At 42.5% G+C, this 144,179-nt stretch overlaps 3 protein-coding genes across 7 annotated transcripts; 2 read left to right on the top strand and 1 right to left on the bottom strand.

Moving 5' to 3' along the window:
• The first annotated feature begins 2,349 nt into the window (after positions 1–2,349).
• syt4 (synaptotagmin IV) lies at positions 2,350–19,170 on the top strand. Of its 2 annotated transcripts, none has more exons than XM_021577645.3 (4): positions 2,350–2,767; positions 3,704–4,632; positions 11,671–11,791; positions 18,030–19,170. In XM_021577645.3, exons 1-4 carry the CDS (start codon positions 2,734–2,736, stop codon positions 18,365–18,367), a joined length of 1,422 nt encoding a protein of 473 aa, XP_021433320.3. In that variant the 5' UTR covers positions 2,350–2,733; the 3' UTR covers positions 18,368–19,170. The 2 variants fall into 2 exon arrangements, with proteins under 2 accessions (XP_021433320.3, XP_021433319.3); XM_021577644.3 differs by having other exon boundaries at positions 2,377–2,767; positions 3,701–4,632.
• A 52,347-nt stretch (positions 19,171–71,517) lies between these two features.
• On the bottom strand, positions 71,518–135,031 carry si:dkey-183c6.8 (protein O-GlcNAcase). The gene is made up of 18 exons (XM_021577637.3): positions 134,296–135,031; positions 122,556–122,607; positions 121,927–122,024; positions 121,567–121,697; positions 121,304–121,475; positions 117,922–118,020; positions 100,818–100,932; positions 100,493–100,647; positions 98,954–99,040; positions 98,235–98,692; positions 97,491–97,665; positions 97,277–97,333; positions 97,014–97,099; positions 95,073–95,177; positions 94,603–94,694; positions 94,234–94,417; positions 93,879–94,038; positions 71,518–75,398 (listed from the first exon to the last, which is right to left on the bottom strand). Exons 1-18 carry the CDS (start codon positions 134,333–134,335, stop codon positions 75,262–75,264), a joined length of 2,403 nt encoding a protein of 800 aa, XP_021433312.1. The 5' UTR covers positions 134,336–135,031; the 3' UTR covers positions 71,518–75,261.
• On the top strand, positions 134,799–138,786 carry ccdc166 (coiled-coil domain containing 166). 4 transcript variants are annotated; one of them, XM_021577642.3, is made up of 10 exons: positions 134,799–134,881; positions 135,477–135,595; positions 135,698–135,751; positions 136,425–136,479; positions 136,867–137,011; positions 137,087–137,166; positions 137,437–137,558; positions 137,629–137,683; positions 137,801–137,887; positions 137,968–138,786. In XM_021577642.3, the coding sequence occupies exons 2-10, from the start codon at positions 135,486–135,488 to the stop codon at positions 138,163–138,165; spliced, it is 906 nt and encodes a 301-aa protein (XP_021433317.1). In that variant the 5' UTR covers positions 134,799–134,881; positions 135,477–135,485; the 3' UTR covers positions 138,166–138,786. The 4 variants fall into 4 exon arrangements, with proteins under 4 accessions (XP_021433317.1, XP_090070492.1, XP_021433316.1 ...); XM_021577641.3 differs by having other exon boundaries at positions 134,853–135,058; XM_090214366.1 differs by lacking the exon at positions 136,425–136,479 and having other exon boundaries at positions 134,818–134,881.
• Positions 138,787–144,179: the final 5,393 nt, after the last annotated feature.

Raw genomic sequence — 144,179 nt, 5'->3', positions numbered from 1 at the left:
TCTCTCAATTTCTGCCCATTTTTTGAGTGGTCTTGTATGCCTTCTCATGCAGCTGCAACTGTAAGTGCATTTGTAAATCAAGACCTTTCTTGAGTTGGGCTCTCGGATGGTGCAATTGTTGAGAATGTGAGCTTATGGTTGTGTGGAGGGAAAGGGTTGAGTGTGTGTGGGTGTATGTGTGTGTGTATCCCACAACTGTTGCGAAGGAGTAAAATATGTTAGGGACAATAGAGGATGATCCACAGCTATAAATAATACAAATTGAGGTGAAGGTGATGGAAATGCATTTGATTTGGCAGTTGATCTACTTCAATTTGGTAAATGGCACTGTGTGCTCTTTTCAAAGGATGGATCCCAGCCGGTTCAGGGCTATGGGATACAGGGGGTCGAGGGTGGTCTGCCGGGCATTGGGATGACAACCCAACTCGGGAAGAGGAGGGCTTTTAGCGGGTGGAATAGTAGGGACCAATTGGAGGTTTAGTTAGTAGCAATGCAAATATCATGGTACAGCTATATAGACAGTCAATCATCATGCTACTTTTTAATGGAACGTTTACAAACATATATTTTGAAAACAAGAATTGAAAGTTGTGTCTCATTATAGTAAGTGGTGAAATAAGTATAGCCAGTTGCAATTGTAATGGCCTAGCTGTAACGATCGTCGTCCTCCTCATCTGAGGAGGAGTAGGAAATATCGGACCAATGCGCGGTGTGGTATGTGTTCATGATGTTTATTTGCCTGAACACTGAAAAACAAAATAACAACGTGAATAAACGAAACGAACGAAACAGTCCCGTGTGGAACAAACACTGACACGGAAAAATAATCACCCACAAAACACAGGTGGGAAAAGGCTACCTAAGTATGATTCTCAAATCAGAGACAACGAACGACACCTGCCTCTGATTGAGAAGCATACCAGGCCAAACACATAACCATAACATAGAAAAAGGAACATAGACTACCCACCCCAACTCACGCCCTGACCCTACTAAAACAAAGACATAACAAAAGAACTAAGGTCAGAACGTGACAGGACCACCCCCAAAGATGCGGACTCCGGCCGCAAAACCTGAACCTATAGGGGAGGGTCTGGGTGGGCGTCTGTCCGCGGTGGCGGCTCTGGCACGGGAGGTGGACACCACCCCACCATAGTCTTTGCCCGCTTCTTTATTCGCCTCCGTGGTGCCTTTAGAGTGGCGACACTCGCCGCCAACCTCGGACTGGGGACCCTAGCAGCGGGCCCCGAATGGACGGGAGATTCCGGCAGCACCGGACAGGTGGGAGACTCCGGCAGCGCCGGAGTGAAGGGTGATTCCGGCAGCGCCGGAGTGAAGGGTGATTCCGGCAGCGCAGGAGTGAAGGGCGGCTCCGGCAGCTCCTGACTGACGGGCGGCTCTGGCAGCTCCGGACAGGTGGGCGACTCTGGCAGCGCTGGACAGGCGGGCGACTCTGGCAGCGCTGGACAGGCGGGCGACTCTGGCAACATCAGTATTGCTCTTATGGCTGAATGGAAGCAAGTCCCTGCAGCAATGTTACAACATCTAGTGGAAATCCTTCCCAGAAGAGTGGAGACTGTTATGGCATCAAAGGGGAGACCTACTCAATATTAATGGCTATCATTTTGAAATTAGATGTTCAACGAGCAGGTGTCCACGTACTTTTGGTTATGTTGTGTATTTTAGAAGCTTTTCACTGACAGCCGCAACTCAATCCGCTAGACGTATTGCCATGCACACACTACCCAAATTGCGGACTTTCCAAACATACTTGTGATTTGATCCAATCTACAGATATTTTTTAAGTAAGCTAATGATCCTCTGTGGCTATGTCATGCTACCGGTTGAAGTATTTTGAATTATTTGATTTAGACAGGAGTAATTATATACTTTTTGGCGAATCAATTTACTGCCAACTATATGTAGCCCATGTATCTGATGCTGTCTGCACAAAAATAGTATGACAAGCCATAATCTTTTGGTCCATACACCATCAGAAACATGGTCTACACATACTGAGACAGAGGTGCGGTCTCGGTCAAACAAATGATCAATATTTCAATATTTTCTTCGAACAGGCAAAGAGGTAAGGTAGGGCAGGCCAGGCCCCATAAGACCCGCCCATAACACCACACACACACCTCTGGGGTCTGGGAAACTCCTTTCATGGCTAGGCATTCAGTCAACCATTCAGACCTTCAGTCAGCAAACCAGTCAGGGATATTGATGAGCTTGTTGCTTGTTGTGCTTTCATTGAGGCAGTGATTTCTGAAGCTATCACAATTCTGTCAGTGGCAGTGAACTCAGCATGGTTGGTGGAGGCTAGGGTGGGAGGGAGGGTGGGAAGGAAGGAGGGAGAGAGGAGAGAGAGAGAGAGAGAGAGAGGGTGGTGCCTCCTCAGAGAAGATCATAGTGCAGAGAGTAACAACACGAGCAGGGTGAGACTCGCACTTGGAAGAGAACGGAGAATACCAACCTTCGCCTCTCTGAAAGGAACAGCTGGGTTTGATTTATGAAACGGAAACAAACAGATTCAATGATTGAAGGAGTCACATCATAAAAAACAATCGCTATTTGCTGTCAAGGAGATATACCTAGATATAAGCTACCGAGAGAGGTTGGCTATTGGTGAGCAGGGTTGTTGGTTAACGGTAGGTTTATAGAGCACGAGCGCTGAAATAAGCCGAAGACGGAGCGTTTTCAGAACCTTGGATAGAGCACGCGAGCGGGACCATGGCTCCAATGGTGACGAAAGAAATGCAGATTGGTAAGTAGCTGGGATGGGAAAAAGGTCTTATTTGAGTGGGAGCAGCCAATAGTTGGTGGGAGAACTCGGGAAGCCCCTGTGTCTGTTATTTTGGTTGGTAATATTCAGTTGCGTCACAAATGGTACCCTACTCACTATTTATTAAATGTATTTATCCTTTATTTATTTAGTAGATCATATTGAAAATATCCTGTCATGTCCTAATGCACTGGGATTGCCTACCCAGTTTGTGCTCTGACACTAAGCTAAGAATATCTATTTGTGTTGCTAACTAACCAAGCACCCCAGTCACTCATCTGATTAGATTACTATTTGAGATTAGTGATAGTTAATTAATCATTAATCAGTTAGATAAATCAATAAGCAAGTGAATCACTGTCTTCAAATCGCCATGACATCTAAATGTTTATGTCAAAAAGGCATTTTCTCTATTCATATTCAGTACATGTCATGACTCTATATGGGCCTTGATCATGTATTGATCATGTATTGGAGGAGTCACAGATTGTACTGTTATTATATGACAGTGTGATGTCTCTGGCACTCTATTCCCTATATAGTGCAATACTTTTGACCAGTGTCCGTATGGAATAAGGTGCCATTTGTGACACGTCCCGAGATTGTGTTGTTATGCTGTCTCTGACTCAGACAGTGTATCAGTCAGTCAGCCAGTCAGTCATTCAGTCTATTAGTAATTAGTATTAAGCAGTGGGATTCTGACGCAGCTTGTCATTACATTCATCTACAGACCTAGTAAGACAAAGGAAGCTTCCGCACATTCACACACACACAGAGAGACACACACTCAACAGACAGACAATAGATCAACAGGAGGGAGGGACAGTTACAAAAACATGACAAAATTATTAATTTATCTTTCTCTCAATCCCTCCTCCTCCCCTACTCTCTCTGCCCCCCCCCTCTTCTCCATAGCAGAGGTGCCGGTGAGTGTTGCCGTGGTGAGTGTGTTTGGCCTAGTGTCCTGCGTCTCCATCTTCGCCTGGATCTGCTGCCAACGTAAGAACACCAAGTCCCAGGGGACAACACCCTACAAGTTCATGCACATGCTCAAAGGCATCGACATCTACCCAGAGAGCCTCAGCAACAAGAAGTTAGACAGCAAGATCGACGTCAACGGAAACTGTAATGTCACCAGCACCAATGGTAAACAACAACAACAAGTGGCCTCCAGCCCAGCAGAGGGCAGAACGGCCCTCCACCTCGACCTGGAAAAACAACAAGACCTGAACGACAACTTCACCAAACCTCCACACCCCAAAGTCCAGATCCACACCAAGGTCCGCAGCTCCCCAGACTTGGACCTCCCCATGCCCCACCCAGGGTTCACCCAAACTGGGGTTAGAGACCTGGCCCTGGTCTCCCCCACCAGTGGCAGTCTCTCCAGCCAGTCCACCACCCACACCCAAGGGGACGCGGACCACAACAAACCCCAGGACGGAGGCCCCGATGTCGGCCTTGGGACCCTCCACTTCTCCCTGGAGTACAACTCAGAGAAGAAGGCCTTCGTGGTTCACATTAAGGAGGCCCACGGGCTGACTCCAACCGACGATCAGTCCCTGACTTCTGACCCCTACATCAAGCTGACCCTGCTGCCTGAGAAGAAGCACCGGGTCAAGACCCGCGTCCTGAGGAAGACTCTGGACCCGGTGTTCGACGAGACCTTCAGCTTCTATGGGATCCCAATGGTCCGCGTGCAGGAGCTGTCGCTCCACTTCATGGTGCTCAGCTTTGATAGGTTCTCCCGTGATGAGGTTATTGGCGAGATGCTCATCCCATTGGCCGGGATCGACCTGACGGAGGGGCGTGTCCTGATGAGCCGCGAGATTATCAAGAAGAATGTCAGGGTAAGTGATAGTTACTTGGTTCATCATCATCATTATTATAATAGTCATCATTATAGTAATTATCATAGTAAGTCATCATCATCCCCATCATCATATTCATCATTCTCAACTTTTACACCTTCACTACTATAGAGTACAGTAAAACAACCGCTCTCCATTCTAGCTCTGAGGGAATCATGATTACAATGACGGTGCACTATTAGTGTCTAATGGAAATTCTGCTTGGCATAATAACCCTTAGCATAATATGAATTAAATCCTCTTTGTAGTGAGAGTTTATACCTACAGTAATATGTCATATGATAATACAGCCTCCTGTAGTTAAATGTTGCAGGGTACTAATGGAATAATACAGGGAGAGTCCCAAATGGCACCCTATTCCCTATAGTGTACTACTTTTGAGAGGACCTATATGGCTCTTGTCAAAAGTGGTGTACTATATAGGGAATAGGGTGCCATTTTGGACGCATCCCAGAGTTTATGAATGTTATAAGATTGCAGATACCATTGTGTCTTTAGAATCTCTAGATCATTCTAGAATAGATTATTCTAGAATTGATACTGATATTCTATCCTCTATGCAGCGCTGGGCTGGGCTGTTGCTGTCTTTTCCATATGATAGGTGAGGAGTAGTACTACGGTGAAGGGAGAGAGTTATAGGATCTATTGAATTGTATTGTACTGTGTACTGTGTACATTGGCGAGGGAGCGAGAGAGTGAGGCATATGTCTTGTGTAGTGTTGTGTGCCAAGCTTCTAGACTCTTCTACGCTGCTGGTAAACCTGACTTCTCTCTCTGCTGCTCCTCTGCTGCTTAGTAAAGGGACTGAGAAAAGGGCTTGGTTGTATTGTTGTTTCTTGGTTTTATGTTCTTCCTCTTTTCTAATGTTTACAAATGCATGAAGAGTTTATGTCCAAAATGCTATATCCACCAATTTTTAACATTTGTGTTTTTTTCATCATAATTGTTTGTTTATGGGTACCTTCATGATTGTAAAATATTACTGTTCTCAGATTTTTTTTATAATAGATTTTAGATGTGTATGAAAATGTTTTTTTTTTTGTTGCTAAATGCTATATAACCTTGTTTAGCTGTAATGGAATGTTTGTATCCTGTATAGTTGACTGTGATATGTGATTTTCTCACATTTATATCTAAAGATGAATGCACTCACTGTAAGCCACTTGTCACGTCCTGACCATAGACCATAGCCTGTATTTTCTATGGTAGAGTAGGTCAGGGGTGTTTAGTCTAGTTTATTATTTCTATGTGGGGTTCTAGGTTTATTTTTCTATGTTGGTGTTTGTGTATGATTCCCAATTAGAGGCAGCTGGTAATCATTGTCTCTAATTGGGGATCATACTTAAGTTAAATTTTTTCCACCTGTGGGTTATGGGATATTGTTTATGTTTAGTTGCTGGTTAGCACTGCATTGTCATCACGGTTCGTTTATTATTTATTTTGTTTTGTATTTGCTTAAAGTTTCACTTTCATTAAAATATGTGGAACTCAACGTATGCTGCGCCTTGGTCCGACCACTATTATTACGAACATCGTGACAGAATATCCCATCAACAACGGACCAAGCCGCGTGCCCGTTAGGTAATGGCATCCTGGTCTTTGGACGAGATAAGGGAGAGAACATCCTGGACTTGGGACGACATAGTGGCAGGAGAGAAGAGCCTGCCGTGGAAGCAGGCCGAGGCAGCGAAGGAGGATCAACGACGACTCCGGGGTTCACAACCACGACGCAAGCACAAGAGGCAGCCCCCCCAAAAACATTTTGGGGGGCAAACGGTGTGGTTGGCAGATCCAGGATTCAGACCAGAGCCAACTCCACGCACTTGCTTCAAGGAGTTTGTGACCATTCAGGCACCATGTTATGCGGTGATACGCACTGTGTCTTCAGTGCGCATTCACAGCCCGGTGCGCTCGGTGCCAGCTCCCCGCACTTGCCGTGCGAAAGTGAGCATCCAGCCAGGATGGGTTGTGCCGGCTCAGCGCTCCTGGTCTCCAGTACGCCTCCTCGGACCATGATATCCTGTGCCGGTTCTACGCACAGTGTTTCCAGTGCGCCTTCACAGCCCAGTACCTCCTGTGCCTCCTCCCTGCACTCGCTCTGAGATGCATGTCATCAGCCCGGTGCCAACTGTACCGGTCCCACGCATCAGGCCTCCAGTGTACCTCCACAGTCCAGTACGTTCTGTGCCTCCTCCCTGCACTCGCCCTGAGGTGCGTGTCACCAGCCCGGTACCACCAGTGCCGGCCCCACGCACCAGGCTGCCTGCGACAAGCCCCAGTCCAGAGCTTCCGGCAACAGTTCCCAGTCCAGAGCTGCCGGCGACAGTTCCCAGTCCGGAGCCTCCTGAGACGTTTCACAGTCCGGAGCCTCCTGAGACGTTTCACAGTCCGGAGCCTCCTGAGACGTTTCACGGTCCGGAACCTCCTGCGACGGTCCACGGTCCGGAACCTCCTGCGACGGTCCACGGTCCGGAACCTCCTGCGACGGTCAACGGTTCGAAACCTCCAGCTCCATGGCCGAACCCTTCCCCTGCGCCGATGCCCAGTCTAAGCACGGCGTACAGTCCAGCTCCAAGGCCGGAGTCTTCTTCTGCATTGGGGCCCAGTCCAGGCACAGCGTCGAGTCCCGCTCCATGGCGGGAGCCTTCCCCTGCGCCGATGCCCATTCCAGACAAAGTGTTCAGCCTGGGTCCATGGCTGGATCCGCAGGATGAGCGGGTACTTCGCCCCGCACCAGAGCCGCCACCGACACTAGACACCCCCCCTAACCCTCCCTTTTTGTTTCAGATTTTGCGGTCGGAGTCCTCACCTTTGGTGGGGAGTACTGTCACATCCTGACCATAGAAAGCCTGTAATTTCTATGGTAGAGTAGGTCAGGGCGTGACTAGGGGTGTTTAGTCTAGTTTATTATTTCTATGTGGGGTTCTAGGTTTATTTTTCTATGTTGGTGTTTGTGTATGATTCCCAATTAGAGGCAAGCTGGTAATCGTTGTCTCTATTTGGGGATCATACTTAAGTTGCATTTTTTCCACCTGTGGGTTATGGAATATTGTTTATGTTTAGTTGCTGGTTAGCACTGCATTGTCGTCACGGTTCGTTTATTCTTTATTTTGTTTTGTATTTGCTTAAAGTTTCACTTTCATTAAAATATGTGGAACTCAACATGGTTGACCATTATTATTACGAACATCGTGACACCGCTCTGGATGAGAGCATCTGCTAAATAATTAAAATGCCAAATGTAAATGTTTTACTTTCAAATCTCATGTTACTGTATTGCTTTATTTAAAACATATTTAAAACAAACATATTGATGCCACAAATGTATCATTTCCAAAAAATAAAATACATAAAATATATAGTTATTTGTTACATTTGACTGTGTGTAACCTAGTATTACTAATTTCTCTGAAAGTGAGGCTTTACAGTGACTTCAGAAAGTATTCAGACCCCTTTACTTTTTCTACATTTTGTTACTTTACAGCCTTATTCTAAAATTGATTAAAATATACAGTACCAGTCAAGTTTAGACACACCTACTCATTCCAGGGTTTTTCTTTATTTTTTTATATTTTCCACATTGCTATGAAATAGCACATATGGAATCATGTAGTAACCAAAAAAGTGTTAAACAAATCAAAACATATTTGAGATTCTTCAAAGTAGCCACACTTCGCCTTGATGACAGATTTGCAATCTCTTGGCATTCACTCAACCAGCTTCATGAGGTAGTCACCTAGAATGCTGTCTTACCAACAACGGCAACGATGAGACAGCCTATAGGGAGGAGGTCAGAGACCTGGTCATGTGGTGCAAGGACAACAACCTCTTCTTCAACGTGATCAAGACAAAAGAGATGATTGTGGACTACAGGAAAATGAGGACCGAGCACGCCCCCGTTCTCATCGACGGGGCTGTAGTGGAACAGGTTGAGAGATTCAAGTTCCTTGGTGTCCACATCACCAACAAACTACCATGGTCCAAACACACTAAGACAGTTGTGAAGAGGGCACGACAAAGCCTATTCCCCCTCAGGAGACTGAAAAGATTTGGCATGGGTCCTCAGAACCTTAAAAGCTTCTACAGCTGCACCATCGAGAGCACTGGTTGCATCAATGCCTGGTATGGCAATTATTCGGCCTCCGACCACAAGGCACTACACAGGGTAGTGTGTACGGCCCAGTACATCACTGGAGCCAAGCTTCCTGCCATCCAGGATGGATGTCAGGAGAAGGCCCAAAAAATTGTCAAAGACTCCAGCCACCGAGTCATAGAGTGTTCTCTCTGCTACCGCATGGCGAGAGGTACCAGAGAGGTAAATCGAGGTCCACCCCCAAGCCATAACACTCCTGAACAGCTAATCAAAGGGCTACCCAGACCCCTCTTTTACACTGCTGCTACGCTCTGTTTATAATCTATGCATTGTCACTTTAACTCTACCTACATGTACTGCTGCGGTTTAATTATCTGTTACTTTTATTTTCTATTTTTACTTATCTATTTTTTTCTTAACACTCAAGCATTCACTGTAATGTCTAAAACTTGTATTTGGCGCATGTGACAAATAACATTTTATTTCATTTTAATTAACAGGTTTGCCTTGTTAAAAGTTAAATAGTGGAATTTCTTTCCTTCTTAATGCGTTTGAGCCAATCAGTTGTGTTGTGACAAGGTGGGGTGGTATACAGAAGATAGCCCTATTTGATAAAGACCAAGTCCATATTATGGCAAGAACAGCTCAAATAAGCAAAGAGAAACGACAGCCCATCATTACTTCACGACATGAAGGTCAGTGAATCTGGAAAATTTTAAGATCTTTGAAAGTTTCTTCAAGTGCAGTCGCAAAAATCATCAAGCGCTATGATTGCAAACTGGCTCTGATGAGGACCGCCACAGGAAACGAAGACCCAGAGTCACCTCTGCTGCAGAGGTGAGTTAACAGCCTCTGAAATTGGCAATTAACTGCACCTCAAATTGCACCTCACAGAGTTCAAGTAACAGACACATCTCAACATCAACTGTTCAGAGTAGACTGCGTGAATCAGACCTTCATGGTCGAATTGCTGCAAAGAAACCACTACTAAAGGACAACAATAATAAGAATAGACTTGCCTGCACCAAGCAAAGGCAATTAGACCGGTGGAAATCTGTCCTTTGGTCTGATATGTCCAAATATGAGATTTTGGTTCCAACCGCTGTGTCTTTGTGAGTCGCAGAGTAGGTGAATGGATAATCTGCCATTTGTGGTTCCCACCATGAAGCATGGCACTGTCTGTAATTAATTTAGAATTCAAGGTACACTTAATCAGCATGGCTACCACAGCATCCTGCAGCGATAAGCCATCCCATCTGGTTTGTGCTGAATGGGACTATCATTTGTTTTTCAACAGGACAATAACCCAAAACACACCTCCAGTCTGTGTACGGGATATTTGACCAAGGAGAGTGATGGAGTGGTGCATCAAATGACCGGGTCTCCACAATCACCCTACAGTACCTCAACCCAATTGAGATGGTTTGGGATATGTTGGACCGCAGAGGGAAGGAAAAGCAGCCAACAAGTGCTCAGCATATGTGTGAACTCTTTCAAGACTGTTTGAAAAACATTCATCATGAAGCTGGTTGAGAGAATGCCAAGAGTGTGCAAAGCTGTCATCAAGGCAAAAGGTGGATACTTTGAAGAATCTAAAATATATTTTGATTTCTTTGACACTTTTTTCGTTACGACATGATTCCATATGTGTTATTTCATTGTTTTGATGTCTTCACTATAATTCTACAATGTAGAAAATAATGACAATTCAGAAAAACCCTTGAATGAGTAGGTGTGTCCAAACATTTGATTGGTACTGTGTATTTTTTCTCAGCAATCTACACACGATACCCCATAATGACAAAGCGAAACAAGTTTTTATTTATTTTTGCTAATTTATTAAATATAAAAAAACGAAATACCTTATTTACATAAGTATTCAGAACCTTTGCTTTGTGATTCGAAATTGAGTTCAGGTGCATCCTGTTTCTATTGATCATCCTAGAGATGTTAGTACATCTTGACTACATGATTTCGAAAGGCACATACAGTATCACTCCAGTGTTAATGCTAAATGGATTTTTTTCGCCTCTATGGCCTATTTATTGCCTTACCTCCCTAATCTTCTACATTTGCACACACTGTACATATATTTTTATATGTGTTATTGACTGTACGTTTGTTTATGTGTTGTTGTTTTTGTAGCACTGCTTTGCTTTATCTTGGCCAGGTCGCAGTTGTAAATGAGAACTCGTTCTCAACTGGCCTACCTGGTTAAATAAAGTTGGAATAAAATAAATAAAAAGTCTGGAGACTGAGATGGCAAAATGTTGATTCCTTTTTAAAATGACCTGATCAGTATCTTTTGAAAAAAATATTTTAAAAGGAATCAACATTTTGCAATGGCCATCTCAGTCTCCGGACTTGAACCAATTTGAACATCTGTGGTCTGAATTGAAGCACAGATGAAGGATATCAATGATCTGGAAAGATTTGCTAAAGAGGAATGGTCTAAGATACCTCCCAATGTTTTCTTCTCATAAAACATTTTAGAACAAGGCTCAGTGCCATTATCCTCGCAAGGTAACATATTGAAAACAGGGGTGCCAATAATTTTGACCCCTTATCTTTTTTAGAAAAAGGTTTTACTTGTCACTTTTTCTCTGAGAAATTGTATTGGTATAAAATAATACAATTTTCCCTTTTTTGCCATATAATATAGCTCAGTAATTGTATTTTTTTTGCTTATCTTTATCAAGGGTGCCAATCATTTTGGAACTGACTGCATATATCTCTACTTTATAACTTGGTGTAAATATCACAGTTCATCATCATAATGTCAGTGAAAACGCAATCTTCCTCGTCACTAGTCAGTACCTTGCTCGGGTCTCGAAGTTTTGATATGATGGTGGGGAATTTCTCTCTCCATCTGTCCTCCTTCCACCTCTCTCTCTCCCTCTCCCTCTCTCCATCTCTGTTTATAGAGGAGTGCAGGTCGAGGGGAGCTGCTGTTGTCTCTGTGTTACCAGTCTACCACCAGTACTCTAACAGTCGTGGTGCTGAAGGCTCGCCACCTGCTGAAGACCGACAACCACAGGCCCTCAGGTACATACAGACCCCCCTCCCCCACACAAACACACACATGCAAATGTAAGTATGTACACAAGCATGCACACACGCGCACACACACACACACACACAAATCATGTATACAAACGTCCTCATTGAAATAATGCTTAATTCCTCCTGAAAAGTGATGAAATTAAAAGCTATTTTATCATGTACACTTGTATGCCTTTGATATGTCATAGAATAAAACAAATAAGCTGTGAAAAGAGATTAATTGTTGCTTATTCTACAAAGATATTCTAAAATGGCGCAACACAATTGTTGGTACCCCTTAGAAAAGATAATAAATAATTGGATTATAGTGATATTTCAAACTAATTTGTTTCTTTAGTCAGTATCACACATGTCTATAATCCTGTAATCAATCATTCAGCCCATTTAAATGGAGAAAAGCAGTCGTTGTGCTGTTTGGTATCATTGTGTGAGCCACACTGAACATGGACCAGAGAAAGCAAGGTAGAGATTTGTCTGGGGAGATCAGAAAGAAAATAATAGACAAGCATGGGAAAGGTAAAGGCTACAAGACCATATCCAAGCAGCTTGATGTTCCTGTGACAACAGTTGCAAATATTATTAAGAAGTTTAGGTCCCAACCTCTCTGGGCACGGCCGCAAGAGGAAAATCGACCCCAGATTGAACAGAAGGATTTTGGGAATGGTAGAAAATGAACCAAGGATAACTGCCCAATAGATACAAGCTGAACTCCAAGGTGAAGGTACGTCAGTTCCTGACTGCACCATCCGTCACTTTTTGAGTGAAAGTGGGCTCCATGGAAGAAGACCCAGGAGGACTCCACTTTTGAAAGAAAAACATAAAAAAGCCAGACTGGAATTTGCTAAAATGCATATTGACAAGCCACAATCCTTCTGGGAGAATGTCCTTTGGACCAATGAGTCAAAACTGGAGCTTTTTGGTAAGTCACATCAGCTCTATGGTCACAGATGAAAAAATGAAGCTTTCAAAGAAAAGAACACCATACCTACAGTGAAACATGGAGGAGGCTCGGTTCTGTTTTGGGTATATTTTGCTGCGCCTTGCACAGGGTGCCTTGAATTTGTGCTGGGCACAATGAACTCTCAAGACTATCAAGGCATTCTGGAGCGAAGCGTACTGCCCAGTGTCAGAAAGCTCGGTCTCAGGCGCAGGTCATGGGTCCTCCAACAGGATAATGACCCAAAACACACAGCTAAAAGTACCCAAGAATGGATATCAACAAAACATAGGACTATTCTGAAGTGGCCTTCTATGAGTTCTGATCTGAATCCTATCGAACATCTATGGAAAGAGCTGAAACTCTGAAAGTCTCATTGAGAGCTACAGAACATTTTTGATTGCAGTGATTGCCTCTAAAGGTTGTGGCAAGAAAATATTAGGTTAAGAGTCCCATAATTTTTGTCCATGCCATTTTCATTTGTTTTATTATTTACAATATTATGTTGGATAAAAAAAATCTAAAGCAAAGTCTGATTTCTATTAAATATGGAATCAACAATGGTGGATGCCAATTACTTTTGTCAGTTTCAAGTTATTCCATAGATAATTGTGCATTCTTAATTTTTTTTGTGGAGGGGTACCAACAAATTTGAGCACATCTGTAAAACTTGTATTGCTGATGTATTGGCCATTGAGAGGCTTTGAAGTCACCGGTTAGTCATATTGGCACTCCCCAACAAGAGCAGTCCTCCAGATGAACAAATGGAATTCTGCAGTATTTTAATTAAATGTTTCAAGGACAAAATCATACATGTATTACAGTATATACAGTACCAGTTAAAAGTTTGGGCACACCTACTCATTCAAGGATATTTCTTTATTTTTACTATTTTCTACATTGTAGAACAATTGTGAAGACATCAAAACTATGAAATAACATATATGGAATCCTGTTGTAAGCCAAAAAAGTAAAAAAATATATTTTATATTTGAGATTCTTCAAAGTAGCCACACTTTGCCTTGATGACAGCTTTGCACACTCTTGGCATTCTCTCAACCAGCTTCATGAGGATGCTTTTCCAATAGTCTTGAAGGAGTTCCCACATATGCTGAAGACTTGTTGGCTGCTTTTCCTTCACTCTTCGGTCCAACTCATCCCAAACCATTTCAATTGGGTTGAGATTGGGTGATTGTGGAGGCCAGGTCATCTGATGCAGCACTTCGTCAGTCTCCTTGGTCAAATATCCTTTACACAGTCTGGAGGTGTGTTTTGGGTCATTGTCCTTTTGAAAAACAAGTGATCGTCCCACTAAGTGCAAACCAGATGGGATGGCATATCGCTGCAAAATGTTGTGGTAGCCATACTGATTATGTGTGCCTTGAATTCTAAATAAATCACAGACAGTGTCACCAGCAAAGCACCCCCGCACCATCACACCTCTTCCTCCAAGCTTCACGGTGGGAACCACACATGTGGAGATCATCCGTTCACCGACTCTGCATCACACAAAGACACGGCGGTTGGAACCAAAAATCTCAAATTTGGATTTATCAGACCAAAGGACAGATTTTCCACTGATGTTTTGTCCATTGCTCATATTTCTTAGTCCAAGCAAGACTATTCTTATTATTTGTGTCCTTTAGTAGTGGTTTCTTTGCAGCAATCCGACCATGAAGGCCTGATTTACGCAGTCTCCTCTGAACAGTTGATGTTGAGATGTGTCTGCTACTTGAACTCTATGAAGCATTTATTTGGGCTGCAATCTAAGGTGTAGTTAACTCTAATCAACTTATTCTTTGCAGCAGAGGTAACTCTGGATCTTCCTTTCCTGTGGCGGTTCTCATGAGAGCCATGGTTTTTGAGAGTGCACTTGAAGAAGCTTTAAAAGTTATTGACATTTTTCAGATTGACAGACCTTCATTTCTCTTTGCTTATTTGAGCTGTTCTTGCCATAATATGGACTTGGGTCTTTTACCAAATACTGCTATCTTCTGTATACCACCCCTACCTTGTCACAACACAACATATTTTCTCAAACACATTAAGATGGCAAGAAATTCCACAAATTAACTTTTAACAATGCACACCTGTTAATTGAAAAGCATTTCAGGTGAATACCTCATGAAGCTGGTTGAGAGAAGGCCAAAGTTGTTCAAAGCTATCATCAAGGCAAAGCTTGGCTACTATGAAGAATCTCAAATATATTTGGATTTGTTTAACACTTTTTGGTTACTACATGATTTCATATGTGTTATTTCCTAGTTTTGATGTCTTCGCTATTATTATACAATGTAGAAAATAGTAAAAATAAAGAAAAACCTTCAATAAGTAGATGTGTCCAAACTTTTGACTGGTACTTGACTGGTTTTTGTAGTGGGGACAGTAACATAATTAATAAAAAAATATATATTTTTTTTATGTTTATCTCACATAATATAATTATAAAGTATGCATTAAGGTGTCTGTAATATAATACATGTGCCAAGATGGAGGCATGGACTCTTCAACAGAACACGCCCCCCATCAGTCATCTAGCGTATATATAAAGAATTGACACATATATATGAATAGACAAAACCATTGATCACGTGACACCATTCATTCCTATGTGTAGAATCAATAGCGCATTTGAAGCCAAGAAAGTCAGTTTTAGCATTCTAAAATGTTATCTCATTGGGGAGATGTATGTAGGCATCAGAGGAAGCTGGTGGGAGCTATAGGAGGACGGACTCATTGTAATGGCTGGAATGGAATAAATGGAACGGTATCAAACACAAACATATATAAACTACATGTTTGACTGCATTCCATTAATTCCATTACAATGAGCCCTTCCTCCAATAGCTCATCCCACCAGCCCCCTCTGGTAGACATAAAATGTGCAGTATGAGCTACTCCAGGAAGTGACGTTATAGGCTCAGTGCTGACCCCTCTCATTGAGTAGCTCAAGTTGAAGCCTGACCGGGATACTACAGGCTGCCATTGGCAACTAAATGATCCTTATAACTTCTGTGTGTGATAATAGATTCTAATTATTACTTTTTACACGGAAACTGACCACGAAGATTGCCATTATAGTGAATAGTGAATCCTGTTTTCTGCAAACAATGCCTGCAGTACGGCAGTCAGTCTTGAACTTTGTGGCTTCAATAAGAGGGCGCAGTCATTCTCACCTGACACACACATACAAAAATATAAGTATGCACACACGTAAGAACATACTCATACACACAAGAATGTGCACACACAGATACGTACGCGCACACAGAGACATGCACACACAGACCCAGGATACTAGGAACAAAATGATTATCTCAGTAATGAGACACTCAGCCTCTTCAGGAGTACTTACTCTTACTTACTCTTATACAAGTTGTAATGACAGAGACTGAGGTAATGTAATCTTGTAATAAAAACTCTTTACATAAAACAGAGTCTTAGCCATACCACAGTGTTTGGTCACACTTTCTTTGGATGGTCCGGATAGCACTACCAACAAACTGAGCCAGTCAATGCCACACACACGCATGTACAGTGCCTTGCGAAAGTATTCGGCCCCCTTGAACTTTGCGACCTTTTGCCACATTTCAGGCTTCAAACATAAAGATATAAAACTGTATTTTTTTGTGAAGAATCAACAACAAGTGGGACACAATCATGAAGTGGAACGACATTTATTGGATATTTCAAACTTTTTTAACAAATCAAAAACTGAAAAATTGGGCGTGCAAAATTATTCAGCCCCCTTAAGTTAATACTTTGTAGCGGCAACTTTTGCTGCGATTACAGCTGTAAGTCGCTTGGGGTATGTCTCTATCAGTTTTGCACATCGAGAGACTGACATTTTTTCCCATTCCTCCTTGCAAAACAGCTCGAGCTCAGTGTGGTTGGATTGGAGCATTTGTGAACAGCAGTTTTCAGTTCTTTCCACAGATTCTCGATTGGATTCAGGTCTGGACTTTGACTTGGCCATTCTAACACCTGGATATGTTTATTTTTGAACCATTCCATTGTAGATTTTGCTTTATGTTTTGGATCATTGTCTTGTTGGAGGACAAATCTCCATCCCAGTCTCAGGTCTTTTGCAGACTTCTTCCAGAATGGTCCTGTATTTGGCTCCATCCATCTTCCCATCAATTTTAACCATCGTCCCTGTCTCTGCTGAAGAAAAGCAGGCCCAAACCATGATGCTGCCACCACCATGTTTGACAGTGGGGATGGTGTGTTCAGCTGTGTTGCTTTTACGCCAAACATAACGTTTTGCATTGTTGCCAAAAAAGTTCAATTTTGGTTTCATCTGACCAGAGCACCTTCTTCCACATGTTTGGTGTGTCTCCCAGGTGGCTTGTGGCAAACTTTAAACAACACTTTTTATGGATATCTTTAAGAAATGGCTTTCTTCTTGCCACTCTTCCATAAAGGCCAGATTTGTGCAATATACGACTGATTGTTGTCCTATGGACAGAGTCTCCCACCTCAACTGTAGATCTCTGCAGTTCATCCAGAGTGATCATGGGCCTTTTGGCTGCATCTCTGATCAGTCTTCTCCTTGTATGAGCTGAAAGTTTAGAGGGACGGCCAGGTCTTGGTAGATTTGCAGTGGTCTGATACTCCTTCCATTTCAATATTATCGCTTGCACAGTGCTCCTTGGGATGTTTAAAGCTTGGGAAATCTTTTTGTATCCAAATCCGGCTTTAAACATCTTCACAACAGTATCTCGGACCTGCCTGGTGTGTTCCTTGTTCTTCATGATGCTCTCTGCGCTTTTAACGGACCTCTGAGACTATCACAGTGCAGGTGCATTTATACGGAGACTTGATTACACACAGGTGGATTGTATTTATCATCATTAGTCATTTAGGTCAACATTGGATCATTCAGAGATCCTCACTGAACTTCTGGAGAGAGTTTGCTGCACTGAAAGTAAAGGGGCTGAATAATTTTGCACGCCCAATTTTTCAGTTTTTGATTTGTTAAAAAAGTTTGAAATATCCAATAAATGTCGTTCCACTTCATGATTGTGTCCCACTTGTTGTTGATTCTTCACAAAAAAATACAGTTTTATATCTTTATGTTTGAAGCCTGAAATGTGGCAAAAGGTCGCAAAGTTCAAGGGGGCGAATACTTTCGCAAGGCACTGTACATGTATACCACCGTATTGATCCATTGTGCCATTTTCAGAGCTGTGCTATGAATTCTATTCACTCTGCCTCTCTCTCTCTCCTTCATCTCATCCCTTCCTTACATCCCTCCTTCCTTCCCACTCTCCTTCCCTCCAGACCCATATGTGAAAGTCAACCTCTTCAAAGGGAAGAAGCGTGTCAGTAAAAAGAAGACCCATGTGAAAAAGTGTTCCCCCAACCCTGTGTTCAATGAGCTGTTTGTGTTCGACATGGCCTCTCAGGAGGGGCTGAAGGAGACCAGCATAGAGCTCCTGCTCATGGACTCTGAGTCTCCACCAACCAGGCGGGGCGACTCCTCCCATTCCCCCAATCCCATCTTGGGGCGCCTGATCCTGGGTACGGCTTCTGCCGGCACCCCCGGGGAGCACTGGAGGGAGATCTGCGACCACCCGCGCCGGCAGATTGCCAAGTGGCACATCTTGTCCGAAGACTAGGGTTTTTGTTGAGGCTTCGCCGTCAAGGTTACAGCGAAGCTACGGTTATTTGGGGGGAGGGGGTAGGGTGTGTCGACAGCGACGGGCATTGCCTAACAACAGGTAGATTTTAACGTGACCAACACCCAAGGAACTATTGATAAGTGAAAGGGGGGAGGGGTGTTCATTCTAAATGATGTAATTAATCAATCAATCAATCAGTTATTCCATCAATTTATCGATCATTGAAATTGTTTGGTTATGGTGACCGAGAAACCCAATCATTCGTCTATGATCCCATAGACTGTCACCACAACGACCCCCGGCAATGCAGCTCTCTATCTCCATGGCAACATCATCTGATCGTCACGGCAACCTTGTGCAGTGCAGAATGTCCTAGTAACTGTCGCTAACTTCTACTATTACTACTATAAACATTACTTCTTTGTACGACAAAAAACATTTTATTATTACTACTGATGTATAAAGATGTGGATTGTCAAAAAATCATTTTATAAATATGCTATCTTTTATTTATCAAATGTTACATTTATTTATTTTTTCGTTTTTGTACTCTTCTGAGTGAGTTCCTGAGTATGCTTTGTAAGTAAAAGTGGTATTTCATATCATTGCATCCCAGAGGGGCGAGACAAGCCTAAATTAGGTGACAGAAACGAAGCTTGGATTGCATAAAGGACATTGTGCTTGTGTATTTAGGTCAGAAGGGATGAGAGGCATTGTGTATTCTGTCTTTACTGTGAGCACAAAGACAGCTTGAAATGTACATGTACCTTAATATAAAACATGGCAAGTTCTGAGAAAAGCACCTCAATCGGTTGTGTTTTATTTCAATGTTTCACAAAAACATCCTTAAAATACACTAAGTTTAACATCCTGTACACAAACCATGCACCCTGAACTCCAATTCCCAGTTTGCCTGTGCAGAAAATTATAACGTTTCAGAATCTAATGAATGTTCTAGAATTAAATAAACATTCTAGAATCTAATGAACGTTCTTGAATCTAATGAACATTCTATATAATCTAGTCAATATATTCCCTTCAATTCCACTGGCCTGTCCTTAGAAAACCTTGAAGATGACATCACTCCCTCCCTGAGAGGATGATGTAATCAGTGAGAAGGTAGCTACTCTCAGATGATATCATGGCACTGTAGAATTTAATATCAGCTAAGTGCTGCACGATGAGGTACAGTTGGCACAGCGCCCACACTTGTTCCCTTCCTCCCTCACTCTCTCTCTCATGCTCTGTCTCTATTTTTGACTCTTTGCTATCCATCCTTGCTCTCCTTATCTCACTCTCTTTTTCTCTCTCACTCTCCAATTAGCGTCATTAGCATCAAGACTATACCATATCTAATACTTTTATTACTGTACATTGCATTTTAGTTACTGTTTATACACACTGAATGTTTATTTAAATACTGGATTCTTGACATAGCTCACTCTAATGCACTATATATACACAATAGTATGTGGACACCCATTCAAATTAGTCGATTTGGCTATTTCAGCCAAACCAGTTGCTTACAGGTGAACAAATCAAGCACACAGCCATGCAATCCCCATAGACAAACATTAGCAGTAGAATGGCTTTACTGAAGAGCTCAGTGACTTTCAACGTGGCACCATCATAGGATGGCATTTTTCCAACAAGGTAGTTTGTCAAATTTCTGCACTGCTAGAGCTGCCCCGGTCAACTGTAAGTGCTGTTATTGTGAAGTGGAAATGTTTAGGAGCAACAACGGCTCAGCCACGAAGTGGTAGGCTACACAAGCTCACAGAACAGAGCTCACAAATCGTCTGTCCTCAGTTGGAGAACGCACTACAGAGTTCTAAAATGCCTTTGGAAGCAACCTCGGCACAAGAACTGTTCCCCAGGAGCTTCATGAAATGGGTTTCCATGTCCGAGCAGCCGCACAGAAACCTAAGATCACCATGCCAAGTGTAAGCATGAGTGGTGTAAAGCTCACCTCCATTGGACTGAGTGGAAACACATTTTCAGGAGTTATGAATCACGTTTCACCATCTGGCAGTCCAACAGATGAATCTGGGTTTGTCAGTTGCTAGGAGAACACTACCTGCCTGAATGTATAGTTCCAACTGTAAAGTGTGGTGGAGGAGGAATAATGATCTGGGGCTGTTTTTCATGGTTTGGGCTAGTCCCCTTAGTTCCAGGGAAGGGAAGTCAACACTACAGCATACAATGACATTCTAGACAATTCTATGCTTCCAACTTTGTGGGAACAGTTTGGGGAAGGCGACAACTTGCTGTTTCAGCATGACAACAGACTTGGTTTGTCGAGATCGGTGTGGAATAACTTGACTGGCCTGCACAGAGCCCTGATCTTAACCCCATCAATGAATTGGAACGCCGACTGCGAGCCAGGCCTAACCGCCCAACACCAGTGCCCGATCCTCACTAATGCGTGAGGCTGAATGGAAGCAAGTCCCCGCAGCAATGTTTACACAGGTAAGCTTTCCCAGAAGAGTGGAAACTGTTATAGCAGCAAAGGGGGGGACCAACTCCATATTAATGCCCATGATTTTGGAATGAGATGTTTGACGAGCAGGTGTCCACATACTTTTTTCATGTAGTGTATATACTGAACTGCTGTACATACATATCTTAGTATACGGAGCCTTCAGAAAGTATTCCCATCAATTGACTTTTTGCATTATAGTCTGAATTTAAAATGGATTAAATTGAGATTTTGTGTCACTGGTCTACACACAATAACCTGCTTTCCAATAGACACTAGGAGACAAATTCACTTTCAGCAGGACATTAACCTAAAACACAAGGCCAAATGTACACTGGAGCTGCTTACCAAGACACCATTGAATAACAAGCAAATATTTTACAATCCAAGTCCAAGCTATTAGAGACTTATTCAGAAAGACTCTGTAATCATTGCCAAAGGTGATTCTAACATGTTTTGACTCAGGTGTGTGAATCCTTATGTATATTAGATTTCTGTATTTCATTTGTAATAAATTAGCCAAAAATAAAATAAACATGGATTCACTTTGTCATTATGGGGTATTGTGTGTAGAATTGTTTTATTATCCATTTTGAATTCAGGCTGTAACAACATGTGGAATAGGTCAAGGGGTATGAATACTTTCTGAAAATTCATCATTAGATTAGTTGTTTCCCGACATTTCTTGATTTCTTGATTATTTTATTGTTTATTATTGTTTGACATTTCACTGCATTGTTAGGAGCTGTGTATGTGCCCAATACACTTTGATTTGATTTACCTGATGCCAAGATACAGATAAAATATATAATATAAAAAACATTTCCCCAACCTTTATTTAACTTGGCAAGTCAGTTAAGAACAAATTCTTATTTACTGTGACGGCCTACCCCGTGCCAATTGTGCGCCGCCCTAAGGGACTCCCAATCACAGCCAGGTGTGATACAGCCTGGGTTCAAACCAGGGACTGTAGTGATGCCTCTTGCACTGAGAAGCAGTCCCTTAGACCGCAGCGCCACTCAGGAGCCCAAGTGATAGACACAGTCATACTTTTTGTTCACAGCCTGAAGCTCACAAATACTTCTCCGCTTAGCTGTGTAGAGAGCTCTTTATCTTATTCACTAATGGGCCTGTTCAGATGTATGCCTTTCCTATGCATGCTTTTCCTAAGCACTTCTCAGAATTTGGTATTCAGACTTACCTTATTCAGTCACGTAAATGTGCTCTGTTGGTGAGGCTCGACTCTTAAGAACCCGCACCCTTTTTCCAATTTTGGCCTAAAATGACATACCCAAATCTAACTCCCTGTAGCTCAGGCCCTGAAGCAAGGATATGCTTATTCTTGGTACCATTTGAAAGGAAACACTTTAAACTTTGTGGAGATGTGAAAGGAAAGTAGCAGAATATAACACAGTAGATCTGGTAAAAGATAAATTAAAAAGCAACCGTTCTTTTGAATTGTTTTTGTACCATCATCTTTGAATGCAAGAGAAAGGCCATAATGTATTATTCCAGACCAGGTGCAATTTAGATTTTGGCTACTAGATGGCAACAGTGTATGTGAAAAGTTTTAGACTGATCCAATGAACCATTGGATTTCTGTTCAAAATGTTCTATCACCACTGACCAAATATGTCTAATTTAATTAATAACTTCAAACAATAGCATTGTATTAATTTCACTGTAGAAACTAAAAGAAACAAATAATTAAACAGCAACAGTAAAATAACAACACAGAGGCTATATACAGGGGGTACCAGTACAGGGTCAATGTGCGGGGGCACCGGTGAGGTAATATGTACATGTAGGTAGATTTAAAATGTCCAAGCTGTAAAGAAGCCTTTTGGACCTAGACTTGGCGCTCCAGTACTGCTTGCCGTGTGGTAGCAGCGAGAACAGTCTATGACTAGGGTCACTGGGATCTTTGACAATTATTAGGGCCTTCCTCTGACACTGCCTGGCACAGAGGTCCTGGATTGTGGGAAGCTTGGCCGCAGTGATGTACTGGATCGTACGCACTACTCTCTGTAGTGTGTAAGGAAACAAGATGGCGCCGACAGAGATGTTTGCCTGGTTCGAATCCTAAGGAAACTATGCAATTTTTTGTTTTCTTGCGTATTATTTCTTACATTGTTACCTCAGAAAATCTTAAGTGTTATTACATACAGCCGGGAAGAACTATTGGATATAAGTGACGTCCACTTACCAACATTACGACCAGGACTTTCCCAAAGCGGATCCTTTGTTCGGACCACCACCCAGGACATTGGATCTAATCCCAGAGGCCGACCCAAAACAACATCGCCACAGAAGAGGTAGATGGAGCGACCTCCTGGTCGGACTTCGAAGGCATGCACACCACCCACCACTTTCAAGAACTTCCCACAATAAACGGACCAAGCAGCGTGGTAAGGAAGAATGGACGTGGGAGGACATTTTGAATGGCAAGGGATCCTGGACGTGGCAGGAGATCCTGGCCGGGAAGGATCGCCTGTCCTGGGAGCAGGTAGAAGCAGAGAGGAAGGCATAAGCAGTATCTAAAGCAGAGCGGCAGAGTAATGAGGGAACACGGCTAGCAAGGAAGCCCGAGAGGCAGCCACAACATTTTTGGAGGGGGAGGCACACGGGGAGTGTGGCAGAGTCAGAATTCAGACCTGAGCTAACTCCCCGTGCTTACCGCGGCGAGCATATGACTGGTCAGGCACCGTGTTATGGGGTGATGCGCACGGTGTCTCGGTTGAGCATTCACAGGCCGGTGTACTCTGTGCCAGCGTCCCGCGTTTGCCGGGTGGAAGAGGGCATCCAGACAGAACGGGTTGTGCCAGCTCTGCGCTTGAGACTGCCAGTGCGCCTCCACGGCCCAGTGTATCCGGTGCCTCTGCCAAGAACTAAGCCTCCTGTATGTCTAACTTTGTTTGTGGCACATAGCCCTTAAGCTTCTCAGTTGTTTTGTATTGTTTTGTATTGGATATCCTGGGCCGAAGAGACGCACTGGAGACCAGGCGCGGCACCAGCCGGCAACATCCATCCTGGCTGGATGCTCACCCTAGCCCGGCAGATGCGGGGAGCTGGGATGTAGTGCATCAGGCTTTGAACAAGCACTGGAGACACCGTGCGCTCCTCCGCATAACACGGTGCCTGACCAGTACGACGCTCGCCACGGTAAGCACGGGGAGTTGGCTCAGGTCTCCAACCTGACTCAGGCAAACTCCCCGTTTCCATCCCCCCAAAACATTTTTGGGGGCTGCCTCTCGGGCTTCCTTGCTAACCATGTTCCCTCATAACGCTGGGCTCCTTTACCAGCTGCCTTTGCCTTCCTCTCTGCTTCTACCTGCTCCCACAGCATGTCCAGGATCCCTTGCCATTCAAAATGTCCTCCCACGTCCATTCCTCCTTACCATGCTGCTTGGTCCGTTTGTGGTGGAAAGTTCTGTCTAAGGTCAGGGAGTGACAAGGTCTTGGTAAATAGTTTGGTCTACAGCTTTTCATGGGATACTCTACCTCAGGTGAGCAAAACCTCGAGGCTTCCTTAACTTCTTATGGCTGCAGGGGCACTATTGAGTAGCTCGGATGAAAGGTGCCCAGAGGTGCACAGAGTAAACGGCCTGCTCCTCAGTCTCAGTTGCTAATACTGTATATGCATATTATTATTAGTATTGGATAGAAAACACTCTGAAGTTTCTGAAACTGTTTGAATGATGTCTGTGAGTATAACAGAACTCATATGGCAGGCAAAAACCTGAGAAGGAATCCAAACAGGAAGTGAGGTTGGTATATTTTCAAACCATTCCCGTTTGAAATCCCTGTTAGATATGAATGAAGATTCACTTCCTATGGCTTCCACTAGATGTCAACCGTCTCCAGAATTTGAATGAAGCTTCTACTGTGTTGTGGGGCTGAATAAGAACAGAATGCATCAGACTACTGGTAGAGAGCCAGTTCCAGGTCATGCGCAAAGCACATGATATCTTCCTGCGTTCTGTTCCTCCTCAAGACACAAAGGAATTCTCCGGTTGGAACTTTATTGAAGATATATGTTAAAAACATCCTAATGATTGAATCTGTACTTAGTTTGAAAAGTTTCTTCAACCTGTAATATAACTTTTTGAAGTTTTTGTCCGAAGAAACGGTCGACCAGCTCCAGCGTTTGGATAGGTGTACCAAACGCACTAACAAAAGTAGCTAATTGGACATAAATAACAGACATTATCGAACAAATCAAGCATTTATTGTGGACCTGGGATTCCTGGGAGTGCATTCTGATGAAGATCATCAAAGGTAAGGGAATATTTATCATGTAATTTGAGGTTTATTTTGACTCCAAAATGGCGGCTAATTTGACTATTGTTCTGAGCGCCGTCTCAGATTATTGCATGTTTTGCTTTTTCCGTAAAGTTTTTTTGAAATCTGATACAGCGGTTGCATTAAGGAGAGGTATATCTATAATTCCATGTGTATATTATTTGTAAATGTGTATATTATTATCATCTTCAATTATGATGAGTATTTCTGTTGTATCGATGTGGCTATGCAAAATCACTGGATGTTTTTGGAACTAGTGAATGTAACGCGCCAATGTAAACTCAGATTTTTTTATATAAATATGAACTTCATCAAACAAAACATATATGTATTGTGTAACATGAAGTCCTATGAGTGTCATCTTATGAACATCATCAAAGTTTAGTGATTCATTTTATCTCTATTACTGCTTTTTGTGACTCCTGTCTTTGGCTGGGAAAATGGCTGTGTTTTATTGTGGTTTGGTGGTGACCTAACATAATCATTTGTGGTGCTTTTGCTGAAAAGCATATTTGAAATCGGACACTGTGGTGGGATTAACAACAAGGCTACTTTTAAAACAGTATAAGATAATTGTATGTTTGAGGAATTTTAATTATGAGATTTCTGTTGTTTTGAATTTGGCGCCTTGCACTTTCACTGGCTGTTGTCATATCATCCCGTTAACGGGATTGCAGCCCAAAGAGGTGCTTTTTCTGCAGGACAGAACAGAGGCCTCTGGTAAGACAAGGGGTGGCGGTCTATGTATATTTGTAAACAACACCTGGTGCACGAAATTGAACCTTTACGGGATGGGTGTCCCTAAACCGGGGCGGTTGTTGCTAATGTGCGCTAACAATCCCATAACCAATTGTGCTATTGTGTATGGTTTTTTGTGTGTTATTTTTACGTTATTTTGTACATATATTTTATGTCTGTCCTATGACCGAAAAGAGCTTATTGATATCACTACAGCGATTACTCACCCCATATTGGTGGAATACTTTTACTTCAACAAGTCGGATTGGAATGATTTACGTCAGACACCCAAGAAGGATCTCATCCCCGTCAGTCGCAGGAGGATCGTGGACGAAGATCCGGGTGCCTTGTTAGGATCCATCACAGTGAGGGTAATCTACCTTTACCATCAGTCCTATTTGCCAATGTACAATTAATCGATAATAAATAGACTACGATCACGTATATCCTACCAAGGGGACATTAAAAACTGTAATATCTTGTGTTTCACCGAGTCATGGCTGAACGATGACACGAATAACATACAGCTGGCGGGTTTTAAATCCTATTACTGGGCTGCGCAACGTAATCACGTTGCATCATAGATTCAACAACCAAAGGATTTGTGATGGCTTGAAATTGAGAGTCAATATTGTGATATGCCATTACATTGTCTTCTCCTTATATCAAAGCCTATTTCTATTGACAGGACTAAACAAAACCCAATTATTACTCTTACATTAAAGACATGGAGGGAGGTTCAAAGCCAAAATAAACTGAGTAATGATATTTCTAGACACTCACCTATATTCCACAACTCAGCCTTTCTTGCTGCTACTACAGTGGGGCAAAAAAAGTATTTAGTCAGCCACCAATTGTGCAAGTTCTCCCACTTAAAAAGATGAGAGTGGCCGGTAATTTTCATCATAGGTACACTTCAACTATGACAGACAAAATGAGGAAAGAAAATCCAGAAAATCACATTGTAGGATTTGTAATGAATTTATTTGCAAATTATGGTAGAAAATCTGTATTTGGTCACCTACAAACAAGCAAGATTTCTGGCTCTCACAGACCTGTAACTTCTTCTTTAAGAGGCTCCTCTGTCTTCCACTCGTTACCTGTATTAATGGCACCTGTTTGAACTTGTTATCAGTATAAAAGACACCTGTCCACAACCTCAAACAGTCACACTCCAAACTCCACTGTGGCAAAGACCAAAGAGCTGTCAAAGGACACCAGAAACAAAATTGTAGACCTGCACCAGGCTGGGAAGACTGAATCTGCAATAGGTAAGCGGCTTGGTTTGAAGAAATCAACTGTGGGAGCAATTATTAGGAAATGGAAGACTACAAGACCCCTGGTAATCTCCCTCGATCTGGGGCTCCACGCAAGATCTCACCCCGTGGGGTCAAAATGATCACAAGAACAGTGAGCAAAAATCCCAGAACCACACGGGGGGACCTAGTGAATGACCTGCAGAGAGCTGGGACCAAAGTAACAAAGCCTACCATCAGTAACACACTACGCCGCCAGGGACTCAAATCCTGCAGTGCCAGACGTGTCCCCCTGCTTAAGCAAGTACATGTCCAGGCCCGTCTGAAGTTTGCTAGAGAGCATTTGGATGATCCAGAAGAAGATTGGGTGAATGTCATATGGTCAGATGAAACCAAAATATAACTTTTTGGTTAAAACTCAACTCGTCGTGTTTGGAGGACAAAGAATGCTGAGTTGCATCCAAAGAACACCATACCTACTGTGAAGCATGGGGGTGGAAACATCATGCTTTGGGGCTGTTTTTCTGCAAAGGGACCAGGACGACTGATCCGTGTAAAGGAAAGAATGAATTGGGCTATGTATCGTGAGATTTTGAGTGAAAATCTCCTTCCATCATTAAGGGCATTGAATATGAAACGTGGCTGGGTCTTTCAGCATGACAATGATCCCAAACACACCGCCCGGGCAACGAAGGAGTGGCTTCGTGAGAAGCATTTCAAGGTCCTGGAGTGGCCTAGCCAGTCTCCAGATCTCAACCCCATAGAAAATCTTTGGAGGGAGTTGAAAGTCCGTGTTGCCCAGCAACAGCCCCAAAACATCACTGTTCTAGAGGAGATCTGCTTGGAGGAATGAGCCGAAAATACCAGCAACAGTGTGTGAAAACCTTGTGAAGATTTACAGAAAACGTTTGACCTCTATCATTGCCAACAAGGGTATATAACAAAGTATTGAGATAAACTTTTGTTATTGACCAAATACTTATTTTCCACCATAATTTGCAAATAAATTAATTAAAAATGTGATTTTCTGGATTTTCTTTCCTCATTTTTTCTGTCATAATTGAAGTGTACCTATGATGAAAATTACAGGCCTCTCTCATCTTTTTAAGTGGGAGAACTTGCACAATTGGTGGCTGACTAAATATTTTTTTGCCCCACTGTATGTCCCAAGGATTTAGGGAATGTGAAGAGAGAGGGCTTTGTAGAGGCTCATCTATTCAAAGGCTCATTTTTTTAAGAAATCCAGGAGGAATTCATTATCTCCTAAACAAATTTTTATAGGTACCTTCAAGTAAAGGCATTTCATTGTTAAAAAGGATTGTTACAAAAAATGACTTAGCCGATTACTTCTATTGACGAAATGATTGAATTACTTTATCAAGGGGAAAACATTGAAATGTTTAAATGTTTTTATCAATATATGGAAAAAACTATATAAAGCCACTACATGTAACCCAACAAGGGAGTTTCAACTCAAAGTACTACCTAATTTTTTTATGAGCCGTAATAAACTTAATAAAATGAAAAAAAGGAATATCTGCTACGTGTTGGAGGTAGTGTAGACAAATAGGTAAAGTGGTTGCTCAACTAAAATTTGAGATTATGCTGCAGGATTTAGAGGTAATTTGTGGTTTAGTACGGTACCCTGCGTCACTGCTTCATTGCTCCAGACCAGTGCAAGGGGGAGTTAGAGCACTGATTATGCTTTTGGGTCCCAAGGCGCTACTGTGTCTCTAACTGACAATGAATGGGCAACATAAACCAAATAAAAACTGATAATTGTGCACGACTTCAAAATTAAATTTCAATGAACTGAATGATGAGGATGAAGGTGATTGAATTTAGAACAATAGTGTAATAATTGCTATTCCTCTGTCCTGCAGTGCCACTTGGAATTTGTTTTGTCACTACTTGTCAGTATTACTTACTAAAACTGTTGTTACACTAAGGTTTTTATTCTAAGAGAAACTTAGACTACAATTAGGGTGTGGAAATGTTAGGATTATTTTGATTTTACTGTAGTACTGCCTACTCCTGACCAATCATGCTGTACAGCGTCTGAGTGGCGCAGTAGTCTAAGAAACTGCATCGCAGTGCAAACTGCATTGCTACAGTACAGATGCTGGTTCAATACCTGTGTAGGCCATGACTGAGAGACCCATGAGGTGATGGTAGGCTTTTGATTTCTCTCCTTCTAAAAACAGAAATAAATCATTCTAAATAACAAACTGGCTTGATTTACAAATTAGTAACAATGTCTCACTCCATGTTCAGGAATGGCCTTTTTCCTCACTCACTTTACATTATTCGAAAACTAAATCTCCAAAATATTGTTATTTTTAAAACAAAGCCATTGTCATTATTATTAATAATTAATTAATAATTATATAAAATCCCCTTAAATATTTTCACAGATTTATGATTAAACCTGTTTTTCACAAGCGCAGCAGGCTGTGAATTCTGCTAACAACCATTTCCAGTAGGACAATATATATTGGTCATATTGGTCATGGCTCCCGGGTGGAGCACAATAGGATTGCCTTGCATTTCTCCAGTTTTATCCACTGAGATAGCAGTAGGCACACAAGGTTCAAGGCATGAGGGCAGGAGGCAAGGGACAGGCCGCAGAGCAGCGCACAGAAGACGGACCTAGCCCATGGGGATGGGAGGAGGAGGAAGAGGGAGGGGGGTTGGACCCCCACCCCACCGGGTTGCACAGAGCAACACTTTAAGGGTCATTGCAATAATAATGAAGCTGACTAGGGAAACATTCCCACTGTTCTTAGTGCCTGTCTGCATGTTCAAACTAATAATGGTGCAAAAAATGCCCCTTAGATATGTCACGTTCTGACCATCGTTCGTGTGTGTTTTCCTTGTTTTAGTGTTGGTCAGGACGTGAGCTGGGTGGGCATGCTATGTTGGATGTCTTGTTTGTCTATTTCTATGTCTGGCCTGATATTTTTATAGCCACTCTTTATAGCCCGACTACCATGGGTGTGAACATCCCCCAACTTGCAACGTATTCGATGACATTGCGACCAAAGAGAACAGACGAAAGGGAAATAGTTTTCATCAAGCCAGCTTCTTTCTATGGTGCTACCTGTTCCAGGGTTAGGATTTTCAATAGGACTTGAAATGTGCTAGAGCTGAGAGGATCACCAAAACTAAAGGTATTTTGGTTTCAGTGCATTTTCTTTAAAAAAAATTATATAGCCTATCAATGTGTAGGCATACTGTGTAATAAAATCGCTAATTAAATAAAGGTTAAATAAAAATATATATAAATAATTGTGGACTTAAAACGTGAATGTGTTTTGAGAGCATACAACCATGTTGACAACCATTATGGAGATCAGTGGACAAAGGGCTGGACAACGGGCCGCACCGAAAAAACAAATGGTTGCCAAGAAAGCAGTTTGTTTTGCTAGATTCTTATGTGTGTTGGAGTCACCTTTAATTCTTACTTGATCTACCATTTCTATCATAAGCCACTGTAATCGATGGGGACTCAGGGTGGTACCATTCTGCTCATCTGATGAAGGTGCACATGGATCAGATTCAAACTTTGAGGACCGAGATCGAGTCATTGAAGGCAGACCAGCAGAAAGAGAAACGTTATCTGAGGGCAGAGATACGGGCGACAGCCGATGCATTGGTCCAGAGCCAGGCGGTATTGGCGGAGAGTCACTGTCATTGGCAGAGAGTCAGGCGGCATTGGCGGAGAGTCAGGTGGAGAATGACGCGTTGAGGAGGGCGAGGAATGAGACGGAGTCACAATCCATGCCAGGCACACCTGTGAGCTCTGGAACTCCACCTCCAACAGGCAGAGTCAACATACCTGGCGGGTTTTTCAGGTCGTCGGTTCACCCTGATATTTACATTCCTCTTCTGACAACAGAACTTGACCAACTGCTCACCAGGCACAGCAAGGGCCGTCCGGACCGTTATGCTGTTCTGCTATTCCAAGGATGTGTAACCGAAGAGAGATACCTTCTAGTGGACACAGAACACCAACTGGGATGGATCCCGAGGCAAATGTGGCTTAGCAGTGAACCTCCGGGTGCTCATTGTTAAAACTGTGTCTCAGAAGTTTCTGTCCATGACTGATGCAACCCGAAAAAGCATTAAAGACAGAATTAATGAGTACTTGAGGTCACCGAGAAAGTCTGGGGATGGCCTGCTCTCCGTTATGTAAGGAATTAGGTACTTATGTGAGGAACTAGGCTTTGTTTACTTGTCAGACTGCACAGTAGCCTAATGAACAAATGCAGGCGGCTTCTATCTTCAAAATGCTTTGAATGCTTTATTATCCAAATATTTAAAGTGTGTGTGGGCGACCTCTTGCAACATCAAAATGTCAGAAAAAGCATATACTGTACAGTACTGTATTTCTTCATCAGCATCTTTATGCTTTCGTTAATAAAATAATGATAAAAATATTGTTTCAAAATGCAGATAATTTAGTTCTGGATCCATAAAGAATTACTATGGGAATAAATATCACTGAATGACAGAAATATTGGAACAAAGTAGGCTAATGAAGGTAAACAAATGGTTGCTTACTGGAAAATGCTCTTTCAAATGCTCACGGCCACTTGCCTAGAAGGAGGGCAGGGAGAGAATTTATCGTCAATGTATTTCTTAGTTAGGTTGGCTGTATCACAACCGGCCGTGATTGATTGCAATTTCAGTTTAATCCACCAGAAAAGACAGAACAAATTATACAACAAATATTGAGGTTAAACTCAAATATACTAATTGATTTAAAAAAAACATTATCAATTGGAACCTTTAATTTGTGGAAGGGTATTATTAAAAGTATTATTATTATTGTTATTAACCCTGTTTTTCACAATTTTAGCAGGCTGTGAATTCTGCAAACATTTCTAGGATGGCCTATCAGCAGGACAATATATATTGGTCATATTGGTCATGGCTCCCGAGTGGTGCAGTGGTCTAAGGTACTGCATCTCAGTTCCTGGTTTGAATCCAGGCTGTATCATATCTGGATGTGATTGGGAGTCTCATAGGGTAGCACACAATTGGCCCAGAGTAATCCGGGTTATGGGAGGGTTTGGCTGGCTGGGATGTCCTTGTTTTTCCATGTATGAATCCGTTATTCAATGCATTTCTATGGGCTAATAGCAGTAAGCTTCAGGCTTAGACTCTTAAGTGTATCCTTGATGTTGTGTTATTTTTCTGATGTCTGTGATCTGAAAGTCACACTTTTGATTAGCTAGCCAGTTACTTCACTTCATACTAGTGGCATGGAATAGCCATGATCATTGGAAGAATTGTAAATCCATTGTGAAAGGCCATGGAGTTCGTTGTGAATTATTCGGATGAAATGTGTCCATATATTGTTGTCCACCTGTAAGTTGTAACTGGATGCTACATCGGTCTACTATGGCAGAGTTGAGCAGTGTGTCATTTTGTCGGATGACAGCTATGAAATATGCTGCCATCAGAAGCGTGTGTCTCTCTCACTCTCAACTGAGGATTTACCCCTGAGCCCCACTGTCATTTACGTATGTGTATAGTGTTCCAGTTTTATGTGGACCCCAGGAAGAGTAGTGGCTGCATGTGCAAGAGATAATGGGGATCCTTTGTGTACGTATAATGTTCCAGTGTGTGTTTGTCTCTGTACGCATGTATGTACAGTACGAGTCAAAAGTTTGGACACACCTAATCATTTCAGGGTTTTTCTTAACTTTATTCTATCTTCTACATTGTAGAATAATAGTGAAGACATCAAAACTAAGATATCATGTCGTAACCTAAAGTGTACAACAAATCAAAATATATTTGAAAATCTTCAAAGTAGCCACCCTTTGCCTTGACAGCTTTGCATTCTCTCGACCAGCTTCATGAGGTAGTCACCTGTAATGCATTTCAATTAACATGTGTGCCTTGTTAAAAGTTAATATGTTGGAATTTATTTTCTTCTTAATGCGTTTGAGACAATCAGTTGTGTTGTGACAAGGTAGTGGTAGTATACAGAAGAGAGCCCTATTTAGTTAAAAGCCAAGTCCATATTATGGCATGAACAGCTCAAAAAAGCAAAGAGAAACGAACTTTGAAAGTTTCTTCAAGTGCAGCCGCAAAAATCAAGCGCTATGATGAAATTAGCTCTCATTAGGACCGCCACAGGAAAGGAAGACCCAGAGTTAACTACATCTCAGATTGCAGCCCAAATAAATGCTTCAGAGTTCAAGTAACAGAAACATGTCAACATCAACTGTTCAGAGGAGATCGCGTGAATCAGGCCTTAATGGTTGAATTGCTGCAAAGAAACCACTACTAAAGGACACAAAAAAGATGAGGCTTGGCTCAAGAAATACAAGCAATGGATATTAGACCAGTGGATTTCTGTCCTTTGGTCTGATGAGTCCAAATTTGAGATTTTTGGTTCCAACCGCTGTGTCTTTGTGAGACGCAGAGTAGGTGAATGGATGATCTGCCATTTGTGGTTCCCATCATGAAGCTTGGAGGAGGAGGTGTGATGGTGTGGGGGTGCTTTGCTAGTGACACTGTCAGTGATTTATTTAGAATTCAAGGCACAATTAACCAGCATGTCTACCACAGCATTCTGCAGCAATACTCCATCCCATCTGGTTTGCGCTTAGCGGGACTATTGATTGTTTTTCAACAGGACACCTCCAGGCTGTGTTAGTGTTATTTGACCAAGAAGGAGAGTGATTGAGTGCTGCATCAGATGAACTGGCCCCCACAATCACCCGACCTCAACCCAATTGAGATGGTTTGGGATGAGTTGGACCGCAGAGTGAAGGAAACGCAGCCAACAAGTGCTCAGCATATGTGGGAACTCCAAGACTGTTGGAAAAGTATTCCAGGTAAAGATGGTTGAGAGAATGCCAAGAGTGTGCAAAGCTGTCATCCAAGTTAAAGGTTGTCCACTTTGAAGAATCGCAAATATAAAATATATTTTGATTGGTTTAACCCTTGTGTTGTCTCAAGGGTAAAAAAAAAAAAAAAAAACGCCACTATGTTTAACAGCAGAGAAAACCCCCTCAATTATATTTTCAATTTTCACACACACACACACACACACACACACACACACACACACACAGAGAGAGAGCGAGAGATTGTGTGCTTCTGATTGAACTCAGACAAAACGAAAATATTCTTGTGCATGTGCAGCATCTCCCCTCCACGACCCCACACATTACTCAAGTTCACAGAAAAGATTAAAACAATTTCAGACTAAAAATTTCTTGAAAGCTTTGTTTACTAATGGGGAATGCAGTCAGAGTTTATAAAGGTGCTTCAGATTTGAAGCCATGAGTGGACGTTTCAGTGCCCAACAGGTCGTAGATCAGTTTTTTTCAGATATCCAGGAAGAACAAGAGAATAATGATTTAGAGGAGGAGGTATCAGAAGAAGATGGAGAAGAATACAACCTTGAGCACCATGCATCATCTACAGATGAAGAAGAAATCTTCCAAGCTGAAAGAGCATTTTTGTCAAAGAACAGCAAAATAACATGGTCCTCATCACCATATTACAACCAAGGCAGGAAGGCAGCACAATGTCATAAGGATGACCCCAGGGCCCACAAGACATGCGGTTGCTCAACATTCTACATGTTCATCACACCAGGCATCAAAAATCATCTTGGAGATGACAAATTTGGAGGGTTTTTGTAAATATGGAGACAACTGGAAAAGGATGGATGAGATTGACCTGCGTGCCTACATAGGGCTGCCTATCTTAGCGGGGGTGTATAGGTCCCGAGACGAGGCTACATGCAGTCTCTGGGATGCAGAGAGTGGAAGGGCAATTTTCTCAAGTCTCTCACAGTTTCTCAAGAATGCAACAATGTGATAACCGTGAGTCAAGACCTGCCAGACATGTGAGAGACAAACTGGAGGCTCTAAGGGAAGTCTGGGAGAAGTGGGTGGAGCGTCTTCCATACCTCTACAACCTCTATAGCCTGAAGTAACAGTGGATGAGCAACTGGTTCCATTCAGAGATACATTTTCATATCTGTAATGTAAGTGATTTTAACTGTTAATTTTATTATGTATTGCTGTAATATTATTGATTTGTTTTCTGTGACACTGATAGATTACTGATAGTAATCTCTTTTGTCAAAAGGTTGCTGTCCTTTCCGGCAGTATATGCCCAGCAAGCCAACAAAGTATGGCATCAAGATATGGGTGGCCTGTGACGCACAATCCAGCGGCGCTTGGAAGATGCAAATCTACACAGGGAAGCCGACCAGTAGAGGCCTAGAGAAGAACCAGGGGATGCGAGTTGTGCTTGATGTGACAGATGAACTGAGGGGGGCACAATGTCACGTGACAATTTCTTAACCTCTTATGAACTCAGCAGCAGCTCCTGAAGAGGAAGATCACCATGGTTGGCACAGTTAGAAAGAACAACCCTGAGCTCCCCCCTGCAATCCTCACAACAAGTGGGAGAGAGGCCTTCTCATCAAAATTCTCTTTCACCCCTGCCACCACTCTAGTTTCTTACCTCCCAAAGAGAAACATGAATGTGGTCCTCCTGAGCACACTGCACAAAATAGCTGAGATCAGTGATCGTGAGGACAAGAAGCCAGCCATCATCCTGGACTACAACAAAGGAGGTGAGGACTACCTGGACAAGGTGATTGGGACTTACAGCTGCAGGTAGATGACAGCCCGTTGGCCCCTGGTCATCTTCCATAACAACATTGTGTCCTCATACAATGCCTTCGTGATATGGAACAAGATCAACCCTACCTTGATGCCTGATAAGAACAAGAGGGTGTTCCTGGAGCAGCTGGGAAAGGCACTTGTGACCCCACACATTCAAAGGGAGCGACTCCCCCGCAAAGCAGCCTCTGCAGCGCTTGGGAAAACTATTCAGGGGCTGAATCTTATCCTGATCCACCTGAGGCTGCAGCAGGCAAGAGCTGATGCCACTTCTGCCACCCAAAGGACTGTAAAACAAATACTATGAGCTGCACATGTAAGAGATACATCTGCAAAGTCCATGCGCACACACACTTGCATACTGTCCTACATGTGCATATATATCTATCTATCATCCTATAGAGTTGATTGATTTTGTTCTTCACGTTTTTGTTTTGTATCTATTATCTTGTTCATTGTTGATGTTTATACACCTTGTGGGTGGGGGCAATGGTTCAAAAAAATGGGAGAAGACTAGCATTTTGTAGTTGAATTCCTCATTGTACAGTATATAAGAATATCAACGTGTTGCCCAAAAAGTTCAAGACTGCTAATTGTTTCTCTTCAAAACGATTTTCTGCACATTTCTGCTACTTTCTTAGGCTATACAAGTGCTATCTCTTGCTAATAAAATGATGTTTACACCTATGCAGTACCTTTAGCAATAATAATAAATCTCTACTTTTAGTAAAGAAAACAATTATGACAGGTGTGTTGTAATAAAAACAAGTGGTGTCCACTGATTTAAATGCAGTCTTTTTGCATTGTGAAGAGGGAAAATCCATATATTCACAATGTTTGTGATGACTGACAGGTTGTGTCTTCATGCAAAATAGATTTGGGGTTTAAAATTCAATTAAGCTGCTTTATTTTAGGGGTTTGGTGAAGGCGTGCCATTTTTTACCCTTAGGACAAGAGGAGTACACAGAATGTTAAGACTGCACAAAGGTTAACAATGTTGGTTAATACATGATTCCATATGTGTTATTTCATAGCTTTGATGTATTTACTATTGTTCTACAATGTAGTAAAAATAAAGAAAAACCCTTGACTGAGTAGGTGTGTCCAAACTCTTGACAGGTACTGTCAAGGTGTATCTATTCTATGATCATGACAGCAGTGAGGGTAGAGGCCAGGATTCCCAGGGTGTGTGTACACATTTTACTATAGTTGTGAGTAGTAGAAGTCCTCACAAGTATATTAAGACGTGTGTGTGTGTGTGTGTGTGTGGTTGAAAATATGTACAGTTCCTCTGATCTGTTACCTTGAGACTCCTGTTTCCATGGATACCCAGCAACCTGAACCTCATCAGATGGAGAGAATGAGGGGATGAAATGGAATGAGGTAGGAAGAGATGATGGGGGAAGGAGGCAGGAGAGGATGGAGAGACAGCAACGGAAGAGGGTGGGAGGAGGGGATGGAGAAGAAGGGAGGGAGGGAGCGGACGTGACAGTCAGCTTTCTAGAGTTCTCCTCTCACTCTGCTTCCAAAATGGCACCCTATTCCATATGTAGTGCATTACTTTCAACCATGGCCCACGGGGCACTATGTAGGGAATAGGGTACTATTTAGGATGCAGAGGTTTTCTCCAGATGACATGACACAACACATGCACACTGTAAGATCTTCAGTTGGTCCAGAAACCTATACACCACCCTGTAAGATATTCCATTTAAGTGCTATTGATACATAGATCTGTCCCTAATCAATGATCTTAAAAGGGTAGGTTTCTAAGAGGGAGAGAGAGATGATACACACCATGAGGAGATGGATGAGGAGAACTAAGGAAACTACACAATGGAGGGGAATAACTTTCTCTCCCTCCATCCATCTCAGCATTCACTCCTGTGCATCTACTTTTACAATTCCCCTCTTTTACCACATCCCTCTCCTCCAACACATCTCTGGTTACAACCATGCATCTCTCCCCCCCATTGCTCCTCTCTGATGCCATGTCGACAGTGTTCCCAGTGGAGCTGCAACCTCTCGCCGAACACCCATTAGTCATCAGTTTTGGGAAAGTTACTTTTAAAAGTAACTTATGTTACTGACTATGGAAATTAACTTGCTACATCATTTTTTTTATGGGGGTAGATCAGCGTTAATATTGCAGATGGTGTCTTCTATCAATGTAATTGTCTGCATCCTTTCTAATTTTTCATACATTTTTGGGTAAATATATTTTTTGTAAATTTTCTCCTAAGCCTATCATCCCTAATTGGAGTAAACTAATGGACAACAACACTTAGGCTTCTAATTCCAGCTTATTTATATATACTTTTAACGGACACACAAGTGATGTAATGATTCTGTGTAACGATGTGCGCCGACAGTCGGGAAGCAAGCACATGGAGTGAGTGTTTTAATAAATAAACAAAACAAACACAAAACACAAACAACACACCGACATGAAACAGAGTCAATAACACCTGAGGAAAGAACCAAGGGGAGTGACAGATATAGGGAAGATAATGAAGGAGGCACTGGTGTGCTTGATGATGGTGATAGGTGTGCAGGATAACCAGCAGACTGATGATCTAGAGGCCAGAGAGGGAGTATACATGACATTCTGTCTCGTCGTAGCAAAATCTGTAGAAGTTGGATGGTTGTATCCCCCGTATATACAACATTTTATTGGTTGCAAGAATTTTGAATAATCATTTAAATTGAAAAACTAAGTTTTGAATCCGGAGTCATTTTTTATATCAGTTCATAAACCATGCGTCATGTCATCGCAAATTTCATCCCAGCTATTTTGCAACCTGTATGGCGCAGCTGTCAAATGTATGGTTCTTAAATTTAAAAAAGTATACCAGTTTCATTTATCACAATTTTATTTAGCCAATTTTGGTCTTTAATGTAGGGTCAAAAGACAAGTTGTTTACCTTTTCCCCTTTCCTCCTCCATTTTTGCAGTAATGGCTCAATCAGTTGCTTGCAATTTTGGATAGAGCAGACATTTCCATAGATTTTGTAAACTACATGTAACAACTCCACCAGTCCTATTTATGATATAATTTACAAAGATTATACTGTTTTTAAACACTTCCCCACCCAAAAACATTTGTGTTTGGGTATTATTTAGTATATTTTTGCCATAATATTTGTTCTGTCTTTTCTGGTGTATTAAACTGAAATAGCAACAAAAAAAATCTACTTCTGTTTTAAAAATAGCAACGTTTTGGAGATTATTTCATTTTCAAATAACCTAAAATTAGGTTGTAATCTGGATAAATGTAAAAAGGCCATTCTTGAACATGGGGTGAGCCAATCTTACTAACCAGTTCAGATTTAAGTATAGTTTTTATATGACTGAAACACTCATTCAAGAGTTTTACTTTATATTTACTATTTTAGAATAGAATAATAGTGAAGACATCAAAACTATGAAATCATGTAGTAACAAAAAAAAAGTGTTCAAATCAAAATATATTATAGATTCTTAAAAGTAGCCACCTTATGCCTTGATGACAGCTTTACAAACTCTTGGCATTCCCTCGACCAGCTTCACGAGGTACTTACCTGGAAAGCATTTCAATTAACAGGTGTGCGTTGTTAAAAATTAAATAGTGGAATTTTATTCCTTCTTAAATGTGATTGAGCCAATCAGTAGTGTTGTGACAAGGTAGGGGTGGTGTACAGAAGATAGCCCTATTTGGCAAAATACCAAGTCCATATTATGGCAAGAACAGCTCAAATAAACAAAGAGAAACGACAGTCATCATTACATTAAGATATGAAGGTCAGTCAATACAGATAATTTCAAGAACTTTGACATTTCCTTCAAGTGCAGTCGCAAAAACCACCGAGCGCTATGATGAAACTGGCTCTCACGAGGCCCGCCACAGGAAAGGAAGACCCAGAGTCACTTCTGCTGCAGAGCATAAGTTCATTAGAGTTACCAGCTTCAGAAATTGCAGCCTCTGCTTCACAGAGTTCAAGTAACAGACAAATCTCAACATCACTTTTCAGAGGGGACTGCGTAGATCAGGCATTCATGGTTGAATTGCTGCAAAGAAACCACTACAAAAGGACACCAATAATAATAAGAAGAGACTTGCTTGGGCCAAGAAACATGAACAATGGACCTTAGACTGGTGAAAATCTGTCCTTTGGTCTGTCCAAATTTGAGATTTTTGGTTCCAACTGCTGTGTCTTTGTGAGACTGGTCTTTGTGAGACGCAGAGTGGGTGAACGGATGATCTCTGCATGTGTGGTTCCCACCGTGAAGCATAGAGGAGGTGTGATGGTATGGGGTGTTTTGCTGGTGACATTGTCAGTGATTTATTTAGAATTCAAGGCACACTTAACCTGCATGGATACCAAAGCATTCTGCAGCGATAAGCCATCATATCTGGTTTGCGCTTAGTGGGAATATCATTTGTTTTTCAACAGCAAAATGACCCAACAGGCTGTGTAAGGGCTATTTGATCAAGAAGGAGAGTGATGGAGTGCTGAATCAGATGACCTGGCCCCCACAATCACCTGACCTCAACCCAATTGAGATGGTTTGGGATGAGTTGGACTGCAGAGTGAAGGAAAAGCAGTCAACGTGCTAGGCCTATGTGGGAACTCCTTCAAGACTGTTGGAAAAGCATTCCATGTGATGCTGGTTGAGAGAATGCAAGAGTGTGCAAAGCTGTCATCAAGGCAAAGGTTGGCTACTTTGAAGAATCTCAAATATAAATATATTTTTGGATTTGTTTTTTGGTTAGTACATGATTCCATAAGTATTATTTCATAGTTTTGATGTCTTCACTATTATTCATCAATGTAGAAAATAGAAAACCCTGGAATGAGTAAGTGTTTCCAAACTTTCGACTGGTACTGTATATAAAACCAACTGGGCACAGTAAAAGGAGGGAGCTCACATACATGGACAAGTGGCTACCAATCTGCTTTACTCACAAAGATACGAACTGGGCAGATATAGTTTTACATAGAATCTATGGTCACATTGTGTAATTGTAGTGCTATTTCCTTTATGTTTTTATGAAGACAGAGCTGGAGAAATGTAAATTCTTATCAACTGAGCCCACAGTGGTTCCTCCTTTAAAAGTTGCATCATACTGTAGCACACCTTGAGGGCTGCCACAGAATCCTATGGCATGTTATTTTAATTGTCACCCATTGTTACCATTAACGCTAGTTAGTGCTAGTTTGACCCCCAGAGGGTATCTTGGAGAAGCATTTGACTTTTTGTAATATTGGCTGTACTAGATAATGTAAAACCTTTTTTTGTAAGAACATAGTATATGGGATTGATTTTAAGAAATTTAGCTTTATTAATTTGATTAATATTAGTGTTTCTATTCCAAGAAAAATTATAGGAAAATATGGCGCTGTACAACGTGACTGTTGGGAGTAGGCTACAGTACTAAGACCATAACATGTCCACACTCTAATAGTAGTCTAACAAATACCCAAATGGACATTCAGTGAAAATAAAATCTTGTTGATTTATCAAGACCAGTCCCCATGCTTGTCTCAGAACAGTGCTGTCTTGAACTCTGAATTTCAATAATTCCATAAAATTCCATTAATTTTTAAAGCGCATTTTCCAATAAGCAACAATTTGTTTACCTTCATTAGCCTACTTTGTTTCAATATTTTTGTCATTCAGTGATATTTATTCCCATAATAATTTGTTACAGATCCATAACTACATAAACATCTGCATTTTGAAAGAGTATTTTTATCATTGTTATATTAACAAAAGCCTAAAGATGCTGATAAAGAAATACAGTACTGTACAGTATATACTTTATCTGACATTTTGCAGATGCATGAGATCGCACACAAGCAATTTAAATATTTGGATAATAAAGCATTTAAAGCATTTTGAAGATAGAAACCGCCTGCATTTCACCCCGTGCACAAAGCGAGGTCCATACAGAACTGGTTTTTCGAGATCAGTGTGGAAGAACTTGACTGGCCTGCACAGAGCCCTGATCTCAACCCCATCGAACACCTTTGGGATGAATTGGAAAGCCGACTGCGAGCCAGGCCTAATCGCCCAACATCCGTGCCCGACCTTACTAATGCTCTTGTGGCTGAATGGAAGCAAGTCCCTGCTGCAATGTTCCAACCAACATCTAGTGCAAATCCTTCCTTGGAGGCTGTTATAGCAGCAAAGGGGGGAACGACTCCATATTAATGCCCATGATTTTGGAATGAGATGTTCGACGTACAGCTGTCGGCATACCTCTGGTTATGTAGTGTAGTTAGCTTACATTGACTGGACTAAATTTGTTTTTGGTATCTTTAAATTGTCACTGTAATAGACTAGCGTGGGTGATTTGACTATATGGAAATGTTGAAATGGTGCTGGAACAGTGAACGCAGCTCCTGTTTTCTTTGCGACTTTACACATTAACTTCAAGATTAACTTGCTTACCAAGCTGTCGGTTATTAAAACAAATTTGTGGTTGAATTTATACTGCCACTGTTGTCTTCTTTTTCTCTATGATTTATATATCACAGTGGCATATGAACATACAGGTTATAGAGCAAACAATGCAATTGTCACAACACAGGCTGTAATATGTTTTCTTTCCTGGGTTCCCCAGTGATTTTACTCATGCACTGCTGCTGGTTATATCTGACAAACAGTGAACATTTCAAGACTTCCAAAATAATCTGACATGCTGAGCTTGAAATAAAACAAATTTGTCTGTGTATATGTGTGTCTCAGTGGAGGCTGCTAAGGGGAGAACAGCTCATGATAATAGCCCGAACGGAGCAAATGGAATGGCATCAAACACCTGGAAACCATGTGTTTGATACCATTCCACTGATTCCGCTCGAGTCATTACCACAAGCCCGTTCTCCCCAATTAAGGTGCCACCAACCTCCTGTGGTGTGTCTGTGTGTTATTGTGAGGAGGTATCTGGAGGTCTCCATGGGTTCAATGGTATGCTGGTGGCTCTGTTGATGGGGGTGTTCAGCTTTGAAGGAGACTGGTACTGGTGGCTTCTACTGCCTGTCTGTCTCAGGGAAGCTACCTGGTGAGAAACACATGCACGCACACACGAGAGCATGCACATGCGAGAGCATGCACATGCAAGCACACACGCACACACATTCTAATTTATAACAGATTTGCCTATATCCTCGGTATGTGTTAATGTTTCTCATCCTACTCCATCCTCTCCAACTTTCCTTCTCCAATCTTTTCTTTCCCTCTCTACCGCATCAGTCTGTTCTATTTTTTCTTCATCCATTAATTTCTCTTTTCCCCTCTGTTGTTTAACTATCGCTTTCTCCATCTCCACCTCTCCCTCTCTCCTTCCTCCACCCCTATCCCCTCGGTGGCTTTCTCAAGTCTCCATCCGCCTCTCTCTTTTTCTCTCTCTCTTTATGGAGGTGACGTGAATCCTATTTATATTTTGTGTCTACATCTGATTCTGCTGAACGAGTCTGGTGCACTGGGAGCTTGACGTGCTTAATCTTATTATAGGCGCGCATGCACACTCAGTGAGAGAGAAAGAGAGAGACACAGCCCGCAGCAGTGGTATCATTAAGAGAAGTTGATGGCAGACACATTTATGACATCGCCACAGAAACAGCTTTTATCTCGCTGTCGGGGTGTGTGTGCCTGCCTATCTGTGTGTGTGTGCGCGTTGCTGGCACTCTATTCCCTATATAGGGTAAGTAGTTCCCCATGTTCCCTGGTCAAAAGTAGAGTACTAAACAGGGGATTAGGGTGCCATTTGGGATGCTGACAGAATATTAATAAGATCGACATCATCATCCTGTCATCGCCTGGAGGAGAAGAGAGAAAATGAGAGGAGGGAAAATGGGAGGAGAGGAGGATAGGAGGAGGGAGAGGCTGATGAGGAAACAAGAGGAGAGGAGAGAATAGGGATGATAAGATAAGAGAGGAGTGGAGCAGAGTAGGAGAAGGAGAGGTTGTGGATCAGATCTGTGTTTAGGAGCGTGTATGTGTGTTTCACTGTAGCACCTTTAGAGGGTACTGTTGGGTGTGGGTCAGATCTATGACTGTGGGGACCTGGGCCCCTTTATGCCCATCCTGGGGGCCACACTTTGCTGGGTTCTGGGGCCAGGACTCTCACTGGTGAGTTGGCTAGTATGTGTGTGTGTGTGCGCGTGTGTGTGTGTGTGCACCCCCTCGTCCCCGTCCCCCTAATATACAGAGAGAGGAGGGTATGGCAGGGAGGACACTGGTAGAGAGTGATTAAAGGAACAGTTAAAACCAGCTGTCATGTGGCTGATGGAGTAGAGCAGCTAGCGTGGGCTCTCTCTCTCTTTCTATCTCTGTTTCTCTTTTTATGAGCAACAAGCACCTCAGAGGGAGGGAGAGAGATTTGTCTCCAGCCCTCAGCTTCTCTCTCTTCCTCCCTCCCTTCCTTCCTCCCTCTGTCCCTCTTCCCTCCCTCCATCTGTCCCTCCTCTACCTCCTCTCTCTCCCGCCTCTCTTTTCCACCCATTTGTTTGCCCATCAAATCATACAGACGGATATGGAGACCCCAAATATGTGAAGGCCTTCAGAAGAGACGGGCTGGAAGGCGGATGGACAGACAGAGAGTCTATCTCAGCCTTGGTGGATCTGATGAGATTCTAAACATTCAGAGATCTGGTGAAACAAACACACAACTGTCTGACAACTTTATTGAGAGACTGGTCGCCATCTCTTTACTACAAGGTCTTATTCACAGCCTAACTCAGAGAGAGTGAGTGAGTGAATCGTACTGGGCGACTTCAACCTCCTGACGTATGCCTTCGAGAAGCCCTTTCCTGCAGTCAAATGACCTAGTGGCCTCATGGGTGGAATCTTATTAATATTTTTAATAATTTAACAATGAACAAAAAATATGTTTTCACAGCTGAAAATTCGGTGTTTGTATGTCAAACAGTTTTTTTATATTTCAGTCTCTGCACATAAAGTCTAATATTGGGATGCAAACTCCAAATTAAATACATTTCAACTCTTTATCTGACATGGTACAGGTGTCTTCTTTTTTGTAAGCCCAATGTGTGTGATGTGTATACTTATGTTTCATAGTGGATTTGTTTAAGACTACCAAGACATACTCTGACTCTTATTTAGCCCACTGCAGTAAAAGTAAAAATTATTCACCTCTTTCTTTACACTCCTTTCCTGAGGTGGAGGAAAGGAAGGATATGAATACACAGAGGAATCTGCATTAGCTCCTACCAAGCTAGCACATTTGGTTCCTTGGAAGTGGTTGGAACTACAAAGCCATACATTTCCTGACTGTTAAACTGAAAGAAAATTCAAACGCCCTGCGAACAGAAGTGAAAATGTTGCTTGTTCTGGGAACGTATATTTTTAGGTTGCATGGAGGTTCTGAAAACATTTTACTTTGGTTCCCTGAAAGTTTTCTTGGGAGATTTTATCAATGCTCTGCGAACAGAAATTAAAGGTTATTTTAAGGTAATTAAATAATATTAAGAGAATATTCTATAAATGTTGTGAAAGATTTGTTATGGTTATTTTTGAATGTTTTCTTATCACTTAATGAACAACATTTAAAGGTTATTTAAAAGTAACTTTCACTGACTTCCTGTAAAAGTTATCATACTGCAGTAGTCATACGGCTGCCGCAGGATTCTATGGCAAGTTATTTAAGTGTCAGCCATTGTTGCCATTAATGCTAGTTAGTGCTAGTTTGACCACCAGAGGGCATCTTTGAGAAGCATTTTACTTTTTGTAATATTGGCTGTACTAGAGAACTTAAAAAAAATAAAATGTAAGAGCATAGCATATGGGTTTGATTTTAAGAAATGTAGCTTAACCTTTTGTGACTAGGGGGCAGTATTTTCATTTTTGGAAAAATAACATTCCCGTAGTAAATGGGATATTTTGTCAGGACAAGATGCTAGAATATGCATATAATTGACAGCTTAGGATAGAAAACACTCTAAAGTTTCCAAAATTGTAAAAATATTGTCTGTGAGTATAACAGAACTGAAGTTGCAAGCGAAAGCCTGAGAAAAATCCAATCCGGAAGTGCCTCATGTTTTGAAAGTGCTGCGTTCCAATGCGTCCTATTGAGCAGTGAATGGGCTATCAACCAGATTACTCTTTCTCCGTATTCCCGAAGGTGTCTACAGCATTGTGACGTAGTTTTACACATTTATGTTGAAGAATACCCGTAAGCGGCTACATTGCGCAAGTGGTCACCTGGTGGCTCCCAGAGTGACTCTCGCGTAAAATACAGGAGGTAGCCATTATTCCAATCGGTCCTACTGAAAAACGAATTGTCCCGACGGTTATATTATCGAATATATATTTGAAAAACACCTTGAGGATTGATTATAAACAACGTTTGCCATGTTTCTGTCGATATTATGGAGCTAATTTGGAATATTTTTCGGCGTTTTCATGACTGCAATTACCGGGCGATTTCTCAGCGAAACGTGAAGAACAAACTGAGCTATTTCGCCTACAAAAATAATATTTTGGGAAAAAAGGAACATTTGCTATCTAACTGGGAGTCTCGTGAGTGAAAACATCCGAAGCTCAAAGGTAAACAATTTAATTTGATTGCTTTTCTGATTTCCGTGACCAAGTTACCTGCTGCTAGCTGGACTATCGATAAACTTACACAGATGCTTGTATAGCTTTGGCTGTAAAGCATATTTTGAAAATCTGAGATGACAGGGTGATTAACAAAAGGCTAAGTTGTGTCTCAATATATTTCATTTTTGAGTTTCATGAATAGGAATATTTTCTAGCAATATTTATGTCCGTTGCATTATGCTAATTAGTGTCAGTCGATGATTCCCTCCCTCATGCGGGATGGGGAGTCGCTAGAGGTTTTAAATAAGTGTGGCCACTTGCTCAACGTGGTCCCTTACGGCTATTCTTCAACATAAATGCGTAAAAAGACGTCACAATGCTGTAGACACCTTGGGGAATACGTAGAAAACGTAAGCTCATTCGTAGCTCATTCAAAGCCATAGTCATTGGCATAAATTGTTTTTCAAAAAATGCAGCACTTCCTGATTGGATTTTTATCTGGGTTTCGCCTGTAACATCAGTTCTGTTGCACTCACAGACAATATATTTGCAGTTTTGGAACCATCAGAGTGTTTTCTATCCAAAGCTGTCAATTATATGCATAGTCAAGCATTTTTTCGTGACAAAATATCTTGTTTAAAACGGGAACGTTTTTTATCCAAAAATGAAAATACTGCCCCTAGAGTCGCAACAGGTTAACCAGGTAGGCTAGTTGAGAACAAGTTCTCATTTACAACTGTGACCTGGCCAAGATAAAGCATAGCAGTGTGAACAGACAACAAAGAGTTACACATGGAGTAAACAATTAACAAGTCAATAACACAGTAGAAAAAAAAGAGAGTCTACATACATTGTGTGCAAAAGGCATGAGGAGGTAGGCGAATAATTACAATATTGCAGATTAACACTGGAGTGATAAATGATCAGGTAGAGGTACTGGTTTGCAAAAGAGCAGAAAAGTAAATAAATATAAACAGTATGGGGATGAGGTAGGTAAATTGGGTGGTCTATTTACTGATAGACTATGTACAGCTGCAGCGATCGGTTAGCTGCTCAGATAGCAGATGTTTGAAGTTGGTGAGGGAAATAAAAGTCTCCAACTCCAGCGATTTTTGCAATTCGTTCCAGTCACAGGCAGCAGAGAACTGGAACGAAAGGCGGCCAAATGAGGTGTTGGCTTTAGGGATGATCAGTGAGATACACCTGCTGGAGCGCGTGCTACGGGTGGGTGTTGCCATCATGACCAGAGAACTGAGATAAGGCAGAGCTTTGCCTAGCATGGACTTGTAGATGACCTGGAGCCAGTTGGTCTGGCGACGAATATGTAGCGAGGGCCAGTCGACTAGAGCATACAGGTCGCAGTGGTGGGTGGTATAAGGTGCTTTAGTAACAAAACGGATGGCACTGTGATAAACTGCATCCAGTTTGCTGAGTAGAGTATTGGAAGCTATTTTGTAGATGACATCGCCAAAGTCGAGGATTGGTAGGATAGTCAGTTTTTCTAGGGTAAGTTTGGCGGCGTGAGTGAAGGAGGCTTTGTTGCGGAATAGAAAGCCGACTCTAGATTTGATTTTAGATTGGAGATGTTTGATATGAGTCAGGAAGGAGAGTTTACAGTCTAGCCAGACACCTAGGTACTTATAGATGTCCACATATTCTAGGTCAGAAACATCCAAGGTGGTGATGCTAGTCGGGCGTGCGGGTGCAGGCAGCGGACGGTTGAAGAGCATGCATTTGGTTTTACTAGTGTTTAAGAGCAGTTGGAGGCCACGGAAGGAGTGTTGTATGGCGTTGAAGCTCGTTTGGAGGTTAGATAGCACAGTGTCCAAGGAAGGGCCGCAAGTATACAGAATGGTGTCGTCTGCGTAGAGGTGGATCAGGGAATCGCCCGCAGCAAGAGCAACATCATTGATATATACAGAGAAAAGAGTCGGCCCGAGAATTGAGCCCTGTGGCATCCCCATAGAGACTGCCAGAGGACCGGACAACATGCCCTCCGATTTGACACACTGAACTCTGTCTGAAAAGTAGTTGGTGAACCAGGCAAGGCAGTCATTAGAAAAACCGAGGCTACTGAGTCTGCCGATAAGAATATGGTGATTGACAGAGTCGAAAGCCTTGGCCAGGTCGATGAAGACGGCTGCACAGCACTGTCTTTTATCGATGGCGGTTATGATATCGTTTAGTACCTTGAGCGTGGCTGAGGTGCACCCGTGACCGGCTCGGAAACCAGATTGCACAGCGTAGAAGGTACGGTGGGATTCGAGATGGTCAGTGACCTGTTTGTTGACTTGGCTTTCGAAGACCTTAGATAGGCAGGGCAGGATGGATATAGGTCTGTAACAGTTTGGGTCAAGGGTGTCTCCCCCTTTGAAGAGGGGGATGACTGCGGCATCTTTCCAATCCTTAGGGATCTCAGACGATATGAAAGAGAGGTTGAACAGGCTGGTAATAGGGGTTGCGACAATGGCGGCGGATAGTTTCAGAAATAGAGGGTCCAGATTGTCAAGCCCAGCTGATTTGTACGGGTCCAGGTTTTGCAGCTCTTTCAGAACATCTGCTATCTGGATTTGGGTAAAGGAGAACCTGGAGAGGCTTGGGTGAGTAGCTGCACGGGGGGGGCGGAGCTGTTGGCCGAGGTTGGAGTAGCCAGGAGGAAGGCATGGCCAGCCGTTGAGAAATGCTTTTTGAAGTTTTCGATAATCATGGATTATCGGCTCTCTGCAGTAGACTGCAACTCCTCCCTCTTTGGCAGTTCTATCTTGACGGAAAATGTTATAGTTGGGTGACCGTGTTACCTAGCCTCAGTGCAGTGGTCAGCTGGGAGGAGGTGCTCTTGTTCTCCATGGACTTTACAGTGTCCCAGAACTTTTTGGAGTTAGAGCTACAGGATGCAAATTTCTGACTGAAGAAGCTGGCCTTGGCTTTCCTGACTGACTGCGTGTATTGGTTCCTGACTTCCCCGAACAGTTGCATATTGCGGGGACTATTCGATGCTATTGCAGTCCGCCACAGGATGTTTTTGTGCTGGTCGAGGGCAGTCAGGTCTGGAGTGAACCAAGGCCTATATCTGTTCTTAGTTCTGCATTTTTTGAACAGAGCATGCTTATCTAAAATGGTGAGGAAGTTACTTTTAAAGAATGACCAGGCATCCTCAACTGACGGGATGAGGTCAATATCCTTCCAGGATACCCGGGCCAGGTCGATTAGAAAGGCCTGCTCGCAGAAGTGTTTTAAGGAGCGTTTGACAGTGATGAGGGGTGGTCGTTTGACTGCGGATCCATAGCGGATACAGGCAATGAGGCAGTGATCGCTGAGATCCTGGTTGAAGACAGCGGAGGTGTATTTGGAGGGCCAGTTGGTCAGGATGACGTCTATGAGTGTGCCCTTGTTTACAGATTTAGGGTTGTACCTGGTGGGTTCCTTGGTGATTTGTGTGAGATTGAGGGCATCTAGCTTAGATTGTAGGACTGCCGGGGTGTTAAGCATATCCCAGTTTAGGTCACCTAACAGAACAAACTTTGAAGCTAGATGGGGGGCGATCAATTCACAAATGGTGTCCAGGGCACAGCTGGGAGCTGAGGGGGGTCGGTAGCAGGCGGCAACAGTGAGAGACTTATTTCTGGAGAGAGTAATTTTTAAAATTAGTAGTTCGAACTGTTTGGGTATGGACCTGGAAAGTATGACATTACTTTGCAGGCTCTCTGCAGTAGACTGCAACTCCTCCCTCTTTGGCAGTTCTATCTTGACGGAAAATGTTATAGTTGGGTTTGGAAATTTCAGAATTTTTGGTGGCCTTCCTAAGCCAGGATTCAGACACGGCAAGGACATCAGGGTTAGCAGAGTGTGCTAAAGCAGTGAGTGTCTGCATGTCTGATGTTGACATGCATGAAACCAAGGCTTTTTCGATCACAGAAGTCAACGAACGAGGGTGCCTGGGGACATGCAGGGCCTGGGTTTACCTCCACATCACCCACGGAACAGAGGAGGAGTAGTATGAGGGTGCGGCTAAAGTCTATCAAAACTGGTCGCTTAGGAGCACGTGATGCCGCGGAGCTGAGCAGACGTTGACAAACCGAGCTCTTCAAAATTATTCTATTTTTACCTAAATAACAACGTTGAAACAATATTCTAACATCGGCTGATAAATTGTCAAGTACTTACCATCCCAAAGAGCCATGGACCTCCGACCGAGAGGCAAGAAAGAAGACCAAAACGTTGTTGATTCCCAAGATAACGATAATGCTACAGCTAGCAAGATTAGCATTAGCCCTCATAACTCAGACGACAGTTCCAGACTGATGCTCTCAGCAGCTCTTGCGAGCCTGCCGACATGCTGGCTACTCTCCTCCGGGTAATTCAGGATGGTAACAGAGGTCTTTCTATGGAAATTGATAAGAAATAGGCTGAACTCCATTCTTCCATTGAGGACCTGAAATCCTCCATGAATGATCTCCTTTTGAGAACGACTGAGGCAGAGTTGCGCATTAGCACAGTTGAACATACCATCGCTAGACATGACCAGGTCTTGATACAACTGCAAAAGGACAATGCCTACCTAAAAAAACAAGGTAGAACAGATGGAGAGAGTAGACGTAGTAATATCCGTGTGGTGGAATTGAAAGAGGACAGCGAGGGCCGTGACCCGGTCTGTTTCTTCACTCAATGGATCCCGGAGGTCCTAGGCATAATCCACTTCACCAAGCCGCTGGGAATCAAACGCGCCCACAGAACATCAGCGCCGAAACCCTGGCCAGATGAGCCCCCACGAGCCGTCCTGATGAGGTTCCTCCGTTTCCAAGACAGAGAGAAGATACTGCAACTCGCAAGAGCCAAAGGGGACATCACCATCGATGGAAAGAGGGTCAGCCTTTTCCCAGATATGAGCGCGGATCTCGCCAGACGTCGCAAGCAGTTCAGACCTGCCGCCAAAGCACTGAAGGAGAAGAACATCACCGGCTACCTCATCCACCCTGCGCGGATGAAAGTTCAGTACAAAGGCCGAAGCCATCTCTTCAACACACGGGGAGAAGTGCACACGTTTCTCAAAGAACTGAGCAACGTCTGAGCCAGGAAGGTCTCTCTGGGGGATAAAATGCAGTTCGCTTGTTTTCTCTTATCCGGACTGAACTGCTGGTATCTCCCGGTCACTATAATTGATTTGTACATTTTCAACTAACCGTATCTTTCCGGGGTGAGTTCTATTACATTTACAGGAGAGTATATTTTGGTTTAGTCCATATCCACTGGGCGAAGCAATAAGTGGGCTTAGGCCCACTGCTTTCCCCCTCATTTATGTTAATCTTTCGAAAAGAGACTCAAGCAGCCCTTACCGTGGGCAGTAAATATTCAGCCATAAATATCTATTCACAACGTTTGTTTTCAACTTAGAGCTCGCAGGTTTTAGTTTACGCCAAGGTTTAGCTAGTAAGAGCAAGATGGAAAGCGAGCAGCAACGTATCTCTACAAGTGTATTCATGTTTGATTGTTGGGATTGTTGTTTTAGTCTGATGGGATTTTTATAATTTTTTTCTTCCTTTTGTCTATGTTTATTGTTTCCTTCCTAAAGAGACACATAGGTCACTTTTGTGCTCAAACCAAAGTTGAAACATTTCCTAATTATCTGCATATGATAGATTTCTATTCAATTACATATTTGAAACACAACCTATGCTTAATCCACTAAAATATGTCACATTCAACGTAAAAGGTCTTAACAGCCCGATTAAAAGGAAAAGAGTCTATACATACCTTAAGAAATTAAAGGCTGACATTGTGTTTTTACAAGAAACACATCTTACAGCCAGTGAACACAAGAAATTGAAGAGGGAATGGGTAGGACAAGTTTTTGCATCCTCTTTTAACTCCAAAGCAAAAGGACCTGCAATTTTGATAAGTAGACACATCCCCTTCTGCGTCAACAACACCATCTCTGATCCCTCTGGCAGGTTTGTTTTGGTGCAGGGGCATATGTTTTCAGAGGCTTGGACCCTATTGAATATTTATGCTCCTAACTTCGATGACCATATGTTTATTCAGAATATCTTCCTTCAGGTCGCTCAAGCACCACCAGGATGGCTACTGGTTGGTGGAGATTTTAATTTTTGCTTAGATGCAGTTCTTGATAGGTCTTCTGATAAACCCTCACTTCTTACCAAAGCTGGCAAGCTCACCATGTCATTCATGAAAGATCTCAATTTACTAGACATCTGGAGACAGTTGCACCCACAGGATAGGGACTACTCTTTTTATTCACACCCACACAAGACACACACACGCATAGATAACTTTTTACTTTCAACACAACTGTTTCATAGAGTGTTAGATGTCGAGTATCTCCCCAGATTGCTTAGTGACCATTCTCCTCTGGTATTATCAATCTCCATTCCTACCAAGGTAAATGGAGCATATAGATGGAGACTAAATTCTACACTCCTAAAGCAACCTGAATTTTGTGCATTCATCAAAGAGCAGATCAACATTTTTACTTTGACAAACAAACCCTCTGCTCCTGACAGCTTCATTCTTTGGGACACATTGAAGGCCTATCTGAGGGAACATATAACATTCTGAAAACATATCAAGCTGAGAGGGCCATCACTAAATCAAAACAGCGTTATTACGAGCTTGGAGAGAAAGCTCACAAAATCTTGGCATGGCAACTGAAAGCAGAGGAAAGTAAGAGGACAATTAATGCCATAGAAACTCTTACTAATGAGATATCTTTTGACCCTACTGAAATGAATCATTCTTTTAAGAAATACTATGAAGACCTCTACACTTCCCAATCAAGTGACGATCTATCAGAGATCGACTCCTTTCTCTCCTCTCTCAACCTCCCATGCCTGTCAGGGGAAGACAGCGAGCGCCTGAGTGAACACTTCTCAGTTCCTGAATTGTTGGAGGCCATTAAATCCTTACCTTCTAGTAAATCTCCTGGGGAGGATGGCTTCCCTACAGACTTATATAAAGAATTTAGGAAGCTGTTGGTCCCCTACCTTATGGAGGTACTTAAAAAAGCCAGAGAAGATAACTGCTTTCCAGAGTCCTTCTCTCAAGCAGTGATTACTGTAATCCACAAGAAAGGGAAAAACCCACTAAAGTGCGCCTCCTATAGACCAATCTCTCTCCTTAACACAGATTGTAAACTGGTCACCAAGATGCTATCTAAGAGACTGGAGTCATGTCTTCCCCTGTTGGTCAACACAGATCAGACTGGCTTCATAATTAATAGATTGTCCTCCAATAATCTCAGAAGATTCTTTGATATAATTCACCTTGCTAACAAAAACAAAATACCTAGTGTCGCAGTCTCCCTCGACGCTGAAAAGGCCTTTGATAGGGTTGAATGGCCATACCTCTTTCGTATCTTGGAAAAGTTTGGTTTAAGTACCGTGTTTGTAAATTTGATAAAAATCACTCTACAAATCTCCTAAAACTAGGATTGCTACCAATGGGATGACTTCCTCCTCTTTCCCTCTTTATGGGGGAACAGACAAGGTTGCCCAATTAGCCCCCACCTCTTTGCCCTCGCCATCGAACCGTTGGCTGAGGCTATTAGAACGTGCCCTGACATACATGGCTTTGAGGTGGGCCCCCATACCCATAAATTATCACTCTTTGCAGACGACCTTATCTTATTTCTAACAAACCCAGAACACTCCCTCTCTCACTTGTAGATCCTACTACAGTGTTATAGTTCTTTCTCTGGATATAAGGTCAATTTTGATAAAAGCGAAATCTTACCGTTGTCTGTCTTTGACCATCATACCATCAAGCACAAGTTTCCTTTTAGATGGTCGCCTATGGGCTTCAGATATTTGGGCATAATGGTGGATGGTAATCTGAACAACCTCTATCAACTCAATCTGGCCAGTTTGTTGCAAAAGGTGGAGGTTGACCTTTGTAAATGGATGGATTTACCTCTCACTCTACTGGGTAGAATCAATGTAATTAAAATGAATGTCCTGCCCAGATTTCTATATCTGTTTCAATCTCTCCCTATCCCTGTTCTCGCAGCATTTTTTTCCTCTCTCGACAAGCTGACCAGACGGTTTATCTGGCACGGCAAAACCCCTAGGGTTGGCCTGGATAAACTGACCCTTGATTACAGTCAAGGGGGCTTAAACCTCCCCAATTTTAGAATGTACTACTGGGCTGCACAGTCTAGGTTTCTGGCTCAGAGGTTTGACAATGGTCCCTCTCCCTCATGGTTGAACATTGAAAAGCTTGAGGTAAATGACGACACTGGGGCAGAATTGTTTTACAAATGGGACAGAAAATCTATAAAAACCATCACAGACAGCCCTTTAATCATACATTCTGTCCTGGCATGGTGCAAACTGCATGAGCTGTTCGGACGAGAGGGATTCCTTTCCCCTAAAACCCCTTTATGGAACAATAGATTGATCCCTATGTTTTTCCAGAATAGTAACTTTAGACCATGGTCTGATAAGGGGATCACTCTTCTGGAACATTGTTACGAGGAGGGAGTTCTTATGTCTTTTGATCAGCTGAAACAGAAATACCACTTGCCTAACAGGGACTTCTTTAGCTACCTACAACTACAAAACTTTATTAGGGTGACTCTCAAGGGACAATGGAACCTACCTAAGATGTCACCTATTGAACAACTCTGCCACGCAGACCAACCACTGTTCAAGACCTTTTCCCGTGTATACGATGCTCTTATGTCAGGACTAACACTGCCTGGGCTAGATAAACCCCGACTGAGATGGGAAAAAGATCTGGGTATTGATCTTAATGAGGATCTATGGAGTGACCTATGCAGGGATGGTGTTACATCCACATTGAACTCCAGATACAGACTGATCTAGTTTAATTTCCTCCATCAGCTCTATATCACCCCATCTAGACTGCACAAGTTCAACCCAGATATCTCCTCCCTATGTTTTAGATGTGGCTCAGATGAAGGAACATTCCTCCATTCCACTTGGCAGTGTTCAAAACTACACGGTTTCTGGCAGGGGGTATGCGATACCATATCCTCAATTCACGGGGTTGCATTCCCTTTAGACCCGGAGGTCTGTCTACTGGGTAACTTTACTAACACCAATCTTAGGCAAAGCCATACTATAAAGCTAACAGAAATATTGCTAGCGATTGCCAAGAAATGTATTGCCTTGAAATGGAAATTGGATTCCTTCCTGCCAGTTGCAATGTGGCTATCGGAAGTTAATAGTTGTATCCCTTTGGAGAAAATCACTTACTGCTTGAGGAATAAGTTAAATACATTTTACAGAATTTGGCAACCTTTTATTGGCTATATGTAGAATCTCCCCCCACATCTCATTGATTGAATCTATATATAATCCTCACATAATGTTTCACACGTAATGTATAATATGTAGCCTACGGCAGGTGATCCAATGTCTCGTTATAATTTTTTTTATTATTGTATGTTTGTATATATAATTATAATAATTTTTTTTGTTAGGCTCGTCTGTTACTGTCACTTTGTCCCATCGTTGTCTAATATCTTTTCACGTTTGTTTTGAATGTTCTTAATTGGAAAATGCAAAAATAAAATATTTAAAAAAAATTAACAATAAACTGGTCGCCTAGAGCGTTGGGGACAAAGAATAAAAGGAGCAGATTTCTGGGCATGGTAGAATATATTCAGGGCATAATGCGCAGACAGGGGTATGGTGGGGTGCGGGTACGGCGGAGGTAAGCCCAGACACTGGGTGATGATAAGAGAGGTTGTATCTCTGGACATGCTGGTTGTAATGGGTGAGGTCACTGCATGTGTGGGAGGTGGGACAAAGGAGGTATCAGCGGTATGAAGAGTGGAACTAGGGGCTCCATTGTAAACTAAAACAATGATAACTAACCTGAACAACAGTATACAAGGCATATTGACATTTGAGAGAGACATACAGCGAGGTATACAGTAAACGCAAGTGTTGATTGGGAGAGCTAGCTAAAACAGCAGGTTAGACAACAGCTAATCAGCTAGCACAACAACAGCAGGTAAAATGGCGTTGACTAGGCAGAGAGGGTCGGATTAAATACACACAGAGTCTGAGTGCGGCTGGGGCCAACAGATAAAAACATAAACAGAATGGAGTACCGTGATTAATGGACAGTCCAGCAGGCATCAGCTATGTAGCCAAGTGATCACAGTGTCCAGCAGGCATCAGCTATGTAGCCAAGTTTACAGCAAGGATTTGGTGGAGTATTGGGCTCTAGCCGTGTATGAGTGTGGTTTGGGTGAACAGCTGAGTAGGCCGGGAAGTGGGCCTCAGGGATAGCTTCGGTAATGCATGCAAGCTAGCTGTGAAGATCAGAAGTAGTGGTCTAGGGATTTACGGCAGGAATCCGGCGTTGTTGTGGAGAGACAGTTATCCAGACTAAAAGAAAACTGGCTGGCTGTGCAGAAGGTAAAAGCCGCTAGCAGTGGCTAACAATGACTAAATAGCTCGTAGCTGGTTAGCTTCTGGAGGTTCTTGAATGTGTTCTAAAAATTAAAAATAATAGCGATTCCGTATCACATTGGGTGAGGCAGGTTACTGGAAGGTATAATCGAATTAAAAATCAAAAAGAGATTGAAAATAAATATGGGTCCGGTGAGTGGTTGGGCTAGCTGGGGACATGGCGATTCAGACAGTTAGCAGGCCTGTGCTAACAAGCTAACAGGTAGTAGACCGGGGCTAAACAAGCTAGCAGTTAGCAGACCGGGGCAGGCTATCAGTTAGCAGGCCGAATTCGCAAGCAAGCAGATAGCAAGGGCTAGAAAGTTAGCCTTTGGGGCACGTCGCGATGGGGTTAAGTCTGTTCATGCCTCTTCATGTGGTGACATCGATAGACCGGTCGTGGGTCCGGATATTGTAGCCCAGGAGTATGCTTCGGTGGTAAAACAGGAGCTCTGGCCGGGCTAGCTTCAAGCTAAGTGGATGGAAACACTAGCCAGGAGTAGTCATCCGGGGTTGCGGTTAGCTAGTTGTGAAAATCCAGATGAAAATGTTCCGTTTGCGGTGGGAATCCGGGGATAAAAATAATAGGTCCGTAATGCTCTGGTTAGAGTCGCGTTGTTCGACTGGCGAGAGCTTTCCGAGCTAAAGGTTAGCTGATGACCGCTAGCAATTGTTTGCTGACTGATAGATTCAGTGAAAATAAAAACCTCATTGATTTATCAAGACCAGTCCCCATGCTTGTCTCAGAGCAGCGTGAAATGGTGCTGAAATAGGCTATTGTTTCAAATCATATTATAACAATTGGATGACTGCGGGCCAAAACATAATAAGTATATAATATTAGCACAATTAAAATCGGCCTACACTACAAATGTAACAGGTTTAACACATATGATTAGTATATAATAAATTCAGTGACAATAAATTAATAATTTGTTCTGATTATGCGCATAAAATCACTCTCGTCAATTATTATTTTCATATATTTCTTTGTGCTTTGATTGGTGGGGAAAAACAGGTTTATGTAGCCTACTGTAGGCTACACTACTTTTTTTACATTAACATTTGTTCAGAACAATTTGCTTGATAGCAATATAAAATGTAATCTTTCCATCTTTTCCATATTTGACAAGCCAGTGTGTCTTATATGCAAAGAAAATATCGCAGTTTGAAAATAATTCAATCTCAGACTGTGCATGACACAAGTAATTTGAATCCAAGATTCGAACTTTGAGACCTTCCCTCCCCATATAGAGGCTCCGAAGAAATATACTCCAATTAAACCCTCTTGTTGTTTGTAAAGTCGAATTAAAATTATTGTTGAAATGAATTATTCGATTGGGGTAGGTCTTCTCTATCTGTTGGTGTGCAACACTTGCATAACAAGTGAGCAATACTTTTCATTTAGGTACGGTGACTTCCTTCTTGGGACATTTGGGAGTACATTTGAAGTCGCAAGTTTACATACACTTGGGTTGGAGTCATTAATACTAATTTTTTAACCACTCCACACATTTCTTATTAAACAAACTATTGGTTAAGACATCGACTGTGCATGACACAAGTAATTTTTCAAACAATCGTTTACAAATGATTTGATGGTTTCCTAACAGCAAGTGTTTTACTGAGTCCTCACTATCACAATTCCAGTGGGTCAGAAGATTACATACACTTAATTGACTGTGCCTTTAAAAAGCTTGGAAAATTCTAGAAAATAATGTCATGGCTTTAGAAGCTTCTGATAGGCTAATTGACATAAATTGAGTCAATTTAAAAGGTGTACCTGTGGATGTATTTTAAGGCCTACCTTCAAATACAGTGCCTCTTTGCTTGACATCATGGGAAAAATCAAAAGAAATCAGCCAAGACCTCAGAAAAGAAATTGTCAACCTCCAAGTCTGGTTCATCCTTGGGAGCAATTTCCAAACACCTGAAGGTACCACGTTCATCTGTCCAAACAATAGTACGCAAGTATAAACACCATGGGACCAAGCAGCCGTCATACTGCTCAGGAAGGAGACACGTTCTGTCTCCTAGAGATGAACGTACTTTGGTGCGGAAAGGGCAAATCAATCCCAGAACAGCAGCAAAGGACCTTGTGAAGATGGAGGAAACAGGTACAAAGTATCTATATCCACAGTAAAATTAGTCCTATATCGACATAACCTGAAAGGCCAATCAGCAAGGAAGAAGGAAGGAAGACACTGCTCCAAAACCACCATAAAAAAGGCAGACTATGGTTTGCAACTGCACATTGGGGACAAAGAAAGTCCTCTGGTCTGATGAAAAAAAGATCATCGTTATGTTTGGAGGAAAAAGGGGAAAGCTTGCAAGCCGAAGAACACCATCCCAACCATGAAGCACGGGGGTGGCAGCATCATGTTGTGGGGGTGCTTTGCTACAGGGGGGAACAGTGCACTTCACAAAATAGATGGCATCATTATGGAGGAAGATTTTGTGAATATATTGAAGCAACATCAAGACATCAGTCAGGAAGTTAAAGCTTGGTCGCAAATGGGTTTTCCAAATGGACAACGACCCCAAGCATACTTCCAAAGTTGTGGCAAAATGGCTAAAGGACAACAAAGTCAAGGTATGGTTGGCCATCACAAAGCCCTGACATCAATCCTATAGAACATTTATGGGCAGAACTGAAAAAGCGTGTGCGAGCAAGGAGGCCTACATCCTGTTTAAGTGTATTTGGCTAAGGTGTACGTAAACTTCAACTGTAGCTAACAAATTGTCAGCCAACATCACGTGTAAGGTAACTTATTTGAAAAGTCTACTTTGTTACATTTTTAAGCTACCGCGAGGATGCGCTCTATCAACTCTGCGGCTTGAGCATGCTTTTGGTACACTGTCGATAGTGCGCTGTACTTGGGGCAAGAAGGTTGAGGGTTTGAAACATGGTCCCTATTGTTTCATTTGAAGTGGTGCACAATTATCAGTTTATTATTTGGTTTATATTTCCCATTCATTGTCAGTTGGTCCCAATGCACTACTGTGTCTCAAAAGCATAATCAGTGCTCTAAATCCCCCTTGGTCGTTAGGGCAATTCTGGTCTCTGATAGGACAGGTTCACACCTAGCTCGGCTATTAGACGATTCTATAGTAAAGGTTGAATAGTCTATTGTTCAGCTATTAGCCCCTCTCTTGCAACAAATGGATGTCTATTTGTCAAGAGCAAAACTTTATTTTCAATAAAAAAATAATTGTTCTGAAAGCAAAAGAGGCTTCAAAGTAAAACATTTGCAATCAACTATTTTGTAATAGAGCACAAAACTTAATGCATTTTATTACCCAAAAATGTATATGAAAACAAAACAATTTAATTTTGCCATCAACCACCCTCCATTTTGGCTGTTTTTTAAGTGTCAGTTTGGCCAAATTGGTGAAGGTATACATTTTGAATGGCATAACTATACAAAATACCAAAATGGTGGGGACCACAGACCACTTCTCAGTTCCTATGCTTCCTGGCTGATGTTTTGGTCACTTTTGAATGCTGGCGGTGCTTTCACTCTAGTGGTAGCATGAGACGGAGTCTACAACCCACACAAGTGGCTCAGGTAGTGCAGCTCATCCAGGATGGCACATCAATGCGAGCTGTGGCAAGAAGGTTTGGTGTGTCTGTCAGCCTAGTGTCCAGAGCATGGAGGCGCTACCAGGAGAAAGGCCAGTACATCAGGAGACGTGGAGTAGGCCGTAGGAGGGCAACAACCAGCAGCAGGACCGCTACCTCCGCCTTTGTGCAAGGAGGAGCACTGCCAGAGCCCTGCAAAATGACCTCCAGCAGGCCACAAATGTGTCTGCTCAAACGGTCAGAAACAGACTCCATGAGGGTGGTAATGAGGGCCCGACGTCCACAGGTGGGGGTTGTGCTTACAGCCCAACACCGTGCAGGACATTTGGCATTTGCCAGAGAACACCAAGATTGGCAAATTCGCCACTGGTGCCCTGTGCTCTTCACAGATGAACGCAGGTTCACACTGAGCACGTGACAGACGTGAAAGAGTCTCGAGATGCCGTGGAGAACGTTCTGCTGCCTGCAACATCCTCCAGCATGACCGGTTTGGCGGTGGGTCGGTCATGGTGTGGGGTGGCATTTCTTTGGGCGGCCGCACAGCCCTCCATGTGCTCGCCAGACGTAGCCTGACTGCCATTAGGTACAGAGATGAGATCCTCAGACCCCTTGTGAGACCATATGCTGGTGCGGTTGGCCCTGGGTTCCTCCTAATGCAAGACGATGCTAGACCTCATGTGGCTGGAGTGTGTCAGCAGTTCCTGCAAGAGGAAGGCATTGATGCTATGGACTGGCCCGCCCGTTCCCCAGACCTGAATCCAATTGAGCACATCGGGGACATCTTGTCTCGCTCCATCCACCAACGCCACGTTGCACCACAGACTGTCCAGGAGTTGGCGGATGCTTTAGTCCAGGTCTGGGAGGAGATCCCTCAGGAGACCATTCGCCACCTCATCAGGAGCATTCCCAGGTGTTGTAGGGAGGTCATACAGGCACTTGGAGGCCACACACTACTGAGCCTCATTTTGACTTGTTTTAAGGACATCACATCAAAGTTGGATCCGCCTGTAGTGTGGTTTTCCACTTTAATTTTGAGTGTGACTCCAAATCCAGACCTCCATGGGTTGATAAATTTGATTTCCATTGATAATTTGTGTGATTTTGTCGTCAGCACATTCAACTATGTAATGAAAAAAGTATTCAATAAGAGTATTTCATTCATTCAGATCTAGGATGTGTTATTTTAGTGTTCCCTTTATTTTTTTGAGCAGTGTATATCAATCAGTATGGCGAGGGAAAGTCAGGGAAAGCTAAATCTAAGTGTAGATACAGTGCCTTGCGAAAGTATTCGGCCCCCTTGAACTTTGCGACCTTTTGCCACATTTCAGGCGTCAAACATAAAGATATAAAACTGTATTTTTTTGTGAAGAATCAACAACAAGTGGGACACAATCATGAAGTGGAACGACATTTATTGGATATTTCAAACTTTTTTAACAAATCAAAAACTGAAAGATTGGGCGTGCAAAATTATTCAGCCCCCTTAAGTTAATACTTTGTAGCGCCACCTTTTGCTGCGATTACAGCTGTAAGTCGCTTGGGGTATGTCTCTATCAGTTTTGCACATCGAGAGACTGAATTTTTTTCCCATTCCTCCTTGCAAAACAACTCAAGCTCAGTGAGGTTGGATGGAGAGTATTTGTGAACAGCAGTTTTCAGTTCTTTCCACAGATTTTCGATTGGATTCAGGTCTGGACTTTGACTTGGCCATTCTAACACCTGGATATGTTTATTTTTGAACCATTCCATTGTAGATTTTGCTTTATGTTTTGGATCATTGTCCCAGTCTCAGGTCTTTTGCAGACTCCATCAGATTTTCTTCCAGAATGGTCCTGTATTTGGCTCCATCCATCTTCCCATCAATTTTAACCATCTTCCCTGTCCCTGCTGAAGAAAAGCAGGCCCAAACCATGATGCTGCCACCACCATGTTTGACAGTGGGGATGGTGTGTTCAGCTGTGTTGCTTTTACGCCAAACATAACGTTTTGCATTGTTGCCAAAAAGTTCAATTTTGGTTTCATCTGACCAGAGCACCTTCTTCCACATGTTTGGTGTGTCTCCCAGGTGGCTTGTGGCAAACTTTAAACGACACTTTTTATGGATATCTTTAAGAAATGGCTTTCTTCTTGCCACTCTTCCATAAAGGCGAGATTTGTGCAATATACGACTGACAGAGTCTCCCACCTCAGCTGTAGATCTCTGCAGTTCATCCAGAGTGATCATGGGCCTCTTGGCTGCATCTCTGATCAGTCTTCTCCTTGTATGAGCTGAAAGTTTAGAGGGACGGCCAGGTCTTGGTAGATTTGCAGTGGTCTGATACTCCTTCCATTTCAATATTATCGCTTGCACAGTGCTCCTTGGGATGTTTAAAGCTTGGGAAATCTTTTTGTATCCAAATCCGGCTTTAAACTTCTTCACAACAGTATCTCGGACCTGCCTGGTGTGTTCCTTGTTCTTCATGATGCTCTCTGCGCTTTTAACGGACCTCTGAGACTATCACAGTGCAGGTGCATTTATACGGAGACTTGATTACACACAGGTGGATTGTATTTATCATCATTAGTCATTTAGGTCAACATTGGATCATTCAGAGATCCTCACTGAACTTCTGGAGAGAGTTTGCTGCACTGAAAGTAAAGGGGCTGAATAATTTTGCACGCCCAATTTTTCAGTTTTTGATTTGTTAAAAAAAGTTTGAAATATCCAATAAATGTCGTTCCACTTCATGATTGTGTCCCACTTGTTGTTGATTCTTCACAAAAAAATATAGTTTTATATCTTTATGTTTGAAGCCTGAAATGTGGCAAAAGGTTGCAAAGTTCAAGGGGGCCGAATACTTTCGCAAGGCACTGTATCTACACTTAGATTTAGCTTTCCCTGACTTTCCCTCGCCATACTGATTGATATACACTGCTCAAAAAAATAAAGGGAACACTAAAATAACACATCCTAGATCTGAATGAATGAAATACTCTTATTGAATACTTTTTTCATTACATAGTTGAATGTGCTGACGACAAAATCACACAAATTATCAATGGAAATCAAATTTATCAACCCATAGAGGTCTGGATTTGGAGTCACACTCAAAATTAAAGTGGAAAACCACACTACAGGCGGATCCAACTTTGATGTGATGTCCTTAAAACAAGTCAAAATGAGGCTCAGTAGTGTGTGGCCTCCAAGTGCCTGTATGACCTCCCTACAACACCTGGGAATGCTCCTGATGAGGTGGCGAATGGTCTCCTGAGGGATCTCCTCCCAGACCTGGACTAAAGCATCCGCCAACTCCTGGACAGTCTGTGGTGCAACGTGGCGTTGGTGGATGGAGCGAGACAAGATGTCCCCGATGTGCTCAATTGGATTCAGGTCTGGGGAACGGGCGGGCCAGTCCATAGCATCAATGCCTTCCTCTTGCAGGAACTGCTGACACACTCCAGCCACATGAGGTCTAGCATCGTCTTGCATTAGGAGGAACCCAGGGCCAACCGCACCAGCATATGGTCTCACAAGGGGTCTGAGGATCTCATCTCTGTACCTAATGGCAGTCAGGCTACGTCTGGCGAGCACATGGAGGGCTGTGCGGCCGCCCAAAGAAATGCCACCCCACACCATGACCGACCCACCGCCAAACCGGTCATGCTGGAGGATGTTGCAGGCAGCAGAACGTTCTCCACGGCATCTCGAGACTCTTTCACGTCTGTCACGTGCTCAGTGTGAACCTGCGTTCATCTGTGAAGAGCACAGGGCACCAGTGGCGAATTTGCCAATCTTGGTGTTCTCTGGCAAATGCCAAATGTCCTGCACGGTGTTGGGCTGTAAGCACAACCCCCACCTGTGGACGTCGGGCCCTCATTACCACCCTCATGGAGTCTGTTTCTGACCGTTTGAGCAGACACATTTGTGGCCTGCTGGAGGTCATTTTGCAGGGCTCTGGCAGTGCTCCTCCTTGCACAAAGGCGGAGGTAGCGGTCCTGCTGCTGGTTGTTGCCCTCCTACGGCCTACTCCACGTCTCCTGATGTACTGGCCTTTCTCCTGGTAGCGCCTCCATGCTCTGGACACTAGGCTGACAGACACACCAAACCTTCTTGCCACAGCTCGCATTGATGTGCCATCCTGGATGAGCTGCACTACCTGAGCCACTTGTGTGGGTTGTAGACTCCGTCTCATGCTACCACTAGAGTGAAAGCACCGCCAGCATTCAAAAGTGACCAAAACATCAGCCAGGAAGCATAGGAACTGAGAAGTGGTCTGTGGTGCCCACCTGCAGAACCACTCCTTTATTGGAGGTGTCTTGCTAATTGCCTATAATTTCCACCTGCTGTCTATTCCATTTGCACAACAGCATGTGACATTTATTGTCAATCAGTGTTGCTTCCTAAGTGGACAGTTTGATTTCACAGAAGTGTGATTGACTTGGAGTTACATTGTGTTGTTTAAGTGTTCCCTTTATTTTTTTGAGCAGTGTATAAACAGCTGAAGATGCGCTTTACCAAAACAATGCTGTGCGAAACATGCGTGGCTCCTTCCGGTATGAATCTTCAATGGTGAATGAACCTCTTTACGCCAGAGTTTACTACATGGGTTAGTCTTCCAACACATAAACATTACATATTGTCGTTTACCTCAGCTCATTGGCTATCTACCCAGCTAGATTTCAAGATGATCAGTGGTCATTGGGTTAAAATAAAGTCAATCAACGAAACAGCGGTCATATCTTTGGTGCACAATGATATCATTACTTAGTCTTCAAATTGGTTTCTTTCAGTCAATACGTCCCGCGAAATGACCCATCGGGTATGGTTGTGTTACAAACAAACCAGTTGATTGCAATGAAACCAAACATGACTGGAAAAGTCACGTTTAGTGTGTGTATTTACATCGAATGTGTCGTCGAAAATGGAATGAGACGGAATTCACGACACAAGCTGTTCACAAAATGTTTCGTGTTAGGCTATAAAAATGAATTTTATCAAACAAAAGACCATTCATTGTGTAACAATGAGCTTTGGGATTGCAAACAGAGGAAGATCGTCAAAGGTAAACAATTTATTTTATTGCAATTTGTCATGTTACGCCTGTTCTGGTTGAAATAGTTTTTATTTATGGGGCTTTGTTCTCAGATAATCGCATCGTATTCTTTCGCAGTAAATACTTTTTTAAATCTGATAAAGCAGTTGGATTAGCAAGATTCTAGGCTTTCAACCCATGTGAGACACTTGTATTTTCATGAATGTTTAATATGACTATTTATGTAGCGATCACCGTATGACATCACACTTGCTCAGATCCACGTGTTCCCACCGTATCCCCCTCCAATGGCTTAGACTTGCAGGGGTTAACAAAAAGCTTCCTTTCCAGACCCGTGTGGTCATAGCTCTCCATGCGCAACAAATTCAAGTCTAATGTTTAGGTAAAAAAATTTAACCACCATGCCTGGAGTATCCAGCAGACACGGATACTCTCGGACTATCTCGACCCCATTCTGTCTGGTAGACTGAGCCCTCTGGATCGCGGTCACCTTCATGTACTCCGCAACCTGGTTTGCCTGCCAGATGTTCAGCTACTTGGTCATCTGGGCTGCCCAATCACATTTGACACTGTTGTGTGCACAAAGTGTTCAATTAATTATGAATTCCTTTAAAACAATCAGTTTTCAAAATACACAACTCTTTCAACATGTACCTGGCAAGACAGCTACTGCTCATGCTTGGTGTCCACATTCCTATGTATATCCTGAGGACCTTCCCACGTGTATAAAAAAGGTTGCATTTACAGAATACTCACTAAATGTAAGGCTTTTACGTTCTTCATTAACTTCCGACTATAGTTGAGTTGTCCAAAAGCAAGAGAATTTTCTGGTCCATCTCTTCCCTTCTACCCTCTATTTTGCAGCAGAAAAGCTAATCAGTTGCACAAGTGAATGCATTAAACTGAAATGTGTCTTCCACATTTAACCCAAACCATATGAATCAGAGAGGTGCAGGTGGCTGCCTTAAAACAAAATACACATCTTCGAGGTGTGGGAACAGTTGCTGTTGGGGGTTAACGGCCTTTAAGGGTAGAAAGGCAGATTGCTGATTAGAATCCCCGAAGCAGCAAGATGGAACAAACTACACTATCTATATACAAAAGAATGTGGACACTCATTCAAATTAGTGGATTTGGACATTTCAGCCACAACCGTTGCTGACATCTGTATAAAATCGAGCACACAGCCATGCAATCTCCAGACAAACACTGGCAGTAGAATGGCCTTACTGAAGAGCTCAGTGACTTTCAACATGTCACAGTCATAGCATACCACCTTTCCAACAAGCTTCACAAAAAGACGTGCCCCGGTCAACTGTAAGTGTTGTTATTGTGTAGTGGAAACGTCTTGGAGCAACAACGGCTCAGCCACACAAGCTCACAGAACTGGACTCCAGAGTGCAGAAGCACAGTGTGTAAAAATTGCCTCTCTTTGGTGGCAGCACTCACTACAGAGTTCCAAACTGCCTCTGGAACAACGTCAGCACAAGAACTGTTCGTCGGGAGCGTCATGAAATGGGTTTCCAAGGCCGAGCTGCCGCACACAGGCCTATGATTACCATGCGCAATGCCAACCCTCGGCTGGAGTGGTGTAAAGCTCGCCGCCATTGGACTGGAGCAGTGGAAACGTGGTCTCTGGACTGGTGAATCACACTTCACCATCTGGCAGTACAAGGGGCAAATCTGAGTTTGGCAGATGCCAGGAGAACACTACCTGCCCGAATGCATAGTGCCATCTGTATAGTTTGGTGGAGGAGGAATAATGGTCTGGGTCTGTTTTTCATGGCTTGGGCTTGGCACCTTAGTTTCAGTGAATGGAAGTCTTAACTCTACAGCATAAATTGACCTTCTAGAGGATGTTTTGCTTCCAACTTTGTGGAAAGCCCTTACCTGTTTCAGCATGACAATGCCCCATGCACCGCAAGGTCCATACAGAAATGGGCCATTCAGAAATAGTTTGTAGAGATCAGTGTGGAAGAACTTGCCTGGCCTGCACAGAGCCCTGACCTCAACCCCATCATACAACTTTGCGATGAATATGAATGCTGACTGCGAGCCAGGCCTAAAAACCCTGCATCAGTGCCCGACCTCACTAATGCTTTTGTGGCTGAAAGGAAGCAAGTCCCAACAGCAATGTAAAGCCTTCCCAGATGAATGGAGGCTGTTATAGCAGCAAAGGGGGGCAACTCCATATTAATGCCCGTGATTTTAGAATGAGATGTTCGACTAGCAGGTGTACACATACTTTTGGTCAATTTGTGTATCAGTTACTGGCACAACAATCTTAACCACGAAGCTTAGAAGGAATATTTTAAAGGGATAGTGTCACCCACATTTCTAAGCCTTGTCAAATGGTTGAACAAATACAAGGGAGTGAGAAAATAGTACCACCTACTGCTGTTGTGCCCTTGTGCAAGGCCCTTTACCCCTAAATGCCCATGAGCTGCTCCCATCATGTCACTTTAACAGAATCTGTGAAAATGACCAATAAAGAAAGAATGGTAAAATTAAGGCCAGACTATGGTAGCTGTGTATGTAATTTATCTAGTACCAAAGTGGCCGCATGGTTCTAATAGGCTGTGGTGAAGTTTAAGGTCAACTCTAACGTTAGCTAGCTAACAGAATTAGCATCCATCCTTCGCAACTTCACAAGTCCGACTAAAGCTGCCACTGCCTGCCAGAAACCTTTGAATACCAGTACAGTAATGCAAGCTAACTCAATCAATCACCATTCAAGCATGAGATAAGCCTGCATAATTGCTTGGTTGCTTGGTTAAATTAACCCAGATGGAGAATAAATATAAACTAAGGTAACTTAGCTAGCAGGCTAACAAGTGAAGCGGTGTCAGAGACAGTCCAGAAGAAGTGTCAGACTTAGCTAAGGTAGTTACCGTTATAGATACTGACAGTTAGCCAACTAGCTAAAACCGTACATTTAGTTATATTCCGCAACAACACTTCAGTAACCTAGCTAACATTACCACAGCCAGAGATAATACCTCAGAAAACAGTTAGTCCGCTAACGGTCATTAGCTATCTAATATTAGCGACCCATCTAATTATGATAGGACTATCTACTTAACCTGAATGACCATCACATTCGTAATTAGTACTTAACGTATTCAGTCAGCCAAAAAACCCTGAACACGGATCCCAAACCGGCTGCGCGCATGCGCCATTGTGCATATATGAATTTTGTCCCCCCACACCAAATGCGATCATGACATGCAGATTAAAATATCAAAACAAAATCTGAACCAATTACATTAATTTGGGGACAGGTTGAAAAGCATTAAAACATTAATGGCAATTTAGCTAGCTAGCTTGCACTTGCTTGCTAATTTGTCATATTTAGCTAGCTTGGTGTTGGTTTGGGTTCCGTGTTAGTCTGTCGAAATAACGTTAGCCATTTTCCACTCGTCAGTCACTGTCGCACTAGAACGTTTGCAAGCATCCTTGTGGACTTCACACTGATGGCGGGATAACTAACCAACTGGCTGGGTCAAATATCCATAACTCAACCTTAATAACCCAGCACCAATAACTCAACCTTGCTGTATTTACAACACACACAACAACAAAAACAACCCAACTACTGACCCACTTGACCTGCAACCCAGCAATTGGGTCATCCCAACAACCCAACACTTTTTGTGTGTGTAATTTACATCTCGAAGCCATGCACGCAAGAAGCCTTGACCTGTCTGGCACACGTTTCTCTGTCCTCAGTTTGATTGAAGGACTCAAACTGTATTTTTCCCTTGTAACCAATTGCTTCTAGAAAGAGAATGAACACATGATCAATATGAGCTAGCTGCTAGTTAAAGGGCAAGGAAAATATCTAGCTAATTATTTGAAATAATGAATGTATGAGATCGCAACATTTGAGAATACATGCATTTACTTACCTTATCACTCAAATAGTGTTATGAGTGAGTGCACCAAACATATTTCCAGGGTGTTGATGCATCCTCCCAAAACAGCCTCTTCCAACACCAAAAGTGAAGTTTTGCTTTGATGTCAAATTAACTTATATATTTGCTAGCTACCTACAAACCTTAGCTCTTGTGCTAGCTAACGTGCTACTGAACCGTGTTTAGGCAAGGCATGAGTTAGCTAGCTACCTATCACATGAATTGTACAAAAATATGCTAGCTAAGCCCCAGCAAGTCAGTCAGTGGCGCTGACAGATTGAAACTGGTATCAACTAGATGTTTCAAATTTATCAGGAAGTTAGACACACACCAGACAACTGTGATTGGTGTAGACCCGACCAAATCAGAACCAATTATTGACGTCTATGTATGGTGCAGATTTGGTTCATGCCAGACTTTGGAAGGTGCTCACTGGGAGGCTACTATTGTTTACTATCATCTAAACACCCACTCCCTTAATATCAAAATGTAAATGTATGATATCTCACCGGACTCACCCTAGGTTAGGGTCAATTCAAATTCAATTCAGGAACAAAGAGAAATTGTGATGGAATTGACCCTAACCCGTATCTCTCCCAAATAGACTCCCTCAATCCATACCTGTCTCCCTCCTCTGTAGCTAAGTGAAGTCCTCTAATTCAGTTGGTAGAGCATGGTGCTTACATTACCAAGATAGTGAGTTTGATTCCCAGGACCACCCATATGTAAAACGTATGACTGAAAGGCACTTTGGATAAAAGCATCTGCTAAATGGCATCTATTATTATGTTTTCCTGTCCCCTCCCCTCCATCCCTTTAAACTGTATTAGGATATTCCTCCCCATGCCTCGTGTCTTCAGGCTGGTTGTTTTGACTCGCTCATTCTCCCTGGCTCTCCTGCTCCTCTACATGTGGGTGATACACAAGTGGAAGTGATGACTTAAATCGCACAATGTAAAGCATTAAGTTATATTTACATCTACCAGATACAATAATCTACCAGACTAACACTTCAATATTTTTCCCACACAGCCAACACAGAATTTATGTCACTTCGTAGCGTGGTAAAGAGGGGTGGAAGGGATGACTTAAATCACACAATGTAAAGCATTGTTATATTTAAATCTACCAGATACAATCATCTACCAGACTAATTCTTCAATTTTTTCCCCACACAGCCAACACAGAATTTATATCACTTCGTAGCTTTAGAAGACAGACACAGACCGACTGACTCTATCAATCAGCCAGACAGCCAGACAGACAGTTATAGCCACAGACCGACAGATATAATGTAAATAATGACTTCTTAATCATTTCTTCTTCTTCTTCCAGCTCTCTGCTGAGTCCCCACAGCCCCTCTGGGCTACACCAGATGTTCTTCCAGTTCCACCATGTCCACTCCTACCCCCTCCTCAGACAGCCATGCTGATACCTCCACACACACAAACCTCTCTCCCCTGGACCCAGCCTTGGAGCCAGTCCTAGCTCCTGGCCAAGCGACTGCCCCAGCCCCCCAGGGAGGTTTTTCAATGCCTCACAAAGGGCACAAATTGGTAGATGTTTAAAATGTTAAAAGCAGACGTTGAATATTCCTTTAAGAATAGGGAAGTTATTGGTCTTTGGAAGGTGTGTCAATACACTCAGTCACTACAAAGATACAGGCGTCTTTCTTAACTCAGTTGACAGAGAGGAAAGAAACTACTCAGAGATTTCACAATGAGGTCTATGGTGATTTTAAAACAGTTACAGTTTAATGGTTGTGATATGATAAAACTGAGGATGGATCAACAATATTGTAGTTACTCCACAATACTAACCTGAATGACAGAGTGAAAAGAAAGCCTGCACTTAATGAAAAATATTCCAAAACATGCATCCTGTTTGCAACAAGTCACTTACGTAATACTGCTAAAAATGTGGCAAAGAAATCACATTTTGTCCTGAATACAAAGCGTTATGTTTGGGGAAAATCCAACACTACACATCACTGAACACCACTTCATATTTTCAAGCATGGAGGTGGCTGCATCATGTTATGGGTATGCTTGGGACTTGGGAGTCCTTGCCGAAAATGTGCAATAAGGGGTATGAAGAATTTGTGAAGGAACTGTAGATGTGGAAAAAATAAATGACTAAAAAATAAATTTCTTAGAGATATAACCTCATGACATGATGGAAGACAAAAAGGCACAAGGAGAGGAAAAAATATTTTAATTAGTGTCAACACATAAAATATTTTTATAAAATGTTACATTTTAAAACATTGGTATTACTGCAGTAATTTGTAAACACAGACTTCTTTCTACACAGTAACATGATAGTTTAACCCTCACACACCCTGAATGAACAGTCAGGCCGGGATTCAGTCCAAAACTGCGTTGTAGTACGTTTGACATTTAAAGGTAATTTCTCATTGAACCAACCTCTGCAGCTTTTACCGTGAATGTGATCTCTGGGACCATTGCCTTTAAATGGAATTAACACTGGCTATACACATCTAACAACAGACCTCATTACAAAACAACCATTGTTCACTGAAGCAAAGACAAAAGCTCCGTCCCAATGGCCCCCTATTCCCTATATAGTACACTACTTTTGACCATAGTGCACTAAATATGGAATAGGTTGTCATTTGGGACAGAGACAGTGATACAAGGACAATGAATAGTAAGCGCTGCTGTTCTAGAAAAGTAGTCACACAGATAGGAGACGAATGGTTAGGAAGTGATCGAGAGAAAAAAAACCTGACATGTTTGTAGTGTTCTCAAGCACTCACCTAGCCAAAGATTTTGATAACTAAATCCCTTCCATCTGTGACCTAACTCTATAAATAAAGTGTATTATTCTCATTAAATTGAATAAAGGTAAAAGACATAGACCGATGACAGTCTTCTCAACCAAGGCCGGATTCAATCCGAAACTTGTTGCAGCGTGGTTGTTGTTTAAAAGTAATTTCCATGTTGCAGCTTTTTCCTCAAGTTAGTAGTACTATTAAAAAAAAGTCAAGTAGAACAAAAACACACAAGAAAGTAATAAAGCTACATATACAGTGCCTTGCGAAGGTATTCGGCCCCCTTGAACTTTGCGACCTTTTGCCACATTTCAGGCGTCAAACATAAAGATATAAAACTGTATTTTTTTGTGAAGAATCAACAACAAGTGGGACACAATCATGAAGTGGAACGACATTTATTGGATATTTCAAACTTTTTTAACAAATCAAAAACTGAAAAATTGGGCGTGCAAAATTATTCAGCCCCTTTACTTTCAGTGCAGCAAACTCTCTCCAGAAGTTCAGTGAGGATCTCTGAATGATCCAATGTTGACCTAAATGACTAATGATGATAAATACAATCCACCTGTGTGTAATCAAGTCTCCGTATAAATGCACCTGCACTGTGATAGTCTCAGAGGTCCGTTAAAAGTGCAGAAAGCATCATGAAGAACAAGAAACACACCAGGCAGGTCCGAGATACTGTTGTGAAGAAGTTTAAAGCCGGATTTGGATACAAAAAGATTTCCCAAGCTTTAAACATCCCAAGGAGCACTGTGCAAGCGATAATATTGAAATGGAAGGAGTATCAGACCACTGCATATCTACAAAGACCTGGCCGTCCCTCTAAACTTTCAGCTCATACAAGGAGAAGACTGATCAGAGATGCAGCCAAGAGGCCCATGATCACTCTGGATGAACTGCAGAGATCTACAGCTGAGGTGGGAGACTCTGTCCATAGGACAACAATCAGTTGTATATTGCACAAATCTGGCCTTTATGGAAGAGTGACAAGAAGAAAGCCATTTCTTAAAGATATCCATAAAAAGTGTTGTTTAAAGTTTGCCACAAGCCACCTGGGAGACACACCAAACATGTGGAAGAAGGTGCTCTGGTCAGATGAAACCAAAATTTAACTTTTTGGCAACAATGCAAAACGTTATGTTTGGCGTAAAAGCAACACAGCTGAACACACCATCCCCACTGTCAAACATGGTGGTGGCAGCATCATGGTTTGGGCCTGCTTTTCTTCAGCAGGGACAGGGAAGATGGTTCAAATTGATGGGAAGATGGATGGAGCCAAATACAGGACCATTCTGGAAGAAAACCTGATGGAGTCTGCAAAAGACCTGAGACTGGGACGGAGATTTGTCTTCCAACAAGACAATGATCCAAAACATAAAGCAAAATCTACAATGGAATGGTTCAAAAATAAACATATCCAGGTGTTAGAATGGCCAAGTCAAAGTCCAGACCTGAATCCAATCGAGAATCTGTGGAAAGAACTGAAAACTGCTGTTCACAAATGCTCTCCATCCAACCTCACTGAGCTCGAGCTGTTTTGCAAGGAGGAATGGGAAAAAATGTCAGTCTCTCAATGTGCAAAACTGATAGAGACATACCCCAAGCGACTTACAGCTGTAATCGCAGCAAAAGGTGGCGCTACAAAGTATTAACTTAAGGGGGCTGAATAATGTTGCACGCCCAATTTTTCAGTTTTTGATTTATTAAAAAAGTTAAAAAATATCCAATAAATGTCGTTCCACTTCATGATTGTGCCCCACTTGTTGTTGATTCTTCACAAAAAAATACAGTTTTATATCTTTATGTTTGAAGCCTGAAATGTGGCAAAAGGTCGCAAAGTTCAAGGGGGCCGAATACTTTCGCAAGGCACTGTATGGTCAGTTCCAGGGTCCGTGCTAATCCCTTGAATGCGATCTCCGCAAACGTGGGGATATTGCCTTTAAAAGCTGCATTGTCTACAAGCAGGATCAGATTGAATCCCAGCCCAAGTCTCCTCAATAGAAAAGGACATTCTTGGTTTCTAGTGAAGACATGTCTCAGGTATAAAACGTTTAAAGGATGCGTTGTTGTTCTTGTGCTTCTAGAAAATAGAAATAAAAGGACGTGATGAATGATGCTATATGTCCTACGCTGAGTAAGATTTATCAGTGTGTATGTTTGCGTGTGTGCCATCTGATGCACATATTGGTTTTGTGCCTGTCTTCATCATCCACATAACCCTCAGCCTTGTGTGTGTTCATATCTGTGTTCGCATATGTGTTTGTGTGTTCGTGTGAATGTTTGCCCTCTGTCTTTTCATGTGTTTTCGTGTGTGTAAAGACAGCACTGTGTAATCCATTACCCTGTATCACCTGTGTGTGATTAAGCTTACAGTAGTTATATTGTTTCTTTTGCACTCCACAGTGTTTATATGAGTATATGTGTGTTTTTGAGCATGTGCTGGGAGTGTGTGTGCGTGCATGCATGCAAATGAATGGGTGAGCGCGTGCATGTATGGGTGTGTATTGGGGTGTAACGGTGGCAGTACAGGGACCTTGGGTCGTACTGTGAACTTTAATGAATACATTTTTTAAATATATGCTATGACTATGCTGCGATGTATGCCTCTAGTAATTCTGTACTGAAAAAAAAAACAATTTCTGGCTATTCCCTTAAAACAACGACAGCCTATGCGCACTTTGTAATCAAAATTGTGATCTTAATTGGTGCACTTAAAAACTGTCATTTTGTGAGGCGCAGCCGGGAACTAGTTCTGTACAATGGCGGGTGGTGAGGTCGACAAATTAATTTGCCAATTCACACTCTGTTATGCTTACCACAGATGAATGGACCTCCAGGTATACAGAGCTACTTAACAGTGACAGCCCATCACATTACCTCGGAGTGGGAGATGAGAAGTACTGTGCTACAGACATGCTCTCTTTATGAGAGTCACACAAGTGAACATCTTTTTCTCTTTGTAAGAAAAACATTATTAGCATAGACCTATACAATGTCTGAGCCATTTTTACACATTGATTTCACACGCATATTGCACTTTATTTTAAATTTACTTTTGATGAGTAATCATGTGCATAACGAACCGTGGGTTTGGTAAACCATTACACCTCTTGTGTGTACATTTCTGTGTGTGTGTGTGTGTTCAGAGCAGCCTGCCCAGTACCACTCCCTCTCTGTGTCGTGCCTCTCCTCTGATGATCTCCAGGAAGCCTAGTTTAGTCAGGAAGTCCAGCCTCATGCGATCTGTAGGCTGCATCTCACAGAACACACCATGAGAACCTGTAACACACACACACACACACACACACACACACACACACCACACGTGCACACACACACAGAGAGAGACAAAGAGTGAATAAGATGATCGTTGATAGAAATATGAGAGCGAGCAGAGAAGAGAAAGTAGAACATGTGTCAAACTCATTCCATGAAGGAAAAAACAAAACAAAAAATCTCAGCCATCCGTGGAATGAGTTTGACACCCCTGAACTAGAACAACCATAACGACAAAGGTTACCTCCCAAATGGCACCATATTCCATACATAGTGCACCTACTTTTAACCAGTGTGCTTACATTTGTCCTGTTTCACACATTGTACGAGTGTGTAACCTGTACAAGTCTGTAGTGTGAAATGGAAATCTGAAATGGAAATCTGCCAGGAATTAGCCATTATTGACGCCGACCCTGGAGCAATTAGGGTTATGTGCCTTGCTCAAGGGCAGATCTATATATTTTTCACCTAGTCTGCTCTGGGATTCAAAGTAGCAATCTTACGGTTACTGTCCAACGGTCTAACCACTAGGCTACACTCTAGGTTTTTCGGTTTGTCCCCATAGGGGAACCTTTTTTGGTGCTAGGTAGAACCTTTTGAAGAGTTCTTCCAAGAACCCTCTATAAAACGATTCTACCAGGAACCATTTTATCATCTTACGTTTCTTCCTAGAACCTTCTATGAAGGGTTCTACATACGACAGTGAACTATAGTATAAATATAGTAGTAAAATAAAACTGTAGTATATACTATAGTAATTAATGTAGTGTTTTTGCAGATTGTAGTATACTGTAGTATTTACTATAGTATTTTTGATGTATTATCTCTGACATAGAAGTGAAGGCTTTCTACTTGAGGAAACCTACTGGAGAAATACTAAAAAAGAGCTTATTTCCATAACTTGTAGGTAGGTAGGACTGGGGTCAATGCAGATAGTCCGGGTAGCTATTTGGTTAACTATTTAACTAAATATTTATCAGACTTATGGCTTGGGGGTAGAAGCTGTTGGGTCCTGTTGGTTCCTGACTTGGTGCATCGGTAACGCTTACCATGCAGTAACAGAAAACAGTCTATGACTGCAGTCGGTCAATTTTTAAGCCCTTGTATTTTTATCTGTTTAACACTTTTTTGGTTACTATATGATTCCATATGTGTTATTTCATAGTTATATGTCTTCACTAATATTCTACATTTCTACAATGTAGAAAATAGTACAAATAAAGAAAAACTCTTGAATGAGTAGGTGTGTCCAAACGTTTGACTGGTACTGTAGGTCAGATTAAAAATCTATTTAATCCAATTTGAATTCAGGTTTTAACAAAGAAAATGTGTAATAAGTTTTTATTTTTTTAATTTCACCTTTATTTAACCAGGTAGGCTAGTTGAGAACAATTTCTCATTTGCAACTGCGACCTGGCCAAGATAAAGCGTAGTAATTCGACACATACAACAACATAGAATGATGGATGATGAGGATGGAATAAACAAAACATACAGTCAATAATACAGTAGAACAAAAGAAAACAACAAGTCTATGTGCAAATGAGGTAAGTTGAGGAAATAAATAGGCCATGGTGGCGAAGTAGTTACAATATAGCAATTAAACACTGGAATGGTAGATTGGCAGAAGATGAATGTGCAGGTAGAGATACTGGGGTGCAAAGGAGCAAAATAAATAAATACCAGTATGGGGATGAGGTAGGTAGATAGATAGACAGTTTACAGATAGGCTATGTACCGGTGCAGGTGCAGTGATCTGTAAGCTGGTCTGACAGCTGGTGCTTAAAGCTAGTGAGGGAGATGTGAGTCTCCAGCTTCAGAGATTTTTGTAATTCGTTCCAGTCACGGGGAGCAGAGAACTGGAAGGAAAGACGACCAAATTAGGAATTGGCTTTGGGGGTGACCAGTGAGATATACCTGCTGGAGCGTGTCGTGGAAATTTCCTCTATTTACCAAATCATGGGAGAAAACCACAACACATGTCAGAGTTAGTTATCAAAGTCCATCTTTAATTATATGAGCTCTATCACAACCCTGTGACTCTCAGATCAATTCAGTGTCTATCAATGAATTCTCTGAGAGCCCCCTTACACATTGCAGCTGAGATCCTTTAATAGCAAAAAACACACATAGACAGCATAGACATAATAAATCGTTCAGCTTTGTCTCCTTACTCAAACCCAGAACCATAAACCAATCCTCCATATCAACAGGCATATATATCAAATTGTCATTTAGATACAACCAATTCTAAATACAACCAATCCTGGACAAGCTCACGGGGGAGCATAGAATGATTCCAGACACTGCCATCCTCCTCTCCCCGATGGGAAAAGTAGGGAGTGACTGGCACACAGATACAGTGGAGCAAAAGATATGTTTACACATGATGACACCTTGACCTCTCCCCGGACCATGCAACTTAGTCTTGACATAGAACAGATAACTGCCAATGGCCACCACTATAGTACAACAAAATACATTCTTATGAGAAATAACTCATAAGCATATGATGAATATAAAACATCTTATCTATGTTACCAACCAATTCTGATTATTCCCCAACAAGCGTGTGCTACGAGTGGGTGCTGCTATGGTGACCAGTGAGCTGAGATAAGGCGGGGCTTTACCTAGCAGAGACTTGTAGATAACTTAAGGGGGCTGAATAATTTTGCACGCCCAATTTTTCAGTTTTTGATTTGTTAAAAAAGTTTGAAATATCCAATAAATGTTGTTCCACTTCATGATTGTGTCCGACTTGTTGTTGATTCTTCACAAAAAAAATACAATTTTATATCTTTATGTTTGAAGCCTGAAATGTGGCAGAAGTTCGCAAAGTTCAAGGGGGCCGAATACTTTCGCATGGCACTGTAGGTCTGTAGCAGTTTGGGTCTAGAGTGTCACCCCCTTTGAAGAGGGGATGACCGCGGCAGCTTTCCAATATTTGGGAATCTCAGACGATACGAAAGAGCGGTTGAACAGGCTAGTAATAGGGGTTGCAACAATTGACAGATAATTTTAGAAAGAGATGGTCCAGATTGTCTAGCCCGGCTGATTTGTTGGGGTCCAGATTTTGCAGCTCTTTCAGAACATCAGCTATCTGGATTTGGGTGGGGGTTTTGGCGGGTTGCTGTGGAGGGTGCCAGGCAGTTGACCGGGGTAGGGGTAGCCATGTGGAAAGCATTGCCAGCCGTAGAGAAATGCTTATTGAAATTCTCAATTATAGTGGATTTATCGTGGTGACAGTGTTTCCTAGCCTCAGAGCAGTGGGCAGCTGGGAGTAGGTGCTCTTAGTCTCCATGGACTTTAGTGTCCCAGAACTATTTTGAGTTAGTACTACAGGATGCAAATTTCTGTTTTAAAAATCTTGCCTTAGCTTTTCTAACTGCCTGTGTATATTTGTTCCTAACTTCCCTGAAAAGTTGCATATCACGGGGGCTACTCGATGCTAATGCAGAACGCCACAGCATGTTTTTGTACTGGTCAAGGGCAGACAGGTCTGGCGTGAACCAAGGACTATATCAATTCCTAGGACTACATTTGTTGAGAGGGGTATGCTTATTTAATAACCTCTAGTGACACCCCATCCCGTGAACGGGACCGTTATCATCATCTGACACTAATTAGCATAACGGAGGTTAGAAACGGAAATCAGAAAAGCAATCAAATTAAATCGTTTACCTATGTTTTCACTCACGAGACTCCCAGGTAGACAGCCAAAGTACATTTTTTCCCAAAATATTATTTTTGTAGGCAAAATAGCTCCGTTTGTTCTTCACGTTTGGCTGAGAAATCACCCGGAAATTGTGGTCACCACAACGCAGAAAAATATTCAAAATTAGCTCCATAATATCGACAGAAACATGGCAAACGTTGTTTAGAATCCATCCTCAAGGTGTTTTTCTAATATCTATTCGATAATATCGGGAAAATTCATTTTTCACTCGGACCGATTGGAGTAATGGCTACCTCTGTATTTTATGCGAGAATCTCTCTCGGAGCAACCATGTGACCACTTACGCAATGTGGCTGCCTACAGCTATTCTTCAACAGAAATGCGTAAAACTACGTCACAATGCTATAGACACCTTGGGGAATACGTAGAAAGCGTAAGCTCGTTGATGGTACATTCACAGCTGAATAGGGAGTCATTGGAACGCAGCACTTTCAAAACCTGGGGCACTTCCGGATTGGATTTTTCTCAGGCTTTCGCCAGCAACATCAGTTCTGTTATACTCACAGACAATATCTTTACAGTTTTGGAAACGTTAGAGTGTTTTCTATCCAAAGTTGTCAATTACATGCATATTCTAGCATCTTTTCCTGACAAAATATCCCGTTTCAAACGGGAATGTTTTTTTTCTCCCAAAAATGAAAATACTGCCCCCTAACACCAACAGGTTAAGAGGTGAGGAAGGCACTTTTAAAGAATAGCCAGGCATCATCTACTGACGGGATGAGGTCAATGTCATTCCAGGATACCCCGGCCACGTCGATTAGAAAGGTCTGCTCGCAGAAGTGTTGCAGGGAGTGTTTGACAGTGATGAGGGGTGGTCGTTTGGTTGCAGACCCATTACGGATGCAGGCAATGAGGCAGTGATCGCTGAGATCTTGATTTAAAACAGCAGAGGTGTATTTGGAGGGCGAATTAGTTAGGATGACATCTATGAGGGTGCCCGTGTTTACTGATTTGGGGTTGTACCTGGTAGGTTAATTGATCATTTGTGTGAGATTGAGGGCATCAAGCTCATGTTTGTAGGATGGCCAGGGTGTTAAGCATGTCCCAGTTTAGGTCACCTAGTAGCACGAGCTCAGAAGATAGATGGGGGGCAATCAGTTCACATATGGTACCGAGGGCATAGCTGGGGGCAGAGGGAGGTCTATAGCAAGCGGCAACAGTGAGAGACTTGTTTCTGGAAAGGTGAAATTTTAGGGGTAGAAGCTCAAATTGTTTGGGTACAGACTTAGATAGTAATACAGAACCCTGCAGGGTATCTTTGCAGTAGATCTCAACACCGCCCCCTTTGGCAGTTCTATCTTGGCGGAAAATGTTTTCAGGGTTTTTGGTGGTTTTCCTAAGCCATGATTCAGACATGGCTAAGACATATGGGTTGGCAGAGTGTGCTAAAGCAATGAGTAAAACAAACTTAGGGAGTAGGCTTCTAATGTTAACATGCATGAAACCAAGGTTTTTACGTTTACAGAAGTCAACAAATGAGAGCACCTGGGGGGTGGGAGTGGAGCTAGGCACTGCAGGACCTGGATTAACGTCCACGTCACCAGAGGAACAGAGGAGAAGTAGGATAAGGGTAAAGACTATACGAACTGGCTGTCTAGCACATTCAGAACAGAGAGTAAAAGGAGCAGGTTTCTGGGCATGATAGCATAGATTCAAGGCATAGTGTACAGACAAAGGTAAGGTGAGTACATTGGAGATAAACCTAGGCATTGAATAATGAAGAGAGAGATATAGTCTCTAGAGATGTTTAAACCAGATGATGTCATCGCATATGTTGGAGGTGGAACAACATGGTTGGTTAAGGCATATTGAGCAGGGCTAGAGGCTCTACAGTGAAATAAGACAGTAATCACTAACCATGACAGTAATGGACAAGGCATATTGATATTAGAGAGGCATGCGCAGCCAAGTGAACATATGGGTCCAGTGAGTGGTTGGGCTGGCTGGGGTCATGGCGATTCAGACAGTTAGTAGGCCGGGTTAGCAAGCAAGCAGTTAGCATGGGCTAGCAGTTAGTAGACCAGGGAAAGTTAAGGAGTATGAATACTTTCTGAAGTCACTGTACCTAAAAGTAGGCAGATAGTAAAGTTAAAACACTTGAGAGCTTTCAACAAAAAAACAGAAAATAATATTTTAAATGTGATCCATGTCCTAGGACACAGAGGGGTTAAAATATCAAAGTTAAAGTCCATCCAGTGAAGATAGGAGAACTAGCTAGCATCCGTCAATGAGAGGGCCAAGCATTCCATGGAATTTAACAGGTGGAAGAAACAACTGGAGAGGTCCATTTGTGCCGAGCTGTAACTTTTAGGACTGCTGGCAGCCGGTGATGAAGTGGTAAGACGCTGCTGGTAGAGTAGCTAGCTAGCTAACATTAGCTAGCTGTACAGACAAGCTTGACTAGCAAATCCAGTGAACCACAAAATTAAAAGAATAGCGAGCGAAAAGGAGCTGGCTACACTCATACTACCCCTGACTATTAAACAAAAGCTAATTGAACAATAAACTTCAGTGTCTCAACACTCTTAGTGAACTCGTTGTTCCACAAGATCACCTCAACCCAACCTACATGTACCCTGCCAATATCCTTGCAGCCACACTACACGTGGATGCAGACAGTCCTGTACGGGGACGCGGGCAGTTCCAGAACACGGACATGAGCATTGCCACACATAATAAACTACACCAAGTCTTTACAGGGTGTTACATTCATCCCTCACTAGGAAAACCTGATGTCCGGGAAGTTATACATAAGATTAAGCATCACAATGAATTAAAACGCATAACACAGTTTACAACACACCTTGAGCTATAAGCTCACTTAACACTATGCAACAGTAAAGCACAGGCATATAAAAACACCCTCAAACCAAAAAAACTCTCAGAAATATGAGATGTGTGGTGCAAGAAAACACTCTGTAATGAGGTGAAATTTGCAGCAAGAGAGACTCCTCTGTGTATGACTGATAGCTGAGTGTATTAAGGCATTCTTAGCTGGTCATAAGTGAGTCTAACCATTGGTTTAGTCTCTCTCTTCTCTGAGGGAACTGGGACTAAAAACTAATCTGAACTGGGGCCAAGGGATTGCAAGATTTCTGAACTGGGGCCAGGGACTACTGACTCGTCAGAGCTAGGGCTTGGGGTTAGTGACTCCTCTAAACTAGGGCTTGATTACAAGAGACTGTTGCACACTAGGGCCATTTAATTATCCTCCAGAGGTCACTTCACTTTCATCTTCAGAGGGGCACTCCGGTTCAACTTGCTGAGAGGGAAGGACTTGTGTACTGGCATTGCTCCAGGGAAAATCCAACACTGGAGCTTCAGAGGATCCCATTTCCTCGTCCGAGCTTCCTTCATCTTCATTTATTCCTTCACCTTCATCCTCTCCTATAGCGAGGCCCAGAACTGCCTCCTCATCTTCATCAAATGCCAGGGCAGAAACTGAGACAGGCGATTTATGCTGTTGATGACATATCTCCATCCTCTATTTATGTTCTATGGTCTCACCACTCAGCAGGCTAATGGAAAGCAAGTGGTCTCGGTGGAGCGTCCTCATAGGTCCTCCTCTCTTGGGATGTACTTGATATGTGAGTATCCACTGCACTATCACGAGGTTCAGACTTCAACCTGTTGGCAATTTTGTGCTTTCCTGGGAGTCTCAAGTTCTGTACAAGGACACAACCACCAGGTTGTAGCTCTTGACGTCTCACCTTCTTGTCGTACCTTGTTTTGTTCATCTTGTTCCTGCTTGAAGCTGCCATGGAGGCTAGTTGATAGGCCTCCTTTAGCTGTTCCCTTCATTTGGAGGTGTTCCCTTCATTTGGAGGTGTTCTTCAGATAGTCTTGGTCAGAGCTGCCATCCGGGGTGACTCCTAAGCACAGATTAATGGGCAGTCTAGCCTCCCTCCCGAACATCTGGTAGTAAGGGGAGAATCCAGTAGTAATTTTGGGTGCAGTTGTAGGCATGGACTAGGTACACCAACTGCTGAATCCATGTGGACTTTTGTTTGGATCCAAGAGTTCCTATTGGTGGGCCTCCCGGGTGGCGCAGTGGTTAAGGCCGCACCAGAATCTCTGGTGGCACAGCTGGCGCTGTCCTGCAGCGCGAACCCAGAGACTCTGCCAATAACCCAAGCTCTGTCGTAACCGGCTGCGACCGGGAGGTCCGTGGGGCGACGCACAATTGGCCTAGCCTCGTCTGGGTTAGGGAGGGTTTGGCCGGTAGGGATATCCTTGTCTCATCGCGCACCAGCGACACCTGTGGCGGGCCGGGCGCAGCACGCGCTAACCAAGGTTGCCAGGTGCACAGTGTTTCCTCCGACACATTGGTGCGGCTGGCTTCCGGGTTGGATGCGCGCTGTGTTAAGAAGCAGTGCTGTTTGGTTGGGTTGTGCATCGGAGGACGCATTACTTTCAACCTTCGTCTCTCCCGAGCCCGTACGGGAGTTGTAGCGATGAGACAAGATAGTAGCTACTAAAACAATTGGATACCACGAAATTGGGGAGAAAAAGAGGTAACATTCAACAACAACAAAAAATATATATAATTTTTTAAAAAAATTGTTCCTATAGAGCAGTGCGCGATTGAATCTCTCTGGCTGCGGGTTTTCTTGAGGATGGTATGGCGATGTGAATGACTTCTTCATCCCAGCCAGCTGAAGGACCTCCCGGATGAGTCTACTTTCAAAGTCCCTGATCAGAGTTGATGCAGGAATTCAGGCCATAATGGACATTTAACAAAGCACCTTGGCCACAGTGCTGGCTTCCTGGTCTTTAGTGGGCATAGGGAGTGAAGTGATCTGTCATTAGAGTGATGTTACTAATGTTCTTCATGTCATTCTTCAGAGAGAGGAAGTCTATACACTCCAACTCTAGTGGGGCACATTGGTCATTTCCTGTTTTCACAGCTCCCATGACATGAGATATCACAGGATCACTCTGCTCGGCTCTCTCAAGCTCTGCAACATCCAGTTGAGGCAGGTAAGGACTATGAGGTTCACGTAGGCATTAGGCAATGCTTCTGGGGTGACTCCTAACATCACGGCTGCACAGTTTTGGATGTCAGACGGTGTCACCTCCATAGCAATGGTCCGACAGTTGGCTTTGACACCAAGACCTGGAACTTCAATCCAGTCATCCTCTTGATTGCTGCAGGGGTGCGGTCTTCTAGACAGTGCATCTGCATCAATGTTGACTCAACCAGGATAGTACTGGAGCTTGAAATAGTTGACCAAAGCCACCAGCCATTTTTGTTATCTAGGCCGTCATTGAAAATAATAATTAGTTCTTAACTGACTTGCCTGGTTAGATAAAAGGTACAATAAATAAAATTTAAAAAACGTATTGAGGCTACAAAATTCTCAACAGTTGCACTTGGTTATATTCTCCTAAAAGAAGAATAGTACCTTTAGGGACAACTCTAACAACAATTTGGTACTCCTCAGGAGTGAATTTAACATTGTGTGTTCTCATAAATTCTTGATAATCATATAGTTGGCCATCATTATTCAATAATTGTTTAACCCAAATAATGTTGTCAAATGTTGTCTTTATTATTCCATATTGTATACATATGTGGGGAAAAATTGTGTTTGTACATGAGGTTCCAAGTTAGAAGTACTTGTTAATGAAACTTAGGAAGATTAATAGGGATTTTACCCATATTAAAGTTGCATTTGAGTAATAATTCTAGACCACCAATCTGGTGGAATATTGGAATATTAAATTAGGGATTATATTCCAAATGCAATCCTTATTTCTTAAATAGTTCTGTATCCAATTGATCTTAAATATTATATTAGAGGTTTTAAAATCCAGAGCATTCAACCCTCCCTCACTTTGGGTGCTACATATTACTGCTTTTCAGAAATAATGAGGTTTATTCCTCCATATGAAGTTAAATAATTGAGTATCAACCATTTTAGTTACTGACAGAGGAACATCCAAGGCAAGGGAGGTATAAACTCATCTGGACAGACCTTCAGATTGTGATAAAAGTACACGTCCAGATAAAGAAAGATCTCTTAATAACCAGGAGTTAAATATTTTCCCAATAGGAGAGACATTTAAGTTGGCCCTTTCTTTCTGATCTTTGCTAACTTTAATACCAAGATATGTGATCACATCTTTTACAGGGATATTACATACTGAGTTTAAGTCACATCTTTTCAACGCAAATAATTCACATTTCCAAATATTCAGAAATAAACCAGATACATGCGAGAAGGCATTAACACACAATATCTTTCCTGACTTCATTATGATCTTTCAAAAAGATGTTGTCAGACAATTGTGAACATTTTCTCTTTGTCTTGTATCTGAATACTCCTAAAACTATCCTTATTTATATGAAGTGCCATAACTTGTGTGACTAATAAAAATAAGAAAGGAGAAATTGGGCATCCTTGTTTATTTCCATGTCTAATATCTGTGAAGTTCCATGGGATAATTGAACCTTTCTGATCTCCCCATCCCGGATCCGGGATCGTGAATACAGACTCAAGCTCATTACCATAACGCAACGTTAACTATTCATGAAAATCGCAAATGAAATTAAATAAATATGCCATCTCTCAAGCTTAGCCTTTTGTAAACAACACTGTCATCTCAGATTTTCAAAATATGCTTCTCAACCATAGGAAAACAATAATTTGTGTAAAAGTAGCTAGCTAGCGTAGCATTTAGCATTAGCGTTAGCATTCAGCACGCAACATTTCAACAAAAACATAAAAGCCTTCAAATAAAATCATTTACCTTTGAAGAACTTCAGATGTTTTCAATGAGGAGACTCTCAGTTAGATAGCAGATGCTCAGTTTTTCCAAAAAGATTCTTTGTGTATTAGAAATAGCTCAGTTTTCTACATCACATTTGGCTACCAAAAAAAAACGAAAATTCAGTCCTCAAAACGCGAACTTTTTTCCAAATTAACTCCATAATATCGACTGAAAACATGGCAAACGTTGTTTAGAATCAATCCTCAAGGTGTTTTTCACATATCTCTTCGATGATATATCGTTCGTGGAAGCATGGTTTCCCCTCTCAATCAAATGGAAAAATACTTGCACATGGCTTTGCGCACCAGTTTCGACGCAGGACACCAGGCGGACACTTGGAAAATGTAGTCTCTTATGGTCAATCTTCCAATGATATGCCTACAAATACGTCACAATGCTGCTGACATCTTGGGGAAACGGCAGAAGGTCTAAGCTTATTCCTGTCGCATTCACAGCCATATAAGGAGACATTAGAAAACAGAGCTTCAGAAATTCTGCTCATTTCCTGTTTGACGTATCATCTTGGTTTCGCCTGTAGAATGAGTTCTGGGGCACTTACAGACAAAATCTTTGCAGATTCTGAAACTTCAGAGTGTTTTCTTTCCAAAACTGTCAAGAATATGCATAGTCGAGCATCTTTTCGTGACAAAATATTGCGCTTAAAACGGGAACGTTTTTTATCCAAAAATGAAATAGCGCCCCTAGAGATGCAACTGGTTTTAACAGAGCTTTTACTATTATTGTAAAGTGTCTTAATTACACTTTGAAAATATTGACCAAAACCCCAAAATCGAAGTCTCAAAAAGAGAATTACGTTAAACTGTATAAAATGCCTTTTAAAAGTGTACAAATAAAATAAAGCTATCTTCCATAATGTGCTCATTGTAGTCTAACAAGTCCAAAACTACTCGAATATTATTACATATATGTCTGCTCTTCATAAAACCAGACTGGGTATCATCAATGATTTGGTCAAGGTATCCATCTTTCTGCAAAGATAGATGCAAGTAGCTTTCCATCATTGTTCATTAATGTGATTGGTCTCCAATTTTCTAACATCATAGAATCTCTGTTTGGTTTGGGTATTACAGAAATTAGGCCTTGTGTCAAGGAAACAGGCAGGACCCCAAAATCAATTGCCTCCTTAAAAACATGAAATATAAATTCCACAATATCCTCCTGAACATTTTAAAGAATTCCCTGGAGATTTGTTCTCTTTTAACATGCTGATACATTTTTTATATTTCATTGATAGAAATAATTTCATCAAGACTTTTGGAAGTCTTTAGCTATGAATTTTGCATAGTCTTTGACAGAGTCTAGAAAGGCAGATATGTCACTAGTAAGACAGGCATTACTGGTATAAAGGTTACCATAGAATTCTGAAACATATTTTGAAATATCTTTGGGGGTTTTCATTTCCTTGGCCATCTATATTAAGCTTGTGAATAATGTAAATCCAGATTAAAAAAAATCTCTAAATTGTAAAAGTATTTTGTATTTTTTTCCACCTTCCTCCAACCATCTCCTTCTTGATCTTACAAATGTCCCTTTTGCTCTCTCTTCATACATTCAGTCCATTTCTAATTGTAAAGAGAATAACTGACTCTTTCCTTCTTCATCAAGGTCCTCCATAGAGATTAGGGAAAGTATTTCCTTAAGTTTATCTTCCCTCAATATTTTAAGTTAAGCAATTTCTTTACCTCTCTTCATGGCTGTTTGTCTTATTTCATACTTCATTCATTCCCAATATTTCCCATAAGACTTAAATAGTTGGGCTTTCCTCCAATTGTCTTGTATATTATCTTTGGCATTCATCTTGAAATTATCATCTTCCAACAGTCTACTATTGAGTTTCCAATAACTCTGATTCGGTTTAGCTTCAGATCCATTCATATTTAAAGATAAGAATATAACTTTATGATCAGTAAGAATTGATTGTTCAATTGATTCCTTAACTACAGTATTATCTAATGAATTAGAAATCAACCAGAAGTCAATTCTTGACTGTCTGCACATGTCCTTGTTACTCCAAGTGAAGTCCTTTCTATCAGGATATTTAGATTTGCAAATATCGACTAATCCAAGACCGAGACATAGATTATTAAACTCAGGATTAACAATGCTGGATCTGTTAGGAGGGGGATATCTGTCAGTCAATCACATTAGATACAGAATTAAAATCTCCACCTAAGATCATTTTGATATCCAATAAGGCTTCTTCAAATTCTTGAAATAATATCCTGTTGTTTTGTTTGTTGTTGGATGCATAAATATTCCCTAGTAAAAAAGTTTAATTGTTGAAATTCACTGTCAAAATTAACCAACATCCAGAGGGGTGAGTCTTACTACTGATGACCTTCCCTTTAAAAGCACCTCTTAAAACTGCTATACCTGCAGAGTGGTTGTTGCCATATGATAGCCAGATATCGTTACCCCATTGATTTTTCCAAAAAGACAGATCGGAAGAACACGCATGAGTCTCTTGTAGAATGTAAAAGTCTGCATTAAACCATTTGCAATACAGGAACATTGTCTTACGTTTGAGTATATTACAAATACCCCTGACATTAATTGAACAAAGAGATAAAGACCAAATTCAACCAATAACATTGTTATGCTAACATAAGCTTTTCCTAAGGATATGTAACTCAAAAGGATTTCCATCCCATTTTAATCCTCTCCAACAAAAACAAACAAATATAGGTCATAAAGTTACCAAATAATTCTTACTCCCACAAGGGGGAGACATTGTGTATACTTTACAATAAGCAGTTATTCAACTATAGTTAGTGTTCAGTTTACCAGTTCTCAGTCAGGTCAGCCTTTTCTTTCTCATTCAAGTGTTTGTGTACATTTTGTGTAATAAAGGCAGCTTTTCACCTGGTAATTAGGCAGTTTTTTGGCCTGCCAGTTCTTTCCGAGTTAGACTGGCTCTCTCTCAAATGTTCAGATTTGGACGCATTTCTTTCCCATCGATGATCACTCTTGCACGATAAAAAAAAGTAGTTTTCCCTGCCTTTTGAGCTGCAGCCACACTTTCTCTCTTGTCACTTTGTCCGCTGAGGTCAGATCCTCATGAACCTCAAATTTTGCTTGATGAGGAACTCAAATTTTGCTTGATGAGGAACTGTTGGTGAGCTGGATGGTTGTCCTCGGTCTCTTGTCTTGATCTTTACACATAACCATAAACTTCTGGTGTAGAAACCAGAGTGTGGCACTTCTGATTTCCATAGGATCCTTGAGGATTAACAATATTTCTAGTTTCGAAGTCAGAACCCATCACACAGTATTGTTGAAAACTTGTTTCTGATTTCTAGAATGCATTCTAGAATGGACATTAAAACCAGATAATGGGAAAGTTGGAAAAGATATCGGGACACCTTGCAATCATGATGCAATATGCGCCTACTCATGCAGACTGCACTTGCTGTAAAGTTACAGAGCTTCTAACCAACAACTGCACAAATGCAGGTCCTATGAGGAAACCCGATTTGTGGCCTACGTGAGAAAAACATTTAAACGCGTTAACCCTCGCAAGGCTGTCGGCCCACGTCCTCAGAGCATGCGCAGACCAGCTGGCTGGTGTGTTTACGGACACATTCAATCAACTCCTATCCCAGTCCCCACATGCTTCAAGATGGCCACCATTGTCCCTGTTTTCAATAAAGCTAAGGTAACTGAACTAAACGACTATCACTCACTTCTGTCACCATGAAGTGCTTTGAGAGACTAGTCAAGGATCATATCACCTCCATCCTACCTGTCACCCCAGACCCACTCCAATTTGCTTACCGCCCCATTAGGTCCACATACAATGCAATCGTCATCACACTGCACACTGCCCTATCCCATCTGGACAAGAGGAATACCTATGTGAGAATGCTGTTTATTGACTACAGCTCAGCATTCAATACCATAGTACCCTCCAAACTCATCATTAAGCTTGAGACCCTGGGTCTCAACCCCACCCTGTGCAACTGGGTCCTGGACTTCCTGATGGGCCACTCCCAGGCGGTGAAGGTAGGAAACAACATCTACACTCCGTTGATCCTCAACACTGGGGCCCCACAAGGGTGCGTTCTCAGCTCCCACCTGTACTCCCTGTTCACCCACGACTGCGTGGCCATGCACGTCTCCAACTCAATCATCAAGTTCGCAGACGACACAACAGTGGTAGGCTTGATTACCAACAACGATGAGACAGCCTATAGGAAGGAGGTGAGGAAAATAACCTTTCACTCAATGTCAGCAAAACAAAAGAGATGATCGTGGACTTCAGGAAACAGCAAAGGGGGCACCCCCCTATCCACATTGATGCGACAGCAGTGGAGAAGGTGGAAAGTTTTAAGTTCCTCGGTATACATATCACAGACAAACTGAACTAGTCCACGCACACAGACAGTGTGGTGAAGAAGGACAAAAAATGTGGCATGTCACTGAAAACCCTCACTAACTTTTATAGGTGCACAACTGAGAGCATCCTGTCGGGCTGTATCACCACCTGGCACGGTAACGGCAAAGCCCACAACCACAGTGCTCTTCAGAGGGTGGTGCGGTCTGCACAACGCATCACTGGGGGCAAACTACCTGCCCTCCAAGACATCTACAAAACCAGATGTCACAGGAAGGCAAAAACAATAATAAAGGACAATAACCACCTGAGCCACTACCTGTTCACCCCGCTTCCATCCAGAAGGCGAGGTCAGTACAGGTGCATCAAAGCTGGGACAGAGAGATAGAAGCTGTTTTTCAAACTCAAGGCCATCAGATTGTTAAACAGCCACCACTAGCACAGAGAGGCGGCTGCCTACCTACAGACTTGATATCATTGGCCACTTTAATAAATGGAACACATGCCACTTTAATTATACCACTTTAAGAATGTTTACATATCTCACATTACTCATGCCATATGTACAGTTGAAGACGGAAGTTTACATACACTTAGGTTGGAGTCATTACAACTCATTTTTCAACCACTCCACACATTACTTGTTAACAAACTATAGTTTTGGCAAGTCGGTTAGGACATCTACTTTGTGCATGACAAGTAATTTTCCAACAATTGTTTACAGACAGATTATTTCACTTATAATTCACTGTATCACAATTCCAGTGGGTCAGAAGTTTACATACACTAAGTTGACTGTGCCTTTAAACAACTTGGAAAATTCCAGAAAATTATGTCATGGCTTTAGAAGCTTCTGATAGGCTAAGGAGGTGTAGCTGTGGATGCATTTCAAGGCCTACCTTCAAACTCAGTGCCTTTGCTTGACATCATGAGATAATCAAAATAAATCAGCCAAGACCTCTGAAAAAACCTTGTACAGGTTCAAAAGTATCTATAGCCACAGTAAAACGAGTCATATATATATATATATATATATATATTTATGGCGATATATCAATATATCGCCATAAAAAAGCCAGACTACGGTTTGCAACTGCACATGGGGATAAAGATTGTACTTTTGGAGAAATGTCCTCTGGTCTGATGAAACAAAAATAGAACTGTTTGGCCATAATGACCATAATTATGTTTGGAGGAAAAAGGGGGAGGCTTGCAAGCCGAAGAACACCATCCCAACCGTGAAGAACGGGGGTGTCAGTATCATGTTGTGGGGGTGCTTTGCTGCAGGAGGGTGCACTTCACAAAATAGATAGTAACATGAGGGAGGAAAAGTATGTGGATATATTGAAGCAACATCTCAAGACATCAGTCAGGAAGTTAAAGCTTGGTCGCAAATGGGTCTTCCAAATGGACAATGACCACCAAGTACTTCCATACTTCCAAGTTGTGGAAAAATGGCTTAAGGACAACAAAGTCAATGTATTGGAGTGGCCATCACAAAGCCCTGACCTCAATCCCATAGAAAATTTGCAGGCAGAACCGAAAAAGCGTGTGCAAGCAAGGAGGCCTACACAAGCTCTGTCAGGAGGAATGGGCCAAAATTCACCCAACTTATTGTGGGAAGCTTGTGGAAGGCTACCCAAAACGTGTGACCCAAGTTAAACAATTTAAAGGCAATGCTACCAAATACTAATTGAGTATTTGTAAACTTCTGACCCACTGGGAATGTGATGAAAGAAATAAAAGCTGAAATAAATCAATCATTCTCTCTACTATTATTCTGACATTTCACATTCTTAAAATAAAGTGGTGATCCTAACTGACCTAAAACAGGGAATCTTTACTAGGATTAAATACCAGGAATTGTGAAAAACTGAGTTGAAATGTATTTGGCTAAGGTGTACGTAAACTTCCGACTTCAACTGTATATACTGTATCCTTTAGCCGCTCTGTCACTGCTCATCCATATATTTTATACTTATATATTCTTATCCCATTCCTTTACTAAATTGTGTGTATTAGGTTTTGTTGCGTTATTTGTTAGATATTAGGTATTGTTGTGAAATTGTTAGATATTACCTGTTAGATACTGCTGCACTGTCAGATCTAGAAGCATAAGCATTTTCGCTACACTCTCAATAACATCTGCTAACCATGTGTATGTGACCAATAAAATTTGATTTGATTTGAAAAACGTAGATAGCCAGCAGCATTTATTTGTTTTTGAGCATCTGATGATCTAAGATGGTGAGTGATGAACATGAATTTCTCTGGTCCCTACTGTTGCAGTCATGACGCAAGTGGCAGTTTGCTGTCAAATATTCCCAAATGTTTCTAGTTTGACCAGCTGTTGTCAGCAACTAGTATTTTTTAATTTGGCAGTCATATTGGCAGGTTTGCTAGCAACAAACTATTTAGCTAGCTTCTAGCCTAGAGTTTGATATGCAATGCGATCTCCTCATAATGAACAGTGCTGAGTGTCCTGACGAGAAGAAACACTTTTCTAGCTATGCCAGGCAAAATCAACCATCATCAGCTCATTGATATGGATGTATCCAAATGAATGTCAATAGAAAACAGCTTAAACAAACTCAAATGCGGCTACTTCGCTGTAATTCTGGTTGCAGAGGTGACTGTGTTAGCCGTAGCTAGTTGGCTAGCTAGGAAGCAAGGGACTATAACGTTTCCACCAAGCATGGCAACAGAACATATAGAACAAACAACTGGGCTGCGACCATAAATATCAAAATACTGGGTCGCTTCTCTAGCAACCAAAATATGAAGAAGTATGAATTATCTTTTAAAAATGTAAATATCAACACAAAATATTTATTTCTACCCCTAAATGTGTGCTTCATTATTATTTTCTTTGCCAACTGTGGTATAAGCTGGCCAAACGCCTCCGTTATGCACATTACCTTGGAAAAATTTACTCCGCAAAGGGACTCGGCTCCGACCTTGTGCCGCTACGTCGTCCATTATTTCCAAGGTAATGTACAGAATGTCTGCGTTTTTCCCTTACATAAGTGAATTTGAACTGATGACACCTTCAAATAGAGGGACTAGATACATAAAGTGCTTTCATTTCTAAATAGTAAAACAGATTTGCATGAAAATATCCTAAAATAAAAAGGTGTTAATATGAAACATTTGATCTCAAATCCAAAATGCTGGAGTATAGAGCAAAATTATACGTTTTAGCTTCACTGTCCAAATATATACGCAGGGGAGTCTATAACCAATAAATAATTTGATAAATCATTGTAACTTTTTATACCTGGGCCTAAACCATCGAGGACAGACAGTTATCCTCAAAAGGCAATGTCTGCATGTACCACACACACACACAGTGGGCTTTCAGTGCAGTAAATAAAGCTGTCAGCAGGTTTACACTGACGTCCACTTACACACACACAGTGGGCTTTCAGTGCAGTAAATAAAGCTGTCAGCAGGTTCACACTGACGTCCACTTACACAAACACACACACACACACACACACACACACACACACACACACACACACACTGGGCTTTCAGTGGAGTAAATAAAGCTGTCAGCAGGCAGCGGGTTCACACTGACGTCCACTTACACACACACACACACACACACTCTCACCATTGGCTTTAAGGGCAGTGAGGAGTGCGGTTAGCAGGCAGCGGGTCACACTGATGTCCACCAGGTCAGGCAAAGCATCCAGACGGAGCTGGGAGGGAAAGTGGTAGAGAAGAGAGTCTGGGTATTCCCCTTGGTCCTCCTCCATCTGCTGCAACACCTCCTACAGGACAGGAGGGGAACTGGAGTTAGATAATACATAAGAAAGAGGGATGGGGATGGGGTGGAGAGCGGGTTGGAGAGAGAGATGGAGAGAGGGAAGGGGAGAGGGATAGAGAGCGGGATGGGGGAGAGAATGAGTGTGTGTGTGTGTTATGTGTGTGTTCTTACCTGCGTGTGTGTGTTTGTTTGTTCTAACCTGTGAGTTGGCATGTCCGGTGCGTGGTGGGTATTTATCTCTCATGGCGGGCATCCAGCAAGTCTGGCAGCGCTTGGCGAAGGAACGAACATCTACGACACCCAACACACACCCACACACACCTAGCTCATCCTCCAGCACCATGCTGTACTCAGGACACAAAGCCAGGCAGGGCCCCAGACACCTGCAGGGACACACACATGCATATAAATACACAGGCACACAAACTGTTGATCATTTGTCCTCAAGCTTGCACGCTCAGAGACACATACCATTTTGACACTATTCTGCCGACCTGAACCATGCATAACAAAGCCAGCTCAGTACAGCTTGGCTCGACTCATAGCATAGGAACAGACACACACACACCTGTCTCCGATGAGGTCAGGATGTGCTGGGCTGGAATCAGGGCTCCCCTGGGCTCCCTGTTGAAGCTGGCGCACCATACAATACAGCTCCGCCTAGGGGACAGGAGGTATAATATGAGTGGTGTTTAACCTTTTCCCCATCCCTAGCAAACACAGCTGATTTAAACTAATTGCATTCTAAACTGAAGATCATGATTAGTTGATTATTGGAGTCAGGTGTGTTAGCTGGGGCTGGGGCAAAAGTGTGACACCAATCAGGCCCTGAGAACTGGAGTTGCAAGTCCCTGGTCTAGGGTATTGGCAGCTCTCAACCATAGAACCGTCATGGGCTTAATATATAACATAATAATATATAACAAAAATGATGTATACACACAGAAAGTCACCATACAATACAGAGTCAGTCAGCTGACAGAACGACGCGCGTGTGTGTGTGTGTGTGTGTGTGTGTGTGTGTAAATGTCCTCTCACCTTGTCCTTGTTGTGGTAGGGTCGTATGTTGTAGAGTCGTGAGGTGGGGAAGAGAGGAGGAGGGTGGCTGAACAGTTCACTGTTACTGCCTATAGGTAGAAGCATCTGTAGGACAGACATAAAATGTCAAACAAGCTCGTGAACGTAAGCAAGACACAATACATGGAAAATTAATGTATTTTAAATTAAATGAATATATTATCTTATACATGCGCTTACATTAAACAACATAATACACACAGACTGGACTTTTTGCAAACTGGAAACCACATATCCTGAGGCCAAATTTATTGTAGTTGGGATTTTTAGAAAGCAAATTTGAGAAAAACTTTACTGAAGTTCTATCAACACATTGACTGTAGTACTCGTGCTGCTAAAACACTCAACTACTGCTACTCCAACTTCCGGGATATCTACAAGGCCCTCCCCCGCCCTCCCTTTGGCAAATCTGATCACGACTCCATTTTGCTCCTCCCTTCCTATAGGCAGAAACTCAAACAGGAAGTACCCGTGTTAAGGACTATTCAACGCTGGTCTGACCAATCGGAATAAGAATGCTGTTCATTGACTATAGCTCAGCATTCAACACCATAGTACCCTCCAAGCTCATCATTAAGCTCAAGGCCCTGGATCTGAACCCCGCCCTGTGCAACTAGGTCCTGGACATCCTGACGGGCCACCCCCAGGTGGTGAAGGTAGGAAACAACACCTCCACTGTGCTGATCCTCAAGACTGGGGCCCCACAAGGATGTGTGCTCAGCCCCCTCCTGTACTCCCTGTTCACTCATGACTGCGTGGCCACACACGCCTCCAACTCAATCATCAAGTTTGCAGACGACACAACAGTAGTAGCCCTGATTACCAAAAATGACGAGACCTGGGAGTGTGGTGCCAGGAAAATAACCTCTCACCCAACAGCAACAAAACTAAGGAGTGAATCGTGGACTTCAGGAAACAGCAGAGGGAGCACCCCCCATCCACATCAACGGGACCATAGTGTAGAAGGTGGAAAGTTTCAAGTTTCTCAGCGTACACATCACTGACAAACTGAAATGGTCCACACACACAGACAGTGTGGTGAAGAAGGCTGTATCACAACCAGCTGTGATTGGGAGTCCCATAGGGCGGCGCACAATTGGCCCAGCGTCATCCGGGTTTTGCCGGTGTAGGCCTGATTGTAAATATGAATTTGTTCTTACCTGATTTGCCTACTTAAATAAAGGTTTAAAAAATGAATAAAATAAAACAGGAGGCTGAAGAATTTGGCTTGAAACCTAAAACCCTCAAACTTTTACAGATGCACAATTGAGAGCATCCTGGCAGGCTGTATCACCGCCTGGTACGGCAAAAGCAGCGCACGCAACCTCAGGGCTCTCCAGAGGGTGGTGCGGTCTGCCCAACACATCACCGGGGCAAGGTACCTGCCCTCCAGGACACCTACAGCATCCGATGTCACAGGAAGGCCAAAAAGATCATAAAGGACAAAAAACACCCGAGCCACTGCCTGTTCAACTTGCTATCATCCAGAAGGCGAGGTCAGTACAGGAGCATCAAAATGGGACCGAGAGACTGAAGAACAGCTTCTATCTCAAGGCCATCAGGCTGTTAAATAGCCATCACTAGCACATTAGAGGATGCTGTCCTATATACATTGACTTGAAATCACTGGCCACTTTAATAATGTTAACATATTTTGCATCAGTCATCTCATATGTATATACTGTATCCTATTTCACTATATCTTAGTCTATGCCGCTCTGACATTGCTCATTCAAATATTTATATATTCTTAATTCCATTCCTTGTGTGTATTGTTAGATATTACTGCACTGTTGGAGCTAGAAACACAAGCATTTTGCACACCCACAATAACATATGCTAAACACGTTCATGTGACAAGATTTGTTTGACACATACACATACAGACACAAATGGTCCTACCTGCAACTCTCCGGACACTCCCCCTTTGAACACCCAGGGTTCTGACTCCACCCCCAGTAACTCTGCCCCCGTGGTCGTCCCGCACCCTATCATAGATGAGAACCCACCTGTCAATCACACAGCATTTAAGGAAGACCATGCCCAATTCCATAACGACCCAATGAGGGTTCAGGGTTGAAGGATCAGGGGTCAAAGACAGTGGAGGGGTCAGGGGTTGGGGTTGAGGGATCAGGGTTGAGGGGTCAGAAGTCACCTCTACTCACAGTGGAAGCAGTTCCTCCAGGAACCCAACGGAGAGCTGTCACTCAACACACGCCCATCTTAGACAGAAAGAGAGAGAGGGGGAGGACAGATAAAGGGAGAAGTGGAGAGAAAGAGAGTATAGTAAATGTTACAGTGTCTACTTTATCCAAGTTTAAAATGTTTTTTCTGTCCTTAGCCCCTCTCTCGCTCTCCCTCCCTCCCCCCTCTACTCACCGAGCCAGCAGATGAAGGCCTTGGCCACCAGTGCAGTGTTTCTGAGGTCCCATACGTAAGGGTAAAGGTCATACAGCACGGCCTTGCTCACTCCACTCACTACACTACTGTGCAGCGCTGCAATCTCCTCACACACACCTAGGAACCCAGCCGCTCGGCCACGCCACTCCTCCGCCTGCAACACACACAAGCATGAAGGCACACACACACAAGCATGCAGACACACACACACACAGGCGCACACACATTACCTAGTACCCTTGCACATCGACTCGGTACTGGTCTACTGTGTATATAGCCATGTTATCGTTACTCATTGTGTATTTATTCCCAGTGTTATTATCTTTCTATTCTTTTCTATTTTTCTCTCTGCATTGTTGGGAACGCCCCATCAGTAAGCACCACTGTTAGTCTACACCTGTTGTTTGCGATGCATGTGACCAATTATTATTTATTTTTTTATCCTTTATATAACTAGGCAAGTCAGTTAAGAAGTTAGTTCTTATTTACAACGATGCTGGGCCAATTGTGCGCCGCCCTATGGGACTCCCAATTACAGACAGTTGTGATACAGCCTGGATTCAAACCAGGGTGTCTGTAGTAAGGCACTGAGATGCAGTGCCTTAGACCGCTGTGCCACAAATACAATGTAATTTTTTTACATAGTGTGTCAATTCTACACACACATACAGTTGAGATGCCATCAGATTCAGTAAATGGGCACAAACACACACACACACAGACCTTCTGCGGCGGTCCCTTCTTGTCATTGGCGCTGACCAGATGGCAGTGTTCTTTGAGCCAGGTGAGGTCTTGTAACAATCTCTGGGCTGATGGGCCGTGCTCATGGGGAAGGTAGTGGAGACCTACCAGCAGACGGATTTGGGACTCGCTTAGAGGAGCCTTCTCAACACACAGCACCCCCCCTGGACTCCTTGGCTGGCCTGGCCCTTGTTGGAACTGGTTGTTGTGGAGTTTCTTCTCTCTCTCCTCTCCGTCTCCTCCCTCACTCCTTCCTTCTTTCTCCCCCCTCCTCACCCCTTCCTCTCCCTCAGGGCTGGAGGGGGGAGGGCTGTCCCCCTGCGGAGGTTCTCTAGGGGGTTTAGGGCGACCTTCTCTGGTGGTGGGGAGACAGTTTTCACTCTCTAGGGTCCCCAACTTTTGACCCGATGACCTCTGGTCTGCCTGTCTGCTCTGGCGACCTGTGGAGAAGTCACACATATAGAACTAGAATGAGTAGAATTATAGAATTTGAATGATTCAAATTATAAAACTAGAATGAGTAGAATTATAGAATTACAAGAATAACATTTGAATGAGTAGATTTAAAATGAGAATTATAGAATTAGAATGAGTAGATTGGTAGAATTAGAATTGGCACAGATCTGAATCCACATCAGGATGAACAGTTGAGATCAAGCTGAGTTGAGATCTTTTGAGTACCACCCACACACACACACAACCTGGCTGCAGTGGTTGGCTGAGCTCTTCCATCCAGTCGTGCAGTGCAGTAGACAGCGCCATCTCTGGACAGTACTGGTGCTCCTCATCTACACACACACCATGGTTAGGAACACACAAAACAAGATGAAGAATACACATTCACTCACACACACATCATTGTTAGAAACACATACACACACACACACACACACACTATGGTGAGAAATACACATTCACTCACACACACAAAAAAACAAACACTAATGGATCACTAGTCACTTTCATAATGCCACTTTAATAATGTTTACATATCTTGCATTACTCATCTCATATGTATATACTGTATTTTCTCCCATCGATTTCATCTTGCCTATGCTGCTCGGTCATTGTGCATCCATATATGATGATACAGACAAATAATTTACTTAGATTTGTGTGTATTAGGTAGTTGTTGTGGAATTGTTAGATTACTTGTTAGATATTGCTGCACTGTCGGAACTAGAATCACAAGCATTTCGCTACGCTGCTAACCATTTTGATTTGATATGACACACATGGTTTGTCAAAATGTATGTGAAAAGTAGTTCAGTCAGAACTTGAGTAAAATGTATACATTTTTTGCAAAGCAAATATAATGAGCCAGTCTGATCATGTATCACACTGGCCTGATCCCCAACATTCTATCGTAACCCTGGTGATAGCGGTTACCCCTAGGGGTGTGGAGGCACTGAGTGTTCTGATTCTCAGCCCACTCACACGCTCCAGTCCTCTCGTTATCTCTCTCACTCCTTCTTTCTCACTCACCCCCTCTCACACTCACCCCCTCTCACACTCACCTCTCACACTCACCCCCTCAATTGTCTCTTTATCCTTCTCTTTCTCCTTTACTGTCCATCGCTCTTCCATCCTTCCTTTCTGACCTCACTCACTTCATGTCTTCTTTTCTTCACCCCTCACTTTTCTTTTTGATCTCATGCTTTTGAGCTTAAATTCTCTTTCCCCTCTTGAATGCATCCCTCTTTCCTTCTCTCTCCCTTCTCCTTTCCCTCTCTCTCCCTAATCCCTCTATGATGTTGTCACTGTGGATAACGTCAGTCTAAGGGTCTACTGCTCTGATAGTGTCAGTGGACCCAGTGTGTGTTTATCTATAACACCCTGTCGCTTATCTGTCCAAAAATATTTAGTTGACATCAACCTTCCTCCTCTCTCGCATCTATCTATCCTTCCTCCCTGCCTCCCCATCCCTCTCCCTCTTTCCCCCTCCTCTCACCCCCCTTCCTTCCTCCCCCCAATCCCTCTATGATGTTGTCACCGTGGGTAGCGCTAGTCTAAGGGTCTGCTGCTCTGATAGAGTCAGTGTACCCAGTGTGTGTGTGTTTTTCTCTAACACCATGTCACTTATCTGTCCAAAATGTTCCTTGCCTCCTCCCTGCCTCCTCCCTCCCTCCCTCACCCACTATCATCCCTCTGCCTCCTTCCCCCTCCTCTCTTCCCTCTCCCTCCCTTCCTCCCCCATCCCTCATCCACTCCCCCCCTTCCTCCCTCACCCCTTTTCTTACCCTTCTTCTCCTTCCTCCCAGTGCGGTACCAAGTCCCCAGCGTGTGCAGGGGTATGTAGTTGGCCTCGAACTCACAGTTGGGGTTAAGTAGCAAGCCCCTGAGTTGGGTGGCAAGCTGGGGGTAGCGACCCTTGAAGGGACCCAGGAAGAGACGTCTGGAATCAGAATCACAATAAGAGTTAACCTCATTCACCAAGTACATTTGCATGCACCAATAATTTGACCTGGTGAAATGGTGCTGACAATGTCTTACAATAAACAAAATATACAGACAAAGTATAGAAGACCTTATATTATCTTCTCATCTCATTTAATCTTATCCTACCTGGAGTCGTAGTCATTTGCATGCAGGTTGTCCCACACCAGAGGTGGGCGCTGTAGGACAGACTGTACTTCAGACAGACCCTCTACACTTAGCTCTCTAGAGATTACCTTACTACCTGGGGGGAGAGAAGCAAAATAAAATATATTATATTTATAAAATACACTGCTCCAAAAAAATAAAGGGAGCACTTAAACAACACAATGTAACTCCGAGTCAATAACACTTCTGTGAAATCAAACTGTCCACTTAGGAAGCAACACTGCTTGACAATAAATTTCACGAGCTGTTGTGCAAATGGAATAGACAACAGGTGGAAATTATAGGCAATTAGCAAGACACCCCCAATAAAGGAGTGGTTCTGCAGGTGATAACCACAGACCACTTCTCAGTTCCTATGCTTCATGGCTGATGTTTTGATCACTTTTGAATGCTGGCGGTCCTTTCACTCTAGTGGTAGCATGAGACGGAGTCTACAACCCACACAAGTGGCTCAGGTAGTGCAGCTCATCCAGGATGGCACATCAATGCGAGCTGTGGCAAGAAGGTTTGCTGTGTCTGTCAGCCTAGTGTCCAGAGCATGGAGGCGCTACCAGGAGACAGGCCAGTACATCAGTAGGAGGGCAACAACCCAGCAGCAGGACCGCTACCTCCGCCTTTGTGCAAGGAGGAGCAGGAGGAGCACTGCCAGAGCCCTGCAAAATGACCTCCAGCAGGCCACAAATGTGTATGTGTCTGCTCAAACGGTCAGAAACAGACTCCATGAGGGTGGTATGAGGGCCCGACATCCACAGGTGGGGGTTGTGCTTACAGCCCAACACCGTGCAGGACGTTTGGCATTTGCCAGAGAACACCAAGATTGGCAAATTCGCCACTGGCGCCCTGTGCTCTTCACAGATGAAAGCAGGTTCACACTGAGCACATGTGACAGACGTGACAGTCTGGAGACACCGTGGAGAAAGTTCTGCTGCCTGCAACATCAACCAGCATGACCGGTTTGGCGGTCGGTCAGTCATGGTGTGGGGTGGCATTTCTTTGGGGGGCCGCACAGCCCTCCATGTGCTCGCCATAGGTTGCCTGACTGCCATTAGGTACCGAGATGAGATCCTCAGACCCCTTGAGAGACCATATGCTGGTGCGGTTGGCCCTGGGTTCCTCCTAATGCAAGACAATGCTAGACCTCATGTGGCTGGCGTGTGTCAGCAGTTCCTGCAAGAGGAAGGCATTGATGATGCTATGCCCGTTCCCCAGACCTGAATCCAATTGAGCACATCTGGGACATCTTGTCTCGCTCCATCCACCAACGCCACGTTGCACCACAGACTGTCCAGAAGTTGGCGGATGCTTTAGTCCAGGTCTGGGAGGAGATCCCTCAGGAGACCATCCGCCACCTCATCAGGAGCATGCCCAGGCGTTGTAGAGAGGTCATACAGGCATGTGGAGGCCACACACACTACTGAGCCTCATTTTGACTTGTTTTAAGGACATTACATCAAAGTTGGATCAGCCTGTAGTGTGGTTTTCCACTTTAATTTTGAGTGTGACTCCAAATCCAGACCTCCATGGGTTGAGAAATTAGATTTTCATTTATCATTTTTGTGTGATTTTGTTGTCAGCACATTCAACTATGTAAAGAAAAAAGTATTTAATAAGAATATTTCATTTATTCAGATCTAGGATTTGTTATTTTAGTGTTCCCTTTATTTTTTTGAGCAGTGTATATTACATATACAGCCAGGTCCATAATCAGTGGCACCCTTCAAATATATTAGCAAAAAATATAAAATAAATAATACAAATACTGAGCTATATTGTATGCCCCCCAAAATTTGTAAACAATAAAAAGTTATACATTTTTATAAAAAAAGATGTGTCAATACTTTTGACCTCTCAGTTTCAATACCTTTCAATACCCCACCTTGCGAGGCTAATGGCACTTTCTCTAAAATGTTTTTTTGAGATTGGAGAACACTGTGAGCAATCTAAGATTGAAAAATCTCACTGCTGATAGGTACTTAGCACAGTAGGAGGCCGTTCCTTCTCTTGCTAGAACAAAAGACGTACTGTGCTGCGTGCCAACCTGGTACCGACGAACCTGTCGTTTCTACTTGCAGAATCGCAATGCTCGTTAGTGGCGGATAAATTGACTGAGCCAAAAACCTCCACAAGAGCCGACAGGAGTGATAACAAAAAGGGGAAAAGAAAGGAACTTTTCTCAGTGTAATCCCACCCATTTCATCAGAAGGATAGGTAGTTAATGAACTCCCCCAAAGTATAGATATACTGTAGAACAGCTAAGGTAATGAAGCAGAGCCAGATGGAATACCTGCCTAGCGCAGGGATGCGAGTGCATCATTGCACCTAATTGAGTGGTTTTGCACGCCCGTGACACATTATTTGCTCTTATGATTCAGAGGCATATGAAAACACTGAAACTGGAAATAGATCTCTCTCAGTAACATATTCAAACAACAAAGAAAATCTTTCTATTTCAAGCCCAGATTGAAGTAGAATTCATTTAACTGTGATCAATCCATGATAAGGACATGCACATGAATAAACTGGCAGGAGGGAACACATTATTGTTGAGGGAATACATTTTTAAATTGAGAGCATGGTTTTTATGTTGGGGGAATATATTTTTATATTGAGAAAAAAAAGGGAATGGAAGAAAAATAACGAGGGAATGGATTAGCCTGGCCTGTTTTTTTTTTTCTTCTCACTGATGGGGCTCCGTACAATTGCTAAAACAATAAAGCTACATAATACATGTATTTTTTCTAGAGCCAGTCTTTACATCTAGCTAAGGAGTTTTGAAGAAGGTTTTTTTTTGTCAGGTTTGATGAATGTGCACTAGTTAGTTAGCTAGCAAGCTACATTTCACATGAAACAAATGGGGTGGCAAATCCAGCTCAATGCACACAACCAGTTTGCTTGCTAGCTAATGTTAGCGTCGCCATTTGCCAGTTGGCACAACATTGCTAGCTAGAACAGACAGCTGCTTCATTCAAAAACGAATGATCGTCCCTGTATATATCCCCTCAAGCAGACACCGTGATGGCTCTCAAGGAACTACACTGGAAATGCTAACTGAAAAATGTATATCCCGAGGCTGCATTTATTGCAGCTGGAGACTTTAATAAAGAAAATCTGAAGGAAAAAAATACTACCAAAATTGTATCAACATCTCCTGTGCTAATCGCTCATCAAGCACTCTTGACCATTGCTACACCCCCTTCTGGGACAGCTACAAGGCAAATCAGATCATGCCTCCCCTTTCCTCCTCCCCTCCTATGAGCAGAAGCTTAACCTTTTCACATGTGAATTCCAAATATCTCTCTGTGGCAGAGAGTTCCATGTAGTCATGGCTCTATTTAATACTGTGCTTTTTCCAGCCTCTGTTCTGGACCTGGGGACTGTGAAGATACCTCTGGTTGCAAGACATGTGTGGTACTGATGAGTGTCCGTGTGCCAACTGCTTGAACAGACAGTTTGGTACCTTTAACCTATCAACACCTCACCCATAAGACCAATAGTGATGCAGTCAATCTCTCCTCAACTTTGAGCCAGGAGAGATTGACATGCATACCACTGACATTAGCCCTCCGTGTACATCTAAGTGCAATACGTGATGCTCTGTTTTGGACCAACGGCAATTTTACTATGTCCTTCTTTGCCCTCACATGACCGCACAACTGGACAGTAGTCCATGTGTGCCAAAACTAGGTCCTGTAGGACATGCCTGGTTGATTTAGATGTTTAGAAAGCAGAGCAATGCCGTATCATGGACAGACCTCTTCCCATTTTAGCAACCATTGTGTCTATATATGTTTTGACCATGGTAGCTTGCTATCTAGGGTTACACTCAGGAGTTTTGTCTCCTCAACTTGCTCAATAGCCACGGGTCAGTGGAAGGTCATTAGTAGAAACAGAAAACAATAATGGGCAAAGCCGGCTGCACTGCGGTACACCCCACTCAACCAAATTTGCAATAATAGAGAAGCTTTTTTCGAAAAGTTTTCCAAGTACCGGCAAGAGGCTGTTTGAACTATTAAAAAGGGTGCTTTGCTATTCTTGGGCAGCGTAATGACCTTTGCCTTCCCCCAGGCCTGAGGTCACACACCGTATTCCAGGCTTAAATTGAAGATGTGGCAAAAAGGAGTCGCAATGTATTCCACTACCAACTTCAGAAATGTACTAGGTGGCTTGTCCTTATTTATAGATAACAACAATTTCTTCACCTCTTCCACACCAACTTCGCAGAACTCAAAACTACAGTGCTTGTATTTAATTATTTAGTTTGTTATGCATAAATATGAAGGCTCAGCTTTTTTTGCTTGCATGTCATGCTTAAGTCCGCATATCTTGTCAACAAATAAAGTTATTAAAGTGGTCGGCAATATCAAAGGGTTTTGTTATGAACAAGTCTGCCTCAACGGAGCCAAGTTCGCTTATTTGCCTAGAATTTCATTTAAGGTACTCCAAATCTTTTTACTATCATTCTTTATATAATTTCTTTGTTCCATATAATACTTTCTTCTTCTTTTTGTTTAGTTACAATGCCATCAGAAACTATTCACACCCTTTGATTTACAGCGCATGCGGAAACTATTGAGACCCCTTCCCCTTTTCCACATTTTGTTGTGTTACAGCCTTTTTTCAACGTGAAAACATGTTTGTAGAAATTTTTGCATATGGCCTCCCGAGTGGTGCAGCTGTCTAAGTCATTGCGTCGCAGTGCTTGAGGCGTCACTACAGACTCCTGGTTCGATCCCAGGCTGTGTCACAACTGGCAGTGACCAGGAGTCCCATAGGCGTCGTGAGGGTTTGGTCGTCAGTTGAATGGTGTTTCTTCCGACACATTGGTGCAGCTGGCTTCCGGGTTAAGTGGGCGGGTGTTAAGAAGCGCAGTTTGGCGGGTGATGTTTTGTAGGACGCATGACTCAACCTTCGCCTCTCCCAAGCCTGTTGGGGAGTTGCAGCGATGAGACAGGATTGCAATTGGATATCACAAAATTGGGTAAAAAAACTAAATAAAAAACATTTTATTAAATACAATTTTTTTGCCACGTTTATGAAAAATGAAATACAGAAATCAAATTTACATAAGTATTCACACCTGAGTCAATACTTTGCAGAAGCACCACCTCGATTACAGCTGTGATTCTTTCTGGTTAAATCTCAAAGAGCTTTCCACACTTGGTTTGTGCAACATTTGCCAATTATTATTTAAAAAATGATTCAATCTCTGTCAAATTGAGTTGTTAACCATTGCTAGACAACCATTTTTAGGGTTTTGCCATAGATTTATAAGTAGATTTAAGTCAAAACTGTAACTCGGTCACACAGGAACATTCACCGTCTTCTTGGTATGCAACTCCAGTGTATATTTGGCCTTGTGTTTTAGGTTATTGTCCTGCTGAAAGGTGAATTAATCTCTTCCTCTAGGATTTTGCCTGTACTTAGTTCCGTTTCTTTTTTTATCCTGAAAAACTCCCCAGTCCTTAACGATTACAAGCATACCCATTACATGATGCAGCCACTACTATGCTTGAAAATATGGAGTGGTAGTCAGTAACGTGTTGTATTGGATTAGCCCCAAACATAACACTTTGTATTCACAACAAAAAGTGAATTGCTTTGTCACATTTTTTTGCACTTTTACTTTAAAGCCTTGTTGCAAATAGGAAGCATGTTTTGGAATAATTGTATCTTCAACAGGCTTCCTTCTTTTCACTCAATTAGGTTATTATTGTGGACTAACTACAATGTTGTTGATCCATCCTCAGTTTTCTCCTATCACAGCCATTAAACCTGATGGTGAAATCCCTGAGAGGTTTCCTTCCTCTCTGGCAACTGAGTTAGGAGAGTGGACACCTGTATCGACACCTGAGAGTATTGATACACCATCCAATGTGTAATTAATAACCACCATGCTCAAAGGGATATTCAATATCTGCTTTTTTATTTTTACCCATCTACCAATAGGTGCCCTTCTTTGCACACAGTCCAAATACTGACGTTTAGCATTCAGTGGTCTATAGCAACTTCCTATGCGAATAGGCTTTAGGGGAGGCAGATTAACCTGTAGACATCTGACATGAGATCCTCTAACGCGGAACCTAAACCAGCTGCGCGCGTGAGCCATCGTGCATACATTTATTTTGTTCCCCCACACCAAACACAATCACAACACGCAGGTTAAAATATCAAAAACTCTGAACCAATTATATTAATTTGGGGACAGGTCGAAAAGCATTAAACATGTATGGCAATTCAGCTATCTAGCTTGCACTTGCTAGCTAATTTGTCCTATTTAGCTAGCTTGCGGTTGCTAGCTAATTTGTCCTGGGATATAAACATTGAGTTGTTATTTTACCTGAAATGCACAAAATAGTTTAATCTTGGCTTCATCAGACCAGAAAATCTTGAGCAGGCTGTCATGTGCCTTTCACTGTGGAGTGGCTCCATCTGGCCACTCTACCATTAAGGCCTGATTGGTGGAGTGCTGCAGAGATGGTTGTCCTTTTGGAAGGTTCTCCCATCTCCACAGAGGAACTCTGGAGCCCTGTCAGAGTGACCATCGGGTTCTTGGTCACCTCCCTGACCAAGGCCCTTCTCCCCCGACTGTTCAATTTCTTTAACCGCATGGCTTGGTGCAGACATGCACTGTCAACTGTGGGATATTATATAGACAGGTGTATGCTTTTCCAAATCATGTCCAATCAATTGAAATTACTAATTAGTTACTAATTAATTATTAATTAGGTGGACTCCAATCAAGTTGTAGAAACATGTAAAGGATGATAAATTGAAACAGGATGCACCTGAGCTCAATTTCATAGTCTCATAGCAAAGGGTCTGAATACCTCTGTAAATAAGGTTCTGTACTTTTTCTAAATTTATAAAATACAGTGCCTTGCGAAAGTATTCGGCCCCCTTGAACTTTGCGACCTTTTGCCACATTTCAGGCTTCAAACATAAAGATATAAAACTGTATTTGTTTGTGAAGAATAAACAACAAGTGGGACACAATCATGAAGTGGAACGACATTTATTGGATATTTCAAACTTTTTTAACAAATGAAAAACTGAAAAATTGGGCGTGCAAAATTATTCAGCCCCTTTACTTTCAGTGCAGCAAACTCTCTCCAGAAGTTCAGTGAGGATCTCTGAATGATCCAATGTTGACCTAAATGACTAATGATGATAAATACAATCCATCTGTGTGTAATCAAGTCTCCATATAAATGCACCTGCACTGTGATAGTCTCAGAGGTCCGTTAAAAGCGCAGAGAGCATCATGAAGAACAAGGAACACACCAGGCAGGTCCGAGATACTGTTGTGAAGAAGTTTAAAGCCGGATTTGGATACAAAAAGATTTCCCAAGCTTTAAACATCCCAAGGAGCACTGTGCAAGCGATAATATTGAAATGGAAGGAGTATCAGACCACTGCAAATCTACCAAGACCTGGCCGTCCCTCTAAACTTTCAGCTCATACAAGGAGAAGACTGATCAGAGATGCAGCCAAGAGGACCATGATCACTCTGGATGAACTGCAGAGATCTACAGCTGAGGTGGGAGACTCTGTCCATAGGACAACAATCAGTCGTATATTGCACAAATCTGGCCTTTATGGAAGAGTGGCAAGAAGAAAGCCATTTCTTAAAGATATCCATAAAAAGTGTTGTTTAAAGTTTGCCACAAGCCACCTGGGAGACACACCAAACATGTGGAAGAAGGTGCTCTGGTCAGATGAAACCCAAATTGAACTTTTTGGCAACAATGCAAAACGTTATGTTTGGCGTAAAAGCAACACAGCTGAACACACCATCCCCACTGTCAAACATGGTGGTGGCAGCATCATGGTTTGGGCCTGCTTTTCTTCAGCAGGGACAGGGAAGATGGTTAAAATTGATGGGAAGATGGATGGAGCCAAATACAGGACCATTCTGGAAGAAAACCTGATGGAGTCTGCAAAAGACCTGAGACTGGGACGGAGATTTGTCTTCCAACAAAACATAAAGCAAAATCTACAATGGAATGGTTCAAAAATAAACATATCCAGGTGTTAGAATGGCCAAGTCAAAGTCCAGACCTGAATCCAATCGAGAATCTGTGGAAAGAACTGAAAACTGCTGTTCACAAATGCTCTCCATCCAACCTCACTGAGCTCGAGCTGTTTTGCAAGGAGGAATGGGAAAAAATGTCAGTCTCTCGATGTGCAAAACTGATAGAGACATACCCCAAGCGACTTACAGCTGTAATCGCAGCAAAAGGTGGCGCTACAAAGTATTAACTTAAGGAGGCTGAATAATTTTGCACGCCCAATTTTTCAGTTTTTGATTTGTTAAAAATGTTTGAAATATCCAATAAATGCCGTTCCACTTCATGATTGTGTCCCACTTGTTGTTGATTCTTCACAAAAAAATACAGTTTTATATCTTTATGTTTGAAGCCTGAAATGTGGCAAAAGGTCGCAAAGTTCAAGGGGGCCGAATACTTTCGCAAGGCACTGTATATATATTTTTAACTATTTGCTTTGTCATTATGGGGTATTGTGTGTAGATTGATGGGGAACATTTTTTATTCAATCCATTTTAGAATAAGGCTGTAACGTAACACAATGTGGAAAAAGTTGTGGGGTCTGAATACACTATGTTAATATGGGCAATTTTTTGGGATATTTCTGGATTCTTGTTTGTTTTTAGTACCATTCGGAGAGGCAAGGTAAACATGTGTGATAGAAAAATTACCCGATTTGTTTGATATTAATAATTAGCAATTAATACAAATAGGGGGATATTTATGTCCTGTTACACTGTACCCAAACCGGCCACGTACCATTGTGTGAAAATTGATTTTGTCCCCCTACACCAAACGATCAAGACACGCAGGTTAAAATATCAAAACAAACTCTGAACCAATTATATTAATTTGGGGACAGGTCAAAAAGCATTAAACATTTATGGCAATTTAGCTATCTAGCTTGCAGTTGCTAGCTAATTTGTCCTATTTAGCTAGCTTGCTGTTACCCGACACACGAGCCTAGACCCACTAAAATTTGAGGTGGGTCTGATCCTCAACATATGGGCCCCACAACGATGTGTGCTCAGCCCCCCTGTACTCCCTGTTCACCCATGAATGCATGGCAACACACGTCTCCAACTCAATCCTCAAGTTTGCAGACGACACAAAAGTGGTAGGCCTGATTACGAAAAACGATGAGACAGTCTACAGGGAGGAGGTGAGGGCCCTGGCAAAATGGTGCCAGGAAAATAACCTCTCCTACAACGTCAACAAAACAAAAGAACTGATTGTGGACCTCAGGAGAGAGCAAAGAGAGCACGCTCCACCCACACTGATGAAGCTGCAGTGGAGAAGGTGAAATGCTTCAAGTTCCTTGGTGTGCATATCACTGACAATCTGAAATGGTCCATCCACACAGTGTGGTGAAGAAGGTGCAACAATGCCTCTTCAACCTCAAGAGGCAGAAGAAATTTGGCTTGACCCCTAAGACCCTCACAAAGTTCTACTTATCCACCATTGAGAGCATTCTGTCGGGCTGTATCACGCCTGGTACAGAGGGTGGTGCGGTCAGCCCAATGAATCACCAGGGGTACACTGCCTGCCCTCCACGACATCTACAGCACCCGGTGTCACAGGAAGGCCAAGAAGATGATCAAGGACCTCAGTCACCCAAGCCACAGCCTATTCACCCTGCTACCATCTAGAAAGCGGAGACAGTACAGGTGCATAGAAACTGGGAACAAGAGACTGAAAAACATGTACAGTACATAATCATTGAACACTGGTAACTTCAGTAATGTTTATATACTGTTTTACCCACTTTATATGTATATTCTGTATTCTAGTCAAGGCTCATCCTAGACAACTACGCTGTACACACCTTTTCTATTCATATGCTGTCCATACACACAATCGTATTGAAATCAGGAGGTTTACATACAGCTTAGCCAAATACATTTAAACTCAGTTTCACAATTCCTGACATTTAATCCTAGTAAAAATTCCCTGTTTTAGGTCAGTTAGCATCACCCCTTCATTTGAAGAATGTGAAATGTCAGAATAATAGTAGAGAGAATTATTTATTTCAGCTTTTATTTCTTTCATCACATTCCCAGTGGGTCAGAAGTATGTATGTATGTATGTATGTATGTATGAATGTCACATACACTCAATTGGAATTTGGTAGCATTGCCTTTAAATTGTTTAACTTGGGTCACACGTTTTGGGAAGCCTTCCACAAGCTTCCCATAATAAGTTGGGTTAATTTTGTCCCATTCCTCCTGACAGAGCTGGGGTAACTGAGTCAGGTTTGTAGGCCTCCCTGCTAGCAAATGCTTTTTCAGTTCTGCCCACACATTTTTTATGGGATTGAGGTCCGTGCTTTGTGATGGCCACTCCAATACCTTGACTTTGTTGTCCTTAAGCCATTTTGCCACAACGTTGGAAGTATTCTTGGGGTCATTGTCCATTTGGAAGACCCATTTGCGACCAAGATTTAACTTCCTGACTGATGTCTTGAGATGTTGCTTCAATATATCCACATAATTGTCCTTCCTCATGATGCGCCATCTATTTTGTGAAGTGCACCAGTCCCTCCTGCAGCAAAGCACCCGCACAACATGATGCTGCCACCCCCGTTCTTCACAATTGGGATGGTGTTCTTCGGCTTGCAAGCCTCCCCTTTATCCTCTAAACAGAACGATGGTCATTATGGCTAAACAGTTCTATTTTTGTTTCATCAGACCAGAGGACATTTCTCAAAAAAGTACAATCTTTGTCCCCATGTGCAGTTGCAAACCATAGTCTGGCTTTATGGCGTTTTTGGAGCAGTGGCTTGATATAGGACTCGTTTTACTGTGGACATAGATACTTTTGTACCGGTATCCTCCAGCATCTTCACAAAGTCCTTTGCTGTTGTTCTGGGATTGATTTACTTTTTGAACCAAAGTACGTTCATCTCTAGGAGACAGAACGCGTCTCTCTCCTGAGCAGTATGATGGCTGAGTGGTCCCATGGTGTTTATACTTGCGTACTATTGTTTGTAAAGATGAACGTGGTACCTTCAGGCGTTTGGAAATTGCTCCCAATGATGAACCAGACTTGTGGACGTCTAAAAAAAAATTCTGAGGTCTTGGCTGATTTCTTAAGAGGCACTGAGTTTGAAGGCAGGCCTTGAAATACATCCACAGGTAGACCTCCAATTGACTCAAATGATGTCAATTATCCAATCAGAAGCGTCTAAAGCCATGACATAATTTTCTGGAATTTTCCAAGCTGTTTAAAGGCACAGTCAACTTAGTGTATGTAAACTTCTGACCCACTGGAATTGTGATACAGTGAAATAATCTGTCTGTAAACAATTGTTGTAAAAATGACTTGTGTCATGCTCAAAGTAGATGTCCTAACCGACTTGCCAAAACTATAGTTTGTTATCAAGAAATTTGTGGAGTGGTTGAAAATCTAGTTTAATGACTCCAACCTAAGTGTATGTAAACTTCCGACTTCAGCTGTTTGTGATGAGTCAAAAAAAGTTTCAAAAAGGGTTAAAGCAGACAGTAAAAAAGTAAACCAAATAGCTACCGACCAACTATTTAGCAGGCTTATGACTTGGGGGTAGAAGCTTTTCTGGGTCCTGTTGGTTCCAGACTTTGTGCATCAGTACCACTTGCTGTGTGGCAGCAGAGAGAACAGTCTATGACTTGGGTGGCTGGAGTCTGACAATTTTTATGGCCTTCGTCTGACAGCGCCTTTGTATAGACGTCTTGAATGGCAGTGAGCTCGGCCAAGTACGCACTACCCTCTGTAACACCTTGAAGTCGGATACCAAGCGGTTGCCATACCGAGCGGTGAAGCATCCAGTCAAGATGCTCTCAATTGTGCAGTTGTAGAACTTTGAGGATATGAGGACCCATGACAAATATTTTCAGCCTCATAAAGGGGAAAGAGGAATTGCCATGCCCTCTTCACAACTGCGTTGGCGTGTATGGGACATGATAGATCCTTAGTGATGTAGACACCGAAGATCTTGAAGCTCTCGACCCGCTCAACTTCAGCTCCGTCAATGGAGATTGGGGCGTGCTTGGGCCTCCGTTATCTGTAGTCCATGATCAGCTCCTTTGTCTTGCTGACGTTGAGGGTGAAGCTGTTTTTTGGCACCACACTGCCAGGCCTCCTCCCTATAGGCTGTCCATCGTAGTCGATGATCAGGTCTAGCATCGTCGTGTATTCGGCAAACTTAATGATGGTGTTGGAGTCATGCTCGGCCACGCAGTCATGGGTGAACAGGAAGTACAGGAGTGGACTAAGTATCGAGGGTCAGCGTGGTGAATGTGTTGTTGCCTGCCCTCACAACCTGGGATGTCGCATCAGGAATTACAGGATCCTGTTGCAGAGGGAGGTGTTCAGTCCCAGGGTCCTTAGCTTAGTGATGAGCTGGGAGGGCACTATGGTGTTAAAAGCTGAGCTGTAATCAATGAACAGCATTCTTACATAGGTGTTCCTTTTGTCCAAGTGGGAAAGGACAGTGTGGAATGCAATAGAGATTGTTATCTGTGGTTCTGTAGGGGCAGTATGCGAATTGGAGTGGGTCTAGGGTATCCGGGAGGATACTGCTGATGTGAGCCATGACAAGCCTTTCAAAGCCCTTCATGGCTACCGATGTGAGTGCTACGGGGCGGTAATCATTTAGGCAGGTTACCTTCACTTCCTTGGGCACAGGGACTATGGTGGTCTGCTTGAAACATGTCGGTATTAAACATTTGGTCAGGAAGAGGTTGAAAATGACAGTGAAGACATTTGCCAGTTTGTCCGCGTATGCTTTGAGTACACGTCTTGGTAATCTGTCTGGCTTTGTGAATGTTGACCTGTTTAAAGGTCTTGCTCACATCGGCTACAGAAAGCGTTATCACACAGTCGTCCAGAACAGCTGGTGCTCTCGTGTATGCTTCAGTGGTGCTTGCCTTGAAGCGAGCATAAAAGGCATTTAGCTCGTCTGGTAGGCTTGCGTCACTGGGCAGCTTGTGGCTGGGTTTCCCTTTGTAGCCCGTAATAGTTTTCAAGCCCTGCCACATCCGACGAGCGTCAGAGCCGGCGTAGTAGGAGTCAATCTTAATCCTGTATTGACGCTTTGTTTGTTTGATGGTTCGTCTGAGGGCACAGCAGGATTTCTTATAAGTGTCTGGATTAGTGTCCTGCTCCTTAAAAAAGAGGCAGCTCTAGCCTCGATGCGGATGTTGCCTGTAATCTATAGCTTCTGGTTGTGATATGTACGTACGGTCACTGTGGGGATGATGACGTCAATGCACTTATTGATGAAGCCGGTGACTGAGATGGTATACTCCTCAATGCCATTGGATGAATCCCGGAACATATTCCAGTCTGTGCTAGCAAAACAGTCCTGTAGCATAGCATCCGCGTCATCTGACCAATTCCGGATAGAGCGAGTCACTGGTACTTCCTGTTTTAGATTTAGCTTGTAAGCAGGAATCAGGAGGATAGCATTATGGTCAGATTTGCCATGGAGGGCAGGGTAGAGACTTGTATGCATCTCTGTGTGTGGAGTAAGGGTGGTCTCAAGTTTGTTTTTCTCCTCTGGTTTCACATGTGACATGCTGGTAGAAATGAGGTCAAACGGATTTAAATTTGCCTACATTAAAGTCCCCGGCCACTAGGAGTGACGCTTTTGGATGAGCATTTTCTTGTTTGCTTATGGCCTTATACAGCTCGTTGAGTGCGGTCTTAGTGCCATTATCGGTTTGTGGTGGTAACTATAGATGGACTCGGACTCATGGACTCGTTAAAGGAAAAAGCTTCTTCCAGTTTGAGGTGAGTAGTCACTGTTCTGATGTACAGAAGTTATTTTCGGTCATAAGACACGGTAGCAGCAACATGATGTACAAAATAAGTTAAAAAAATAAGTTACAAACAACGCAGAAAAAACAAACAAAATAGCACAGTTGGTTAGGAGCATGTGAAACGTCATCCATCCTCTCCGGTGCGATTTTGCTGCTATCTTACAGCTGAAGCAATCATCAATTCACTACCCTGGGCTACACAATTCACTACCCAGTAATGACGTCATTACTCATTAAAGAGACAGCGCACACTGTGCAGTCATGTGAATAGGCCAAGGCTACATCTTGATTTACCCACTTTATCAGTAGAGATTTATCATTACATTTGAGTCATATAGCAAACACTTATCTAGAGCGACTTCCAGTGAGTGCATTCATCTGAAGACAGCTAGGTGAAACAACCACCTACCACAGTCATAGTACGTAAATTGTTACTCAATAAAAAGGTAGCTATCAGCAAAGTCAGAGCTAGCAAGAAGGAAAAGACTCAAGTGCGAGTGTTAGTTCACGAAAGGCTTTTATTTAAGAAAAATCATAAATGATTACCATTATGTTGTTATATAGTTAGATTTTTTGTTTTATTATACCAAAGTCTGATTATATTATTGATTCATTAACCTCTCTGGGATATGTGGGACGGTAGTGTCCCACCTCAACAACAGCCAGTGAAATTGCAGGGCGCCAAATTCCAAAACAACAGAAATCCCATAATTAAACTTCCTCAAACATACAAGTATTTTACACCATTTTAAAGATAAACTTGTTGTAAATCCAGCCACAGTGTCCGATTTCAAAAAGGCTTTACGACGAAAGCACACCAAACGATTATGTTAGGTCAGTACCTAGTCACAGAAAAATCATTTTTCCAGCCAAAAGAGTCACAAAAAGCACAAATAGAGATAAAATGAATCACTAACCTTTGATGATCTTCAGCAGATGACACTCATAGGACTTCATGTTACACAATACATTTATGTTTTGTTTGATAAAGGTCATATTTATATAAAAAAAATCTCAGTTTACATTGGTTCAGTAATGTTTTGCTTCCAAAACATCTGGTGATTTTGCAGAGAGCCACATCAATTTACAGAAATACTCATCATAAATGTTGATGAAAATACAAGTGTTATGCATGGACCTTTAGATAAACTTCTCCTTAATGCAACCGCTGTCAGATTTCAAAAAAGCTTTACAGGAAAAAGCACACCATGCAATAATCGTAGTACAGCGCTCAGACAACAAAACAAGCCATACAGATATCCGCCATGTTGTAGAGTCAACAGAAGTCAGAAATATCATTATAAATATTCACTTACCTTTGATGATCTTCATCAGAATGCACTCCCAGGAATCCCAGTTCCACAATAAATGTTTGATTTGTTCGATAAAGTCCATCATTAATGTCCAAATACCTCCTTTTTGTTTGCGCGTTTAGTACACAATCCAAACTCACGAGGCGCGGGCAAGTCCAGGCAAAAGTTCAGACAAAAAGTCATACTACAGTTCGTAGAAACATGTCAAATGAAGTATAGAATCAATCTTTGGGATATTTTTATCATAAATCTTCAATAATGTTCCAACCGGAGAATTATTTTGTCTGTAGAAATGCAATGGTATGCAAGCTAACTCTCACGTGCGCACGCATGATCAGCTCATGGCACTCGGCCAGACTCCTGACTCAATCAGCTCTCATTCCCCCCTCCTTCACAGTAGAAGCCTCAAACAACGTTCTACAGACTGTTGACATCTAGTGGACGCCTTAGGAAGAGCAATATGACCCCATAGACACTGTATATTCGATAGGCAATGACTTGAAAAACTACAAAGCTCAGATTTCCCACTTCCTGGTTGGATTTCTTCTCAGGTTTTTGCCTTCCATACGAGTTATGTTATACTCACAGACATCATTCAAACAGTTTTAGAAACTTCAGAGTGTTTTCTATCCAAATCTACTAATAATATGCATATATTAGCAACTGGGCCTGAGTAGCAGGCAGTTTACTCTGGGCACCTTATTCATCCAAGCTACTAAATACTGCCCCCCAGTCCCAAAGAAGTGAATGCATACATGGCTGTCTCTGAAAAATGTTGATGGAAAAAATGTCAAATGTAATGATAATGAACTCATTAGCTGCCCAACGATTGAACAGAGCCGTAGCTGAGTTCCTGTTTGGATCAAGTCCCATTCTGTGACTTTGGTTAATGTGCCTTCTTGCAGTGGTACCATTTTGGTATCATTTTGGTATTGAGTATCGTTATGGTAACGAGAATCACGATACTAATCCTGGTATTGGTATCCAAGTCTAAATTCTGGTATCGTGACAATACTACATCTAAGTACCTCTCGGTATTCAGTATCATTGGTATGTCTGATCCTTTAGATCATTCCTCCATAAAGATTATTTCCTGCCCACGACTGGAGTTTGCTAAATGGCATTGGCACTTGAATTTTAACCGGTGCTATGGTCAGATTACATGAATATAGAGCTCTTTGGCCACACAAACCAGTGGTAGGTTTAGCGTTGAAATAAGGATGCATAAGAAGAGAGGAAGCCCATTTTTACTGTCAAATATGGTGGAGGATCTTTTATGTTATGCAGCCTTTTTGCTTCCACTGATCCTGTGGCTTTTTGTAAAATGTGTAGAGCACGTTGTGAGGGATCTTAAACTATTCCTCCATACAGAATCTTTCCAGATCCTTGATATCCTTTGTCTGCTCTTATGCGATTCAAAACACAGGTTTTCAATGGGGTTCATGTATGGAGACTGAGTGGTCAATTAACAATTTCTTTGCGGATTTTGATTAACGCTTGGGGTTATCGTCTTGCTGGAAGATACAACTGCAGCCAAGTGCCAGCCACATGGAAGAGGAAACCAGGCTTTTTGGCTAAAATGTCCTGCTACTTGGTAAAGTTAATGACACCGTTGACCTTAGCAAGCGCCCCAGGACCAGTGGAAGCAAAATAGCCCCATAACATCAAAGATCCACCACCATATTTTACCATAGGTATGAGGTACATTTCTGCATATGCTTCTGTCTTTCAACGCCAGACCCACCACTGGTGTGCATGGCCAAAGCCCTATTTTCATGTCATCTGACAATAGAGGGAGGGAGAGCGAGAGAGGGAAGGTAGTGGGAGAGAGAAAGAGGGAGATCGAGATTGGGAATTATCATGCCATATCATTGTAATTTACAGAATATAAACTTTTTTTTTATCTCACCGGTCCATATGATAGAGATGTTAGGCAGCAGGTCCTCTCCAACAGTCATCAAATATGGAGACTTAGATACACTGGGAGAACATAGAGAGCCACAGTACTCTAGAGAGAGGAGTGGAGAGAGGGAGGGAGGAGGGAGGGTGAGCGAGGGAAAGAGGAGAGTAACATAATATCAGTATGCAATTACTTAATTAGAAGAGAAGCAGTGGAGACTCTTCAGAGGAGGTACATCATCCTCAGTGATTTTCAGAATGTTTTAAATGGTAAAATATTTTAAAGTTTTTCATTTTTAGATTAAACTATACTTAATATATTCATGTCAGCAAATAATTGATTAAAAACTTCTTTGGGATAGGGGGCGGTATTTTGACGTCCGGATGAAAAGCGTGCCCAAAGTAAACTGCCTGCTACTCAGGCCCAGAAGCAAAGTTATGTATATAATTGGTAGATATGAATAGAAAACGCTCTAAAGTTTCTAAAACTGTTAAGATAATGTCTGTGACTATAACAGAACTGAAATGGCAGGCGAAACCCCGAGGACAAACGACCCCCCCCCCCCGAAAAAATCATCCTACCACTGATTTCAATGGCTGGCACTTTTATAATAGGGCGAAATCATGCCCGATTGCAGTTCCTAGGGCTTTCACTAGATGTCAACATTCTATAGAAAGAGTTTCAGGCTGGTTTTGGAAAAATGAGCCAGGAATTGTAGTTTTTCTAGGTGGCTTCTATTTTGGCTGTAGTGTTTCCAAGCGTGTGAATGGGAGCGCATTCTTTGGTATTTTTCTACGGTGAAGACAATAACGATTCTCCGTCTTAAATTGTATTGTTTATTTGCGTATTAGGGTACCTAAGGTTTGATTATACATTTTGATTGACTTGTTTGTATAAGTTAATTGGTAACGTTTGGGATTAATTTTGTATGCATTTTGAAGGAGGGAAACCGAGTGGATTATTGACTGAAGCGCGCCAGCTAAACTGAGTTTTTATGGATATAGAGGACTATCGAACAAAATTACCATTTGTAATGTAACTGGGACCTTTTGGAGTGCCAACAGAAGATCTTCAAAGGAAAGGCATATATTATATCGCTATTTCTGACATTCATGTCGCAACTCCCTGGTTGAAAATGTTTTGTTATGCATTTGTGTGCTGGGCGCTGTCCTCAGATAATTGTATGGTTTGCTTTCGCCGTAAAGCCCTTTTGAAATCTGACACGGCGGCTGGATTAACAACAAGTTAAGCTTTATTTTGATGTATTGCACTTGTGATTTCATGGAAGTTTAAGATTTATAGTAATTAAATTTGAATTTGTCACTCTGCCATTTCACCGGATGTTGGCCAGGTGGGAACGCTACCGTCTCACGTATCTGGAAGAAATGAAAACACTATGTTTTGCAATGAAGGTCTACAGTTGCCTCAACAGCACTCTGTAGGGTAGCACCATGGTGTATCCTCCTCAGGGTACATTGACTTCAATACAAAACCTAGGAGGCTCATGGTTCTCACCCACTTCCATAGACTTACATAGTAATTATGATAACATCCTGAGGACGTCCTCCAACCTATCAGAGCTCTTGCAGCATGAACTGAGATGTTGTCCAAACAATCAAAGGTTCAGAGAATTAATCTAGTACTGAAAGAAGAATTTCATTCAAAATGAAGGAAAAGCAAAAGAGAGTCATTTTTTTCACTTTCAGTTTCACTTACTTAGCTAGCAAATGCAGCAAGCTAGTTTAGCCTACTCAGACACCCTGATCAAACAGAGGGATGCTATGTTAGCTAGCTGGCTATGACTATCCAACACAACACTGGAACTCTTCCAAGTCAAGGTATCCTTTTGGTTTTACTAACTTATTGCCAAGGGGCCCCGCCGGTGTAAGTGTTAAACTGCTTAATGACTGTACACTGACGTTACTGCATGATTATAGCGGGTTTACTAACATGTTAGTTCTATTAGCTATGTTGACTATGATGTTACTCCAGCTAATGTGGTGACAATGATGTAGGCTGTGTGTAGCAGTTATGTGTAGCGGTCTGTCTTGGAAAGTTTTGTTTCGCCTGATCAGCATTCGACTACAGGTTCAAAATAGCCAGAAACAAAGTACTTTCTTCTGAAACTAGTCAGTCTATTCTTGTTCTGAGAAATTAAGGCTATTCCATGTGAGAAATTGCCAAGAAACTGAACATCTTGTACAACGCTGTGTAGTACTCCCTTCACAGAACAGAGCAAACTGGCCCTAACCAGATTAGAACGAGGAGTGGGAGGCACCGGTGCACAAGAGGACAAGTACACTAGATTGTCTAGTTTGAGAAACAGACGCTTCACAAGTCCTCAACTGGCAGCTTCATTAAATAGTACCCGCAAAACACCAGTCTCAATGTCAACAGTAAAGAGGCAACAGATGCGGGCCAGTTTCTTGGCAATTTCTTGCATGGAATAGCCTTCATTTCTCAGAACGAGAATAGACTGATGAGTTTCAGAAGAAAGGTCTTTGTTTCTGCCCATTTTGAGCCTGTAATCGAACCCACAAATGCTGATGCTCCAGATAGTCAACTAGTCTAAAGGCCAGTTCTATTATTCTTTAATCAGGGCAACAGTTTTCAGCTGTGCTAACATAATTGCAAAAGAGTTTTCTAATGATCAATTAGCCTTTTCAAATTAACTTGGATTAGCTAACACAACATGTCATTGGAACACAGGAGTGATGATTGCTGATAAATGGGCCTCTGCGCGCCTAAGATATTCAAAATATATATATTTTTTTTAATCAGCCATGTCCAGCTACAATAGTCATTTACAACATGAACAATGTCTACACTGTATTTCTGATCAATTTGATGTTATTTTAATGGACAAAAAATAAAGTGCTTTTCTTTCAAAAACATGGACATTTCTAAGTCACCCCAAACTTTTGAATGGTTAGCCTACCAAAAGGCCTCTTGCGGGGATGGGGGCTGGTATGGATATATAAATATCCATCCCAGCCCCCATCCCCGCAGGAGGCCTTTTGCCTTTTGGTAGGCTGCCATTGTAAATAAGAATTTGTTCTTAACTGACTTGCCTGGTTAAATAAATGTCAAATAAAATAAATACATTAAAAATGTGGCTGCTGTGAACGTTAAGTGTGTTTACTTGTTATCAGGGGTGTACTTCTTGCACATCATTACAACACTGTATATGGCCATAATATGACATTTGCAATGTCTCTATTTCTTTTGGAACTTTTTTGTTTTTGTTGTTGGTGTGTGTGTGTGTGTGTGTGTGTGTGTGTGTGTGTGTGTGTGTGTGTGTGTGTGTGTGTGTGTGTGTGTGTGTGTGTGTGTGTGTGTGTGTGTGTGTGTGTGTGAGAGAAAGGACACTACACACATCTCAACTACACACCTGTTGGACAAAACAGGAAGACGGGCGGCTCTCCCAGGAATCGGTAGATCTCATTGGCAACTGAAACCTGGGCGTGAGCGAATGAGGAGAAGGCTTGACTGTCAGCCTGACACAGGGAGTGGTCTATGTCATCAAAAAGGATCGCAAATGCCTGGCAACCCAACTTTGACACCTACAGAGAGGAGAGATAGTAAGGCAGGGGTGTAGGTATGCGTGTGCATGCCTGTGTGCACATGCAAGTGTGTGTAGGTGCATGTATGTACCTGTCGTAGCTTGCGTTTAAGCAGGGAGAGGTCGCAGGAAGAAGAGAAGACAATGTCTTGACCAGGAGAGAGAGAGTACACAAACCTCAGACCTCTCTTCTCAGACTCTACTATCAAAGTATGCAACTGACCTGCAAGAGAGGAGCGAGGAGGAGTGGAGAAAACAAGGACAGCACCAGGAGAGATACATTTAGTTTAAAGCAAAAGTGAGAGATGGAGGGAAAAGGACAGAGTGAGGAGAGAAGGTGGGATGAGGGTATGGGGAGATGGAGGGGTGGGAAGGTGGACTAAAAGAGAGATGTTAACAAATAAATGAAGGGATGAAGAGATGGATGAGTGATGGATGGGGAGATCCCTTACCCTCCTCTTCAGGGGAGTAGACCTCTCTCCAGAGTAGTCTGTGTTTCAGATCATCTTTAGGACCGTACAGATAGGTGTTCAACTCCCACCTCTGCATCCTAACAGAGAGAAAGGGAGAGAGTTCTTTACAGTGATATTGACCCAGTGTCAGTTTCTGGAAATAATTTTGATATCATGGACGGTCAAGTCCTTGCACCAATAGCTCTGTCTATACATTTGAGAGTTGATACATTTCTCCAGGCCCATCCCTCAGCTTTTTACCAAAACAAAGTCAACCACCGCTTTGTTTTTGTTTCAACTGCAGATCATACTCACTCCCTCCTTATCCCTTTCCATGTCCTCCTATGTCAACCATACAGATTTAGGATCTTAATTTGAGCCAGTTTGCTACAGAAGGAAAATAAACCTGCAGCAACCGGAAATGTTAACTATGTAGATAAAATTAAAATTGACATTTTTGTATAGATTGATAAAAGTCTGACATTACAATCTTCAGAAGCCTTTTTAAACATCTAGTACACAGCACGTTTAAAATGTCATGCATTGCAGGAAAGTTATCCTGCAACAGGGTGATCAAATTAAGATCCTACATCTGTATGTTACCTTTCTGTTTGTCACCAAGTACTCACCACTGGAAAAGGACCTTCCTCTGCTCCATAGACCAGGGCCTCCCATAGAACCCTGAGACACAGACAAGCACACGAAAGAGAGAGACATTAATGCTAGTGTACAATTAAGCAGTGTTGCCATTCATACCTACAGTGCCTTGCGAAAGTATTCGGCCCCCTTGAACTTTGCGACCTTTTGCCACATTTCAGGCTTCAAACATAAAGATATAAAACTGTATTTTTTTGTGAAGAATCAACAACAAGTGGGACACAATCATGAAGTGGAACGACATTTATTGGATATTTCAAACTTTTTTAACAAATCAAAAACTGAAAAATTGGGAGGGCAAAATTATTCAGCCCCTTTACTTTCAGTGCAGCAAACTCTCTCCAGAAGTTCAGTGAGGATCTCTGAATGATCCAATGTTGACCTAAATGACTAATGATGATAAATACAATCCATCTGTGTGTAATCAAGTCTCCATATAAATGCACCTGCACTGTGATAGTCTCAGAGGTCCGTTAAAAGCGCAGAGAGCATCATGAAGAACAAGGAACACACCAGGCAGGTCCGAGATACTGTTGTGAAGAAGTTTAAAGCCGGATTTGGATACAAAAAGATTTCCCAAGCTTTAAACATCCCAAGGAGCACTGTGCAAGCAATAATATTGAAATGGAAGGAGTATCAGACCACTGCAAATCTACCAAGACCTGGCCGTCCCTCTAAACTTTCAGCTCATACAAGGAGAAGACTGATCAGAGATGCAGCCAAGAGGACCATGATCACTCTGGATGAACTGCAGAGATCTACAGCTGAGGTGGGAGACTCTGTCCATAGGACAACAATCAGTCGTATATTGCACAAATCTGGCCTTTATGGAAGAGTGGCAAGAAGAAAGCCATTTCTAAAAGATATTAAAAAAAGTGTTGTTTAAAGTTTGCTACAAGCCACCTGGGAGACACACCAAACATGTGGAAGAAGGTGCTCTGGTCAGATGAAACCAAAATTGAACTTTTTGGCAACAATGCAAAACATTATGTTTGGCGTAAAAGCAACACAGCTGAACACACCATCCCCACTGTCAAACATGGTGGTAGCAGCATAATGGTTTGGGCCTGCTTTTCTTCAGCAGGGACAGGGAAGATGGTTAAAATTGATGGGAAGATGGATGGAGCCAAATACAGGACCATTCTGGAAGAAAACCTGATGGAGTCTGCAAAAGACCTGAGACTGGGACGGAGATTTGTCTTCCAACAAGACAATGATCCAAAACATAAAGCAAAATCTACAATGGAATGGTTCAAAAATAAACATATCCAGGTGTTAGAATGGCCAAGTCAAAGTCCAGACCTGAATCCAATCGAGAATCTGTGGAAAGAACTGAAAACTGCTGTTCACAAATGCTCTCCATCCAACCTCACTGAGCTCGAGCTGTTTTGCAAGGAGGAATGGGAAAAAATGTCAGTCTCTCGATGTGCAAAACTGATAGAGACATACCCCAAGCGACTTACAGCTGTAATCGCAGCAAAAGGTGGCGCTACAAAGTATTAACTTAAGGGGGCTGAATAATTTTTCACGCCCAATTTTTCCGTTTTTTATTTGTTAAAAAAGTTTGAAATATCCAATAAATGTCGTTCCACTTCATGATTGTGTCCCACTTGTTGTTGATTCTTCACAAAAAAATACAGTTTTATATCTTTATGTTTGAAGCCTGAAATGTGGCAAAAGGTCGCAAAGTTCAAGGGGGCCGAATACTTTCGCAAGGCACTGTATATTCATGTTAGTACATGCACAGTATTTGTTCATGGACACGCATTGGTGAAGTGGCCATACCCTGGTGGAACCAGCCTGATCTCTGCATTCACCATTCTATTTCACTTGGCGTATCTGTATGACCTTTCCCCAATAGATGGGTTTTGGAATAAGTTAGAAAAGGACCGGTCCAATCAGCATCCTCAGAAACAATGGGTTTAGGACAAAATCCCACATGGCCAATCACTGTGCTTTGAATTAGGTTATTCATCCTGTGATTGGTTCCGATTGCAGATAAGTTCGTTTTGAATAGTGTCCCTCATTACAGACCGTTTCAATGAGGAGGAATGCCAGACTGGTGAAGTGAAATGGAATGGTGAACACAGTGTTCAGGCCAGTTCCACCACACTAACAAATTCCTGCCTATGAGGCAACCCCTCATCTGCAAATACAGCAGAGCATGCCATACAATTGTTCATATAGAAATGGGAGCATCGCCATTGTCCATAGCCAGCTAGCACATAACATTCTGAGAACCTCCAGTGTCAACTAATACAGTTGCTTTTTAAGGCGAGTGGGAGTAAATTATCGTCGTCACATAAACCACCAAAGTAACACACATTTCTGTTTCAAAATTGAGAAAGAGGCGGAGTTTGACAGTTTTTCATGCCTAAAGTTGCCCTTTAACAAATAACTTAATCTCATTACTTTAACAGAAAGTTTCCTAAAAGTTCAAACATGGATACATTTAATTTCTATTTTGGTCATGTTCTAAGAATGTTCTCCAACTGGATTGACATGGGAATGTTCTCAAATAGTTCAGAGAATGTTAAGAAACAACATTCTTCTCTGGGATTTTCAGTACTTCATGATAAAAAGGTTCCTACTGGTTCGTCATGGTTCTGATTACGGTTATGTTCTCAAATTGTTCAGAGAACATTAAAACCTCGAAGCTAGGGGGCAGAATTTTCACTATTGGATAAATAGCATGCCCAATTTCAACTTCCTGCTACTCATGCCAAGAATATAAGATATGCATATTATTCATAGATTTTGATAGAAAACACTCTGAAGTTTATAAAACTGTTTGAATTATGTCTGTGATTATAACATAACTTATGTAGCATGCAAAAGCCCGAGGACTAACTGTTCAGAATTCTTTTTTTTTCTTCCCCTCTCTGTTCCCTGTATTGTCTTTGCCAAGGGATATTTCATAGGAACCTATTTTCAGTTCCTACCGCTTCCACTGGATGTCGCCAGTTTTTGAAATTTGGTTGAGGTTATTCCTTTGTGCAATGAAGAAGTAGGCCAACTCGGAACTAGGGACACATTTGTGAGTTGCGCAAGACGTGAAAAGCAGCGCTGGTTTGTTTTCTTTCCTGTATTGAATACAGATTGCCCCGTCTACAATTTGATCGATTATTAATGTTTAAAAATACCTAACGTTACATTACAAAAGTAGTTTGAAATATTTTGGCAAAGTTTATAGGCAACTTTTGAAATATTTTTTAGTGACGTTGCGTTTTTGTAAGCTGTTTTTTTCTGGATCAAACGCGCTTTATAAATGGACATTTTGGATGTATATGGATGGAATTAATCGAACAAAAAGACCAATTGTGATGTTTATGGGACATATTGGAGTGCCAACAAAAGAAGCTCGTCAAAGGTAATGCATGTTTTATATTTTATTTCAGAGTTTTGTGTAGCGCCTGCAGGGTTGTAATATGCTAGCTCCTTTGTTCACTGCTGGTGCAGGCTATCAGATAATAGCTTCTTATGCTTTCGGCGAAAAGTATTTTTAAAATCGGACATGTTGGCTGGATTCACAACGAGTGTAGCTTGAATTTAGTATCTTACATGTGTGATTTAATGAAAGTTTGAATTTTATAGCATTTTATTTGAATCTGGCGCTCTGCATTTCCCCTGGCAATTGGCCAGTTGAGACATTTGCGTCCCGCCTATCCTTAAGATGTTTTAAGAAACAACATTCTTCTGTGGGAATTTCAGTACTTCCACAAGTTCCCATGTGGTTCTTATTTAATGTCACATTTTTATTAGATTCTGGAAACATCCTAAAAAAAAAATGTGACTTGATCGATGTTCTCAGAATGTATGGTTCTGTTTAATATTCTGTGAATAAAAAAAAACAGATTGTACACATTACATCAATAAGCTCTAAATTACATTCTAATAACATGAAGAAAGAATGTTCATGGAAAGTTAAGACTGTGACGTATACATTCCGTTCTCAGCGTCAACAAAACTCTCTCTATCCTCTGTCTTGTTAAAATGAAAAACTCACAAGAAGCGGGCAGGCGGAGCAAGCAGAGTGAGGCAGGTGGAAAGGACCAGCCAGGCGGAGCTGTAACTTTTTGCTAGCAGGATAGTCCATATCTCCAATCATTTTTGCTGATTGCGATGTTGTGTTTCCATAAGTGAATGAATTGGTTCATTTTAGCATGTATGTAAAGCCTCAACCCTTAGCTACCTCTTCCAATTCAAATGAGCTAGAAATAAAAAAAAATGACAACATTTAGATTATTTTGTGTGACTACAGCGCCAGCAGTAAAATGCAAAAATAGAAACATGTTCTAATTGAATGATAGGTCAAAGCAGACAACCCTCCGCCCAGCTTCGGTTGGGTCATTATAATTCAAAACAATGTATTCTAAAATAAAATCACTTGCACGCTCGACTATGGTGAGTTTAGGCCATAAGTGTGTTTATGTGTGTTGGCCACGCCCACTAATTAGCCATACCTGATCTTAATGAGTGCTTGTTTCTTTGAAATGGGGTCTTTGAGTAGACTACAATTAGCAGCTTTGTATGCATGAAAACCTGGTGGCGCAGTGGACTAATTCCATGGATAGTGAACAGAAGATCAGGGGCTCGAATCTCACTGATGCCGTGTCAAAATAAAAAATAAATGTGTTCGAATGTTTCCCATCAGTGCTTGGAGTTTAAAAAAGTTAACCATATTAAGATAGTAACATGCTAAACGTCTTACTGAAACATTCAGTTAAAGTTAAGTAGGTCAGTCATTAAAAGTAACCTATAATTTCCGTTCTCAGAGTGTTAATAAAACCTCCCAGGAAAACTTAAGGAACCGGAGTAAAACAGTCTCAGAACCTCCCTGCAACCTAAAAATAAAAGTTTCCTGAACAGACAAAGTTTCCACTTCTGTTCTTGTAACGTTTTTAAAAAGTTACGTTTTACAGGTCAGGAAACCTATGACTTCGTTCTCACAACCAATGTGAAACCAAAAACATAGCTTCCCATAACTTCAAAAGAACCACGTTTTAGTTGGGTAGTGTGATTAAAAGAGCCAATTTATGCTTGATCCAAAATTGTGGTCGGAGGCGCCATATGGATGGTGTGACGCAATTGTGGAGCCTCCGGAGGCATGCAGAGGCCAAATTGAGCTCAGTAATGCATTGCTATGCGCCTCTAAAATATTGTAACAATGCTGAGGGAGCCGTATAGCTCAGCATTAACATGATTGGTTGATGGTAGGTGAGGGCGGGAAGTCCTGTATAAACACAAACTCACCTCCTTGACAAGTTTCTTCACAACAGCTATGCGCAAGAAGTAGGAATGCCCTGACTTCTGCAGAGGCCATGTCACAGTAAATGCTGCAAGGACAATGCAGATGGCGGATTGACAATGCAGCACCTTTAACTTTGACTGAGTGCATGCTTGCGTGTAAGAAGGTAAGTGGGTCAGAAGTGTGTATGCATGAATAACAAGGGAAGCCAGGCTTCCCCCAAAACATTACCAAGAAGATTTAGAAAGAAAAAAAAACGTATCTTTCATCGCTCTGTGTTTCAGAATTATCATTAAATTCGCAAGAGGCTGAATGTATCTCACAGGGGAAAGCATCCAAGCGAGCGAAATAGCGCCCCTCTGTCTCTCTACGTGTAAGCCATCTATCTGAAGCTGTCTGGTCCAAACGAGTATGTTACCACCGGTTGTTTTGAAGGGAAGCTAGCGAGCATCTGGACTCCATTGACAACTTATTATAATTTTTTTGCCAATCAGGGTTGAGTTCAACTGTGAATAGTCCTGGTGCACCAAAAAATTGTGTCAAGGGAAGCCAGCTTGGATTTGACATCACTCCTATCAAATTCCATTGAGAGCATACTTCATTGACAGGAAAAATTGAATTGTAGCATCTCATTATGTTGATGTCTTCCGGTGGCTAGCTAGCTAGCTAAAATTAGCCCGTTCCTAAATTAGTCATGGACGGATATAGGGATTTGGACTCATCAGTACTGGCCAATGATTATAACAGAGATTCTGATCCAACCATTAATTCATACATTGTTGTGATGCTGGCCTGAGAGGATGGACGTACAATATGTAGCTAGCTATATGTAGAAGGCCAATGTTAACTAGCTAATGTTGCCCATGAATGAAAGTTGGCTTAGCAAGCAATTTAGCCAGGTAGCCTAGGACAGCAAAATGTAAGCTTGTACTGTATGACAGAGTGATAGACCGTTTGGTCAAAATGAAAGAGCGGAGGATGGCATTGGTGTTTCCCTACAAGTAGGGTGAGTCAACATGTTTTTCTACTTGCACGCACACAGAAATCAGAACCATGGACAGCCACATCATATTTAGCTTACATTGATTGGACTAAATTGTTTTTGGTATATTTTAGCTATCGCTGTATTAGACTAATCAAAATCCAAGATGACGTAGCAGTCAGGCGTCTTTGTCGTGTATATATCTTTTTTCTTCACATTTTTCTTAACCTCAACATACTCTCCTGAAAGCCGCCTAACCCAATGTGGTGTGGATCTGCTATTTTCTTTACTTTAGAACCGGAACCCCCAAAAGAAGCTAGCCGCTACAAGCTAGTAGTCAGCTAGCCACTGCTAGCGGTCATCAGCTAACCTTTAGCCCGGACAACTCCTGCCAGTCTGCACAGTGCGATTCAACCCATTGGACTTCTTCTCCATATCTCCGGATTCCTACCGCAAGCTCTGAACCTTTCCACCTGGATCATCGCAGCTAGCTAGCTACTATCCGATTGGCTACTCCTGGCTAACGTCTCTGTTCCGAAGCAAGCAACAATTAGCCTGGATCTAGCCTATGCTAGGCCCATCTCCCGGCTAGCTGAAGAGGTCCATCAGCCACTCCTTGGGCCACAATACCTATTTTGCCAATTGGCCTGGACCCCTTTCATTGCTGAAATGGAGTCCCGCCGATTCATCACGACTGGACTACCGACGTAATCCGCCCAATTTTTTTTTTTCAATAGCCTTCCTCCATCGCAACCTCCCCTGAATGCCCATCTGCTAACTGCGGCTCGCTAGCTGCCTAGAGCATATCGAACTGTTAGCTGAAGAGGTCCATCGGCCAATTTCTTGGGCTACTATACCTATTTTGCCAATTGGCCTGGACCCTTTTACTACACGGAGCCCTGCTGATCCATCACGACTGGTCTACCGACGTAACCGCACGAGAGGGCTACAACAGACTTCTGAACCACTGTATCAGCAAAACATTTACATAATGTACTGACAAATCATATTAAAAAAATGATCACTCTAAATTGGTTAAAAATGAGATCAAACAAGATAATATAAATCATAAGTCAGTTATGTATATTCTTTTGTATATCAAATTATATATACATGAACTTCATTTCCTTTAAGGCCCTTCTGCTAGCTGTCCGAATCACTGTGCCTCTAGGTCACCTAGCTACTCACTGGACCCTATGATAACTTGGCTACGCATGCCACTCCCTAATGTCAATTTGCCTTGTACATTGCTGTTTTGGTTAGTGATTATTGTCTTATTTCACTGTAGAGCCTCCTGCCCTGCTCAATATGCCTTAGCTAACCCTTTTGTTCCACCTCCCACACATGCGGTGACCTCACCTGGTTCAAATGGTGTCTCTAGAGACAATACCTCTCTCATCGTCACTCAATGCCTAGGTTTACCTCTGCTGTATTCACATCCTACCATACCTTTGTCTGTACATTATGCCTTGAATCTATTCTAACACGCCCAGAAACCTTCTCCTTTTACTCTCTGCTCCGAACGTACAAGAAGACGGGTTCTTATAGCCTTTAGCCGTACCCTTATCCTACTCCTCCGTTGATGTAGAGGTTAATCCAGGACCTGCAGTGACTAGCTCCACTCCCATTCCCCAGGCGCTCTCATTTGTTGACTTCTGTAACCGTAAAAGCCTTGGTTTCATGCATGTTAACATTAGAAGCCTCCTCCCTAACTTTGTTTTATTTACTGCTTTAGCACACTCTGCCAACACGGATGTCCTAGCCGTGTCTGAATCCTGGCTTAGGAAGGCCCAAAAAAAATGACATTTCCATCCTTAACTATAACATTTTCCGACAAGATAGAACTGCCAAAGGGGGCGGAGTTGCAATCTACTGCAGAGATAGCCTGCAGAGTTCTGTCTTACCATCCAGGTCTGTTCCCAAACAATTTGAGCTTCTACTTTTAAAAATCCACCTTTCCAGAAACAAGTCTCTCACCGTTGCGGCTTGCAATAGACCACCCTCTGCCCTGGACACCATATGTGAATTGATTCCTCTCATATCTATCTTCAGAGCTCGTGACCTAAACTGGGACATGCTTAACACCCCGGCCATCCTACAATCTAAGCTTGATGCCCTCAATCTCACACAAATGATCAATGAATCTACCAGGTACAACCCCAAATCCGTAAACACGGGCACCCTCATTGATATCATCCTAACCAACCTGCCCTCCAAATACACCTCTGCTGTCTTCAACCAGGATCTCAACAATCACTGCCTCATTGCCTGCGTCCATAATGGGTCTGCGGTCAAACGACCACCCCTCATCACTGTCAAACGCTCCCTAAATCACTTCAGCGAGCAGGCCTTTCTAATCGACCTGGCCCGGGTATCCTGGAAGGATATTGACCTCATTCCATCAGTAGAGGATGTCTGATTGTTCTTTAAAAAAGTGCTTTCCTCATCATCTTAAAACTTCTTACGTCTGAAATCCCGTTAACGGTATCGATATGACAACAGCCAGTGAAAGTGCAGGGCGCCAAATTCAAACAACCGAAATCTCATGATTAAAATTCCTCAAACATACAAGTATTTTACACTATTTTAAAGATAAACTTGTTGTTAATCCCACCACAGTGTCCGATTTCAAAAAGGCTTTACGACGAAAGCACACCAAACGATTATGATAGGTCAGCACTTAGTCACAGAAAAACACAGCCATTTTTCCAGCCAAAGAGAGGGGTCACAAAAAGCAGAAATAGAGATAAAATGTATCAATAACCTTTGATGATCTTCATCAGATGACACTCATAGGACTTCATGTTACACAATACATGCATGTTTTTTTCCGATAAAGCAGCTAACTCTCACGGTCGTGCACGAGACTGGGCTCATGGCACTGCCAGACCTCTGGTTGAAACAGCACTCATTCTCTCCCCCTTCACAGTAGAAGCCTCAAACAAGGTTCTAAAGACTGTTGACATCTAGTGGAAGCCTTAGGAAGTGCAATCGGACCAAATTTACACTGCATCTTGGATAGGCAAAGAGTTGAAAAACTACAAACCTCAGATTTCCCACTTCCTGGTTGGATTTTTTTTTCCAGAGTTCTGTTATACTCACAGACATCGTTCAAAACGTTTTAGAAACTTCAGAGTGTTTTCTATCCAAATCTACTAATAATATGCATATCTTATCTTCTGGGCCTGAGTAGCAGGCAGTTAACTCTGGGCACCTTATTCATCCAAGCTACTCAATACTGCCCCCCAGCCATAAGAAGTTAAATAAGCTTGCCCCATTAAAAAAAAGTAGAGCCAGCAACAGATATTGCCCTTGGTTGACTCCAGACCTGACTGCTCTTGCCCAGCACAAACACATCCTGTGGCGTACTGCATTAGCATCGAATAGCTCCCACGATATGCAACTCTTCAGGGATGTTAGGAACCAATATACACAGACAGTTAGGAAAGCAAAGGCTAGCTTTTTCAAACAGAAATTTGCATCCTGCAGCACAAACTCCAAAAAGTTCTGGGACATTGTAAAGTCCATGGAGAATAAGAGCACCTCCTCCCAGCTGCCCACTGCACTGAGACTAGGAAACACTGTCACCACCGATAAATCCACGATAATTGAGAATTTCAATAAGCATTTTTCTACGGCTGGCCATGCTTTCCACCTGGCTACCCCTACACCGATCAACAGCCCTGTACCCCCCACAGAAAGTTGCCCAAGCCTCCCCCATTTCTCCTCCACTCAAATCCAGAAAGCTGATGTTCTGAAAGAGCTGCAAAACCTGGACCCCTACAAATCAGCCGGGCTAGAGAATCTGGACCCTCTCTTACTAAAATCATCCGCCAAAATTTTTGCAACCCCTATTACTAGCCTGTTCAACCTCACTTTCGTATCGTCTGAGATCCCCAAAGATTGGAAATCTGCCACGGTGATCCCTCTCTTCAAAAGGGGGAGACACTCTAGACCCAAACTGCTACAGACAAAAAAATAATTATTTTTAAATCACTGAAGCTGGAGACTTATATATCTCCCTCACTAACTGTAAGCACCAGCTGTCAGAGCAGCTCACAGATCACTGCACCTAGCCCATCTGTAAATAGCCCCCCCAAATACCTCATCCCCATACTGTTATTTAGTTATTTTATTTTGTGCTCCTTTGCACCCCAGTATCTCTACTTGTACATTTATCTTCTGCACATCTTTCACTCGTGTTTAATTGCTACATTGTAATTATTTCGCCACTATGGCCTATTTATTGCCTTTACCTCCCTTATCTTACCTCATTTGCACACACTGTATATAGACTTTTTCTATTGCGTTTTTGACTGTATGTTTGTTTCTTCCATGTGTAACTGTGTTGTTGTTTGTGTCGCACTATTTTGCTTAATCTTGGCCAGGTCGCAGTTGTAAATGAGAACTTGTTCTCAATTAGCCTACCTGGTTAAATAAAGGTGAAATAAAACAGTTAAAAATCAGAGGTTATATTAATTATTATTATTAATTATATTGATGTTGAAATTTAAATGGTGCTGGAATAGTGGAAGCAGCTCCTGTTTTTCTTTGCGACTTGCAGTAACTCTCTGTGGTTCTAAATATCCGTGGTTCCACAGTGATTTTACCCATGCACCGCTACTGGTCAGTAGTGAGGAGGGGGTATTCTGGATCCAGCTGTGTGCAGTCACATCATTATCTTATCTTTTCTATCAATGTTTTTCTCCATGCTCCTTTCAGATTGTCTCGTTATCTCTCACCTTAGAACAAAAGAGAGAGACTGACTGACTAGCTCAGTGGTTCCCAATTCCAGTCCTCAAGTACCCCCAACAGTACACATTTTAACCAGGGACAAGCACACCTGATTCAACTTGTCAAATAATCATTTGGCCCACAAAGAATTGAATCAGGGCTGCGTTCAGTAAGTTTTTAGGTTATGGAACATTCAATTGAATGGAAAAGGTGCTGTACTGAATGATCAATTGAAAATTGGGAAGGGTTGGTTTGTGGGTTGAGGTAGGATGTCAGCATGGCCACTGCCCTTTAAATACGTCACTCGTTGCTTTAAGACACACTCGCCAAACGTACCTCAAAGTCTGTTCAAGAACGTTTTGGATAAACGTGTCTGTCAGTACAAACCGCTCTGTAAGGTAGCAAACGTTGAAGTGAACTGAACGCACCTCAGGTGTTTTTTGTTTTTTTTGTCAGAGGCTACAACAAAAATGTGTGCTTTTGGTGATACTCGAGGACTGGAGTTGTAAACCACTGGACTAGCAGGCTTGATAGATGGCAAACTAACTGGGACACCAATGATATGAAGATGACGAGAATAAAGATGAATGTGAGGTTATGTCTGATTGATCATAGGTCTACAATAGCTACCACATTTCAAAGCTTTACAAACACTGAAAATATAGTTTTTTTATGCATGGTATTTCATATGAACTTCTCCGTGAACATTAAAAGATCAGATAACCAGACGACCGTTGTCCTTCCTTACCTTCCACAACCCCGCAAAGGAACTCGCTTCTCCCGTCCATCTTTTCTGTCTGTGTCGCCCCTGCTTTCACCGTGCGCCTCGCCTCTCTCCGGCAATCCAACCGAGCGGAGCAGTAGCCTAGCCTACCGAACGTTTCCTAGTACCGTCTCAGGTCAGGCGCCGGAGTAGTTCTCCATTTCCATCCTTTCCATCTGTGCCGCCACGGCTGGCTCTCCCTGCTCAGCTAGCTCAACCCCCGCACAGGCGCACTCACCTCCTGCAAGCAAATGCAAGGTGTGAGGAATGGAGGATACTATTTCCTCGTCTGTGTCGATATGAAAGGTGTAATCTTCAAAATGCCGAGCTATTTGTTATTTATAGGAGATATGTTTTATTTATATAAACGAGCTGTATGTAATACACATTTTGACGTTTATTGCCAAAGTAAACGGCTGTCAGGCAAGGCAAAGCAGCCCGCTGGAGAGATGATAGTAGAGCGATTGTCTGTCCGTTGCCCTTTAGAGCAGATCTTTACGGTAATGCAATGTGAAATCAGATCACCGAACCGTGGTAATGATGGGTCAAGTTCGGCAGCGGGGCAAATGCGGTCAGTGGAACATATGTAACATTGTAACTCCAGGCTCGGACTGATCCGTGTTTTTATATAAATGCGGTCTTTACGACCTTGATTATTTTCATTTTTAGGGAACGTGACTTCCCTGTAGAAATGTGTTGTCTATGTAGTTGTCTTGGCAACAAGGGAGCGTTTTAAACAAACGTGAAGGTAGGACATAACTAGATGTTTACTACTTTTGTAGCTATCAAATTACACTTTATAACTAGAGATGTATTCAAAGCTATATTTACACCCAATGGAAAGTTGATAGAGAGCTGAGCCAACTAATGCGAACAGCACAGCCAGCGTTGAGTGTAGTCTGATCAGTGATCATTACTGATGCTGTTAGCTAGCTAACTATCTTGCAGCGCTTTCGGTGCCCCAGTGCTCTCTTGTAACGGGTTTGTTAACAAGCGTGGGCGGCGGTATGGTGGGCTCATGCTTGGCTAACGTTACATAGGCTACTGGTGAGATGTGGTGAGCGGTAAAGCAGCGATATGGAACATGATGATGCCATTCAATCAAATGTCACTGTTTCTGCAAAGAATGATCCCTATAGATGACGCGTGTGTGTGTGTGTGTGTAGGCAACTAGAATGCCCCCTAAGAAGAAAGGAGAGTCTGCCCTTAAGCATGATACAGCTGGACAAGGAGTAGAGGACTCAGAACACCCTGGGTCCGACAGTGAGGCTCTGCTACAGAGAGAGTGAGACATGTCTGTCTGTCTGTCTGCTAGCCTATCTCTCTCTCTCTATGCCTACCTGTCTGTCATCATGTGACTCTGTACTTCACTTCCTGTAACCTACAGGTACGACAAGCTAACCGACACCTTGAACAACCTCAAGAGGAAAGTGGAAAAGTTGTATCCTTTAAATCCCAGACTTCACAACAGTGAGAGTGGAACCAGAAATCGGCCCATGCATTTCTAACACATCTGCCAATTCAATTTATACAGGCCCACTGGGCAAATGATAACCAGAACATGTGGCATTTGGCCATAAAGGCAAATGCAGTTCAAGCAGTCTGTTTCTGCCTCACTAGAGCAGGCACTGATGAAGCCACATAATGAACACTATTCCTGGAAGTTGTCCGCACAAGACCACCTGTTCAGAAGGTCTGGCAGATGGCGTCCCAGTCCAGGACGATTCCCAAAGCTTTGACTTTGCACACTGCAGGTAGACAGCAAGGATTTAGTTGTCACAGACACACACAAGTCCGCTAAATTGTAAACTGTTAATTAATCTGCATCCATTTTTGTTTAAGTGAAGGGCCCTTTATTTGGGACAATTCTAATTGAAAGCATTTAAATCAGGAAGAAGTCTGAATTAAAAACTTTTGAAATAAATAGCTTCTACATTTCAGTTATCATTGAAAATAATTGTAAAAATGCCCTTCTTTAATAATGGAATTTGAATTTAATTTTACCTCCTGAATTAACTGCCTTCAATTAGAATTGACCCACCCCTGTTCATGTGATAGCGATAGCTTCTCAAGAATACTTTCCTCACTTCCCTTAACTGCGGCTGCTGTACCAGACGGCGTGAGAATGAGTTCCTACAGAATGAGGCCAACCAGACTCGCATGGAGAGCGTGAGTGACAGTAAAGGCTGACACTCTTTCTCCCCATCTCTCTCTTTCCCATCTCCCTCCCTATAAAATCAAATCAAATTTGATTTGTCACGTGCCGAATGCCACAGGTGTAGACCTTACTGTGAAATTCTTACTTACAAGCCCTTAACCAACAATGCAGTTCAAGAAATAGAGTTAAGAAAATATTTACTAAATAAAATAAAATAAAAATAAAATGACAAACAATAAAATGACAATAACGAGGCTATATACAGGAGGTACCGGTACCGAGTCAATGTGCAGGGGTACAGGTTAGTTGAGGTAATTTGTACATGTAGGTAGGGGTAAAGTGACAATGCATATAATTCCTTATCCCTCTCCTCCTGACCCCATCTCTCGCCTTCTCAGCAAGAGTACATGTCGTACATGTCCAAGCGGACCCAGAAACGTCAGAGTGCCATCGTCACCCTTAGCGACCAAAACCACCAGGCGCTGGAGGCCCTGAAGAGGCAGAGGGAGGAGAATCTAGACAAATACCAGGAACAGGCCAATGGTGAGTCAGCAGGAAGTGCCAGGGGCCAATGAGGAGAGAGCAGGAAGCTAACTCTAATCTAACCTATCCTAACAGACCTGAAGAAGGAGATTCTGGAGAAGGAGAATGAACTGGCGCTGTTAAATATTGAGATTGCTGAGCTCCGAGAATTTAAAGTATGACACTTCCTCACCCTTTCCTCCTACCCCCCACCCGTCTTCTCATTCTCTCCTCTGCCTTCTCATCTCCTCTTACTTCTCCTTTTCTCTCCTCACACACCACCACTTAGTGTACAGAATATATGATCTACTAATATTACACATTTTATTATAATCTTATTTTAGATTAGTACCCTTTGCATGGCTGTATGCATATGTGAGTGTGTGTGTATACTGTATAGACATGGCTATTCATGTGTGTGCTTTAATATTGTGTGTGTGTAACAGAGCTTGCAGCAGCAGCAGCTGGGGCGTATAGCAGAGCTAGAGAGGGAGGTGACCAGTATGCACTGTCGTCACTCTGAATCCCTGCAAGCCCTGAAGGCTGGCTTCCTCAGTGAGAAAGAGAGGTAAATGGGAAAAGTGTGTGTGCATGACTGTAAATTCCTTTGTTTAAATGTATTATTTTTATTATTATAGGTACGAAGCACAGGCCAAACAAAAAATACAGGCCCTGGCCCTCGCCGCTAATAGGGTGAGTAACACACACATGCATAGACATGCACGCATGTGTACGCACATCAACAAGAACATGTGTACACAAACACACACCTCCCTACCCACCTCTACCCACCCCCTCTCCTCCCCCTAGGAGGCATCTCGCTGCCTACTGTCCCACACTAGAGCTGTGTCCCTGGAAAACCAGCATCTGAGGGAAGAGCTGCATCAGCTGATCCAGGTATAGCCAAAAGATGGATGGATGCATTGATTCATTGATGGATTGATCGATTGGTTTGATTCATTGGTTGGTTGGTCTAGAGAGCCCACTCCCTGAGGGGACTTCAGGACCAGCTCCAGGCCCAGAGGCAGCAGCTCCTACTGGAGAGGGAGTACGTCAGGGAGCTGAGGCGCCTCCGAGCCACCCCGGGGCCGACCCCACCAGGGTCCCACACTCGGCCACTGGGGGTGGACAGAGGGAGAGAAGACACAAGACACCACCGCACAGCAGATACCTGAGAGATAATACATATGGAATCATGTAGTAACCAAAAAAGTGTTCAATCAAAATATATTTGAGATTCTTCAAAGTAGCCACCCTTTGCCTTGATGACAGCTTTGCACACTCTCGGCATTCTCTCAACCAGCATCAATAGGTAGTCACCTGGAATGCATTTCAATTAACAGGTGTGCCTTGTTAAAAGTTAATTTGTGGAATTTCTTTCCTTATTACTTTTGAAGGCACACGTGTTAATTGAAATGCATTCCAGGTGAATACCTCGTGATGCTGGCTGAGAGAATACCAAGAGTGCAAAGCTGTCATCGAGGCAAAGTGTGGCTACTTTGAATATATTTTGATTTGTTTAACACATTTTTGGTTACTACATGATTCCACGTGTCTTATTTCATAGTTTTGATGTCTTCACTATTATTCTGCAATGTAGAAAATAGTAAAAATTAAGAAAAACCTTTGAATGAGTAGGTGTGTCCAAACTTTTGACTGGTAATGTATATAGATAGATAAATGTGTGTATGTATGGATGTATGAAGGCAACATGTAGATTGTTGGTTCCATGTTTCATGAGCTGAAATAAAAGATCCCGGAAATTTCCATAAGCACAAAAGCTTATTTCTCTAAAATATTGTGCACAAATTTGTTTATATCCCTGTTAGTAAATATTTCTCCTTTGCCAAGAAAATGCATCCACATGACAGGACCAGACAAACTAAGCAGCTTCTTTGCTCGCTTTGAGGACAATAAAGTGCCACCGACACGGCCCGCTACCAAAACCTGTGGGCTCTCCTTTACCGCAGCCAACGTGAGTAAAACATTTAAATGTGTTAACCTTCGCACGGCTGCCGGCCCAGACGGCATTCCTAGCCGCGTCCTCAGAGCATGCGCAGACCAGCTGGCTGGTGTGTTTACGGACATATTCAATCAATCGCTATCCCAGTCTGCTGTTCCCACATGCTTCAAGAGGGCCACCATTCTTCCTGTTCCCAAGAAAGCTTAGGTATCACCCCACCTCCTCGCCTTACCTCCATCATCACGAAGTGCTTTGAGAGACTAGTCAAGGATCATATGACCTCCGTCTTACCTGACACCCTAAACCCACTAATTTGCTTACCGTCCCAATAGGTCCACAGATGACACAATCGCAATCACACAGCCCTAACCCATCTGGACAAGAGGAATAACTATGTACGAATGCTGTTCATCGACTACAGCTCAGCATTTAACACCATAGTACCCTCCAAACTCGTCATTAAGCTCGAGACCCTGGGTCTTGACCCCGCCCTGTGCAACTGGGTCCAAGACTATCTGACGGGACGCCCCCAGGTGGTGAGGGTAGGAAACAACATCTCCAGTCCGCTGATCCTCAACACTGGGGCCCCACAAGGGTGCATTGTCAGCCCTCTCCTGTACTCCCTGTTCACCCATGACTGCGTGGTCATGCACGCCTCCAACTCAATCATCAAGTTTGCAGACGACACTACAGTGGTAGGCTTGATTACCAACAACGACGAGACGGCCTACAGGGAGGAGGTGAGGGCCCTCGGAATGTAGCGTCAGGAAAATAACCTCAACAAAACAAAGGAGATGATCGTGGACTTTAGGAAACAGCAGAGGGAGCACCCCCCTATCCACATCGACGGGACAGTAGTGGAGAGGGTAGTAAGTTTTAAGTTCCTCGGCGTACACATCACGGACAAACTGACACGTTCCACCCACACAGACAGCGTGGTGAAGAAGGCGCAACAGCGCCTTTTCAACCTCAGGTGGCTGAAGAAATTTGGCTTGTCACCTAAATCCCTCACAAACTTCTACAGATGCACAATCGAGAGCATCCTCTCGGGCTGTATCACCGCCTGGTATGGCAACTGCTCCGTCCACAACTGTAAGGTTCTCCAGAGGGTAGTGAGGTCTGCACAACGCATCACCGGGGTCAAACAACCTGCCCTCCATGACACCCGATGTCACAGGAAGGCTAAAATGATCATCAAGGACAACAACCACCCGAGCCACTGCTTTTTCACCCCGCTGTCATCCAGAAGGCGAGGTCAGTACAGGTGCATCAAAGCTGGGACCGAGAGATTGAAAAACAGCTTCTATCTCAAGGCCATCAGACTGTTGAACAGCAATCACTAACATTGAGTGGCTGCTGCTGAAGTGATAGAGTATAGCTATGTCAGCACCGACTGGGAATGCTCAACTGAGATGCAAACAATCCAGCTTTGTTCCATCATCCAACAGCTGCTTCTTCCTGGTATTGATACTTTGCCTGAACATGAGGAATTTTGAGATCTCCAGCTGCAAGACCCTGTGATATACAAGGTTATCTCTTTCATCTTCAACAAGAAACGGCCCACTAGACGTGACCGGTATGCTGTTTCTTCCAAAGTATTGTTACTGATGAAGCAGTGGGACCGCTTGATCCTAAGAGAGGGAGCTCTGTACCGTGTCATTAGGGAGAGCCACACAACCGGATATATTTCCAGTACGTCTTACCAGAGGCATTGAGACTCAAAGCAACCTTGCAGAACATCAAGGCCAAGCTAGAACTCTAGCCCAAGCCAGACAGGTGTTTTTCTGGCCTGCAATGGAGAGAGACATCAAGGAGTATGTACAATGCTGCCAGAGATAAGTTCTAACAAAGGCTCCAGAGCCAGCAGCCAGACCCCGTCAGAGATCATTAATACCTGCTCTCCCATGGAGTTGGTGTGTTTGGATTTTTGGACAGTGGAAGACCATAAGAAGAACTCAGTTTATGTTCTGGTGGTGACTGACCGCGTCACTAAACTTGCCCAGCAGTGGTCAAGGAGGTTATCTCCTGGGGTTATGAAACTCACCAAAATGCATCTTGGACATCATCATTCACCATTCCAACAGCCTCACGCAAAAGTTCTTGGTACGACTCACTCATCAGTCTCTGCGCGGCTCAGAGCATCTGCTACTGTATTCTTGCTGCCTGTGATGCACTTCAGATCAAAGTTTGCTCAAAAGCATCCAGTTTGGGTTTTTTCATCATGATGTATGTTAACGAGTTACTATCTGTCCAGACAGTGAACTCGTTGCCCCTTAAGCCAGCGACGGAATATCTCACACACACTCCATTTCAGTGCTAGAAATTCAAGTCTGTGTACTGGATAACTTCTCTGCTACTTGCTCAGGGTCTGCTTACGAATGGTACTGTATGGGACTTGCTTCTCTGGGAAATTGACAAAGCACAGCTTCGAGACCATCCAAAGAGGTGTCCCTGAAGAGAATGAAGAGCCTCTCAAAGTCAGGGTGAAGCAGCATGACAGTTCAGAAGAGCATCCTTCAGCTTCTGGAATGCAACGACACACTCCTCAGTCCAATCCGATTGTGTTAACTTGCGGAAAATCCCACTGTTGTCCTTCTTCCCATCTCTTCTGCTTTTCTTTTGACCCCCATTAAGTACAACCAAGGGCTTAGCTATGGCAGAACAGTTAGGCATAAAATGCTGGTAATATAATTGTCACGTACGTCAGAATAATGGTTGGACCAAGCTGCACCGCGATATGGTTTCCACATAATTTATTAAAGTGAAAACTTAGAACAAAACAAATATAGAAACAAACAACGAACCGTGACTAACGAGATGCTACGTGCACTAACTCAAAACAATATCCCATAACACACAGGTGGAAAAAGGCTACCTAAATATGATCACCCATTAGAGACAACGACTACCAGCTGCCTCTAATTGGGAATCATACCAATCACCAATATAGAAAACAAAACTAAAACCCCACATAGAAAATATAAAATAGACTAACCCCCCCAGTCATGCCCTGACCTATTCCACCATAGAAAATAAAGGCTCTCTATGGTCAGGGCGTGACAATAATACTATACTCAAGAAGGATTTCAGGCTCCGCACAGAGTGAGTGCATCAGTCCACTTTCATCAGCTGATCTTGGCTCATCTTGGTAATGGCCTCCACCTTTTCAGGGTCCCCTGGCACACTGTTCTCGTTAACGATATGTGCAAGTAAATTCACTGTGGAATTTCTTGGGTGCTAGTTTGAGATTGTTGGCACGTAGACGGCTAAACACAACTTCAAGGTGCTGCAGAGCCATTTCCTCGGTGGGTGCAACGACCAAGTTGTCCAGATAGCAAAGAAGACTTGAGAAATGTAGACACTGAACAAAAATATAGACCTTCAACAGTCAACAATTTCAAAGATTTTGCTGAGTTACAGTTCATAAAAGGAAATCAGTCAGTTTAAATGAATTCATTAGGCCCTAGTCTATGGATTTTACATGACTGGGAATACAGATATGCATCTGTTGGTCACATAACTTTCAAAAAATGTATGGGCGTGGATCAGAAAACCAGTCAGTATATGGTGTGACCACCATTTCCCTTATGCAGCACGACACATCTCCTTTCCATATAGTTGATCAGGCTGTTGATTGTGGCCTGTGGAATGTTGTCCACTCCTCTTCAATGGCTGTGCAAAGTTGCTGTATTTTGGCAGGAATTGGAATACGCTGTCGTACACGTCAATCCAGAGCATCCCAAACATGCGGGTGGTGACATGTCTGGTGAGTATGCAGGCCATGGAAGGACTGGGACATTTTCAGCTTCCAGGAATTGTGCACAGTCCATTGGTGTGGTAAAGGGTGTGTACCATCCACCTGATGTAAGTGCATGACCTCAAACTCCCATCTTTCTTCCATACAATGACTATACAATGACATACTCACTAACCGACTTGCGTATAAGGCCTACTTCCTCCATATCTGTTAACACCTTCCTCAGCTTCAGGTAATGAGCAGGCAGAAGGAACCCTTCTGTATGGTAGGCGGAAGGGTTTGTTATCTATCAGGTAGATACAGTGAACATAATCCCTGGCTTCGCGGTAGTCCAGATTATGTCTTGAAGATGTCTTCATATTCATTGATGGCTTTCACTAGCTTCTCCTTCCACTGGTCAGTCACTTGGCATCCATCTATGTCAATTTTTCTAAATCCTAAATCAGTCAGCCTTGTTCGTGCTTCTGTTCAATTGGGGTTTTCCTCACCTCATTAAGGCCATGAAAGATTGTTGCATCCTCAACAGCCAAGCATATAGACAACCAGCTTCATGTTACGTCTTAGAGTGAGATGTTTATCTGAACAGTTTACTACCTTCATGGGGACACAGCCATCTCCCCACATAGACGTTATAACTCTACCCACAAGTATGGGTACTTGTGACAATGGCAAAGTTGGGAAGTTTAACACAGACTAAGTGCTCAGTCTTGGGAAGAAGAGTCACAGCTTGAGTGAGCTTCACGGTCCCAATCTTGTCATCAACTTCATGTCCCTTCCATCTTGTGACACTTGAAAATTGCTCATCCTCTGGTGAGGGAGTCTGGCCATCACCAGTTCCAGTATTTGTCAGTGCCCTTTATCTCATGCAGTAGATGCTTAATGACATTTGATCCCAGGATAAAATCATTGTGCCTTCCAGGGACAACTAGGGTGGTCACTTTAACATCAATCCCATAGATTTTCATCTCCAAGTCATCTACAAGAGGCCTTCTTCCCCCCATAACCCACTAACGAGTGGCCTGATAATACTGAGTAAGGGCACCTGCTTCCAAAGGTCTCTGTAACAGTATAGCTTCCGTCCCTCTCCTCGCCCCTACCTGGGCTCGAACCAGGGACCCTCTGCACACATCGACAACAGCCACCCTCGAAGCATCATTACCTATCGCGCCACAAAAGCCACGGCCCTTGCAGAGCAAGGGGAACAACTACTTCAAGGTCTCCGAGCGAGTGATGTCACCGATTGAAATGTTATTAGCGCGCACCCCGCTAACTAGCTAGCCATTTCACATCTGCACAGTGATTTCACTCAATCTACAGTCCATAGTTTCAATGTCAAGCATGCCCCTTTAAGCTGCACTTTCCCATGTAAAACCTCAACCTCTTGTCAATCTAACGTAACATTTTTCTGTTTTTTTAAATATTTTTCATCAGTGCACAAACTCACGTTTTCTTTCTTGGCGGCAGACAAT

The sequence above is a fragment of the Oncorhynchus mykiss genome, chromosome 21 (assembly GCF_057628025.1).
Source record: "Oncorhynchus mykiss isolate SJ-2025 chromosome 21, ASM5762802v1, whole genome shotgun sequence".
NCBI classification, from domain to species: Eukaryota; Metazoa; Chordata; class Actinopteri; order Salmoniformes; family Salmonidae; genus Oncorhynchus; species Oncorhynchus mykiss.
Note: the sequence above shows the minus strand (reverse complement) of the source record. Positions and strands in the feature narration are given on the sequence as shown.

Bases quoted from the DNA above. Each gene is read 5' to 3' on its own strand.
- syt4 (XM_021577644.3), top strand. From the start codon at position 2,734: ATGGCTCCAATGGTGACGAAAGAAATGCAGATTG. The intron at 2,768-3,700 runs GTAAGTAGCTGG...TCTTCTCCATAG, and splicing joins GACGAAAGAAATGCAGATTG to CAGAGGTGCCGGTGAGTGTT. The intron at 4,633-11,670 runs GTAAGTGATAGT...CTCTGTTTATAG, and splicing joins TTATCAAGAAGAATGTCAGG to AGGAGTGCAGGTCGAGGGGA.
- si:dkey-183c6.8 (XM_021577637.3), bottom strand. From the start codon at position 134,335: ATGGACGGGAGAAGCGAGTTCCTTTGCGGGGTTGTGGAAG. The intron at 100,933-117,921 runs GTGAGATAAAAA...CTCTCCCCCCAG, and splicing joins CATCTCTATCATATGGACCG to GTAGTAAGGTAATCTCTAGA. The intron at 98,693-98,953 runs GTTGTGTGTGTG...ACTTCTCCACAG, and splicing joins CAGCCAACCACTGCAGCCAG to GTCGCCAGAGCAGACAGGCA.
- ccdc166 (XM_021577642.3), top strand. From the start codon at position 135,486: ATGCCCCCTAAGAAGAAAGGAGAGTCTGCCCTTAAGCATGATACAGCT. The intron at 135,596-135,697 runs GTGAGACATGTC...TGTAACCTACAG, and splicing joins GAGGCTCTGCTACAGAGAGA to GTACGACAAGCTAACCGACA. The intron at 137,559-137,628 runs GTAAATGGGAAA...TTATTATTATAG, and splicing joins TTCCTCAGTGAGAAAGAGAG to GTACGAAGCACAGGCCAAAC.